The sequence below is a fragment of the Moschus berezovskii genome, chromosome 7 (assembly GCF_049115385.1).
Source record: "Moschus berezovskii isolate FMDL1 chromosome 7, NW_MosBer_1.0, whole genome shotgun sequence".
In the NCBI taxonomy this organism is placed as follows: domain Eukaryota; kingdom Metazoa; phylum Chordata; class Mammalia; order Artiodactyla; family Moschidae; genus Moschus; species Moschus berezovskii.
This window is the reverse complement of record NC_142466.1, coordinates 12,828,383-12,970,449: the sequence shown is the minus strand read 5'-3', so window position 1 is coordinate 12,970,449 and position 142,067 is coordinate 12,828,383. Positions and strand designations below refer to the sequence as shown.

Sequence of the window (142,067 nt, the reverse complement as noted above, 5' to 3'; positions counted from 1 at the left end):
CATCTCCATGATTGTCAGGGGTGTTCTCTTTTCTGCACCAGTTTGTTGCTGGCATGAGGCAGCAACTTCCCCCTTCAAGCCCGTTCTTTCCCACCAGGGCCCTTGAACCTCACGGACCAATTTTTAAGTCCCTCAAATCTACAAGTCTTCTTCCAACAAGCGAGACGTTACCTGTCCTCTCCCCTGGGGTAGTCTAAACATGCATCTGAAGAAAAAGACATTTATTGCCTAGACAATTGAAGATAAGACAAGATTGTCTGTCTGCCCAAACGCCTTGGGTTGGGCCAGAGTTGCGGCATTGTCAGAGTGATTTTAGCACAGACTCTGCTAGACATGAGGCTCTTACAAACTCTAGATAAGGCTCTGGGCTTTATAAGGCTCGGAGAAGTGGAAGAGAGGCCGGGAGTTGCATGAGACTTGCCACTGTAGATAAGGAGGATATATATTTTGTTTAACCAGACCTGTCCTTTGGCTGGAAACCCCAATGAAGTAGCATCCATCAAATCCTTTTCTGATTTACACGAATCCCTGATTCCCCCGATAAGGAAAAGTGTAAGTCAACACAGCTCTGTTGTAATTGGGTGTTACCTGCTCAGATACCAGACTTTTTATCTATAGATTCTTTTGCAGGCTCCCTTTGGCTTTATCTGCTTTGTAGGTGTGACCAAATTATCGTGTGTGTGTGTGTGTGTGTGTGTGTGTGTTACAAGGACCTGTTCACGAATATGTCCCAAAGAAATGCATCAGATAATTAGTTATTGGAATCCAAAGAGGGAAAAAAAAAAGGAAGGTGGCAGGAAGATGATGAATCTATTTAATAATCATACCTAAGCCTTCCCATATTGTCTGCTCCATGAAGATATCTGCAATCCATCAACCATAACACAGGGAAGCCAAACTCAGGGCTGCCCTGATAAGAGGCTGATGCTGGGGTAAATCACCCACACCTCCAGACTCAGTTTCTCCACCTATGAAAGGGAAAACTGTATGTACCACCATGTAGCTATCATCAGGATAAATGAGCTGTGCTTCACCAAGTGATCTTAAAACAGGAAGGCTGGTGGATTAAATAAAGATTTACAAAGAATTATGTCTAAATGATCATTATGTATGATGTGCTTCGGGACGGTGATAGCTAATGCCTAGAGAGATCGGCGGAGAGGACCTACTTCCAGCGGCTCATTTTCCAAATGGAAAAAAAGAAAAACACACATACTCCCCTCCCCACCTTCCCCCTGCTGGTCAGGTCAGTATTCAGGGAAGATAAGTTCGAGCTACAAGTCACTGGTAGCTCAAAGTCCATCCTTCTCTCGTGAAGAGTGATACTTAGAATTTTTAGCAAGGCAGAGAAGCAGCAAGGATACAATGTTAAGCAACCTAGCAGAATACAATGGGGACTGACGTATATACACTGTATGTATAAAATGGATGGCTAGTAGGAATCTACTGTAAAACACAGCGAACTCTGCACAATGCTCTGTGGTGACCTAAATAGGAAGGAAATGCAGAAAAAGAGGGGATACAGCTGATTCACTTTGCAATACAACAGACACTAACACAACATTGTAAAGCAACTATACTCCAATAAAAATTAAAACAAACAAAAGCAGTACACATACTACAATTCAGCTGCACGGTGTGTGTGCCTGGGGAAAGCAGTATTTCAAAATGAATGGAAGTAGTCATGCTTGAGAGTGTGTTTCAGTTTAAATCTTAGTCTCTAATGTTACTGCATTGGTACCGGTCTCTTAAACTGTGACACTCTCTTTGCCAAAGTGTTTTTATACAGAAGTGTAAAAGTGTACCCCAGCGTGACTCCCCAGTCTCTTATCTTGCTCTCCCCGGTGAACTAGCTTTAAGTTAGACATATATTTCCAGAACTTTCCTAGCTACAAACCTGACTCTGAATGTTTGTATTGATATTTTTTTTTCATTGAAAAGGGAGTGAGATGCTCAAGTCTCACTATTCAACAACCAGGAACAACCTGTCCTGGGACACAACAGTGTGTGGGGGGCGGCGGGGAGCGCTGAGGACGGGGGAGGATGTACTCTCCACTCAGACCAGGAAAATGTGACTGTGGACCGAGGTGAGAACAGTTCATTCCCCTTCCTAAGGGAGACTTTACTCCCAGAAAAGCACTGACTCAGCCTGGCTCCTCCTGGCTCGGTTTCTTCCCCTTTAGCCCAAAAGCACCCAAGTGTGTTGGCCTGTGGACTCAGCCACCACTGATGAGTCAGAGGCCAGCTTGACGGAGGGAGGCTCGGAGGCAGCAGTAAGTCAGTGTGCGTGAGTGACCTGAGGAAAACACATCATAAAACAAGAACCCTGAGGACAGCAGGTGGAACGAGCAAGCTCATGTGGTCTGTATGTGGGTTATCTTCCTGGGAAATCCACCAGGACCCAGTTGAAACACCACCTTCATAGCACATCACATTCATTTATGCTGAGCTCTGGGTGCTCATGATGGACTAATCCAAACCTTGCAACAGGTTTCTTACATGAGCAGGTGCCCCAGTAGCCCCCGAGTACAAGGAACCCACCCCCCATTCACACACAGGGCTTCCCAGGCGGCACTAATGGTAAAGAACCCGCCTGAAATGCAGGAGACAGAAGAGATATGGGATCGATCCCTGGGTCTGGAAGATCCCCTGGAGGAGGGCATGGAAACCCACTTCAGTATTCTTGCCTGGAGAATTCCATGCACAGGGGAGCCTGGCGGGCTACAGTCCATGGGGTTGGAAAGAGTCGGACACAGCCGAAGTGACCCAGCACACATGCATGCATAAACACACCATTCTCATCAACACACCCCTCCATCCACTGACCCCAAAATTGTTGCAAGTTTTCTCCACACTGAGGGTTGCCACATTTGCGAATAAAAACTGTGGACACCCAGTTAAATTTGAATTTCAGATAAATAACAAATTCTGTTTTAGTATAATAACAAAAGAATTAACATTCAAGTCACTGGAGCTCCAGAAGAGAAAAGAAATGGGTAAGGCTGAAAATAAATTTTAAAAATTTAAAAAATAAAAATTAAAAATACTTAAAATTTCCAAATTTGACAAAAGATGTAAACTTAGAGATTCATAAAGTTTAGTGAAGCTGAAACAGGATCAATCTAAAGAAATCCAGTTCCTCACAACCTATTTACTATAAAATAGATGATTTGAATAGCCCTAGAACTCTTAAGAAAGCTGGATTTATAATTTTACTCCCCCCAAAGAAATATCCAGGCCCAGAGGATTTTATTGGAGAATTCTACCAAGTGTTATGAAGAAACATCACCAGCTCACACAATCTCCTCCAGAAAATATACATGGGAGAAACATTTCCCAAGGCATTTTATGAGGCTAGTGGTACCAAAAGACTAAGAAATACACAAAAAGAACATGACAGACCAATGTCTCTCATTTATATAGATACAAAAATCTTAACAAAATGTTAGCAAACAGAATACAACAACAGATCAAAAGAATTACATACCATGACTAGGAGATTTATTTCAGAGATGTAAAGTTGGTTCAGTAGTTGAAAACTATTCAGTGTAATTCACCACATTAATAGGCTAAAAAAAGGTAAGTCATGAGATCACATCAACTGGTACAGAAAAAAGCTTTCCACAAAATTTGACATCCATTCATGATCAAAACTCTCTGTAAAACAGAAATAGAGGAAAATTTTCTCATCCTGATAGAAAGCATTTACAAGAGACCTATGGCTAACATCATACTTAATGGTGAAAGACTGAATGGTTTCTTCATAAAATTGAGACTAAGATGAGGATTTCCACTCCCAACTCTTCCGTTCAACATAGTGTTAGCAGAAGTTCCAGCCAAAATAATAAAGCAAGTAAAAGAAACAAAAGGAATACAGGGAGAAATACAAGCATGCCTATTTGCAGATGATATGATCATATAAATAGAACACCCTTAAGAACCTACGAAAGAAAGCACTCTGGAATGCATAAATAAGTTCTATATGGTTGCAGAATACAAGATCAACCGTTAATTACATATGATAAAATGACATAGAACTATACACATGGCACTGTGTCAGTTTCCTGGTTTTGCTATTGTACCTTATGTCAGATATAATCATTGAGGGAGACAGGTAAAGAGTACATATACTCTGCACCGTCTTTGCATCTTCCTATGATTATATATGTATGCAAATCCATGGTGTATCAGCAGTCAAGGGACTTTCCTATGAGAAAAACGTGTAAAGAGAAGAGCTGTGGGGCTGTAATGAGACTCCTCCCAATTAAGCATAGATGCTGGTCTGGGATGAGAACAATGACTGCACCTTCTTCCTTTTAAAACATGGAATGTCAGAGCAAGGCATGATCATTTAGAATTTGGTATAAATTGATTGTCAAACCATAAGAAGAAAGGAAATTTAGTTTATTTGATTCCACAGTCTCCATATTTATATGGAGTCAACAGAATCATGGATTATTCTGTTTGTTCAGCCTAGGACTTTTTCAGTTCCAAGAGTCTAAAATAATTCAGATTAGCTTAATAAAGGCAGAGTTTAATCTAGGGGATTAAAATATGTCATAAAAGTCTTCACAATCCAGCAGGCTCTCTTCCAAATGTGCAGCCTGAAGACATACATTCCACCAACTTTGGAACCCAGCTGGAATAGACAGATGGCTTTCTCTGGTTAGAAAGCCTCAGGAAAATTCTGAGTACATCTTCAAATTGGCCAGCTTGGGATACCTGCTCCAACTAAGCCACAAGGAACAAGTATGCCATAGGAAAGAGGATTCTGCCACTTGAAGAAGGGATGAGAGAAGTCAAGACCCAGGACCAGCCCTCCAAAGGAGTCCTCTCTGCCCTTGAAAGGGAAATTACCAAGTGGTCCCCACCCCTGCAGACTTCACTTTCCAAAAAGAGAAACAAGATGAATCCAAATGCACAATTCACATATAAACACGAGAGGTAGGAGATCAGGTGGCACCAGCAGTAAAGAATCCACCTGTCAATGCAGGAGACATAAGAGACATGGGCTTGATCCCCGAGTTAGGAAGATCCCCTGGAGGAGGGCATGGCAACCCACTCCAGTATTCTTGCCCATGGACAGAGGAGTCTAGCAGGCTACAGTCCATAGGATCGAAAACAGACACGGCTGAAGTGACTTAGCATAGCAGCAGAAAATTACAAATATGAACACATTGAATCTCAGTTTTATGAAGGCCAGTAAAGCATTAATAATGAAATGCTGAGCTGGCCTCTGGAGTGTCTGGAGGGGCAGGACTCAGACGGCTCTCATGGGGGGAAATGCCCAGGAGCAGTTTCAAAGGAGGGAGAGGGCTTTGCCTCTTGAACACACAGGATTAAAGGGAAGGCCCAGTGAGAACAATGTGAACACTTGGTCACTGTTACCTGTGACACAGTTGGCGTGATTTAGCAGAGAGGACAGGAGGACATCCCCAAGCTGAGGAGGGCACAGGGTCAGTCAGCTGGCACAGCGAGGAACATGTCAGGGTTCAAGGGATTTCTGTGAACTTAGATAAAATAAAAGGATGCGTCTGTTCTCCACGCCCGTGTCTCATTTCTGCTCTGAAAATAGGTTCATGAGCACCATTTTTCTGGATTCCATATGTATGTATTAGTTTATACATGGCTGGTTCACTTCGTGATACAGCAGAAAAGGATAACACATTATAAAGCAACTATACTTCAAAAATATTTTCTAAAAAAAATAAATAAAAGGATAAGAAAACATGAGCATAGAGAGCTCAGGGTGGCACCTGGCGAGGGTGAGAACCCAGTGCAGAGCCACCATTCAAAGCCATAGTCCTGGTCCACCAAGTCAACATGAAGAGCAGAAAGGACCGGCTATGATCAGGTAGGAGGCAGATCCAGAAGGTGAAGCTGGAATGGGGTTAGACCAACACAACCCCAAGGGCCACTAGAACTAGAGAGTCTGGGGCTTTCTTTAAGAAATTTTCAATAAACCTGCTAAATCCAATCAAATTATGACCCGAAAACATTCTGAGTTTAGATGGTGGTTTGCACAGCCACCACCATTCACAAGGTTTGCACAGCCTCGTGAATATACTAAAAATCCCTGAACTGTACATTTTAAAAAGATAAATTTTACTGTTTGATTCCACTTATACAAGGTACCTAGAATAGTCCAATTCATAAAGTCAGAAAGTACAAGCATCTCCGGCTAGAAAGTCTCAGGAAAATTCTGAGTACATCTTCAAATTGGCCAGGGGCCGGGCGCAAGGTGTGAGGTGGGTTGGGGAGACGGGAATGGGGAGCTAGTGTTGTTATTAAGAGGGACAGAGTTTCCATTAGGAAGGTGAAAAATTGGGGAGATGGGTGATGGTGAAAGTTGAGAGTTGCACAACAATGGAACTGTATAGTTAAATAAGGTTAAAATAGTACATTTTATATCGTGTGATTTCTACCATAATAAAACAATACTTAAAAAAATTTTTTTAATTAAAAGAATGAATTTTATGATATGCAAAATGTATCTCAATGTTAAAAAAAAAATCAAAGCCTGACAGGCTGGGACAGAGAACAAAGGTCAGAACAGAGTGGATACACAGAACCAAGCCAGAGCCTGGCCCAGAAGCCACTTGTCTTCAAACTGTCCTTACCTCTGCCCACATCACAGGGGCCTCCTGGCCCCAGGGGACGCACTTACCGGTGTTCCTGTCACAACAGTGTGGGGGAGCCACCTGCCAAACAGCACAGCCACGAGCTCCAGGGCCGGGCAGAGGGTTCACGATGGTCAACACTTGCCGAGCAGCTGTCCACAGAGCTCCTGCCTGGACACAGGTCAGCAGAGGCAGCCTGAACAGGGCCACTGGGCTGAATTCAAGCTTCCCCTTCTGTCCACAGTTGGTAACACTTCATTTATTTGTGCATCTATCCGTTCATTCATTTATGTGCCAGGCAACATACTAAGTGATTCCCATCTCAGGAATCTCAGGTCCACAGGAGCCCTATGAGATAAAAATTATTTTCATACCCATTTCACACATTTGAAGGTTGAGGCTGAAAAATATCCATTAATTTGCTCACACAAGAGTAAGAAATGTAATTTCTGGAGGCTATCTCTTAATCACATGTTCAATGTCCAACCACCCAGAAAAAAGAAGTCTTCAGAAGAAAAGTCAGAAGGATCTGATGAAGGGGGAGGTGACAGTGGTGAGAAAGACTGTCACTTTGCACCTTCTGCTGCTGCTGCTAACAGCACTTTTAATTTTAGCAGTGGCTATGCCACACTTCCACAATAAAAACTAATTAAAAAAAAAGTGTGTGTGTGTGTGTGTATGTATGTTTGAAGATCAGGGAGTGCACATATGTAATGAATGTTCCTCAGAAGTTCTCTCTCTGATCTTCTCCCTGGGGTGGGATTTTAGTGGGTTTTAGAGAGTTCTGGCTCTAAAATCATCTTCGTCATCCCTGGGTTTTACCCTCTGCCCTAGTACAGAACTGCGAGCAGGGGAGTGTAGAGGACAGTAAGTCCTTTGTCGAACCAACACACGAAGGAGGAGCTGGCAGGGGGCTTCCTTACCCCTCTCCTAACCTGAGTTCTTGGGCACATCTCACCACCCTACTCCCCACCCATGGGCAGTAAGGGAGCAAGGGCTCCCACCCTCCCAGGAAAGGCTGGCCCTGTCCTGGGCTGTATGGCCAGAGCCCCAGGCTAGGCCTCAGGACAACAGAGTTTCAGGTTCCCCAAAATATACAAAACCTCTGGAAAGTTTGAAACCACAGGGGACAAAAATGGGCTTGCCTCTACCTCACAAAAAAGTTCAGTAACATGGGAAGAAACAAAAATACAGGAGATTCCATTAATGCTCCCATGACTGTTTTTGCTTTTTAAATTTTTGAACATAAAAACGTGCTGTCTACGACTTGTGTTTCTTTCCTTGACCTTGTTGGCTGGACAGCGAAGCTGTGAGGACCCCAACTTGTGGTCACGTGTGGAAGATGGAGGTAGTAGACAGCAGAGCTGATGTTGGGAGCCTCTGAGCAGGCATCGATCTGCCCGGATAGAAGCCTGGTTGGAGTAAGTGGGTGCAGCTGCCTCAGCTCTTCATTTTTTAGGGGGAGGGAGACATCCTCTACCCATTTTAAATCAGAACTCCACAAGAGGTGGGAAAAAACAGCATGATGGGGACTTCCCTGACAGTCTTGTCCTTAAGGCTCTGCTTCCACTGCAAGAGTCACGGGTTCGATCCCTGCTGGGGGAACTAAGTTCCCACATACTGCAGGGCCGAAAACAAAACAACAAAACAAAAACAGTACGGCAGCTCCTCAAAAAATGTAGCTTACACTGGTCCATATGATCCAACAATTCCACTTCTGTGGATATAACACAAAAGAGCTGAAAATGGAATTAGAACAGATGTTTGCACACCCCTGTTCATAGCAGCATTATTCACAATAGCCAGAATGGCCATCCACGGATGATGGTAAACAAAAGCGTTATATATGTGCAATAGAATATTACTCAGCCTTAAAAAGGAAGGAAATTCTTCTCTTTATTTTTTAATTGGTGGAAAATCGCTTTACAGTGTTGCATTGGTTTCTGCCATACAACAATGCAAATCAGTCATAATTACGTTAACATATATATCCCCTTCATTGGCTCAGATGGTGAAGAATCTGCCTGCAATACGGGAGACGCGGGTTTGATTCCTGGGTGGGGAAGATCCCCTGGAGAAGGAAATGGCAGCCCACTCCAGCAGTCTTGCCTGGAGACTCCTGTGGACAGAGGAGCCTGGCGGGCTACAGTCCATAGCGTTGCACAGAGTCAGACACGACTGAAGCGACTTAGCACACAGCACGCCCCTCCATCGGGAGCCTCCCTCCGTCTTCCCACCTTCCTAGGTCACCACAGAGCGCCAGGCTGGGCCCCTTGTGCTATGCAGCAGTTCCCCTGCTCTCTGTTTTGCATATGATAGTGTGTATAAGTCATCGCTGCTTTCTCAGTTGGTCTGACCCGCTCCTTCCTCCACTGTATCTACAAGTCCATTCTCTGCATCTGCGTCTCCATTCCTTCCCTGCAAATAGCTTCATCTGTACCATTTTCTAGGTTCCATATACATATGTTAATATACAATATGTGTTTTTTCTTTCTCATTTACTTTACTCTGTATAATGGGCTCTAGTTTCATCCACCTCGGTACAACTGACTAGAATTCGTTTCTATGGCTGAGTAAGAAAGGAAATTCTGACATAGGCTACAGCAATGGACGAACAGTGAAGACACTGTTCTCAGTGAAATAAGCCAGTCACCAAAGGACAAGTACTGTGTGATTCCACTTTTTATGAGGTACTTAGAGTAGTCAAATTTAAAGAGACAGGGAGGAGAATGATGAGAAACGGGCTGCAGCGAGGAGGAGGAAGGGGAAGCGTTATTTAACGGGGACAGAGCTTTGGTTGGAGAAGATGAAAAAGTTCTGGAGGTGAATGGTGGTGATGGCTGTACAGCAATCTGAGTACAATTAGTGTCACTGAACTGAGCTCTTAAAGGTGGTTAAGATGGTAGATTTTGTTATATGCATATGTGTATGCTCAGTCGCTCAGTCATATCTGACTCTGAGACCCCATGGACTGCAGCCCGCCAGGCTCCTCTGCCCATGGGATCCTCCAGGCAAGAACACTGGGGTGGGTTGCCACTCCTCTTCCAGGGGATCTTCCCGACCCAGGGCTCAAACCCACATCTCTTGCATCTCCTGCATTGGCAGGCGGGTTCTTTACCACTGCGCCTGTGTCTACAGACTGTATATATATAAATATACGTATTTACCATAATAATTGTTTAAACTTCATGAAGAGAAGCTACAGGGGAAAGGGCAGTCCTCTGGTAAAATTAGGAGGCTCCTCCCCTGAAAAAAGAAAGCAAGTATGACCCTGCTTTTGCATCACCGTCTTGTCCTGCTCAGCCCACACATTTGGAATTTTAATGATCTGACATCACCGGGAGTTGTCAAAAATCTTCCTGTGGCATAGTTTCTACAAGTTATTTGGCAGGGAAAGAGTATAGAGACAGATAACAATAATAGACACCTTATTTATCACTTCCAAAAATATTCATAACGAAAAATTTTTGGAAGGAAAAAATATTTATCTTCCCTTATGTTTTCCCTTTTTTCCCAGGCCTTCATCTCTCTAGTCACTTTTCCACCAAACATTTGTTCTTTGATTTCTGGCAGTTCATTTACCTTTTCTGTTCTGGGTTTCTGTACTACATTTGGAAATAAGTAATAACTTGCATTACTTATAACTTGTTCTTTCCTTTCCTTGCAGTGATTGTTGTAAGAATTCTGGAGACTGGGAAGAGGGAAATATGTTAAAAATATAAAGGCATTCTGTTTCTTCTTATTATTATTAAGAATTGCCTTTGGGGGACGTTGACTCCACAGGAGAAACTTACCCTAAACAATGCCAGACATGACAGGAGAGAATTCCACAGCAGACCTGTCAAGAGACCTGGTTTGCCTGGTTCCTCAAATCATGCTGCAGCTGCCTCTTCCTGTCTCTTTCTGTGTGCCTGGCACAGCCCACAATTCTGGGTCACCTGGGGGACAGAGAAGTGTGGTGGCCAGTAGAGTGTACCTCCATGCAATGTAAAGGGATGAGCTCCCCATCACCAAGGGTATTCAATTAGAGTGCAACTAATCACATCACAGGGAATTCCCGCTTTGTGAAAGAGACTGAATTCTGAGGTCTCTTTCAATTTTAAGAACCCATTGATTTCTTTATTACTGGATTCAGTTCAGTCGCTCGATTGTGTCCGACTCTTTGCGACACCATGGACTGCAGCATGCCAGGCTTCCCTGTCCATCAGCAACTCCCGGAGCCTGCTCAAACTCATGTCCATTGAGTGGGTGATGCCATCCAACCATCTCATCCTCTGTTGTCCCCTTCTCCTCCCACCTTCAATTTTTTCCACATCAGGGTCTTTTCCAATGAGTCAGTTCTTCACATCAGGTGGGCAAAGTATTGGAGTTTCAGCTTCAGCATCAGTCCTTCCAATGAATATTCAGGACTGACCTCCTTTAAGATGGATTGGTTGGATCTCCATGCAGTCCAAGTGACTCTGAAGAGTCTTCCCCAACGCCACAGTTCAAAAGCATCAATTCTTTGGCGCTCAGTTTTCTTTACAGTCCAACTTTTACATCCATACATGACTACTGGAAAAACCATAGCTTTGACTAGACAGACCTTTGTTGGGCAAAGTAATGTCTCTGCTTTTTAATATGCTGTCTAGGTTGGTCATAACTTTTCTTCCAAGGAGCAAGGGTCGTTTAATTTCATGGCTGCAGTCACCATCTGCAGTGATTTTAGAGCCCCCCAAAATAGGAGTCAATTGATCTGTTCTTATATGGGCTCCATCCCCTTCCTTACTGTGTGACTGGACCACAGTCATGTTCCTACCCTCTGAGCTCAGTTGTCTCAATTATCTCTTATTATTATGTAATCTGCCTCCCTGATCCTATCCTGAGGAGCCCAGAAAATGCTACAGAGCAAGTGCTTTGAAGATCTTATTTTTCTAATTGCCCTGCTGGAAAGAATTGTACTGCTGTTATTATTACTCCTGCCCTCAGAGGACGACTGCACAAGTCAGCCAAATACCACAGGGCAGCCCCCCCACTCAGAAGGACAAGACTTTAAGTCTGAGAGGGACTTGGGGTAGAGGAGCCAAGTTCTGAATCAGCATTTCTCTCCAAGAACACAGATTCCTTCCGATTCCTTCCGTTTCTTTCCTGTTGATCTCTGGTCCTTCTGAGCAGGCGAACTTTCAAAAGCATCTCTGGAACTGTGTGAACATTGACTATCATTTTTTTAATGTCCAACTAGGGCTTCAGTTCCTAGGAGGGTTTCCTTCCACTTGCACACATACCAAAAAAAAAAAAAAAAGGTCTTGCTGAATTAATGAACCACTTCTCTTATCTATTTTTCCTGTTATCTAATTCCGAGGGGAAAGCTGGGAGCTCCGAGGGAGCTGGGAGACAGCTCACAACGCCTCCCTCCCACCCGCTGAGAACAGCCTGGAGTCCCCGGGACTGAAGGACGCTTCGAGGAGCTGCAGAAACATCGTTTCCACTCCGGGTGAGTCCCCACCTGGACCCCTTGGTGACCCCTTCACCAGGGCAGAGCAGGAGATGCACCAAGGGAGTCGGGAGGGCCAGGAGCAGAGGGGCTGGAGGAGAGAAGGTCGGTGGGGGGAGGAGGTCAGCGAGGGGACCAGCCAGTGTGGACTGAGGGTGTACAGGGGCTCTTGGGCCGTGGGGACAGGAAGGATGAGATTCTTTGCAGGCCAAGTCACAGAGGCAAGGCTTCCTTTCCCACTTTCGCTCTCTGGTTCATTTTCTCGGTTTCTCTTTCTTACAATCGGGTGGCATTTTAGCTTCTCCATTTCCTGATTCGGCTTCCTGCTTGAACAATCAGAAGTTGATGGGACGAGCAGTCTCTCAAGAAAAAAAATAAATAAATGAATATGCACCATGCAAAAATATCAAGTGATCTGACCAGTTGCCCCTGGGCCCCTTGCCTCTGCTTCCTCCAAGACGCCCAGACGGCTTTTCTTTCCCCTGGAGTCCCTGCTGTGGGTGTTGTCTTGAGAACCTGGTTGGAAAGCTTAGGAGAACCCTTCCTGACCCAGATCAGACCTGCCCAGGATGCTTTCGGGGCAGAAAAAATCTCACTGGCATTTTTCGTTGGTTCCATTGGTGAGTTAGTGAACAGGCCTCATGGCCTTCAGGATCTGATCATTTTCTTTACCTATTAACAGGTCAAAAGTCAACGAGGCTTGGTGTCCAGTTTAATTTTTCGTTAATTCTGGAGCCAGACTTGTGATGGGAAGGAGGGGGTGAGGTGGGTCTTGCAGGTGTGCCTCAATGATCATGCTTTTCTTTTCTGAGTTCAGTTTGTACTTGCAAGAGTTTGGTTGCCTATGCTTTTTGCAAACACATCAAAATTACCTCTGCTCCCTATAAACCCATTGCTTGGACAAGTGAGATTTGGATCTTATTCGTAGCTGAGAAAAGGGCTGAGTCACGAAGAAAAGGAGATACAGTGGTAACAACAGAGGGATAGCTTGGAGAGGACACAGGTTGAGAATGGCAAATCAGTGCTTAAAAGTGAAGGCTCTGTGGGGTCTGAAACAAGGCAGGGTGAGTTTTTTCCGCTGGCCCAAAGGTTGGAAATAGATAACGGCAGGTTTTAATTCTGTAGCCTTTCAAGGACTATTCTTCGGGAATTGGGAAGGAGTTAGTGCAAAGTCTTTTGGTGTCTGTACAGTTACTACAAATATTAGCTCTACAAAGCAGAAAATGGAAACTTTCCCTGTGTTTCCCTCTCACAGTCTTCCAGCCAGGTGGTTCAAAAGTTCTGCCTGACTTATCTTTCCCTTCCCCAACTCTGAGTCCCTTCACCTTCCCCACTTCCCCCAAAGGCGGTTATTCTCGGGCTTCTGTGTGTTCTCCAAAGTTAAGGGAATTTGAGAGGTTTCTAGCTCGGCAAAATCAAGGAAGTGCCCCTCTGAATTGAATGAAAATCTTACTGTGAAAGACTACTAGAATCCCATGATTTATCATCACAAAATTGATTTGACTTTTTTATTAGTAGTAGTTACGTGTTGGTTTTTGTTTGCTTGTTTATTTCTGTTGGTCTTATTTGAATAAATAAGCCTAGCATAAAAGGATGTATAAAAGTCCTACTTTATAAACTTTTTAACATAATTCATTAAAGTTCATTTTTAGCAAAATAGACATATCCTGTTTCTTCTAAAGAATTCATCCCTGAAAGTGACTTTGCATTTGTGAATTCAATTGGCAGGGAGGCGAGAATCTCAGTTTCCTGTGGTTGGTACTGAGGAAATATTAATAAGTTGCTCTTGATCCCGTTCTATTTCTCAAGCCAATAAAATATCCATTTCAAATGACTTTCTAATGCTTTGTTATATTTGCCAAGTGATTTATGGGGCGGAAAACTGTAGTTCAGCAAGCGCAGAGATGGTTCAGCGCCGGGGACAGTAGAAAGGAGGGGGTTTAGGGCTGGGGCAGCACAGAGCCTGAAGAAATTCAAGCTATCAATCTCCAACTGTCTAAACACAGCACCAAGTGGAGATTTGAGACAATTATCCGAATAATTGGGGGGTGGGGTGAGGAGGCACTTTCACTCGAACTGTCTGGATAAAGGGGCGGGCGACACAGGAAAAAACTCCTAGCACGGGGAGGGCCCCGCTTCGGCTTTTTCTGGTATCACGCGAATTCGGATGATTTTTTTTTTAATTCTCCGAATTAGAATTAGGGATAGCAAAGAAAGCTTTTCAGAAAAAGCTTAAAAGGGGCTCCCGTCGCGCCACTGGGCAAGGCGGAGGGTGGGCCCCCGCCCGCCGGGCCTGCGCCGCGGGTCTCCCGCGCCGGTCTGATAAAGCCTCGAAGCCGATCTAAGGTCAATAAACCAGGCGGCGTCAGGCTCCGGCGGAGGGTCGGGAAGGACAGGGAAGACAGCAATCTTGAGGCTGTCAGCGAAATGGAAAGGAACGGAGGACCGAGGAGGTCCGGGTCCGGGCGCCGGCTGGGGCGCCGGGGCCGAGACTGGTCCGCGGTGCGGGGCGCGCGGCCCCCAGGAGGGAGTCGGGCGGCCGGCTGGGTGGGTCCCCGCGGCGCGGCCCCCTGACCCGCAGTGACGGCGGCGACCTCGAAAAGTAAACCGCATCCCCAGCGATCAGTCCTAACTTCGCCGAGAGTTTGAAGAAGGAAACGAAAAGTTTGGGAGGAAAATAACATTTTTTTTTAAGAAACAGAGGAGGGGTGAGGTGGAGACTCTCAAATAATGAGAACACTCAATAAAACTTCTGGGATGCTTGAAAGAGCCAGGGAACTGTCCCAAAATGAGAGAAACTAGAAGGATGACAGTGTTCATCATTAGTCATCCATTTTAACCCCTTTTGTATGGCGTTTAAAAGTTTACAAATTCCTTTTACATAGAGTTCTTGTTTCTCCCACTCCTCGCATGGCGAGAAGAAAGACTGGAAGTAGTAATTCTGCCCAAAGTTGCAGGGTTCCCCGCAAAGGGGCTCGAACCGGTTGCTAAGTCACTCCTCGTCATCAGAGAAGGTCTTCCCAGGAGAGAGCCCGGATAAGTACGCAGCCCTGCGGAAAACCGGTGCACGGAAGCCTGGACCAGCGATTGGGGTAGTTAACATCCGCGATCCGGTCCCTCCCGCTGAGCCGTCTAGTGCAAAGCCGGGAGGAGAGCAGATGCGCGACGAGCTGCTGCTGATGCAGCCGCTGCTGGTGGAGGGGGCTCCCCTGGAGGCTCGCAGGATCCCGGCTGACACAGCGCCCTAGAACCGACGGATTTCCGCAAATAAACACCACCCTCCTTGAGTTCTTTCCACTCTCTCGCGCTTGGCCCACGAGGCTGCGGGGCTCCAACTTATTCGCATTCCTGGCGCGGCAGAAGCTGGTTTGGTTTGAACTTATTTCAACTATTGTGGTGCTTTGTAGGCCAGGCCACCGAGTCCGAGGTCTCCAGGGTCGGGTCTCAGGCCCTGGGAACCCCGCGCAACCGAACTTCCTGAAAGCCCAGGCCGCAGGCGCGGGCAGTCGTGTGACCTCGGGCCCGAGTCTGGCGCTGATCAGAACGCAGCCCTAGCTGCCCTCTGCAAGGGAGACGCCTTTAGGGGTCCGGGGATGCAGGATTCAGGACGCACTCATGGCGGGGGCGGGGGTGGGTGGGTTGGGTGGCGGGCAGGAAAAAGCGTGCTAACTTTGCCTGTCTCCTCTACTCTTCCCTCTGTGAGCTGAGCACTAGCGTCCCCAGACGCCGGTGACCCCATGGTCGGAGTAGCAAGGCTCCAGTGCAGCCCAGTACCCCTGGTGTCTTTCCGGTCGCGACCGCCCTGTGAGGTACCTAAACAGGCCAAGAATCACAGTAGGAGTTTAATCGGAAAGGTTATTCTTACACACAGCTCCCCAGTTAGGCTGTTCTACATCTCAGCATCCCGTGCGGAGCATCCACACACCCCTGTCCCCAGGGTGGAGGGTCGCAGCGAACCTCCGCAAACTCCGAAAAGCACTGGATCAGTCATTTCTTGGGCCGGGTTTTGAGGATTATGGGATTGGGGAAGGGAATGAATGGCAAACACCCCGGGCTCGCAGGCTTAGTGGCCACGGACACCGGGTTCAGGGAGTCTCTCTCAGCCCGGCTCAAAGAGCCGTAGTATTTCAGGCAGGTTCCCTGCCCGCGCTGGGTCTGGAGGTAGATTTTGCGCAGCTTCTGGACTTGGAACTTACAGAGGATAAAGGGTTCCCGGGCCTGGGCACGCGAATTTCTGGGGGGCAGTGTTTTAATCACTTCTCAGCCCAGCGAACCTCCTCCTTGCCTCGGATAAAAACTCCTGGCGATCCTTCCCATGCGACCCGTCTCTAAACTCTGGGGCAGCGGCTGCAAAGCCTGCGCAGATGCCTGCACTGGGGGCGGGGGGAGGGAAGGGGCCCGGGGTCCAGGCTCCGGTGCGACGTGGATGGGGGTCGGCGTGGGGCTGGGGTTGGAATGACTGCTGCTTTTTCTTTAGCTACTGAGAGGTGTAATGTCTCCCTTATCCACCCCAATCGTCGTTCTTAGGGATTTTCTTTATTCGCTTAATATTGTCTTCCTAACTTAGACGCTCCGCCTTTAAAATTTCCTCTGCGTCTGGCTTGAACTTTCCCCATCCCAGCCCGAGACCCTTACTCCTTACGATAAATTCGTTTTTATTAATTCGGGTGTCCAGTTCGCACCCAGAAATTACCCGATGATGTCCTGTTGGATGAATCGGGGGCCTTCTTGTTCGCGATTTATTTTAATTCCTGAATGTTGAACTACATGGTAGCGGTTTTTCTAGCCTTTAAGGAATTTCTTAAATTCTCACCTCTAAATAAATAGCACCCTACAAATTATTTTCCACCTTCTAGGTGGATGTCTAACAAGATTGATTCTCTCAAAATCATGATGCAGTGGTGTTGATATTGTTGTTTTTTAATGTTGTGGAAACATTTACTACTGAGCCAGTTGATTTGTCCTACTACACGATTTATTATGGCTTTCCACTAACTCCAAAGATTTAGCAGGAAACTGATATGGTATAAATAGATAACTTTCAGTTGTTCATCAGCTAAGATTTTGTTTGCTTTCTGTTCTATCAGAGTAGTTCTGGTGTAATAATGATAGAACAATTAGTCTCTCCTTGTAGATAAGTCATTATTTTGTGCAATTATTATATGTTTTCTGCCGAATTTGTTGTTAGAGCCTACTTGAAAATGTAGTTTCCTATAACAGTGCTGATTAATAATAGATCTTTTTCATTTTCAGTAAATGACTGGAGATCACGAAAAGATAGCTCATACCAGGGGAAAATGTGTTGAGGTTTATTCCTTCAAGAAATTTTAACAAAGAAACTCTAACAAAGAAACTCTAAAGAAACAAGATTATTGACAGATAAAACTTGACCAGGGAATTCAGAGTGAAGGTCAGAAAACATAGAGGAAGCTGTGCTTCCTCTGCAATGATTCAAAAACAACAAAAATTAGGAAAAGTACTACCCTACTGGTCACCCTGTTACTGCAAAAGTATCTCTCTAGTATTAATTGAAGGGAAGGGGAGTGGAGTGCATGGGAAGGGTGTTCAAAGTGTTCCTAGCTTCTGGAAATTTGACAGGCAGAATCTACAAGTCTTAGAACTTCTCCCGAGAATTCAGCAGATAGTAGCTACCGAGCACATCGGATACCTGCTTCCTAAAATGCTATGGGAGTAGCGGCAGGAGTTAGGGTTCAGGGCAAGTTCTGAGAAGAAGTTCTAGGGGAAAACAGCCTGGAAGCCACAGGATTTGTCAGCTCTCCCAGGCCCTGTCGTTTCCCCAGGCTTGGCGCGGGGCTGCCTGCCTTCGAAAGCTCTCAGCGTGGTGGCTGCTCGGGTTTGCTCCAGCTGCGATAACGAAGGGGCCGGCTATCTAATCTGGACAGCAGCATGAACAATCCATTAGACCTCAGCATTTATCTGGGGCGGGGGAGGAAGGAGGGACAGGGGCTGGCGTGCCCCACCCCACTAGGAGGCACTGAGCTGGTCCATCGGAGCCTGGATGGGGTGTGGGTAGGGGGTGGGGGGAGCTGGTGTGTGTGGACTCACAGTTCACCCTTGCTTGGCGTGTTTTCGATGCAGGTAAACTACAGTTTTACCCATTGGCAGTGTAAGGATGAATTAGGATCCCTTCGGGTTTGGAGTATTACACGTTTTATCTTAAGCAATTCAGTATACACTTGACAGTGTCTCATTCATACTCCATCCCAACTGCAGGGCACTGTAAGATTCCAACTTTCACCACGATTCCCCGGACCTGGGAGACCTAAATCCATCCACCCATTCTTTCATTCAGTCATTCGGCAAACATTTACAAAGGTTCTCTCCACCAGGCATTGTGCCTTGTACTGACAGGTTAAATTATTTGCCCAAGATGAGGGCTATGCTGGCGACAGAGGCGGAACCCTAAATCAACTATTCCAGCCCTGTGACTGCTCACTTCTTTCCCCTAAAACACACAAATCAGAAACACAGGGAGTTGCAAGGGCCTCAGGGGTTATCCGGTCCAGCCTACCATTCAATGCAGGAATCCCCTCCTCAGAAGGCAGGCCTGCGTGGGCTTGAATGTGGCCCCCAGGACTGGAAAGTCTGTTCTGGGAGAAATCAGCCTCTGCCTGCCTTTACCTAAGCTCAGGATGCTAAGCCCCTCCAGCTACTGTGAACCCCCAGGTGTCCTGCTAACCAGCTGAGCTACCTTCCTTTCAGACTTCCCCTGGGAATGGAATCTGCAAGTACAGGATACTAACCCCCAGGTATTGTTTGGGCACTAAGAGTCTTAGTCCAGCTGGCCTGCCTCCCCCCTCCCATAGTGGGTATTTGCAGCTGGGACAGCAGTAGCCCAAGAATCTTCAGAGCTTGGGTTTTTGTCTCAACACAACTACCTAAAGCTGGGTGACCTGGAGCAAGTTATTTCACTTCTGTTTCTGGCATATTCTAGAAATAAGGTGCTTCTCAGTACTGGAGGATACCACCTTCTTCAAAGATAAAATACTCCCTCCTTAATAATGAGATTATTGTCATTTGCTGCTTAAAAACTTCCAAGTTACAAAACGCAACTTCTGGAGCATGACCTCATCACAGAGAACGTTCTGGAAACCTCAGAACTGATGAGAAACTAGGGGCACGCTGGCACCGGGAGAGTGAGAGCACTCAGGCTGTGTCAGAACAGTGTGGCTCGATCCCACCTCCACTACTTACTGGCTCAGCCGTGCCCGACTGTGTGACCCCACGGACTGCAGCCCGCCAGGCTCCTCTGTCCACGGGACTCTCCAGGCAGGAACACTGGAGTGGGCTGCCCTGTCCTCCTCCAGGGGATCTCCCCAACCCAGGGATCGAACCCACTTCTCCTGCATTGGCAGTCAGATTCCTTAGAACTGAGCCACCTGAGTGACAACCCCCACTGGGTATGTTGTCCTGGGCAAATTACTTAACCATTTCTGTGCTTCTGTTTCTTGTATCTGAAATCTTCACAGACCTTAGAGGGCAAAAAGGACCTCTCCCAGTCCCTAAAATAATCTCCATAATGTAGTTCATTAGCATCAATGTCCCTCATAACGTCCCTCATGGGTTTGGTTTTGTTTGTTTTGTTTCTTAACCTGTAACTTCAAAACACTTCAATAGTTAAATCTGTCTACTAAGTGGTAGACATTTACTCCAAAATTGATAACTATGTTTTAAAATTATCTCACCCAAAATTAAGTGCTGCTGGTGGGAATTTTGGGTATAACCTTTCCGGAAGGCAATTTAGGAATATGTATCCAGAACACAACAAACATTCATATTTTTTGACCCATCTTTTCCAGTAGTAGCAATTTACCCCAAGGAAATAATCAGAGGTTTACAAGATGCTTTGCTTGCCAATATTTGTGTGAACTTGACAAGGACCCTTCAAACATATATTTAGTTTAATGAAAAAATAGAAAATAATATAAACTCTGAAAAATAAGTTACATAAACTGTGCAAAATCCATAATGTAGCCATCAAACAATTTTTTTCTTAAAATATTTAACTCATGGGAAATCTCATAATATATTTTTTAAAAATAAAAAGCAGATTATGGAATACTTTATACAGTGTGAAACTGGCTGGGTGGAGTGGAGGGGAGAGAGAATCAGATAGATGGAGAATATTAATGTTCTCTGTTTTTCTTTCTAGGTGATGTGGTTAAGGATAGGTTGTGTTTTCCTGTGTTATACTCATTTGTATTTTCCAAATGAATTACAATGAGCTCCTGTTTCCTTGAAACTAGAAAAAGAAATTCTTTGAGAGGGGTGGGGATAATTGGTCAGCTCCAAGACCAATTCTCTTGCTTCCTAAGATTTCATGACTATCATGCTTACGACAAACATTTATTCATTTTAGAGAATTCAGCTTTAAAGTTTCCAAAACTCAATGGACTCAAATTCCAAAAACAGCCCTGGACTCTAGAGGCGTTTACACTTGGTGGGAGTGATTTTTCCACACAGATTTCCCCTCCTCCTTTAGAAAATCTTTTCAAAGTCATCCAGATTGTCTCAGAATTTCACTTGCAACCTTGAGTGTTTCTGAAATTGAAAACAACAGTCTAAGTTCTTGTAACTTTTTCCTCTTCTCGAAACTCCCTTTGCTGGCAGAAGGATGTGCTGGAATGTGAGGCCAGGTGCCGGTCCAACTGCAAATAAAAGCTGCTTATTCAGACCCAGGAGAAGAGGAGGGAAGGCAGACATTTAGTAGTGGCCCAAAACCAGAGAGGGTTTTCAGAAGGGAAGACCTTTGTCAAAGCAAGGAAGTTAACCACTGAGAACGCAGTGTAGGCAAAATAAGTTACAAGTATTCAGTGAAATAGTTTTAATTTGTAGAGAATTACGTAGCAGTTTATAAAGAAGAAGGCTGCCTTCCTTCCACTTTATATGGGGTTGCTGGGGTAGGTGGTAATACAAAGAAATGGAAACAAAATCCCACCATAAACTCAGGGAGCCTTCAAACGTGTTGCACTGAGGTTTTTAATTTAATGTAACATATTGGGTCAACAGAAGATAAAAGCAGCATGGAGCTGAAGGCTGATTTCATTGATGTTAATTATGGAATAAAAGGCAAATTTTAAAAATTGGAGTCTGAATACAGTAGGGGATAGAGACTTAAAATACCACTCCTATCCTCTCTCTCCAAGCTCTATACTTTTTTTTGTTGTTGTTGTTTAACTTTGAGGTCAGCCTTTGGTTGGTTGGTTTGGTAATAAAGGCATATGAAGAGAATTTTGGTAGAACTGCAGAATTTAAGTTTTTTGTGAACTGGAGTGATTTTCCCTCCACCCTCCTCCATCTATGAGGCAAGCAGGGCCCTAGTAAGGCCCCATATTTATCGTCATGCTACATTTGCAGGCCCCCTTCCCTGCACAGTCATGGTAGTAGGTGATGTCTTGAAGAGTGATTTCACAGGAGCACATTCTGGACATCTTTGCTGACTGAATTCTCTACAACGAAAATCCTTATCAACCACTGATTTTCCTTGTTTCTGAAGGGAACAAACTTAAGCCTTGGACAGACCATATGTACCCTCCACCTGGCCAGGATACATCCCAAAGCAAAAGGTATAAGGACAACCAGAGTTACAAAGGGTGCATATTTCCAGAGCCTTTACAAAATGCTTTATTTTTCTATTAACTAGGAGTTCCTAGATATGTGGGCCGGTAGATACAAGCTGATTTTCTTATGACTGTGCCATTTAGCATTCTCATAAATGTCTCATCAGGCAAGGTTTTCTTGAACACACACTGACCCCAGGGAAGAACTCAACCTTTATATAATTTTAAAATAATTTCCACATGTAATCAAAATAGAATGAGAGAGGTCACTCAAGACTTCCCTTGACCCCACTACAAACTGATTAAACAAACTGCCTCAATCGATTGCCCGATTTGTAAATTGGGGACAAGGAGTAGCATTTATTGGAGTCCTTTCATGTACATGTCACATTTGATCCTCACGCTTGATTGCTCTCTGGGGCAATCAGTGAGGATATTAATAGAGTATTATGCCCGTTTTATAGGTGAGGAAACTGAGACTTGGAGATGTTGCATTGCCAAAGGTCACATCGCTAATAAGTAACAGAATAAAATTCAAAATGCCCTGCTATATCTAGTAAGTGCTGCCTCTTCTGCCCTCCAGGAGTATGCCAAGGACTCCTGAGATGGTCTGTATAAACTGATTTGTAAAAGATCTCATCAGGATCCCTAATTTACTCATCTGAAAATCTGGAAATCAAGGAATGACAGAGGTGCAAGTCTCTTAGAGCTGATTTAAGTACCCCCCTCCCTTTCATTTTACAGGTGAGGCTCAGGGAGGTTAAGTGATTTGCCAAAGGTCACCCCACAAGTTGGTGGGAAATGACCAATGTCATTTTTAAAAATTAGTTAAAACAATTTCCTACCAAGCCCATTTTTATGGCTTATTTTAAGCAGGTTAATAAGTATACCAGGCATAGCTTTAAACCCAACTGAGTAAATGCTGACACTAGTTTATAGATTCAACAGATAAGTAGCAATAAGGAATTATTCATCTCTCATTTATCATCCAGCCTCTCCAAGGTGCAAGTTATAAAGTGAAGCAAATAGCAGTTTAAGAGCCCCCACACATGGGAGATCAAAACAGTGAAAATAAAGTGGTTCAGGAAGCCATACATTTATAGTGTAGCTTGGCCCCCAGGTCTCCCGAAATGTGAAAAAAAGTGAGAGAAACTTGTGCATTTCACAAATAGACACTTTTGCCATACAGACTTCCATATTTGGCTTCTGGATGCATCCCATCGTCTTTTGGAGGGTGTATTGAGCACCTGCTGCATGCAGGGCACTGTGGCAGCTATGGAGAATGACTAAATACTATTCCAGCCATCAAGGACCTTTTACGCTTAATAAAGTGGCAAAATAAAACACACTCACACACTTGAACTTCAGTTAGTGTGTGTAAAGGAGGAAAGGGAGACTGCCTGACTGCTGGGGAGGCCACAAGAAGAAGCACACTGAGTAGGTGTCCTTGCCACAACCTTGTCCCCAACAATACTTCTTTATCACAAGCGCAGTGCTGGCAACCATCACGGGCAGGAAAAAAAAAGGCTGTGAACTGACTGCCTCAGTTAAGAAGGAATCAAAAAACCATGTTTCTTCCACTCACCTCCATGTTAAATACAAACAAACTGGTGAAGAGATGGAGGGGGTCTCCTAGGATGTGAACAGATGTTATAATACTTGTAACATATGTTGATGATGAATAAAATTAACAGTTGATTTGCTTATTTGGAAGGTGAACTCTAATGAATTCTCATGTTGTTCTTCAGAAGGAGTAGCTTATTTTATTATTTTTAAGAAGTCAATCCCAGTACCCCAAGGGTGAGCCTTGAGGCCCAAAGGTCAATGTCAATAACAGGGCAGTCACAGATCCATAGTGAGTTTGCTCTCAGCTGCCCAGACAAAAGACACTGGGAGGCTCCCCTTGGAGTCCCACCCTCATAAAACGGAAGCATTTTCCAAGATATTTACTCAAAATCCTTTAATTTATGGGGCTTTCCTGGCAGTTCAGAGGTAAAGAATTCTCTTGCTGATGCAGGAGACACAGGAGACGTGGGTTCTATGCCTGGATCAGGAAGATTCCCTGGAGGAGGAAGTAGCAACCCAATCCAGTATTCTTGCCTGAAGAATCCCATGGACAGAGGAGCCTGGTGGGCCACAGTCCACAGTCCTGTCGGCCACAGTCCGACAGAATTGGACATGACTGAGCAACTGATCACAACAACAACAAACTTTAATTTGTAGACAGGGAACCAAAGCTCAGAGAGTCCAAGTGGCAAAAGGTGACCATTAAATATATGTGAAATGATGAGTGAATTGTGTATTACAAATAATTACGCAGGACGTGGGAGCATGATATGGGATCATCCCATGAAACAATAAGGGTCATGACAATGAACAAGCCCAGAACCCTGTCTATTATACCTCTCAACCTGCCCACAACTTTGCTGTCTTATTTCATTTTGAAGGCTGGAATGTTTATGAGGACAATTGAAAGCCATTGTCCAGAAACATGTTATGTACCCAGTGCCCCCTTTGGTTTGGTTTATCCTCTTCTAGGAGGTTCAAGGAATGACTGTAGTTTTGAATTTCTCTGACTCCCGAAGACCCTTTGCTGCAGCCTTGTTCCCCCGCCCACCCCCACTGGGACTGAGCCTGTTCACCATTTCCACCTTCCTGCAAGGAGTGGGGGTGGCAGGCCTCACCATGTACTCTGGCTACCCCAGAGCTCAGTGTGTCTTATCGCTAATCCTCTCACCCTGGTGATAGCATCAGGATGAGGAAAGCTTGGCCTTGGGATTCAGATTTATAGAGGTGAGCTATCAGTTCCTACAGCAGCATATTGAAATGGAAGAATAGGGTATGACCAGCTCTAAAGGCACCTATTACTGGCTCTGCCATTAAATAGCTGCACAAGCCTGTAGCCCTTTCTGGGTCCTAATCGCTTCATCTATTGAATGAGTGGATTGGACCAGAATCCCCAAGTCCGCTTGCAACTCCGGCTCTCCGTATCAGTGTCAATGTCAAAAAAAAAAAGAGACCAAAGGTACATGGGTCATGGTCAATCCCACAATAGGGGCACTCAGGCTGAGATGCTTGTGAGGCCTCATTAGGCATCTTTTGCATCTGAGCTTTTCTGTGTTTGCACAAGGGAAGGGACCACAGCATGTGTTTTGCCGTATCCCACCAGTGGCTCAGCAGTGAAGAATCTGCCTACAATGCAGGAGCCACAGGAGACACGGGTTCAATCCCTGGGTCAGGAAGATCCCCTGAAGGAGGGCATGGCAACCCACTTCAGTTTTCTTCCCTGGAGAATCCCCATGGACAGAAGAGCCTGGTGGGCTACAGTCCATGGGGTCGCAAAGAATCAGACGTGACTGATCTGACTTAGCTCGCACATAACATGGTACTATATCTTCAGTCATAAAGGATAGAGGTTTATACTGTGTGAGGACAAATTGAAAACTTTCATTTTCTGAGCTCAATTCAACAAACTTTCAAAAACATCTATTACATATTAGAAGCTATGGAAAATGCAGAGATACCAAATAGGATTTCTGCCCTTGATAAAGCTGAAATTTGGAAGAGAGGGTTATGGAGACAGACAGACATGTGGAGAGATTAAAAGGAACTAATGTGGTAAAATCTGTGGATAAGGAGGGGGGAAGGGATTGATTCTGGGAACTGAAGTCTTTAAAATGGATTTTCATTCACCTGCCAATGCAGGAGACATGGGTTCAATCCCTGGGAAGATCCCCTGGAGTAAGAAATGGCAACCCACTCCAGTATTGTTGCCTGGGAAATTCCATGGACATAAGAATCTGGTCCGTGGGGTCACAAAAGAGTTGGACACGACTTAGCCACTAAAAAGAAAAAAAACAATATGAGAATAAAGCTCTTGCTTTTTCCCTTTTTCATCCCTCACAGTTCCAATGCTTTGCTCATAGTAGCAGCATTTGGGTTCTGGAATCAAACTACTTGCTTGGAAACCTTGGCCCTGTCAGCTAGTAAGCTAGGCAAGTTATTTAATATTGCTGTGCCTCAGTTTCTTCATCTGTAAAATGGGAGAATAAAGTGATTGCCTAGATAAATGAGATAGTCAATCTGTCCCACGTCGTAGGCACCATGCCTGGATATAGTAAGTGCCCAGTGCTAGCTGTTACTCAATAAACATTTGTCTAGGAAATGGACAGAAGTTTTGTCTGCTGTCTGAGCCTTCTATCATGGACATGCAGATGTCTATGATATAGACATTTTGGTTTCCTCGCTCAACACACTCATTATCTGTAGCTAAAATTGAGTTCAGACTTAAAGGTCTGGTATTCCTACCCTTCCTCTGTGTGGGACCAGCAGTGAGCCCCTTGTTATAGAACCTTTAGAGGGACAGAATGGCACCATTTGGAGATGCCCACTTGGGGAGCTTTAGAGTCACAAAGTGTTGGTGTAGGAAAGGATCCAGCCTCTGCCACTTACAGACAGAAAACTAAAGTGCAAAGAAGCGATTTGCCTGTGGTCCTGCAGAGTCAGGATTAGAATCCAAAACTTCCAACTCCAAATCGATGAGTTTCCACAAGACACCTAACCCCTAGATCCGACTCCCTGGCCAAGGCTGCTTTTTGCTGTGAGTCTCTTGGGCCACAGTGCCTCCTCCCACTCTCCCTACTGAGTCCCAAAGAAAAGACAACCTGTTCCCAGTTCTTAGGTCACATCTAAGGTAGAATGAAGGCCCTTACTTGTCAGAGCTAGCCCTCAACTCAGACTGGCTTGAGGGGCGGGGCGAGGTGGGGAGAGACAAAAGGAAAATCTGAGCCCTTTAGCACTTCCTGTTAAGTTGTCTCCAGAGCTGACTTACTCCTTCAGTTCTCACCGAAAGAGCTCTGCAGGTGCTATGGTCATGACCGCTCCCCCACCATGAGTGTCACCAACAGAGAAGGTGACCCTGGGGGCTTTCAGTAGAAAGTCAGAGGAGGAAGGCAACTTGCCCTAGTTACAAAACCTGTCAGGAGGTCAGAGTGCCCGCTTTTCTGGTCTGAAAGACAACGGGAAGAAAAACTGACCAAAAACAAGATGGAGGAGGGTGGAAACGGGAGGGTGAGCTAAGGTGGATCGTATTTTTTCAAGCAAGTAAAGTGTATTCGCTATTATAAAAGCGCAACTGGAACATTAGAAATGTACAAAAATGGAAGGGGGGATTCCAAGCTGGAAACTTACCGTCCTTACATGTAGGTGCGCTGACTTTCATTTATCTACCTGTCCTGGTTTCTATCATTATGTAAAAATTAGATGAACTCAAATGGAATGTGCGCCGGGGTCCTGATTTTGCTGCGCTCGCGCGGGCGTGAGTGATGCCGGCAAACTGATTCCCGTCCTGAGCTGTGTAGCCAGAGGCACAGCGCGGCCCCTCCGCGGGCAGAGGCGCTCCTCTCCCCCGGTGCGCGGCTGCAGAGGGCGGGCGCCGGGCTCGCACCCTGGCACGGACCGCGGCTGCCGGGTAAGAGCCGAGCGCCGGGCGCGGGGCCTCGGCCCAGGAGGCTGCGGCGTCGGCCGGGGGAAGGGCCGGGGCGAGCGGGGGCGGGAAGCCGGGCGGCAGCCGGGAGGAAGCGGGGCCGCGCGCCGGGCGCCGGGCTGGGGAAGTGCTTCAGCGCCCGCCGCCCCCTCCGCGGAGCCGATCCGGGGCGCGCCGCGGGGCGGGGGCGGCCGGCCGGGGGCTGACCCCGAGCGCCGCGGAGTCTGCGCCCGCCTGCCGCCCCGCGCTCGCCGCCCGCCGCCTCGGCTCACGCGGCGGCTGTCGGCGCGCACCTCATCAATAAGGCCTGACAGGCCGCCGGCTCCGCGGCCATCCATCACCCGCCCGCGCGGCCCGAGGCGCAGGGCACCCCGCGCGGGGGGCGGGCGCGGGCCGGGAGCCGACGGCCCCTCGGGAGAGCGGGACAGGGGAGGCCAGCGGCCACCGCTCCACGTGGCCCGAAAACAGCCCCGCGCAGCTCGGAAGCGGCGTTTTCTATCCATCAACAAATGTTTTACTTTATTCCAGTTCGTAATTTCAGAGTCTTTTGAGGACATGCTCATTTGTTTTTGAAGAGCCACAAGAGAGCTCAGAAATGATGTAACACAGCGCGCCCATTTCACAGATGAGGAAACTGAGAGAGGGTGGGGAGCGGGCATGCCTGAGGTCACGCAGCCTGGAGGCGATGAAAATGACAGCCTAGGTCTTCTGACCCCGGATTCCCAGCCCACGCGCCGGCCACTTGGGCACTGGGCGGGACCCACGATCCGTATGCATGATTGTCATCAAGTATGTGCAGTGAACGAAGTCCTGCGTGTTGTAGGTTCTCGGTGTGCCCCTAGTGCATGAACTCAACAAGGTCCACACAATTTCTTGCCCCGAAGTCAGATCGCCGCCTGCGTGTGTGTGGACGTGTGTGTGTATACACGCGTGTGAGTGCACGCGTGCTGAGGTCTAGAAAGAAAAGAGTAAATGAGGCAAATGTATGGGCGGGGGGACACCTACATATAAAAATAACAGAGTTCCTTGAATTATTTACTTCCTCTTCCCAGCTACTCCCCCACTCTCCGCCCCTCCAGGCATTAAGGTGGTTTCTCTTCTAATTTCTCTGTTGCAGCACTTTTCCCGTTGCCTGTTTGCAGGGCTCTTTTTCCTCACTGGTCTGAACCAGTTTGGAGGTGGAGACTTGTGTTCATCCTTAGATCTCCAAAGTTTGCCTGATGCCTGAAATACAGCAAGCATTAAATACATGTTTGCTATGTAAATTGCAATACTTGTAAGGGAATCCAGGTAATACAAGTTCAGTGGACACTGAAGCTGAAAGAACTCTCAGATTATGGTGTTTTGGTGTTTTGTCTCATTTCAGGAGAGACAGAGACTGACTCTTGATTTACTCAAGGTTGCCTGGGGGTAGGATCACATCTCTCTCGGCCCCCAGAGTTTTTTTACCCCAGGATGCTAGGGTCACAGGCTCTCCCAGTTGTGGCTTCCTGCATGCTTTTTACTTCTTCCCTTTCCTTCCCACCTTTTGGATCTTCACTGCCAAATTAGCAAGCTTTCAAAGGGTGGGGAGGGGAATAAGAGAAATCGACAGAGCCAATCTGTTGGCTTTATTTCTAACAGGAAATAGTGTTTTGTGGGGTTTTGCTCTGTCTTTGTAGATGGTGGTGTTTTGTGATACTTGGTGCTATTGGTTTTTTAATTCGCGTGAACAGGATGAGATTAAAGCCAAAGACCTATGGGTGTCTGTTAATGTTAGCATTCGTTTGGAGTTAGAAACAATGATAGCAAAAACTTTTGGAAGGGGTAGAAATAAATGCACACACACTCACACCACTTTTATTGAGCGGGAAAGGCATCAGAGCCATCCGATGGTCCAGGTAGTCAGTGGCTTTGGGCTGGCTTGTGATGTACACTAGACCATGATTTCTGTAGATACAGGTAAAAGGTGTAATTTTATCTGGAATAATGTGCACTTTTTTCTGGGCACTATCTACCTACATGGTAGCCCTTCCACAGGCAGGTCATGAACTGTAGCTGAGTGTAATGAAAATTGATATAAGAATCAGAGTCAGAACAACTTATCCTGCAGAACTGTTGTGAGGGTTGAATATGATTGTTTACAGAAAAGATAATGTTTCACCAAATGGAAAGGGAAATACAGTTCTACTCTTCGGGACAAACTAATGCTGTCTGTTTGGCTTACTCTTACCTCCTGGGACCAGCCGGAGAAAATCCAGTCTCCTCTGACTGACTAGGTTCTGGCCAACCGGGTCTCTCCACCCTTCATTTCCTGCCAGCTGGTTGTCTTGGGGAGCAGCAATGTGACTGAAAGTGACTTAGCAATTTCTGAGCTTCTGCTACCTGGTTCCGGGGACTGTCAGGATGAGAGAACAACCACCCTTCCTGAAACAAGGAGGGCCAGAAGAAGAGATGCAAGGTTGTCTTCTGTATATAAATCACTTTTCTGAAGTATCTTAGGTGGGAGTGAAACATGTACCAGGGATGTGAGGTCTCACTAAAGACTGGAGGGGTGTGTGTGTGTGTGTGTGTGTGTGTGTGTGGAGACAGAGAGAACAGGGTCTGAAGAATTTTATCCTGCCCCAGAAATACTCTTCAACCCCCTGGTTTTTCAAAGATACTTTTTCAAATCCCCTCTTTCTGATTTATTGAGGTAAAACTTACATACAGTAAATTCACCCTTTTTAGTGTAGTTTTGTCAAACACCCAAATGGAGTGACCACCACCACAATCAAGGTATCGGCTAGTTCCGGCACACCCCTGAATTTCCTCGTCCCCTTTGCCGTCACCGCTCCTCCACCCTCCTGCCCCTGCCAGCCTCTCTTTTCTGTCCCCACGGTTTTGCTTTGCGATGGGGTCAGATAAATGGGCTCGTTTAGTCTTTTGAGTTCCACCTCCTTGTGCACTCCTAGTGCGCTTGACATTCTTCCTGTTGTTGGGTGTATTTGTAGGTCATTCTTTTTTTTGTTCCTGAGTAGTATTCCCTTGCATGGATGTCCCTCCGTTTATCTATTTTCCAGTTGAGGGTCATTTCTGTGGCTTCCAGTCTGGGACAATTATGAATAAAACTGTACGTTTAAAGATGCCAGCAATCCTCTTTTATAGATTAAAACACAACTTACATTGAGCTTGTCTTATCCTGAGACAGGTCGTAAATAATTCATCTGCTGAGCAGCTATGTTCAGGATGTCTGGGGAGGGGATGTCACAGTATGTGGAGGTGGGGAGGTTGGGAAGGAAGAGAAGAGAGAGGATGAGAGTTCAGGGCTTTTGGAGAGGAATGAAGACCAATTACTCTCCAGTGATGGAGAATTTGATTGCTCTTGTCAGGTAAAGCTGTGTCTTATTCTGTCTGCTCTGACCCCTCCATCCCATCCTTACCCCACACCAAGAAGTGTGTGGGCGATGGGAACAGGGCATCTCCAGGGACTTCCTGGGGAAGAGGTGCAAAGATTCTTGCCCTCACAGAGGAAAGATTCCAGCCCCTGTGAGAGGGGGTATGAGATGGGGGCAGGGAGACAGGCTCTGTGTGCAGAGGCTCCTGGGGTTGGGCTCTCCACCTCCCACAGCAAAACCCTGCCAACTCTTCCCCATCTAGGCGCTGATTATTCCATGTCGTTTGGACCCTTGCCTCTCTATTTTTCCCCCTTTATTTTCTGGCCCTTTGGCATCTTGCTGTTGATTAGCACCTCTGCTACAAAGGGCTTGGGCTGTGGAAGAAAGCAGACTTTAAAGGTAGAGCACCCTTGTCTTTCAGTCAAACAGGCAGATGCAGGAGAGTGGACAACAGGGAAGTTGAAACTAGCCGAGGGAAATGGAACATCAGGGATCTTCCAGTCTTTCTCTTCACTCAGGTCAAAATACAACAAATACTCTTTTGACCGAAATAGGTAGGTTGAGCTGTGTGGGAAGCTCCATGCCTTCCTCTTCCTTCTTCTGCTGTTGCAAGAAACCAATCATTTACGAATAATTAATAAATAACCAATACTCTGGCCAACTGAGGCCAAGAACTGACTCATAAGAAAAGACCCTGATGCTGGGAAAGACTGAGGGCAGGAGGAAAAGGGGACGACAGAGGTCGAGATGGTTGGATGGCATCATTGACTCGATGGACATGAGTTTGAGCAAGCTCCAGGAGATGATGGAGGACAGGGAAGCCTGGCATGTTGCAGTCCATGGGATCGCAAAGCGTTGGACACAACTGAGTGACTGAACAACAGCAACAAAAAATAATTATCTCCAAGTGCCCTGGGGCGTGTGAGAGAGGGCAGCCCACTCTCTTCAGGCACCTGCTGCCATTGAGGAGTGGTGGCCTCTGATCGAACTTCGGGTCCCTTACAGGGAAGCCCAGGCCTGGGCAGAGAGGCTCCTCCGCACGTGCAGGATCGCAGGGCTTCCAGCCACCAGCCCCCAGGTCCGCTCAGCTCAGCCCTGTGGCCTTGGCTCTGGGAGCCGCCTGCCCAGGGTGGAGAGACTTCCAGGGTATGGGGGGCAGGGAGGAGATGCTGTTTTTGCACTTGAGCTTCTCGCTTCCTTGACATTTTCCTGTCTCTCGCTCCGCCGCCACGTCGCGGCGCCTGCCTGGGCGTCTTCTCCAGCTCTGGGGTCACCTCGGGCTCAGTGGCCCTGGGAAGGGTGCAGGGGGAAGCCTGCGCGGAAACCGGCCCAGGCTGGCTCTGGGAACACCGCGTCTCCGGTGGCCCCACAGGTCCCGATATGTGTGTCGGGGTCTTGGACTGGCAGCTCTCCAGGCGCTGGATCCCCGTCACCACCGCTGCCCTCCTGGGTGCGAGGGGTGGTGGGGGCACGATCCGGATTGAAGTCGCCCTGCGAGGTCCCCTCTCCTCGGTTGGCAGCCCTGGCCTTTCCTTCCCAGTTCTCTCCTTGGCCTCCCCTCTCCCTGGGGGTCTCACTCTCTGTTTCTGTCGCCTGGTCTCTCGACTCCTATCTCTTCTTTCTCTGAGTCCGCGTTTCCCTCTCCTGTCGACACCCCCTCTTTTCTGGGGTCTCTGTTACTCTCTGCTTCCGCTAGTCCTTTCCCTGCTGTTTTTCCCCTAACACTCCACACGGCCTAACACTCTCTATTTGACTTACTTCTCTGTCTTCCTCTTATGGAATGTAAGCTTCCCAGGCAGAGTTTTTCTCTATTTTGTGCTATGTTGAATCCCAGCACCACAGAAAGCTCATGGCACCAACTGGTGCTCAATAAAAGTAGGATGAGTGACTGGACGGATGAGCCGTTTAAGGGTGGGACGGCTCCGGGGCAGCCCCTCTGGGCTCCCAGGCCAGTCTCTTCTCTTTCTGCCTGCCTTCTTTGGTCTCCTCCTTTTCTCGGCTCCCTCTTGTTTCTGTCTCTCTCTATTCCTCCCTCATTTTTATTTTTCTTGTCCTACTAACTGACAGGGTCCCTCCAGCTCTCCAAAAGGTAGGGGTCCGGGCCCTCCACCCCCCCTACTGGGAGACAATACCCCTGGCATCGCTTGTCGGCCTTTGTCCCAAGGAGCCTGGCAGCTTCCGTCTCCAATCGCTGTAGCCTCAACGCCTAACCCGGTTCCTAGCAGAACTCAACCTCTAAAATCCTGGCTGCCCCTGGAAATCCCTTCTTCCTACAAACCCCAGAGTCCTTGGTCTCTGGGTCTCCTTAGAGGCAGCCTAGATTTGGGTGGGAGATTTGTAGGCAGCTGCACAGATAAACACTCCCCAGAGACTCAGAGTGGGCCTTCCTCTCCCCTGTCTGGCCTGGGCCTCAGGGTTCTACTTAGAGAAATGGCAGTGACTCTGAGCACCTACTGTATGCCAGGAGGCTCACTCCCTTTTGAGAGACTGTTCTGTGCTTCAATTCTCAGCAACCCTGAGAGATTCCATTAGCAATTCCTGTTGTAGTTGTAATCATTCAGCAAACATTTACTGGGCAGCTACTATGTGCCAGCCCCTGCTGCCCTCATACACCCTGCATTCTGGCATGTGTGGGGGAGGAAGGGGTGTGGACAAGCACCCACAGATAAACGGATTTCTAACTTTGGGGAACAGAAGGCCTAGGGATTAAGCAAATTCACGTTTTTTTGTATTCCAGAAACATTTATTGTGCTCTTCCTCTGTACTGGGCACAGCCAGTGCTGCAACTTCACTAGTCCCTGATAGAGGAGGAGGGAGGGAGAGTCCACAAGTGAAAGAATGGTGCCCACATCACCAAGAGAGAGCCCAGAGGTGGCGGCTTAGGTCCCAAAGAGTAGGGCCCCTCCAGTCAGCTCAAAGATTCTGCAGGCTCAGGGCAACCAAGGCAGTGGGTGCCAGACGCTTCCGCTAGCGCTAGCGACTGTTCCCCTTCCCTCCGCCCCCAACCCCCACCGAAGTCCTCTGTGAGGAAGGGGAGAGGGAGCCAGGCCGGGAGAAGGAAGAGGAGGCAGGAGAGGGCGTCATCCTGGCCGCAGGGCGCCCGGTGCTCCGCGCTCAGCGCCCCGCTGGCGGCAAAGCCGGGACTTGCGGGCGCCTGGACCGGGTTTCAGTTCTGGCCTCTGCTGCCCCCGGGACCTGAGGATCGCTCTCCCCATTCAAAAAACCTTTGGCATCCTTCCCGAAATTAATGAAAACGTAGAGACTCCTTTTAGCCTTTCTTTCCCTTCCCACGGGCTCTTAGATTATGAGACAGGAGCTGTTTTATTGAACCTTGATTTTAATTTTTAAATGTGAGATATATTCAATGAAACTTAGAAATATTTGAAAAGCAAAACGAGGGTTTTAAAAAGCGTTTCGTTATTGAAACTCGATATTAAGTAGAATGCTGCTGCTGCTAAGTCGCTTCAGTCGTGTCCGACTCTGTGCGACCCCATAGACGCAGCCCACCAGGCTCCTCTGTCCCTGGGATTCTCCTGGCAAGAATACTGGAGTGGACTGCCATTTCCTTCTCCATTAAGTAGAAGAGATAAAAGAATTAACACTCAGAAATCTAGATTCGAGACCTATTTCAGAGAGCACTGGCTTTGCCACCTCCAACAAGGGTCTTAACCGCTCTGGGTCTCTGAGTTCCCGTTTGTTCGAGGACGCGAATATCTCTCCCTCTAGCACGGCGTTGCTGTTGTTTCCTCGAAGGAAAAAAAAAAAAAAGGAATTCGAAAGTGTTCTGTAATCTGGAAATGACTCTAAAATATGGTAGGGTGTGCCAAAAACTCTAGTCCTCAGGGCCGGAAGCAGGAGGAAGCGTTTGCGGTCTGTGAGTGAGAGCATGGCTTCGCCTTGCAACACCGGGTAGTATTTTTACAAGTTTGACAATTAAGAAGCCGAGCTGCCTTCTCCCCGTGTGTCTGCCGGCTTCGAGGTTGGTAATTCCTTTCCGGGGTGCAGAGCACTGTACCCGCAGGAAGGGGGCGGGGGGCTTTATGCCCCCCTCCCACCAAGAATTCCCAGTGCTAAGGCACAGGGCTCAGGAGGGAAAGAATGACTACCAGCTTAATTCGTTCTGCATTTTTCCGTCCACGGAGATGGGCCCTGCTCCGCTCCCTGGTCCTCGGTGCTCTGCTCGCGGAGGGCTGCGCTGCGCTCAGTGCGGGCTCCGCGAGTGAGGACCGACTGTCGGAGAGGGAGAAGGACTCGCCCGCGGCGCGAGGCCCGGCGAGGGGGCCGGAGCCGGCAAGCGCTTCAGCGCGGGTCCCTTGGCCCGTCTGCCCAGAGTCCTTGTGCCCAGACTCGCAGAGTATCGTCCACACCTCGGAGGAATTCGTTACACAGGACGAGGGGTGACTTTTCCGGTCCCCTCCCTGGTTCTCTCTCTTTGCGGGTTTCTTGACTAGAAGATTTGGGGGCCCACTGTTCTTTCAGCCGTCGTTGGTTTTTAGGGCTGGCGTCCGCCGAGGCTGATTTCCGCGGGGTCCCCAACGACTGCACCAGCCAGAACCGAGATTGTGGCACCGCCTTGCGCTCGGCTTAATGCAAGCCCGCTCCGGTCCCACCAGGAAATCCGGAGAACCCCACACGGAGAGACCCTCGCTGGTGTCACTGTGAATCCCATCGTCCGCTGCTTATTAACTTCTTTTTCGGGGAACTAGGGTTCCGACCCCTTTGTCCAACATGTCCCGCCTATAAACCTGTCTCTAAGGTATGGACCGGCTCAAGTCCCAGAGGTCTTAATGGAGCAAGAAAACGCATCTTGTTCTTGCGTCCTGGAGATTTTATTTTTTTTTAAGCGTAAAGCACATTTTAGTAATTATTATTTCTCTAAAAATCTCACCACTTGACTTCATTAGACCCAGACTCCTAGTAAAAGAGGTCAAAGAATTTCATAGTATTACATTTTCCTTGCAGACTATGGGAAAGAAAAGCAGAAAGAGGACGTGAATGGGGTTGGGCCATATCCCAGGCCAATTCAGAGCCTTCTCCTTAAAAATAGCCAGGAGTCCGAACCTCCAAGCACAACCGCCCCCCTCCCCCGGCCCCCCTTCCTAGCGGCCTCCTGAACGTGGGAGAAGCCTGGGAACTTAGCGGCAGCCGATAAACCTCCTCCATCCCGCGGGCCAGCGAGGCCTTGAAATGCTCTCTGCTCCTGGCAACGGCGAGCGGGCCCCAGCGGCTCCCGCCTCGCCCAAGGGAGGGAGGGGGCGAGCGAAGGAAGGAGGGAGGGAGCGAGGGAAAAAGAAACACCCTAAAAGAGCGGGCGGCTCGCCAACCACCCTCTGGACCGTCCTTGAGCTGGGCCCTTTGGGAAGAAACTTGGGGCGCTGGGCCCAAAGTGGGTTACACAGAATACTTCGACACAAAATTCTCTGTCCCAGGAGCCTTCGTAGAAGCAAGGAAACTTTCATGGACTCCTGGGCTTCAGCCCGGGGGTTGGGGGTTGGGGGCGGTGAGGTGTGGGGTGGGTGTGGGGTGGTAAAGGAGCTCTGTGGCAGGCCTTGCCTGGAGCGGCCCCCTAGTGAATCCCGGCTGCCTCGAAAGGAAGCGCTTAGAAAAAGCATGCTCTTCCATCAGGGGTCTCACAACAGCCACATGCAGCAGGGACTGCTAAGTGACCCCTCCATTGCGCGGGAGACTGGGGGTGGGGGGAGTGGGGCGAGGCTCGCCGCTGGTTACCCGGCTAATGCGACCCGCAGCACGCGCTCTGGCGCAGCGGCCGACCCGGCACTGTGGAGGTAGCCTGCGTGGGAGCGGCCGTGTCCTTGGCTTTGGGGAGGACGCCCAGATGGCCGCTCCGCCAGATGCTAAGCTCCAAGGTCCAGTCTCGAGGTTCATCCCTTTTCGCCCTCTGGGGGTCGCGCGCGCGGGAGGCAGCTCTGAGACTTGGGGCATCGCTGGAGCCACAAATTTCCAGGGAGAAGAGAGATGCCGACGCTGCTTCCTGCTCGGCTGAGCTCAGCCTTTCAACTCCTGAGAAAGCCCTCGTAGGCCCCTGACGCAGGCCTTTTTCTTCGTGGCTTTCTCGCTCACTCCAATGGGAAGGAGGACCCGTTTCAAAGAGCGCAGGGACCGTGTACCCTTCTCGGCTGCATCTGAAAGTGCGCTGGTCGGAGTGTCCCCGCGAAAGCGCCTTTCCCCAGGTCCAGCCTCGGGGATCCCCAGGACCCCCCTCCCCGCCCCCGCTTGAGTTCCCAGGCCTGGGATCTGCAGCGCCAAACTCTGCAAGGCGCTGGCGAGGAGTTGGGGGAAGCTGGAGAAGGGACCTACCCCTAGCACGCCACTCTCAGCTTCCGGGGCTCGGAGGGACCCGGCGGGCAGCAGCCCAGGGGGCGGCGTCGGTTCGTCTAGCCTGCGCGCAGCCCTTCCGCCCTTCTGCTGGGCACCTCAGTTTTCTTTTTCGCCTGAGCCCCTCTAGATCTCCGCACCTTCAGCTCAGGGAAGAGACTTCCCCGCGCAGCCGCGCTCAGTCCTTCCTCCGGGATTTTCCTGAGAATCCCCACGAGTTGGCCACGATCCCTTTGGGGGTTTCCTTTCAGCCAGCCCCAAATCCTAGCCTGGTTCTCGGCGCCCGGATCGCCCTTGCTCAGGCCGGGAATCCAAGACCGATAACCAACTGCGGAAGCGGGTCTCTCCTTGTACCCTTACTTCGGAGGCGCACAGGTTGCTTGCAGGGAGGTATCCTGCCCCCCTCCCGACGCCTCCAATCTGGCATGAGAGACCTGCGCTAGGGATAGAAACACGACCTTTGGCGGGTGGCGGGTGTTTAACCGAAAGCTTGAGAGCCACCGGCCGGCTGTTATCTGGAGCTGAAGGCTGCGGTAATCGATGGGTTATTTTTACGCGGTAATAGGGCCCTGTGATTGCTCTATTAACCTTTAGACCTGTCTGAGGGACTCTCCGGCTCGCAGCCCCGCTGCGCTGGGGCCTATAGGCACTGACGCCGACTCCAAACTCAGGCCTGCCACCCTTCTCGCCCGGCTCGGGCGGGGTGCTGAGCCCCTGGAAGAGTCCTCTCGTCGGAGAAGCCCCGCTGGATTGCCGAGCTCCCCGAGCCCCTGATACGTCTCTTAGATTAGTGCGGCGGCGCCGCAGGCTGCAGAGAAAACGGAAAAATCTGAAGGCAGGAGGCCGCAGGGGCTGGGAGCTTCGCCTTGAAAGCGTGGACTTTTTGCATAAACACAAAACTGTAGGCAGGAGCCTCACGGACTCCCCTGGCCACTGCGAGGGTGAAAGGGAGGGCGGGTTAGGTCTCCGCGCGCCGATTGAGGAGGCCCATCCAAGTTGGGTGTCTCTTCCACCTACCCGGGAACTTGGACTACGAGGATCCCCACTACCCACTATCGCCCGGAGCCTTGCAGCCAGCCGGGGCACTCCCCGGTGACCTAGTGCCCCACACCCGAGCCGGGGTCGTTCCCAAGAGGTCACCTTCCCCTTCTCAGCCCCGCCCCTCGCCCACCGCGTCCCTAACCTCCGCTGGAACCCGACCACCAGGAGGCGCGGGGAGGAGGGACTAGGTGGAAGGCAGGAGAGGTCTCATTAATAAAGCTGACCCAGGGCAAAACCGCAAAATCGAATCGACCCCAGGCAGGGCGTGAGGTGGGGTGAAGCCCCGCGCCCGGGCGGAAGCACTTTGGCGTTTTCTGAGGCGATCCCAGCGCCTGGACTTTGCCTGCTGGGGGAGTTTTTTCGAACAGCCCCGCAGCCCGGCGCCGGGTGGAGGTGCAGCCGCCTCGGCGCACCCCCCCGCCCCCTTCCCTTGCACGTGACTCCCGCGGGCCAGTCAACGCCGGCGAGCCGGGCGCAGGGGCCAGGGGCTCCGCGCGGCGAGCCGGGGGACTCCGCGGCGGCCGGCAGGGAGGCTGCGGGAGCTCTGCCGCCGCCTAAGCTGCCGCGGCGCCCGGGGGAGCGCGCGCGGGCCTCCAGGAAGCTCGAGCCCCGGCAGGTACGGCTTTTCCCATCCCTCTCCCGGCTATTTCTCCCTAGTCGCAGAACCCGATCTCCTCCGTGCGGGCTTGCCTGCGAGTGGAGAGAGGTAACTAGCGGGTGGAAAGGAGACGTCGGTCATCCCGGGTCCCTAACCTTGCTCAGAGCCGGATCTCCTTTGGCTTAGCAGTTTCTTTAAAGCTAAGTGAGATTTAGGGGGAAAGTGGAGAGGGATCTTCTACGGGCTTCTGGATTCTTTCTGTGTGAACTTGGACGTTTTTAATCCCCGCCCCTCGTGCGGATTTCCCAGCCCTTGTCTGCACCTCGCAGGACTGGGCCTTGGTGGCGATGATGGCCGTGAGAAATCGCCCTGACCAACTGACCCGGGACCGGCCGCCCAGCGGCTCTAACACGGAGGACTGTCGCCTATGGGCGGCAGGGTGGCGGCGCAGCGGGGCCTCAGGGCCCGGGGAGGCGCTCAGAAGTCGGGAATGGCTGCTGAGCGCCCGCTCTTTTTATGCCTCCCAGTCTTCCCATCCGGGGTCCAGCGAACTAAACGCCCCTCGCGAAGCTAGCAACCCCACCCACCCACAGTGCTTCTGGATGAGATTAGCTTGGGTGGGGTGGGCGGCGGGTAGGGAAGGGTGGGAACCCGCGGAGAGCAGTGATGTCCCTCAACTGGCCAGGGCTAGCTACCCCGTCCACGAAATTCTGTCGCTTGACTTTGGGCTGGGGGGTCATCTAGGGGAGCAGAGGATGCCCAGGTGGTGAGCTGCCACCCGGCTGAGAGAACGCGGGGCCTTGGGGTTGGTCGCAGAGGGTGGGGAGGGACCCAAGGCTCGTGGGAGCCCGGGCCAGCGCTGCCGGGAAGGTTGGGGAAGCGCCTCGGGGAAGTATTTCCTGTGTTTCTCAGAAAAGGAACTGCAGCCTAGAGCAGGTTAGAGGCTTTAAAAGAGAGAAAGTTTTTATTGGTGATCCCCACCCACCCACCCCCACTTCTGGATCTCCACGTCCCCCTCAGCGATCAGGTTCATTATTACCGGCCAGTGTGTGCGTTCGGGTGTGACAGCTTTCTAGGCAGCAGGCCGCGGGTGAAGGCGCCAGCAGAACAGAAGGAGCAGGAGTGACTGTAAATGGAGGGGAACGTTAGGGCGCTCTCCATCCTCCCGGCTGGCAGAGATTTATCAGAAAACGGCTGCGCACTAACTCTGTAAGGAAAAAAAGCATTCCTGTCCGGCCTGTGAATCGGGGGTGAACTGGGATGAGTGATCAGGAGGAGAGGGAAAACTGGGCGCAAGTCTGAATCTCCAGCGGCCAGACCTTTCCTGCCATTCTCAGGAGTTCTCTCTGTATCTTCTCCGGGCGGCCTGCATCGGAGTCTCAATTACAGAAACAAGCAACAGTCTCTTAAAGGGAGTAGTTAATTCCTTGTCTTAACAGAAGGGTCTAGAGTGGTATTTTCTCCACCTTCTATTGTTCAGTAATCCAACTCTTAGGTAATGTATCAGCCATTTTAAAAAGGCAGAGAATGCAGTAAAGACGAATGTTAGACTTATGGCATTTTCAGCGTTTACATTTTAAAGCTTGTTAAGCTAGCATCTGTATGTATATTGGAAGTTGGATTACAAAATTATAAATCTTCCTTTCCTGCAGCTATGTGAGAAAAGAAGTGTATAACTTTTGTTTTAGAACTGAGGGTGGTATTCCAGAAAGTTCAATGAAATAGGTCAACTATTGGATTTTAAAATTAAATACTGAATATTTTATTAAGGTAAACCTGTGTAATTTACTTATTGAAGCCTAGGTATTCCTTTAGGTATTAATTTTTTGTGTTCATTTTTGAAGGGGAAAGTTGATGATCTCAGGTCAGATTTTTTAATATCCATCCTCTAACTAAACTTCTTATTGGAAGGAAATGTTCACCAAACCAATAATTTATTGGAGTTTTGAAAGCAAATAATAAACCATTTAAGAGTTAACATATGACTATATAATATAATGCTATCCCCTTATTATTAGTGATATTGTAAAAGTGATGAAAAGCATTATATATTATATTAGAAATTCCATTTCCAGAACTTTTTACTGGAATAAAGATGACCATTTATTATAGTACATAATACATCGGAAGCACTTTCTTTTGATACATTAGAAATCTGTAATAGTAATAATAGCCAAGTATATAGAATTTATAATCCTCACAGTGACCCTACAAGATAATTAATTACCTTTAATATTTGAATTTTTGCAAATGAAGAAACTGAAGCATGGGGGTTAAGTAGTGTGTCTCCAGTCATTCATTTAGTAAGTGGCAGAGCCTGGATTTAGTACATAATTCAGTTAATAACTCCATAAGTTTGCTATTGCAATAAAAGAAAAAAACATTGTTAAGAGTAGCTGCATTTTCTGAAGGAGAAAAATGGACATGGACTGGACAAACTTAAACTCTGGAGTCTTTCAGATCTTGTCCCCCACCCCTTATAATTGTACTTTGATCTTAGAGGAGTTTTAAAACTTTTGCATGCTTCAGTTCCGCCTTTTGTAAAATGAGGAGAGAAACTTCTACTTAGTGGAATTGTGAAGAAAATGACCTGGAACCAAGCAGGTGCTTCAGAATGTAGCATGCTTAGTTTTTATCGGAAAAATTGCCTGGTGAAATCAAACACAGGATGCAAGGAAATAATCAGGTCCTACAAACTGTTTCTGTCTCCCAAGCAGTCTCATTGGTGTTCTGATTCCATACGTGGCTGGACCTGTGATTCCATGTAAAAATCCAATCAATGAATTGGAGATCCAGTGAGTTCTGTAGTTCTGTAAAGTGATTGTACATTTCTCTCACTTTTCTCATCTTAATATCTAGTCTGCAAAATCTCCAAAATAAAACTATTTGTAAGAAACGTGTATCTTGTCTAATTTGATGTCCACATTGTATAGTTGTATAGATAAGAGTTCACAAACCTTTTCACTGAGATTTACCAGACACTGTGTTCATTTATAAATATTTAGACTCTGACTCTAGTTTAAAAGCAAAAAAAAAAAACAAAAAAAAAACCAAACAAACAAAAGAGATTGCAAACAAAATTTTCTTAGGTTGCTGGGTTTTTTTATTTTATAAAGTTTGTCCTTGTCTTCCATGGGCAATCTAAAGTTCTTTCGCAGTCAGGATCAGTTGGGGATAGGTGGGGGAAGAAAGGAGTTGGGGAGAGATTTCTTAGATTTCTAGGCTCTTCGTGGAAACCCGAAACCCTTGGTCTTTTAAAATACTGTGAGAAGAATATGCTAGAAATAAGGTAAAATTAAAGTCCTTCCTGACAAGCAATACAAAAAAGAAAAACGCTGATCGAGATCACAACCAGTAATTTACACGCCCAATAACTGGAGAGCCCTACGTCTCTAAAGCGCCCCTCCCCGAGGCTTCCTTGCAGCAGGCAGAGCCCACGGGCCTCTGCAGATCAGCTTTCTGAGGAGCTGGGCCTCTGAGAGTGGCGATTTTGTTTGTAGGGCAAGAGAAGCTACCAAGCTTAGGGGAAATGAACCCTGAAAACACTGGATGACCTTGTTTCCCTCTGTCGTTCCCTCTTTAGACGCGGCTATATCTCGGAGGAAAGGAGCCGGCCCGGGCCTCAGCCTTGGAGCCAGCCTACCGCACCCTGTGCCCCAGGCCGGGGTGTTCTGACGACGGGCCGGCCCGCGTCACCCTGCAGGAGCTCCGCGCCCAGGCGCCATCCCGCGCCTTCGGATCCTCTAGGACCTTTAGTGGACTCGCCCCCCACCCCCCAACTCCACCACCAAGGGGAACTACCACAAATTCAATCTGGGATTTTCCTGAGTAAACCAGAACCTCAGAGTCTTTTTGCTCAACGCTGGATTTAATATGTATATATTTTTGAAGGATTTGTGTTTTTTTTCTAACCTTTGATTTTTGATCTTTGGGTTTTTGGACAACCCCTCCCCTGTACGTTATTCGTTTTTTGTTTTTTAATTTTTGTGTTACTGTTTCCTCTCTCCGCATTGCTCCTTGGCCCGAGGACTCGGACGCTGCGAGCGCGCGCGGGGCGATGTACCAGAGCCTGGCCATGGCCGCCAACCACGGCCCCCCTCCCGGGCCCTACGAGGCGGGCGGCCCGGGGGCCTTCATGCACGGCGCGGGCGCCGCGTCCTCGCCTGTCTACGTGCCCACGCCGCGGGTGCCCTCCTCGGTGCTCGGCCTGTCCTACCTCCAGGGCGGAGGCGGGGGCGCGGCCTCCGGGGCCGCCTCGGGCGGCAGCTCGGGAGCCGCGCCGTCGGGCGCGGGGCCCGGGACGCAGCAGGGCAGCCCAGGCTGGAGCCAGGCGGGAGCGGAGGGAGCCGCCTACACCCCGCCGCCCGTGTCGCCGCGCTTCTCCTTCCCGGGCACCACGGGGTCCCTGGCTGCCGCCGCCGCCGCCGCCGCCGCCCGGGAAGCCGCGGCCTACAGCAGCGGCGGCGGGGCTGCGGGCGCGGGCCTGGCGGGCCGCGAGCAGTACGGGAGAGCCGGCTTCGCGGGCTCCTACTCCAGCCCCTACCCCGCCTACATGGCCGACGTGGGCGCGTCCTGGGCCGCGGCCGCCGCCGCCTCCGCCGGACCCTTCGACGGCCCGGTCCTGCACAGCCTCCCCGGCCGAGCCAACCCCGCCGCGCGACACCCCAATCTCGGTGAGTGCTGCATGCCGCGCGAGTACCCGGGGCGGGAGCAGAGGCAGCCCTGAGCCCTGTTTGGGGCGTTCAATTTTTCACAAATAGGTTGGGGTGGGGGCAGAAGATAGAAGCGATGCGTGAGTTTCCGGGGAAAGCAGACTGGGAGACCGAACCGGCGGCCAGGGTGATGGTGGCGGTGAAGCTCACAGCTCCAAGGAGCCCAGATTCTGTTCAGTGAGATTGGGCCTGCCCTCTACATCCTTTTCTGAGCGGGAGAGACGACTGCAGGGTGGCAGGGGCTGGGGGGAGCCCTCCGCGCGGCCTCCGACGTAGGATGTGTCTGGGCCGCCGTGCACCCAGGCAGCGCCCATTTTTGGGTGACTGGGGAGGCCACCGGGCGCCCCTGGTGTACAGCGCCGAGACCACCGGGTTTCTTCTCCCACCTCCTCTCAGTCCTCCGCAGGGAACTCATTCCATGGCTTGGGCCCAACATCTTCTGGCCCCATTTGGCGGCTCAGTTGGAGGATCCCTCTGGGCGGTAGATTTTCCTGTTGGGTATTTCACACCGGGAACAAATGAGGGACCCTCGCAATGGAGAGGGCTTCCCTGGTGGCTCAGACGGTACAGAATCCGCCTGCAATGAGGAAGACCTGGGTTCGATCCCTGGGTGGGGAAGATGCCCCGGAGGAGGGCATGGCAAGCCACTCCAGTATTCTTGCCTGGAGAACCCCCATGAACAGAGGAGCCTGGCGGGCTGCAGTCCGTGGGGTCACAGAGAGTCAGACAGGACTGAGCGACTGAGCACAGCTATGGAGATGGGTTGAACTGGGACCAGTGCCAGGGGTGTGGCTCTGGGTCATATCTCAGGGCCAGAGCATATTGTGACCTTGGGCTGGTCGGCCAGACGGAGGTGCCCAGGGCTGCGTTAGAAGCGGTCCCCAGGTGGGTGTCCTGGCACACAGGTGCTTCTTTATAACGCCCACCTGTGGAGACTGTGCCGCAGGTCCACGTGTTCAGCCTCCTCCTGTCCCTAGCGCTGGGGTTAGAAGTTATAATTGTAGCGGGCACAATGTTATAGTTCCTTTGAATGTCAGACGTGACAAGGACAGCACATGTGTACCCCTTGGCCTGATTTACAGATGAACAGAATGAAGTCCCAGGAAGGGCTTCCGTGCTGAGAGGAAAAGGAAGTGGCACCACTAATTCAGAATTCAAATGTCCTTTGGTCCTGTGGAATTTCAGGAAGGGATAGACTTGGGTTTGGATAGAAGTGGCTTTAGAGGGGGAGGGGAAGCCCAGACTTGAGAAATAAAGTTAACATTTACTGACTGCCTACTAAGTGCTAAATCCTTTCACATTTGTTCTCACTTTGAAGAGGAAAGCTTTGTCCCTCTCAGGTTTCCAGTCTTGGGCTGGCTCCAAGAAGGATCCAGGCTTTGAAGGTTTAAAATTATTCGCTGACCGTGGGTGGCCTAGGAAGGTCCTTAGGGGTGTCGGACCAAATACACATCTTAGGTAAACTGATTAACCCAGTTTCCCCCTCCCCCTAATGGGGGAGCCAGACGGCACCTCCCCCCATCCCCAGGGAGATGGAGCCCCCTCCCCCAGGCTGCTAGCCTCTGGGAGGACCTTGAGAGATTGCTTGGCAGCATCTCCATACAATGGTAGTTGGAGGTGGGCGTACTAGGGGTGGGGCCCTCCAGCCTCCCATTCTTGGAACTCTCCTGAGTTCTCTCTAGAACTCATTCTAGAACTCCCATTTTAAAAATGAATGGTTCACATAGTTTTACTTCTTTAAACTTGGGAGTGGGCTGGAGAGATTGCTTCCTAAATCTTGGACTGAGAATTTGGTGTTAAAAGAAGAAAGAGAAGTCTGAAATCCAAAGATGGGGGACAGTTTGTGGTCATGAGAATTAAAGCTGCAGCAATGTTAAAAAAAAAAAAAAAAGTACTGTTTAAACATTAAAAAATGTTAAAAAAAAAAAAAGTGCACCCTGTGAGCATTTAGATTCAGAAAGGTAACCCCTACCAGGCAGGAGGAAAGTATTGGAGTCAGTCAAGTTTCCCGAATTCCATTGTCAGCAAGCTGACCTTTAAAGATGGCATCCTTGCTGAGTAGTGTGCTTTGTGCTGTGTCCTGCTCGTTCAGCATGTCCCACCTGAAGACAGCCAGTGGGTCTGGCCAAGCAGTTGGATTTTCTCTTCTGTGCACAGCCAAGTGTTTTAAGTGGTCAAGTTACGAAAGGGTCCATGTTATCTGTGTGAGGGGAGGAGGCATGTTGAATTGGTTGGCGTTCACATCTCCAGTATGTTCTCCAGTGGCGCTTCTATCAAAGCCAGTTAACAGCAGCATGTGTACATGTGCTTTTTATATGCTCCTCCCGCCACGTGAGCCTCCCTGTAAATGCCTTGTAGCTTTAATAAGGACCATCACTTGCATGTTAACCGGTGCTGAGTGGTAGAAGGATGAAGACGGATTCCACATTTTTTGAGAGCTTGCTGTGTGGCATGAACCCCAGGTCCTAAGACCCAATGAAGGGCTTCCCTGGTAGCGCAGCAGTAAAGAACCCGTCTGCCAATGAAGGAGACACAGGCTCAGTCCCTGGGTGGAAAAGGTCTGCTGGAGAAGGGAATGGCAACCCACTCCAGTATTCTTGCTTGGGAAATCCCATGGACAGAGGAGCCTGGTGGGCTACACTCCGTGGGTCACAAAGAGCCGGACAATAAAATGACAACAGCCCAATACAGTGTGGGGGTGTGACAAATGCAAATCGAGATTCAGGTCCAGGCGCCCCTGCGATCTTGGGCAAAGTACTCACCTCTCTAAGCCTCCTCTCTTTTTCTGTAAAATGAGATGATTGTAACTCCTTTTAATATTTTATTAAAGTAGAAAAATACTGTAATGTTTGTGAAGTACTTGGCCTCGGCATCTCAGAAATGATGGCTATTTTATTAAACAGTCACTCGCTATCATGCAGAGGGACCAGTTCTGATTTTCTCAAGACTGGGTTTTGTTTTGTTTTTTTTTTTTAGGATTGGGAATGTTTCGTGCTAAACCTAGGAGAGGCCCTAACAAATGGGGATGGTTGATCACCCTAAAGACACACGAAGGCCAGTGAGTGACTCAGGGAGCTATGGCCATGAAGTGATAGCAGAGGAGAGATGACAGAGGTGTGCCTCCCTTCTGTCTAGGAACCTGGAAGCCTTCACCAGGGTGGTACTGTCTGCACTTGGCATTGAAGGGTAAATAGAACTTTACCAGGAAAAGTGCCTGCAATTTGAAAAAAAAGATTAATAAAATATATGCCCTCATTTACAAGTCGCATAGCCTGGTACCATGGAATAATACAACCCAATTTGGTTTTTGTTTGAATAATATATTTATCACTATAGGTAAAACCACACAGACTAACTCACCCTTCACTCAGAAACTGTTTTCAATTTCAGTGAGGAGAAAGAAACAAATACTTTTATTTTCCATGAAGTATTAAGCGTTAATATTAACAATAGTTCACATCGTGCCAGAGTTCTTCTTTTTTGGTTATTGGAATAAGGGAAAACCCAAAGTAATAAAAGCAAACAAGGGCCTTTGTAGAGCTCTGGACTTCAGGTGGAAGGAATTACTCTGCCTTGACTGCAATGTATATAAACTTTAATTCATTCCAAGTTCAATATGTGCGTGACACACCATTGAGTTCATGAATTAGGCCACACTAATGGAATTGTATGACCTTACTGAGGCCAGGCACAGAGTCTCACTTGTGTTTAAGTGCCTGGTAGAGGCTGGGCACTTAGCAAATATTTCAGTGGAGATCCAAGAGGGAGTTGCCACAGTCCTCTGCCCAGGTCAAACCACACACTTTGGCTGCTGAAGAGGCCAACTGGAGGGCCATGGGGAGGAGTAAGTCAGGTGGGAGAGGGTCCTTGAAACCTTGGGAAACCACTGGAACAGTTTCGGGTGGAGAAGTCTCAGGGTGGGTAAGAGAAGTTTAGAGAGAGAAACTGTGTACAGGTATCTAAAACGCAAGAGCCTATGGCCTTTAAGAACTTCTCAGGTGGCCCAGTGGTTCAGACTCTGAACTTCCACTGCAGAGGGCATAGGTTTGATCCCCGGTTGGGGAATAAGATCCCACACGCCACACAACATGGCCAAAAGGTTTAAAACAAAAAAATCTGTGGCCTTTAAATGTGTTGCTCTATGTGAGCAGATACTAGGCTTGAGAAGAACACTTTCACACATGGGACTGTAGGTGTTGAAATGGAATGTGGGCACTGAAAGTTCTTAAGGATACACTGCGTGACCATCTGCCAGTGGAGCTGTGTTCAAGGGCTTAGGTCCATGTATGTGTGCGTGTGAGTTAGCTGTGGCAGGATGATATAGCTGTCTCCTTGGCGAGAACCCACTCACAGCTGTTAAGTAGGGATATCCATTTGTCAGAACTCATGGGCAGGTACTAATAGAATGGGAGCATTGAGAATTCCCTGGTGGTCCAGTGGTTAGGACGCCATACTTTCACTGCCAGAGTGTGGCTTCAGTCCCTGGTTGGGGAACTAAGATCCTACAAGCTGTGAGGCCTTGAATAAAAAATTAAATAAAATGGGAGTATATAAAATAAATTGCCAAAAATAAATAAAATGGGAGTATTTTATTGTGTGCACATTACACCACAATAAAGTTGATTTTTGTACCAGTTAATGCTTGTTAAGACTGAAAAGGAAACTGGAAATTACATGTAAATATATCTTAAAATAACATTGTGATAGATGTTATTGGAAAGCTATGGAAATATATTTTATGATGGAATAATAATTCTTTTGTGTAATAGAAAAGCAAGTGATTATATTTTTAAAGGATCTCAACAATTTAGAATCATTTTAAGGGTTGATTAAAAAAAAAATAACGATACAACAAAATGCATGTATAACACTCAGTGTTAGCCAGAGATTTCTTTGAAAGCTTTGTTTTATTCGCTGTATTCTAAGAGTTTGTTTATGGTGTCGGTTAGTGAGTTCCACAAACCTACACCATAAACAAAAAACTCTTGGAATCTTTTGGTAACTGCTTATCAACAAAGCCAGTTGCTTTCTGAGCCAGTTCATTTATGTAGAGAACTCTGTGAGATAGACTCGTGAGTAGCTTGTTTGGCTAGAGAATGATTCGTCAGTCTTTGAGAAACCAAAGTTGTTTAACTTTCCGGTTACCACCCCGAGCAGGTCAGTCAGAGCTGGGGCTGGACTGTGGTGCTGACTTGAGAACCAATTAAATGGGGAAGGTGTGTGTGGGGGAGCCAGGGGTGTGTCACTGCTTCTAGTAAGATTTGTCACCTGCCCAATTGTGTCCCATCGAAAGGTCAAGCCACATTTGCTAGGTACTTTCTAAGCACTCAGGTAGAATGATGCACGGGAGACGGTTTTAGATAACACTTTCTTTGGTATCCCTCCCTATTTTTTTTTTTTTTAACCTTAAATGAGCTAAGAAAACAAACATACTGTGAGGTGGGGAAACAGGAACTCTGATACCTGTGGATGGAAGTGAAAATTGGTACAACCTTTATGGAGAGCCCTTTGTGATGTCTGACAAATTACAAAACTGATACCCTTGACCTGGAAATTTAACTTCTAGAAATTGATTCTGCAAATATAAGGGCATATGTTAGTTGCAGTGCTGTTTGTCATTGGAAATAATTATTCCAACCAAAATTGGAAGTAATCTAAACGTGCATTATTAGGGGACTGTTTGCCTACATATGGTGCATACAAACAGTAGGATATCTTGTCAGTGTAAAAATTTAGGAAGTTCAAAAAAATTAACACTGTTTAGAAAAAAAAAGAATTGCTATTCTTTGAATATGCAAAAAGCTCTCCAGAAAAAGTTAGAAAGTTCATTATGCAACGAACTTAAAATAATCTTGGAATCCTCTCCAAGACATTTATAAGTGCAGGATGTGTGTGTATTTGTATTTTTTAAAAAAAGCACAAGAAAAGATTATGTACATTTGAAAATGTTTAATTTCTCTGTGGAACTATTCACAAGGAATTTATAACAATGCTTGCCCATTGGGATGGGGGGCGAGGGGAAAAGGACTTTCACCATATTTGCCTTGGAACTTTTTGAGTTTTTAACCATCTTAACTGTTTTTCATTGTCATTTTTGAGCTTTATTAACCCATTAAATAACAAGAAAACACATTTAACATCCAGGGAAGTTAAAGTGAAAGTTTATTTGTTTTGTTTTTTACCATTTTGTTGTTGTTCAGGGGCTAAGTCACGTCTCTTTTCGACACCATGGACTGCAGCATACCAGGCTCCTCTATCCTCCACTATCTCCCAAAATTTGCTCAAATTCATGTGCATTGAGTCAGTGATGCCATCTAACCATCTCATCGTCTGTCGCCCCTTCTCCTTAGCCCCTCAGTCTTTCCCGGCATCAGGGTCTTTTCCAATGAGTTGGTTCTTCAGGTGGTCAAAGTATTGGAGCTTCAGCTTCAGCAACAGTTCTTCCAATGAATATTCAGAGTTGATTTCCTTTACCATCTGAACCATTTTTAAGTGTACTGCTGCTGCTGCTGCTAAGTCACTTCAGTCGTGTCCGACTCTGTGTGACCCCATAGACGGAAGCCCACCAGGCTCCCCCGTCCCTGGGATTCTCCAGGCAAGAACCCTGGAGTGGGTTGCCATTTCCTTCTCCAATGCATGAAAGTGAAAAGTGAAAGTGAAGCGCTCAGTCGTGTCCGACCCTTAGTGACCCCATGGACTGTAGCCTACCAGGCTCCTCCATCCATGGGATTTTCTAGGCAAGAGTACTGGAGTGGCTTGCCATTGCCTTCTCCGTTTTAAGTATACAGTTCAGCAGTATTGTTGTATGTGAATGCTCAGTCATGTCCAACTCTTTGTGACCCCATGGACTTCAACCCACCAGGATCCTCTGTCCATGGAAGTTCCCAGGCAGGAATACTAGAGTGAATTGCCATTTCTTCCTCCAGGGGATCTTCGGAACTCAGGGATTGAACCCGCATCTCCTACATTGACCGATGGATTCTTTACCGCTGAGCCACCTGGAATGCCTAAGTTGTTTTTCAGTTCAGTTCAGTTCAGTTGCTGAGTCGTGTCCGACTCTCCACGATCCCATGAATCACAGCACGCCAGGCCTCCCTGTCCATCACCAACTCCTGGAGTTCACTCAAACTCATGTCCATCGAGTCGGTGATGCCATCCAGCCATCTCATTCTCTGCCGTCCCCTTCTCCTCCTGCCCGCTTAAATTATTGTAAAACAGATTTTCAGAATTTTTTTTTTGTCTTGCAAAACTGAAACTCTATACCCATCAAACAGCAACTCCAAATTTCACCTCCCTACCGGCCCTTGGTAACTGCCTTTCTGTCTCCATGATTTTGACTACTTTAGATCCCTCATGTAAGTGGAAATCAAACAGTATTCATCTTTGTGTGACTGGCTAATTTCACTCATGGTCTTCCCTGGTGGCTCAGTGGTAAAGAATCCACCTGTAATGCAGGAGATGCGGGTTCGATCCCTGGAGAAGGGAATGGCTACCCATTCCAGTATTCTTGCCTGGAAAATTCCATGGCAATTTACAAAATCCATGGGATCACAAAGAGTTGAACCCTGAGTAACTAATAGCAGCAGCAACGGAACGTCCTCCAGTTTCACCCATGTTGTAGCCTGTGATATAATTTCCTTTCCTTTTAATGCTGAACAGCATTCCATTGTGTGTTTTCATCTGTCAGGGACACAAGTTGTCTCCTCCTCTTGACTTGTGAGTAGTGCTGCTGTGGACATGGGCATGCACATGGAACCTTTCTAATTTTGAGTCATGACTGTATCACCAGTTAAAAAACACTAAACCAATTAAAAATTTAAAGACACATAAGTACTCATGAATTAACTTTCTGAAAGTCTCCCTTCTTTAAAAAAAAATAGGGTTCTATATTTAGAGTTTAATGCACAGGAAAAGCACTTTAAAACATAAATTGTTGTTTATTGAATGTGGCTTTTGATTTTTGCTTATCCAACAGGTGATTGCTTTACTGAGGGGTCCAAAAACCCTTATCCAACCCTCAGTAATGTCTTTTGGAAGCAGATCTCAGTCCGCAATTGTCAGATACCACTCCCCGACCCCCGCAACTGACGTGACTTTCTAAGATGCCCTCACTGGTACATACACTGGCCACCATTCTTGGTGTGGGTACTTCTCACTCAGATTATATTGGGGCTAGAACCAGAAAAACTAATAACCCAGGGCAGTGATGGGATTGTGTTAGAAAACCAAATTACCTTCCTCCAGGGCAAGGTGAAAAGTGAAAGTGAAGTTGCTCAGTCGTGTCAGACTCTTTGCAACCCCATGGACTGTAGCCTACCAGGTTCCACCATCCATGGGATTTTCCAGGCAAGAGTACTGGAGTGGGTTGCCACTTCCTTCTCCAGGAGATCTTCCTGACCCAGGGATCGAACCCAGGTCTCCCACATGGTAGGCAGACGCTTTACCATCTGAGCCACCAGGGAAGATCCAGGGCCAGGTAAGTAAGTCTTTTAACCACTTCTTTTCAGCCTGTCCTTTTAAGACATTTAAGGTGTACTGAACTTAGAGCTGAAGCAGGTTGCAAATGTTGTTGCTTCTGTTTGCTTAAGAAAGAGAAAGGACCCCTGGTTTTTCCATTGCTTTGCTCTAGAAGTGGGCAATTCTTCCAGGTCCTGGGATACTGTTGTTTTAAGATCTTGAAGGGGCCTTTTGGACATCCAAAAGTTTCTGTCTGCTGGTGACTTCTTTGACCTGCAGTCCTGCGTAAGTTGCGGGTGATAAGTCTCTCTCGTGGCTTGGAAAGTATCACTCTGTTTATTGCCCTGCCACGGCCCATGAAGTGGTCTCAGGTAACACTCTCCAGGCAGGATTATTTAAATGTTTTATTGGGTAATAATACTATTCTTCTGTTTAGAGCTGTTCTTCTGTTTCTTTCTAAAGAAGGTAAGGGAAGATAATATGAATGGGGTTATAATAAGAGTAACCTCTGAAGTATTTTAATTTATACAAAAGAATTTTACAAGTTTGGGTACATTAATGTTTGGAAACCAGCTAACAACATTTTAGGGATAGGAACCTATATCTTGTAATACACACACACACACACACATACAATGCCTTTATCATGCATATGGGGCTTCCCTTATAGCTCAGTTGGTAAAGAATCCACCTGTAATGCAGGAGATCCCGGTTCGATCCCTGGGTTGGGAAGATCCTCTGGAAACAGACATTGCAACCCACACCAGTGTTCTTGTCTAGAGAATCCCCATGGACAGAGGAGCCTGGCAGGCTACAGTCCATGGGGTTGCAAAGAGTTGGACATGATTGAGTGACTAAGCACAGCACACAGCACATTGTGCATATATGCAAATAAGCTGAATCCATTCCCTGAGGAAGTTGTCAGGTGAGAGGGACTTGTAAGTTCTTCTTGAGAATTAGATACTGTGATCTCCATCTTGCAGAAGAGGAAACTGGTGCTCAGAAAGATTAACCTGTCCCAGTTCTCTCTGGTAGCAAACAGTAGGTCTGGCTTAGAACCCAGGTAAGTCTCAATTTCCAGGAACATGCTTTCTCCCCGTTTGCCACCTTCACTTGCCAAGTTTAAGGGCGCGCATCCTTTCAGATCCAGAAGGTCTGCAGTGGTCAAAGGCCTCAGGTCAACTTCAGGAGTGTGTGTTACTTTGTTCTCCACCTGCCCTGTCTCCCCACCGTGGCTTCTCCCCTGTGTTTCCCTGTTTCCAGCCGCTGTCTCTCCATCTCACTCTGACACTGCAGAACTCGCTATGCCGGGAGTCCCTGCCTCACAGCAGCTTCCTTTCAGCATCCTGATTTGGGTGTGTAGAGAATTAAAAGAGAGAGTGCCCAGAATTGAGACCCTCCAAACTAGAAAATTCTTCTTATTCCTGCGGACCGTTGGCTACAGAAGAAGGGCAAAACCATATGCCTCTCACAGAAATCCCTTTCCTTAAAGAAAATTACAGTTTTATGTATTGCCTTTTCTTTGTATTCTCTGTATTGCCTCTTCCTTGAAGGTCAGAGCTGAGAAAGAAAGAGGGGAATCACAGTAATTATATTGGTTAGTGGACATGTGAATAGAGGCCTGGATCAAGATAGTGGATAACACCCTAGGCTGGAAAAGCCCGTGGACTTGGTCTGAGCTGATCACAGAAGCCATCAGTAGAAGCTTTCTCGTTTCTGGCAGGGGGCCTAGGGTTTTATCTATTACCGCTCTGTAATCAGAACTGAGCCAGGATATTCAAGCCTCTTATCTGAATGAAGGGAATTGGGTTTTCTGGCCTTCAGTACTTTGCGAGAGCCCTCAGATTGCCTTCATGTCTTTAAATAATCTTTTTTTTTTTTTTTTTCTGTCAAAGGAGACAGGTAGCCCATTCCATTTGGTTCACCCTTTGCAAGTGGAATGAACAAAGAAAGCAAGGCTGTCACTCTGTGTTGAATCGTCATAGATTGACTTTATTTTTGGAGGATGAGAAATCAAGGAGTTCCCACCAGAATTTGGTGGGAAGTTTTGAGGATTATTAAGCTACAGGCTTTGAGATTCCTCAGTCACGGATCCAGTTTTACTTCTTAAAATTGAATTCGGTCCTTAATGTATTTTTTTGATCTTCCTTTTTTTCTTACTAGTTTAAATCTCTATTTCTACTTCTAGAAATCCAGTCAGACTTTATCAGCGCGATTCAGTATTGATCGATAGCAACTGGTGAGCAGGTTAATTATAATCGCAGAATAAACGCTGAAGTCTCAAAGTTCACCACTTTTGCAATGTTTCCAAACCCCTCGGGGACCATGCCAAGAGACTCTCATTGACACACTCAGAGCAGGTGTGGGAGTTTGAACCCAGGCAGACAATCCGATCTGATTCAAGACAACCCAATTTGGCTTCTTATCTGCAGCTTTTCCTATCTTATGATGTCTGTCATTTCAGATTTAAAACACAGTTCAGTCAATTGAGCTGGGAAATGGCAAGTTACATTTTCTTCTGATAAAAGTTTTCAAGTTGCTCTTTTATCAGATTGGGTTGAAGTCGTATGTGTTTCTGTCAAGGTCTGCAATGACCTTTTCAGATATTTTATCAGGTATTAGGTGGGGAGACCTTTTTTTTTTCCCTTCTTTCTTCGACCCAGCAGAGAATGACCTGACTTCCAAGATCATAAATCAAACCAGGTAAAGAGAGGCAATAATGCAGGTTACCCATCAAAATTGAGTAGGCGGGGAAAACAAACAACAAATAAAACCTTTCGCTAGCATATAGAGAGAACTTAACTTGACCCTAAATGAAGAATGTGGTTCTCTCTGAGTATACATTTAATAGGGAAATACTGCTTATTTGAGAAAAGAAAATATTTTCCAGGTCAAAGATGGCTTCAGAAAAAGGTGTTTTGTTTTTTTTTTCCCCAAATAGTATCACTAAAACTTAATTATTTTTATTTTATTCAACAGTGTGTATTTACCATGGAGAAATGAAAAACTCTTATAAACCAGTGCACAGAGTTTGTAATCTTACCATCCAAAGATAACCACTGTTAGGCATTAATCCTTGACTTCTTAGTTACCATATACAGGCATGTGTATATCTATATATTTAAACAGTCATAAAAAGTTACTGTTTAGTTATTTAAACATTGAAGAAAGTTTTTATAAGATTAGTGACCCAGACTGGCTCCTAAAGACTGATCCCTTAAATCAGGGGTCCCCAACCTCTGGGACCTAATACCTGATGATCTAAGGTGGAACTGACATAATAATAATAAAAATGATTATTTCCATAAGAATAGACATAAAGTGCACAATAAATGTCATAATGCGATTGAATCATCCTGAAACCTTCCCCCTACATCGTCCGTGGAAAAACTGTCTTCCACGAAAACAGACCCTGGTGCCAAAAAGTTTGGGGACCGCTGCTTTAAATAGAGGAAAACTGGGAAAATGACTGAAAGAATGGGCAGTAATAGCCAATCAAATGGGAGCAAAGTTTTCAAATCTTACAGTATGTTATGCATAGCCCTTTTAAAGGTAGGGCATTTTTCTAAGTTTTAAGTGGCTGCCCTCTTGAAGTGAGGTGACCAGCGACAGGACGTGTTGATTTTCGAGGCTCTGACATGTGGGAAATATGAGTGTGCTGCTTTCAACCCGCTTTTTAGAAGGGGAGGTCATTGAGATGAAAGCACATCAGTCTGGCGCCAAGGGTCCCTGCGATCCTGTCTCATGCTCTCATCTTCCTGCTGTGTGACTTTGGACAACTTACTAAGCCTCTCTTAGTTTGAGCGTCTGCATTGTCAAGGTTAAGAAGTCAGGCCGAGCACAGAAATAGTGAGAAAAGGGTATTTAAAAATCCAGGGTCTGGGGAATTCCGTGTCAGTCCAGTGTTTCGGACTCCAGGCTCCCAATGTGTGGGGCCCAGATTCAATCCCTGGTCAGTGAACTAGATTCTGCATGCTGCAACTAAAAGCCCACGTGCCACAGCTAAGACCCAGCACAGCCAAATTAAAAAGACACGGAAACCCTAGTCAGGGAACTAAGATCCTGCAGGCCGCGTGGTGGAAAGAAATAAATAATCTTAAAAAATCCAGGATCTGATGGCATCATCCTTGACAATAGTTTGCTGGCTTTGCCTTTCCTCACAGCAGTGGTCCATGTAATCTTCTGAGCTTGCTGGGCATCCATTCCATTTCATTCATTCTGGTAGTGTAGGTTTCCATGACTGTGTGTGTGTGTGCTAAGTAGCCTCAGTCATGTCCCACTCTTTGTGACCCCATGGACCATAACCCACCAGGCTTCTCTGTCCATGGGATTCTCCAGGCAAGAATACTGGGGTGGGTTGCCATACCCACCTCCAGGGGGTCTTCCCGACCCGGGGATCGAACGTTCGCTTACATTCTCTTGTGTTCTCCTGCTTTGGCAGCCAGGTTCTTTACCACGAGCGCCACCTGAGAACCCCATTTTAAGCAATGGTATCTGAAATTTCAGGTTTGATGGGTTAATTTTATTTTTTCTTATACAAAATCAAACACTTTAGGAAAAGGTAAAAACATCTGTGGGAAAGCGTGGGTTAAAGGACTCCAGTGTTGGGGTCTCAGTGTGTTGTTCCTTTGGTTTTGTTTTTCTGTTGTTAACGAAACCCATTGCCTGAGGTTCTTGGAGACCTGCAGAGGGTAGAGCTCTGTTACCGACACCAGTACAGACACATCATTTGTCTCATCAGCCAACCAGCCAACAGATTTTTTTTTTTCCCTGCTTCCTGGGAGCTGAGCACTTGTTAGGCTTTGGAGATTGAAAATGAACAAGGTTGTCTCTTCATCCCAACATCTTACCATCTGGCAGGGGAGATTAAAAAAGTGAGGGTCTCAGTGTGTGGAGAGCACACTGAGATTTACTCAGATTTACTCAGCGGGGTAAATCTGGGTTCCTCGAGAGCCCAGGATGCTTAAACTGGTAGAGACCCGCTTCCTGCAGGCCTGGACTCCTACAGGGGGTCTGAAAAGAAGTTTAGGAGTTTGCTGCCTGTGAGGAAAGGACGTGGTAAGCTGAGGCTCTTGAGTTGGCTTTTCTGCAGTGTTGAGGGTGAAGCGTGGGGAGCATGCAGCCAGCAGAGGCATCTGGAGAGTTCAGACTTGGCCGCGGGAAGGCAAGACTTAGACGGTGGAAGGATTCAAGTAGCATTTTGGATCTCTCACTTTGGTTATAGTGTAGACAGGTTAAAATTAGTGGCTCTTGTTTGTTTAGTTTTTGCCTCACTCTTGCAAGGTGGTGACAACCTTCCCTCTGCATTTCTGTCTGAGTCTTTGGGACCTCATGGACTGTAGCCCGTCAGACTCTTCTCTCCATGGGATTTCCTAGGCAAGAATACTGGAGCAGGTTGCCGTGCCCTCCTCCAGGAGATCATCCTGACCCAGGGATCCTGTGTCTCCTGCATTGACAGGCAGATTCTTGACGACTGAGCCACCCACCTGTTCCCAATTAGAGAAAGATCTCATATGGATAGGAAGAGAAACCGTATAGGATGCTGAGGAGCTGTTGTGTGTTTATGCGTGCTTTAGAGTCGGGCACAGTGTGGCTGTGTGGCTTGTGTCCATGCCGAGGTAGAAGAAGGAGCAAAAACCCAGGTTGCTTCTAGTTCCCAAACCCAGATTCCCTGCCCTAGGAAGGATGGGGATATGGCTAATCTGACCTCAGAGGTGGAGTCCCACCCTCTTTTGTAACCCCACTCTCTTCTTAGTGATTCTGTCTCTGAAAGTGAGATGTAGGGACCAGGAGTGTCCTGAATAGGAAAGCAGATAATGACAGGGGAAATTACTGTTTATGCAGGTGTGCAAAGCCAGATGCCATAGCACCTACTTCCCAGAGGTGTTAGAGGTGAAGATGAAGATTTCAAGCTCACTTCTTGCCTTTCATACACATTTTTAAAAATATGTTAATTTCCAAATGTATGCAAAATTGAGAGTAACTACTCATGGCAACCCACTCCAGTACTCTTGCCTGGAAAATGCCATGGACGGAGGAGCCTGGTGGGCTGCAGTCCATGGGGTCGCTAAGAGTCGGGACACGACTGAAGTGACTTAACAGCAAACACTCATCCCGTTAGCTTCAACAAATGTCCACTCAAGACCAGCTGTATTTCATCTGTATCTCCCCCATCCCTCATACTATGTTATTTTTAAGGAAATTCTAGACAAGTTATCATTTTATCTCTAAATACTTTGTAAATATCTCTAAAAGATATGAGGACACTGAAAGAAATGTAGCCTGAGGATCAGCATCACTTTGATACAAATTAACCATCACACCTTAATATTAAATATCCAGTTGGTGTTCAGATTTCCCATTTGTCTAATTTTCTTTAACAGTTTATTGAAATCCGGATCTAAATAAGGTCCATTCACTTCCTCTGTTAATGTCTCTTAAGTCTCTTTTAACCTGTAGTTCCCCCTTTCACTCTTCTTTTTCTTGGAATATATTTGCTAGGCTTCCCTGGTAGCTCAGTGATAAAGAATCTGCCTGCCAATGCAGGAGATGCGGGTTCGATTCCTGGTCTGGGAAGATCCCTGGAGAAGGAAATGGCACCCACTCCAGTGTTCTTACCTGGGAAATCCCATAGACAGAGGAGCGTGGTGAAATGAGTCCATGGGGTCACAGAGAGTTGGACATGACTTAGCAAATGAACAGCAGCAGTATTTGCTAAAGAAACTAGGCTTTTCCATTAGGTTTCCCCACAACCTGGATTTTTTTGATTTCATTCCCTTCATTTAATGAGTTTCTCTGTCCCATGTTTTTTTTTTTAAAACTAATTCTTTATTTGTGTTTGGTTGTGCTGGATCTTCATTGCAGTGAGTAGGCTTTCTCTAGCTGCGGAGAGTAGCGGCTACTCTTTTTTGCAGTGCACAGGCTCTAGAATGCATAGGCTTCTATAGTTGTAGCATGAAGGCTTAGTAGTTGTGGCTCTTGGGCTTAGCTGCTCCGAGGCATGTGGGATCTTCCTGGACCAGGGCTTGAACCCGTGCTCCCTGCATTGGCAGGCGGATTCTTAGCCACTGCACCATGAGAGAGGACCCCCATCCCCGATTTTTTGTGTAAATCTGTGATTGGAAAAATTGTCTAGATTACGTTCAATAGCTGGTGGTCATTGCCTAGATCTGTTATTTCATTGGGGGTTGCAAATGGTGACATTCTAATACTCTCATTCCTTCTTCATTTATTAGCTGAAATACATCTATAACAGCAAAAAGACTTTAATTTATCAAATATTTGGTTACTCTGAGATACAGTTTATATAAGAAAGGTAGGATAAATGCTTGCTTCTTTCACTTTACTTTTCAATGTTCAAAATAATGAATTCATTCACTTGCATCCTTTCCAAGATTACCAGTGAAATAAAAGCTTTCTAGTATAATTAAGAACTCATGGATTTAAACATACTTGATGTGTTTTAGTCTATGTCCTTACCCTAATTGATGCTCACTCTGCCCCGTCTTTGCCAGAGGGAACTTGTTCAAATTGTCTCCTTAGGTCTTTTGACAAAATCTTGGCTTGATCCTTTCCTGATTTGCATACTATAAAATGTTCCAAGTTCTTCTTATGCACTTCCTCCTCCCAGACCTGGGTTTGGCCATGTCTCCAAGAAACACTGGCTCCTTTTAATGAGAAATGGTGTTTGGACACCACTCTTAGAGTTGGCTCTGCTAGTTGAGCTCTTTGCTATTGGATGAGTCATTCAATATAGAGAGATAGGAAATACTTCCCCTGTCCACCTAAAGATAAGATAAAATACATAGTGTGGTGAAGCTAATACTTCCAACTCAAATTTAGGACTGAAAGTCTTTCACTTCCCTGTATGCACCTTTTGTATTAACTGTTGTAAAATATGCACAGCATAAGATTGGCCATTCTGACAGTTGTTAGCTATCATTTCAGTGGCACTAAGTGCACCCACATGTCCACACGTCCATCACCACTTCCATCTCCAGAACTTTTTCATCTCCCCCAAATGAAACTCTGTATACATTTTCCCTCTTCCTCCCAGCCCCTGGCAACCACCATTCTCCTTTCTGTCCCTCGGAACTTGACCATTCTAGTTACCTCATGTAAGTGGAGTCATACAGTGTTTGTCCTTTTGGGTCTGGATTATTTCACACAGCACATGTCCACAGGGCCCATTCATGTTGTAAGCCTCTGCCAGAATTTCCTTCCTTTTTTGGCAGCACCACATGGCACATTGGATCTTAACTTAGTTCCTTGACCAGGGATTGAACCCATGCCTCCACATAGGAAGTACAGAGTCTTAACCGCTGGACAACCAATGAAGTCCCTTTTCTTCCTTTCAAATACTGAATAATATTCCATTGCACGGATAGACCACATTTTATTTATCCATTCACCTGTTGATGGACACTTGGGTCATTCTTCCTTTCGACTGTTGTGAATCGTGCTCTTTGCCCACAGATGTACCAAAATCTGAGTACCTGCTTTCACTTCTTTTGGGAATATACCCAGAAGTGGAATTGCTGGATCGTGTGGTAGTTGTGTGTGGTTTTTGAGGTACTACTATACTGATTTCCATGACAACTGCACCATTTTACATCTCTCATGCATCTTTACATCTTTAAATCCTTTCATCCGCATCAAGAATCTCACTCTCAAAAGCCCCAACAGAATTCCTCGTTTGCTTTATGCCATCCATAGAGTCTGAGAAATGCAGTATCGATGCTAACACTGATGCTTGGTTACTGAAACCTGCTCTGGCTGTTTCAGCCATTCTTTGCTTTGATTTTGGATTTACCTCCAGTATTTCCAGCCCTGGGCTCTGGGCTCTTGTGCAAGTATGTGAGCTGGTTGCTCCCAGCGATGTCCCCTGGCTCTTGCTCCCTGAGGAGTTCTCCACCCTGGAGGACCACTTGGGCATCTTGGATATCCCCCCACACACACATCTTGGACCTTTTCCAGGTGCTCCTATAGCCTGGTTCTCCTTTTGGGGTTGCCCAGATTGATACCATGAGACCAGATGTGGAAGGCCTTGAAAATCAGGCAGAGGAGTTTAGGGCTTTATGAACAGGAAAAGCATGATTGAAACAGTAAACTGAGAATATGTATACACAGAGGTACAACTTCCCAGGTAGGCTCAGTGGGAAAGAATCCATCTTCAACGCAGGAGACACAGTAGATGCAGGTTTGTTTCCTGGCTCGGAAAGACCCCCTGGAGGAGAGCGTGGCAACCCACTCCAGTATTCTTGCCTGGAGAATCCCATGGGCTGAGGAACCTGGCAGGCTGCAATCCATGGCGTCGCAAAAGAGTCGGACACGACTGGGTGACTTGGCACACATGGCCTCATTTTTCCTTCTATCCAAGTCATTTCATTCTGGCTTTTTAATGCAGACAACTTTGTTTCTTCTCACTCACCTTACCATGGAAGAACCAGAAGCAAACAAGGAATAATTAAAGAAATCAGGTTCAAGCTGCCTCTCAGTAGCCCAGAGGGAGCAGAGCTGGATCTTGTCATGAATGCACGAGAGCTGGGGTAGGGACTGGACTGGGATTCTCACTGTGGGCTCATCTCTGCAGGCAGCCTTTGACTCGCCCACAGACAGAATTCCTGAGAACTGTACACATCCAGCGTACTCAACCTGTACACAACCTGTCTATCCTTGGTGCTGTCTTTTAATTTGGATTATGGTTCTACTAGACTGGAAGTGTTTCCAGGGTAAGAATCCCACCTCACTTATTTTGCCATCCATGATACAATTACAGGGAAGATAATAAGTGAGTGTTCATTATCTGAAAAGATAAAATCAGGAACTCATCAGAGTCTGTGGCCCCTAAGGCTCACATTTTCGTACCTGCAGTCTGGCCCCACTGAGACTTTGCCTTAGAGGAGGGGATCATCCTTGTAAAAGAAACCTGAGAGGCAGAGGTCCAGGGAGGAGCATGGTCCCATGCGTGATCAGTTTTACAGGGAGAAGGACCTGGTGGGACTGGGTGTGGGAGGGGAGGAGGTTAAGGAGTTGTAAGAACCATGTTCAGGGGCTTCCCTGTTGGCCCAGTGGCTAAGATTCTGCACTTCTGATGCAGGGAGCCAGGATTCGATCCCTGGTAGGAGAGTCAGAGCCTACATGCTGCAACTGAGACCCAAGGCAACCAAATAAAGAATAAAAAAAAAAGAATCAGGCTCAGGCAGCCCAAACCTAGTAGGCCAGGGGAGAGAGGAGAGCGTAGAAAACTCCAGTGTTGTGCTGTCAGAGGTAACAGCAAGGCAACAGGGGCTCTAGGGGTGGGTCAGCGTACTGGACACGGTGGTCCTGAGGCATGGGGAGGGACGGGTCGTGGCAGGGGGCAGATGAGCCAGTCTGGAGTCTGGGATCATCACGGTTTGAAGCCTTGAGAACAGGAGAGAGCCCCCAGGGTTGTGGGGGGGGGGGTGGCTAGGCAGCACTGGCCTCTAGTGGAGTTGGGAGTGGTAACAGGTTAAGAGATGCCTGGCAAGAGGAACCAAGAAAGGAAGCTGAAAAGAAAAATCAATAGTTATGTGCTGTCCATGTTCACCTTGTAAAATTCACACGGCCTCATTCCTTGATCTTGTGATGCTCTGCTGAGCCCTGGTGGTGCCCTCTTTGACTTCCTAAATGTCCCCCCGACCCCCGCCACAGTCCAAGCCTTCGCATCCTCTCAGGGTTCTGGCCCTGGAGCCAGAACCATACAATCTCCCCCTGCCAGCGTATGGAGACTTGCAGAATTTCCCTCAGCAGATTTGTCCTTTGCAGCTCACTGAGTGTCTGAATATGTGCTTCTCCCTCCTCCTCACTGCGAATAGATTCCTTGAGATCCTTTTTAGAGAGCCTCTTAAGGCACCCAGGAGGGTTTTGTGTATACGGGTAACCGCCTCTCAACCTCATCATAACAAACGGACTCAGGAACTCAAAGATTCCCTGTAGAAACAAACTCTCCCATCAGACTCTGTTTAAAGGGCGTAAGTGCCTGTTGATTTGGGAGGCTGGTCTCTGCCTGCCTGAAGTGCTTCACAGAAGTGACAAGACACTCTCCTTCAGGGAATGTTGATATTAAGTTTCCTGCCCTGTGTAAACACATCTCCAGGAATGGCATTAATAAAGGGGACCCTTTTCCCAAGACAAAGCAGAAGGGGCAGTGGGGGGAGAAGGGCTGGGAGGACGGATCTGCTGGGCCAGGGAGAGCTGGCCGAATGCACCGTCTGACCAGCTGTTCCCAGTGAAGGCAGAGCCCATTAGCCAGTCCTTTTTTTGGCATGTTCGGAGCTCTTGCTTATATTTCGCATTGGGACCTCCATCTTTTTATTATTTGGTAGCTGATAACAGAGCGGCAGAAGAGGCTTGTGGCTGGGGGCACAAGTCTGGAGTCAAGACCCCGGATTTAAAATTCCAGCTCTACTACCCACTGCAGTGGTCTCCAGGGTTCACGTCCATTGCAGTGAATAGAAGCCACTTCATCGGGTTATTGAGAGTAACAGAAGTGATGTTCTTAAAGCTTAGCATCCATAAGTGTTAGTCATCAGTCACCTGTTAATAGATATTCACTGTGATCACTACGCAGATATTATTTCAAATAGGATTCTTTCAGTTCTACTAATGGAAGATTAGGTTGCCAGGTGGAATTAAATGGGAGTTTTGTAAATATTTGTTAGGAGTTACCATCTTTCTCTGTATTAGTGTACATTTAGGGATACAGTTGGACATATCCAGCTTAACATCTGATTTTTTTCTACATATGGGGGTGCATGTATGTAGTGAAGTGAAGTGAAAGTCGCTCAGTCGTGTCTGACTCTTTGCGACCCCATGAACTATACAGTCCATGGAGTTCTCCAGGCTAGAATACTGGAGTGGGTAGCCTTTCCCTTCTCCAGGAGATCTTCCCAACCAGGGATTGAACCCAGGTCTCCCACATTGCGGCAAATTCTTTACCAGCTGAGCCACGAGGGAAGCCCAAGAAAACTGGTGGGTAACCTATCCCTTCTCCAGGGGATCTTCCTGACCTAGGAATCAAACCAGGGTCTTCTGCATTGCAGGTGGATTCTTTACCAACTGAGCTGTTAGGGAAGCTGCGTGTACATATGCAGATGTTAATTGGGGTTGTAGGTACTTGGAGAATGACTTTTGTCAGAGCTTGGAATGTTTTAAAAATCCTTCTAAGGAAGTTGGAGCCAGGTGTTTGCCTCCATTGAGAGCTAAAAAAAAGGGAAAAAGAAAGAAACCCTTTCGGTTGCACTTAGAAAGGGAGAGAGTATATGCCCTGAGGAGGCCCAGACAGGGTCTGTCTCTGGGAATCTGACAGTAAGTGAGACCCCCTTCCTCATTGAGCCTCTTCAGTGGACTCTTCCCTAGAGTTCAAGTCCAGAATCACTTGGTTCACACCATCATGGTGCTAAGTTGTGTTTGCCAGAAAGCTGGGGGCAGGTCGCCTGCATGGTGGATTTCTGCCAGGAAATGTACCTATCCCATGGTGGCTGCTGGATTCTCAGCAGATTTGGTTAAGAATATGAGAAAAAGGAGGAATTGCATATTGGTGTTTTTTTTTTTTTTTTTAAGTAACCCAATATATGCATCTTCCTAGACATTCCTACCTCTGACTGGTTTGGGAGCTGGAATTGGGATCCAGGGTTCTCTGTACCTCTGTCTCTACTGTGGGAGTGATGTGGGCTTGGTGTCCCTCTCAGAAGAGGTGATCAGGCTGTCTGTAAGGTGAAAACTGCATTGTTGATATGGGCTTCCCTCGGCTTCTGATTCCTTTGTAAAAACAAGTGGATTGGAACCATATGCCTCATGTCTAGCTCCGACCCTCTGGGAGTCAGTGAGGGTGAAGTCTTGGGGTATGTGTAGGAGGGAGTGGATTTTAATGACTTTAGCACAAATAGAAATAGAGTGAAAAAAAAATAGAAACCTCTGAAGGATGATTTCTGCAGCTCCTGGCAAAAGCCAGGGGTCTTTGGCCCTTTCCTTAGGGTCTGAGGACAACAGCCCAGCAGAGGTCCAGGCAGCGAGGAGGAATATGAAGCCTGGGTCCCCATCCACATCCATGTCCAACCTGTCCAGTTGGTGAGCCATTTGGAGGAAGTCATGACATTTATTGGTGGCACTGAGGCCCAGCAGACACTCTGAGAGTGAAAAAAGGAAAAAGAAAATAAAACTAATGCAATAAATGGATATAAAATATATTCTGATATCCATGTGCTTGTATCTTGGTTTAGGAACAAATGTCTTCGTCTCTAGTGAAAAGTGGGAAAAAACTCATTCCCCCAACTTTAGAAATATTCTCAAATATGATGGAAATTCAAACCACATTGAGGGAAAGACTTTGAGAACTGATCCATACCTCTCAGATCTCTGGCTGGTGTAAATTTATTTACCTGGTAATAAAATAAATGAGATTGGAAGGGAAGAAGCAATGTTTTCATTATTTGCAGATGAAAAAATGGTCAGCTTTGGTAAACAAATATGTAAGATCACTGTGGAGAAAGCTATAAAACTTAAAGATGTATAAAAAAGGCATGAATAAATGGGAAAAGATATTGTGTTCTTGGATTGGAAAGCTTAGTGTTCTTTCTTCCAGATTCTCCCTCAAAGAAAATCTATAAATTTAATGCAGTCCCAACAAACATCCCAACAGGATTTCTTAAATACAACTTATCAAGATGATTATAAAATGTATATGGATGAGTTATTGTGCAAGAATAGCGAAGATAGTTTTTATGAATAAGATGTAAGAAGAGAGAACTTGTCCTGCCAGAAATCAAAACAAGTTAAAATAAACAGGTACTGGCGCAGAAATTAAGGCAATGATGTTCATTACAGCCCTGCTGTATGTAGCAGTAAAAAATTACTTGCTGAAAGATAGCCAGAGCATTAGGAAAGGGGAACCCAGGGTATAAAAAGACTGGCAGTAAGCAGTGGATCCTTTCAGATATCAAAGTGCAGCTAAACAACTGTGGGAATTATGGATTAGAATGTGAATGTCCTTTTACCATGTAAAACTGTAAATACTCTTCAAAGAGTGAGATAGATCTTCGTTGATGTTGTATGCCTAGTCGGGCAGTTGTGTCTGACTCTTTGCGACCCCATGGACTGCACCTACCAGGCTTCCGCGTCCATGGGAGTTTCCAGGCAAGAGTATTGGAGTGGGTTGCCATTGCCTTCTCCGAGTTATTTCCTCAGGGCAAGAATTCTTAAAGAGAATTTTTTTCAAGCTTTCTCTGGAGTCTAAAGAATATTGTGACCACACTGTCGAAAAGCCCTATTTTTCCGGGGTCATAAATTTAGACCAGATAATGCTCAAATTGGCCCTGATAACAAGGGCAGATTGATACCAGCAGGGATTGTCCCTCTGGGGGAGTGGGGATCTGAGTTTGATCAGCCCCAGGCTGTTGATTATAAGAGAAAGTCCTGGGCATAAGGGAACTTCAGTCCATTTTCCTATCCTATGTCAATAAAGATCTAATATTTTTAGGCCTTTTTTGGGGGGAGGGTGGGGGGTGTCCAAATACATGTGCTTCCATGAAGAAACTAAGCTGTAGAAAGGTCTGTATGGTGGGATCCCATTTGTGTTCAGGGCAGATGGCACTGTTCTTCCAGGTGCCCCTTCCTGGGGGAGGATTACATCTCCTACCCTGATAACATAGGCTTGCCTGTGAGACTTGCTTTGATCAAGGCCATGTGACTACAAGTCACTTGCGCAGTTTCCAGGCACAGGCTTTAAGAGTCATTATGTAGCATTGGCATCACTCTTTTTGCCCCTGCCATGAGACCAGCGTGACCCAGGTAGAGGCTGCACCGTCAGCCTGGGTCTCAGATTGAATCGAAGCACACACATACAGCAGAAATGCAGCCAACTTGCAACTGACTGACGTGTAATGTGAACGGCAGAAAATAATGCTTCAGTATAGTAAACCACTGAGATTCTGGGGTTGTTTATTACAGCATAACCTAGCAAAAGATGCCTGATACATTGTTAAGCAGCACCCAAGCCAAACATAAGAGTTTGTTGAATATATACAGTTTCTCTTTAATGCATCCATATTTGTTACAACTTTTAAAGCAGATGTGATTTGAGTACTACATTTCCATTCACAAAACTTGCTGGGTTACTTTTCAGAGGTTTTACAATGTGCCTTGGTAGGCTTATAATTTTGCTACTCTAAACAATGTTTTTCTTTGGAAACTAAGTCCTGTGGAAAGTTACTCCCATCAAGTTGGTTCAGTTTAACATGCTAATTTCTAGAGGTCTGACACATGCAGTGGATAACTACAGGGGATGGAAGGTTTTGAACAAGCCTAAGCAGAGTAACTTACATGCAGAGTACATCATGAGGAACACTGGGCTGGAAGAAGCACAAGCTGGAATCAAGATTGCCAGGAGAAATATCAATAACCTCAGATATGCAGATGACACCACCCTTATGGCAGAAAGTGAAGAAGAACTAAAAAGCTTCTTGATGAAAGTGAAAGAGGAGAGTGAAAAAGTTGGCTTAAAGCTCAACATTCAGAAAACTAAGATCATGGAATCTGGTCCCATCACTTTACGGGAAATAGATGGGCAAACAGTGGAAACAGTGTCAGACTTTATTTTCTTGGGCTCCAAAATCACTGCGGATGCTAACTGCAGCCATGAAATTAAAAGACGTTTACTCCTTGGAAGGAAAGTTATGACCAACCTAGGTAGCATATTAAAAAGCAGAGATATTACTTTGCCAACAAACGTACGTCTAGTCAAGGCTATGGTTTTTCTAGTGGTCATGTATGGATGTGAGAGTTGGACTGCGAAGAAAGCTGATCGCCGAAGAATTGATGCTTTTGAACTATGGTGTTGGAGAAGACTCTTGAGAGTCCCTTGTACTGCAAGGAGATCCAACCAGTCCATTCTAAAGGAGATCAGTCCTGGGTGTTCATTGGAAAGACTGATGCTAAAGCTGAAACTCCAATACTTTGGCCACCTCATGCAACAAGCTGACTCACTGGAAAAGACTCTGATGCTGGGAGGGATTGGGGGCCGGAGGAGAAGGGGATGACAGAGAATGAGATGTCTGGATGGCATCACCGACTCGATGGACATGAGTTTGAGTGAACTCCGGGAGTTGGTGATGGACAGGGAGGCTTGGCATGCTGTGATTCGTGGGGTCGCAAAGAGTCAGACACGACTGAGCGACTGAACTGAACTGAACTGGAGCGGAGAAGGCGATGGCAACCCACTCCAGTATTCTTGCCTGGAAAATCCCATGGACAGAGGAGCCTGGTGGGCTCCTCATCAGTCCATGGGGTCGCAAAGAGTCGGACACGACTGAGCGACTTCACTTTCACTTTTCACTTTCGTGCATTGGAGAAGGAAATAGCAACCCACTCCAGTGTTCTTGCCTGGAGAATCCCAGGGACGGGGGAGCCTGGTGGGCTGCCGTCTGTGGGGTCACACAGAGTTGGACACAACTGAAGCAACTTAGCAGCAGCAGCAGGACACATATATTTACCAGAGTAAAAGCATTCACATGAATTGTAAACATATTCAAGATCCACTGAGGGAAAGAGGAGACTGGGATGATAGGAATCAACAATCTGCAGTGCTTTATTTCTTTAAAAAATTGGAAGGAAATATGGTAAAATGTTAAGATTTAACAAAGCCAAGTGCTGGCTTCAAAAGTGGTATAATATTCTTTTCTTCTCAATTACTGAAATATTTCACATTTTTAAAAAAAATAAATTTTTGAACATGATGTACAGTATGAGGGTATTCATGTAAAGTAAGATTTCAATTTATACAAAGCCACGCCTATAATGTTCAGAGATACATATCTGTGTGTGTAAGAGGATAAACAGGAATTGGAAGAATATACACTGAATTCAAAATAGTGATTGGATAAGGGATGGTGATAAAAAATAAAAGGAATTGTTATATTATTTTTGGTACTTTTTATAATTTCTAAATATGAAAATTATAATTAATAATATAGAAAATGTCTGGAAATAGAAAAATTGTTAACCTCCATTGCTTCTGGGGAGCAGGATAGTGGTAATGGTGGAGACTTATCTTTCATGTGCCATCTTTCTGTACTGTTTGTATTAAAGCAATAATGATTTATACAATTTAGACATAAATATAGCCATAAATAAAATACATATATACGTGAATGGAAGGAGTTCCAATAGAGTGCCAAGTCAGATGATTCAAAAAGCAGGGAGTTAGAGGGGCTTCCCTGGTGGTCCAGTGGTTAAGAGCTCACCTTCCAGTGCTTGGGGTGCACGTTCAGTGCCTGGTCAGGGAGCAAAGATTCCACATGCTTCGTGGCCACAAAAGCAAAATATAAAACAGAAGCAATATTGTAACAAACTCAGTAAAGACTTTAAAAATGGTCCACATTAAAAAACAAAAAACCTAGGGAGTTAGAAATCATCTTTTCCAAATATTTTATTTCTGAGTTTTGGAGACCAAAGCAGGAGAGGTAAAGCTGCTGTTGGTGAATGTTTTGGCTTGTAATGCTTCTGGAGCTGGATCTCATTGCTCCCAGCCTATAAGTTTGGTAAATGTGGTTTGTGGTATTGAAGCAGTGGATGGATCTCATTCACATCGCTGGTAGACAGTCCTGGGGAACACTGCTGCAGCTACCCTTCTGCGCGCTCTGGTGGTTGGAGGGCCCCCTCTGGGCCACTGCGTGAGTGTCAGTGTATCGAGGGGGGTCTGGGGAAAGTCCGGGTCACCCTTTCACTCAGTCAGCTGCACCTCTCTGTCTTCATTTCACAATCCTAAATGAAATTTCCATTGAAGAACGGGTTCTGCAGCTTAAAAAACCCCAAATGACAGGAAAATCACTGTCAGAGTCGTTTATACATTTGATCTGATATTAATCTGGATAATTTTTGAACTAGGAAGGACTTTGATATGTGGTCTAAGACTCCCCATTTTACGAAGAAGATCCTAAACATAGATGCATAAAGTGTGTGCTATCTGGGTCCATTGCCTGGGAGGAACACAGTCTCCTGGCCCTACTGTAAGTGATCTTCATCCTTCTTTTTGTTTTATGTTAAGTGAACGCAAAGCTAAACAGAGCCCTCTTGACTCTCCTTAGAATCCACGTTTCATGCAAAAAGCTTGCAGGATAACTAGGTGGATTAGCGGGAGAAGAAAATATAAACTGCTGGTGATTGAATTTAACCTGGGTTTGATTAAATAATCCCCAAGAAACCCCCAGAGGAGGAAAGTAGTCCCATGTATACAGCGCTGCACCTTAGCTCCCCTCCCCTTCTAAAAGGCGTAAATCTCCCTGAAATGCCTCCCTAGCATTCAGAGCAATAAAGAGGTCACATTATATCTCCATAAATCTCCCCGGCTGGCTGGCTGGCTGCTGCCATTCCAGGAGGTGAAAGGGAAGTTGTTTTCTTTTGACGGCCACTGGGCTGGAAGGAAAAGGCTTTTCCCTCCAGACCCATTGTCTGGATCCCTGAGGGAGCTGGTCTGGCAATTTGTTCAGTATTTCCTTTCCGTCCTTCCAACCTGTCACAAACTTGAAGAGAGGTTGCAGAGTCAAACGGGCCCAGACTGGCCTGGTGTAAGTCTCCTCCTGCGGCCCTGATAAAGGGCCTGGCCATAGCGCCTTCTCCGTCTTCCTAATTAATAAAAGGAACAGGATCTAAACAGGCAGTGTGCATGGGTATAGCCTAGCATTAGAAACCAAGCAGGATTCGCCAGGGGCTGGGACCTGAGCTGGTCGAGAAGACTGGACTTGGGGGTACCTTGGGATAAGAACTGGGGTGCTCTGAGAGATGACAGTGGGTCAGTTAGACTGAGAACCTGCTTGGGAAATGGTGGGAGATAAGTTGCTCTGATGGGGAATCAGAAAAAGGAATCTTCCCTGCTCTAAATTAAAAACATCACTACATGAAACAGTGGTGATGCTGGTGGGGGCTTATTACTTGCTTTATTGCTTTATTTAGCCTATAAAAGAATTATTTAATCGCAATGAGGAGATAAATTAACATAGTTCAGTATTCAAAAGGCTCACAAGGGAATGCAGTTGAGAAGTACTCCTGAGTCACCAGATTATAGTCTCCCTGGAAGCAGTCAGTATCCTTAGTTTTTTGTCTGTCCTCCTAGAGATACTTGGTGTGCGTACAAGCAAATGTTGTGATAGTTGCAGGTGAACAGGGAAGGGCCTCAGCCTTGCGTATACATGGATCCATTCTCCCCCAAACTCCTCTCCCATCCAGGCTGCCACATAACACTGAGCAGAGTTCCCTGTACTATACGGTAGGTCCTTCCTTGTTGGTTACCCATTTTAAATATAGCAGTGTTAGACGCCTCTTCTTTTTTAAGAGAGTCTTCTATGCTCTGTTCTGTACCTTCTAATATTTCATAGCATATTTTGTCAAGAATTCCTTGCTGCTGCTGCTGCTAAGTCGCGTCAGTCGTGTCCGACTCTGTGAGACCCCATAGATGGCAGCCCATCAGGCTCCTCCGTCCCTGGGATTCTCCAGGCAAGAACCCCAGAATGGGTTGCCATTTCCTTCTCCAATGCATGAAAGTGAAAAGTGAAAGTGAAGTCGCTCAGTCGTGTCTGACTCTTAGCGACCCCATGGACTGAAGCTCACCAGGCTCCTCCGTCCATGGGATTTTCCAGGCAAGAGTACTGGAGTGGAATTTCTTCTCTGAAAGAATTCCTTATCAGTGTATAAAAGATTTTCATTCTTTATGGCTACACAGCACACCCTCATTGAGTTAATAACAGTTCCATATTGATGAAATATAAGTTGTTTTCCCAATCCTCTGCTGTTGCAGGAAAAAAAAAAAAATGCCACATTAACTGTGCTTGTACGTGAACCATTTTATGAAAGTACCAGTGCATCCACGGGATAAATTCCTGGAAGTGGAGTTTCTCGATCAAATGCACTTGTGTTTATACTCTTGCCAAGATATCCTCATGTTGCCCACCTCCCTATCCCTGTGTCCTGCTCTCCATCAGTGTCCGGACTGTGTGTTTACCCACAATCCTCTCCAGGGCACAGTTAGGTGACTGAGGCAGGCTGGCAGGGGGCCTGGACTCTGGGGAGCCAGAACCAGCCCCGGACTTCGTTCACAGCGAGATTGGCAGGCAGCTTTTGACTAGCTTGTCACGTGCGTGCCTGTACTTGTTGGTCCTGCACACTGTGGAAATGACCTTCCTCTCTCCTTCTGTGGAAAGAATAGCCTGTGCCTTAGTGGCTACCTGAGCCCAGAGAGGGATACCTGAACCCTGAGGTCTGTGTGCAGAAGGCATTTGGTCATTGGAATGGGAGGATCCTGAGAAATTGAGGGAATGAAGTCGACATCTCCAATCCCCTGGTGCCTAGGCAGAGATGCTTCTGAAAGTTAAATTAAACATGATATTAGTTATTTTGCAACAGCCTTATTAATATGCATTATGTAAGTAATATGTAATGTACAGGCTGTAAATTTCACTCATTTAAAGTGTACACTACCGTGGATGGTAGTATATTCACAGAGCTGTGTGTCTATCTCACAGTCAGCTTGAGAACATTTTCATCACTCCATGAAGAACCCTGTACCTATCAACAGGCATTCCCATTACTTCTCCCCCAGCCCCTGGCAACCACTAATCTACATTCTGTGGATTCTGACCATTTCATATGAATGGAACCATGTACTCTGGTCTTTGTGACCAGCTTCTTTCACCGTATTAATGTTATTTTTAACCATCCATTTCCCCTGAGCTCAGGGATTTCACACTGCTGTTCCCTCTGCTTCCAATACTGTTCCCCCAAATACACAGATACTTGCTTAATTAGCTGCTGATTTAATGAATTTTGAACTGTTACAGGAAGAGAAAATTCTTAACATAGTCTACTGTCATTAAAAAAAATCAACTCAAGTTTTCTTTTCTTTTTTTTACTGTATCTTAGTTTTCTTACTCATTCCCCTACCAGTGAATATTTGAGTTGTTGCTAGTGTTTTGCCATTAACACCTAAAATATAAATATTTCTCCCTTCCTGTCTGTCTCTCTCTTTCTCTCTGGGAGCATTGAGGAGTCTTTTTGATGTATTTTAATGAATTACTAGAGCAATTTTATCACTAGAGTTGGTTGATTTTTAATGCATTTCATGAAGTACTTTCCCATATCCATCCATCCATACATCCAGATGGATGTATAATATACATATATGTGTATATATATATATATATACACACACACAGATGGATGTATATGTACACTATGTATATATGTGTATTTATATCTAGGAGAACTTGTGGCCCTGTGTAGATAATTCCCTCAGCTGAATTATGATGTGTGTCCAGGAACTTGGATCTCAGTGACCAGGCAATCAGGCAGGCCAGGAGCAGAGTCTTCAGATGAACACTATGCTACTGGTGTGACTGCTGCCTCATTGAATGCTTTGCTGCTGCTGCTGCTAAGTCACTTCAGTCGTGTCCGACTCTGTTACCCCATAGACGGAAGCCCACCAAGCTCCCCCGTCCCTGGGATTCTCCAGGCAAGAACACTGGAGTGGGTTGCCATTTCCTTCTCCAATGTGTGAAAGTGAAGTCGCTCAGTTGTGTCCGACCCTTAGCGACCCCACGGACTGCAGCCTACCAGACTCCTCCATCCATGGGATTTTCTAGGCAAGAGTACTGGAGTGGCTTGCCATTGCCTTCTCCCCATTGAATGCTTTAGGGTGCTGGATTTTGAAATCTGTTCAGTCAAAATGTTCTGAGTTTCTGTTGTGTGCCAAGCACTGCAGATGAAGTGAACCGGCCTGAGAACAGCATGGGGCTGGGGAGGGCAAAGATCAGGTCACAGAATGTTCTGGAAGCTTAGATGACTTACTCACCAACTTCGGACCTTGGTTTCTTCCACCGAATGTCCACATAGTCACCCAGACATCTCTTCTAGTTTTCAAGACTTGTGTGCCCACCCTCCAGGAGCCAGCACAAGAGTTCCAGGATGAGGGGGTGCTCAGAGCTTACCAGGCACAGAGAAGGAATGGGGCTGTGTTTTGGGCTCAGTACCCAGAGTCCAGGGAAGCAGCAAATATTTTCAGTGGCCAATGCCCACCCAGGGCTCCTGTGGCTGTAGCTGAGCCAAAGTCTAAACCCAGCCTGAACCCGGGGAGCTGGGAAATGTCAGTGGCCAACTAGGGAACCCAGCATTCAGAGCAGTTTAGGGCACCTCCTTCCTTGCACTCTGCATGCACCTTGTTTGGGAGGTGGTGACACAGGGGAGAAACCAGTGTCTGGGGGACCCTGGGGGAGTAAGTGTGTCACGGTTGTAGGTCTTATTCCTGAGTTCTGCCAAGAATGGCCATAAATCTCATGTTAAGCCAGTTACCTGATGTGAACAGCCAACTTATTGGAAAAGACGCTGATGCTGGGAAAGATTGAAGACAAAGGAAGAGGGCGGCAGAGAATGAGATGGTTGGATGGCGTCACTGATCCGGTGGACATGAACCTGGGCAAAGTCAGGGAGAGAGTGAGGGACAGGGCGGCCTCGTGTGCTGCAGTCCACAGGGTGGCGAAGCGTTGGACACGACTGAGCAACTGAACAATAACAAAACAGTAACCCAGAATAACTAGTAACAAGCACCTTTCCCTCAGAAGTGTTCTGCTGTGAATAATGAGTTATGTGGTATCCGAGCCAGTCCACTGGGGGCGGGGGGCAAAGAGGAGGAGCCGTTGGTTCCAGGTTTAGAGGCTGGGAGCTGCAGGACAGGGTGTCTGTTGGATGCAGCAGCTGACAGAGACCCAGGCTAGTCCTCACTCGTGTCTGCAGGGTTCTTCCCCAGGCCCCTTGGGGAAGACTCTGGGCAGCTCACCCACTGGGTAAAAATGGACAGGAGATGGGGAGGGAGAGCCCACAGAGGACCGGAAGACCACTGGGCAAAACAGTGTTTGTAAAGACATATATTGTTAGAAGGATAAAATATCAACATTAAGAAGAGTTTTAAAATTGAAATTAAAACACAACACAATCTTTTGAGTGTCTCTTTCTTTGTTTATTTGTCTACTTTGAAGGCAGTTTCCCAAGCCCATGCATCACAAGTGGAAAGGGGCCATTGTGACTCTCTCCCAGGAGTCTACGTGTGTTTCACTTACAGATACAGCAAGCAAAGTAGTATTCTCAGAACCTAACACCACGGATAATCATGAGGCAGTCTGTATCCTTCATGGACTTAAGCTTGCACAATGCAGGCAGCTCAGGACATCATGCTCACCAAGGATCAACTGTGAATTCTAAAGCACCCAGAGGGCTTCCCTGGTGGTTCAGTGGTAAAGAATCCACCTGCCAATGCAGGAGGTACAGGTTTGATTTCTGATTCAGGAAGATCCCACATGCCATGGAGCAACTGAGCCCACGCGCTATAACTGTTGAGCTTGTGCTCTAGAGCACAGGAGACGCAACTACTGAGCCCACGTGCCGCAACTATTGAAGCCGTCGTGCCCTAGAGCCCGTGTTCCGAAACAAGAGAAGCCACCGCAATGAGAAGCCTAAGCACTGCAACTAGAGGGAAGTCCCCGCTCTCTGAAACTAGAGAAAAACCCGCACAGCAACAAAGACACAGCCAAACAAATAAATAAAATTTTAAAGCTCCTAGAAATGTCTTCCATGTTAGTGACTACCCCTTCAGTCATGGGGAAATCTTTACACTGCAATTATATCCCTATACCTGGGGATTCTTGAGGGTCATAAAGAGGCAGGCCAGAAGGCATTTCCCAAGCTGGTGTGTTGAAGGGCATTGAAACGCACGTGCCTTGAGATGCTTCTGTGATGCAAGTAAGCTGGGTAAGCAGGCATACATGGGTGCTGGACTTCTTATGGTCCTCGCTGCTAACATGTCATGTCATGACTGTCTTTCACATAGTGATTTTTAAATTGCTCATGTTCAAAAATCACTGTCTGCTACTGGGAGGAAACTCAGGCCCCTGACAAGATGGTAAAGCCATCCATCTGCCGGCAGGACCTGGTGGAACTCTGGGCCCATGGTTAAGAGACTGGCCAGTCTTTCTGGGTTGCAATCTGAGTTCCTCTATTTACTGAACAGGACTTAACTTCTCTGAACCCCACTAACATACCTCTTTCTGGGCTTTCCTCCCACTCTGCCCCTGCTGTGAACGCAGACCAAGTAGGAACGGAGGCAGGTACTTGGGAGCTTGTAGAGTTTCAAGAAAGGATCAGTTGGTCCACAGAATGGAAAGGCTTGCCTCTTCATACAGCTTCTTCAGTGTCATCATTGGTTGCCCCACGGAGTCTTTCTCTGTGTGATGTGTCATTTTTCTCAACATATTCAGTTCAGTTCAGTCACTCAGTTGTGTCTGACTCTTTGCAACCCCATGGACTGCAGCACGCCAGGCTTCCCTGTCCATCACCAACTCCCAGAGCTTGCTCAAACTGAAGTCCATCAAGTCAGTGATGCCATCCAGCCATCTCATCCTTTGGCATCCCCCTCTCCTCCTGCCTTCAATCTTTCCCAGCATCAGCGTCTTTTCCAATTAGTCAGTTCTTCACATCAGGTGGCCAAAGCATATTAAGCAGTATTAATTCTTGGCAACATGCAAATATTTTCCTCCAGTTTATCATAGCAAGAGGTCGTTCTTTCTTTCCTCCTTTCCTTCCTTTCTCCCTCCCTGTTTTTGGTGCTTTTGTTCCTTCCTTTCAGGATGTCCTTGATTGCTTGTGATTTTTTTCTTAACCTGACTCATTCTTTAACTCTCACCTCAAACCCAAAGCTAGGCTCCTTGGTAAATGCTACTGGAGTGTGTATATGTGTTGGTGGAAATCTATTTCCAGTACAATTACAATATTCACCTGAAGAAAAGTTTAAAGGTCTCTCATATTGCTCAGTGGCTATTAAGAAATGTAGTTCAGGGACTTCCCTGGGGGTTATGATTCTGTGCTTCCACTGCACGCGGCATGGGTTCGATCCCTGGTCCAGGAGCTAAGATCCTGTAAGCCACACGGCGTGGCAAAAAAAAAGTAGGAAGAAAGGAAAGAAAGAAAAACAAATGTAGTGGGTCACATGTTTCTTACAGATTCTTCTCAACTTCCTTGTTTGTAAATTTCTAAAGCTATCCCACCCCTCATGGGTCAGGGTTGGGATGCAGTGAGTACTCTCTGTGCCCCTCCTGTATGCCCTGCTGGGCACTCAGAGGCGGGGCCCCCAGTTCCCGCTCTGCAGGGCAGCTCCAGCCCCACCCAGCGGGAGCTGCTTCTGTTTAGCAGGAGCTTCCAAAATAGGTGCTCTTATCCTGCCAGCCAGCTGGTCGCTGCCTGAGCTGTGTCTGCCCTCCCCGCCCGGCTGCCTGTCACCGGCCGGGCCTGATGAAGCCCAGAAGACCGAAGGCTCAGTCGCTGCCCAAAACCTCGGGATCTGTTTGCCGCTCGTGCCTCAAACTGAGGCGCCAGCCCGGGGACAGAGCCTGACCTGTCAGGAAATCCAGGCACAGTCTCCGCTGAACTTTGGACTGGGGTTCAGCAGGGGACGTCTGGGTAGGGCTGGATGTCCTGAAGCCCCTTTGGCTCTGTGCCGTCTGTGGGTGGCCCCTCCACTCTCTTCACCCGGCCTGGCTTCGCACCACTATGGCCTTGACTTTGCACCACTGAATTGGCACTCTGGGCGTGGGTAATTTCCATTGTGTTTGTGTGTCTTCCCTCCCCAGATAGACTGCAGAGTGACCTGGGACAGCTGAGGATGTGCTGGGGGGTGGGGGTGAGTGGTGGGGCCTAGTGATGCAGCCCAGGCTTCACTGCAATTTGTCACATTTAATAAAATTATTTGCTTTGAGTTGTGCATCCCCAGCTAGAGCAAGACAACTTTGGGCAGAGATTTTTGCCCCAGTTTTGCCTAATATTGGCTTCCCTGGTTGCTCAGACAGTAAAGACTCTGTCTGCAATGCAAGAGACCTGGCTTTGATCCCTAGGTTGAGAAGATCCTCTGGAGAAGGGAATGGGAACCCACTGCAGTATTCTTGCCTGGAGAATTCTTGCCAGGGACAGAGGAGCCTGGTGGGCTACAGTTCTTGGGGTCACAAAGACTTGGACACGACTGAGCAACGAACACTTCCACGTTTTACACTTTGCCTGATACATCTCTATGTCCAGCACTTGCTTCAAAGGCAAGCAGAGCAGACACACACACAGAGTATATATCTGGGCTCGGGTGCCCCCACCAGAAACACAGGCATCTGATAGACTCAGCCTCTGAGGACTGAGGGAGAGGAGCGTCTCTTCCCTCCCAGCTCTGGCTCAAGACCCAGCAAGTGGTAGCCCCCCTGAAGAGGGAAGGCATGAGGGGCACCTTTGCAGCAGAGCAGAGCCAGCTTTGCAGCTCCAGCCCAGCGGCTGGCATGAACGTGGCCAAGTCCATCAGCCTGAGTGCTCTCTCTCTGGCTGTAGGGAGACAAAACAGCTTTCTCGCAGTACTCAGTGGATGTTGCCAACTGTGATCCCGGTCTCTGAGTCCTCTCACTTCTCCCCCACCACCTCCCCTCTCTTCCTCTCCCATCAGCCCCTCTCCCAGCCCTGACTTGCTGGCCAGCCTGTGGGTGGGTTCCCCAAGATTGATGGAGCCGGCCAGGAGAGGTCAGCTCCCAGCCAGTGTTTGCGTCAGCTAGCCATGGGGGAAGTCAGGGTGGGATCCTTCAACCTCCTGGCCCACATTTTTCTTGCAGGCACTTGGGTGGGCGTAGTCTGCCTTAATTCCTAGGAATATCCGTACTATTAATAAATTGGACGCAGAACAAACCAGGTTTGGTTTGCGCCCCTCCTTTAAAACATTTTTTTTAATTGGGCATGGATGGAAGTGAGGAGTTAAATCCCCATTCCTGGGGTGAGGGCTTAATTCATTTTCTGCTTTTGGTTGCTAAAATGATCATGAATTAAGAGTTCCCATAAGGAGCAGCCCAGACCAATCAACCTGCCTGCAACTTCACTCTGCCTATGAGTCTCAAACTGGGTCAAGTCTAAGAGCGATATACCTTACAGTTGAGAAAAGGTCAGATTCCCAAATCTAGCTCTTCTGTGGAGAAGGCAATGCAACCCACTCCAGTACTCTTGCCTGGAAAATCCCATGGGTGGAGGAGCCTGGTAGGCTGTAGTCCATGGGGTCGCTAAGGGTCGGACACGACTGAGCGACTTCACTTTCACTTTTCACTTTCATGCATTGGAGAAGGAAATGGCAGCCCACTCCAGTGTTCTTGCCTGGAGAATCCCAGAGACGGCGGAGCCTGGTGGGCTGCCATCTATGGGGTCGCACAGAGTCGGACACGACTGAAGTGACTTAGCAGCAGCAGCTCTTCTATCTGTTCCCTCTCCCAAAATCCCAGCCCCCAGTTTCTCGCTGGTGGTTCCCACTCTCTCCCAACCCCTCCAGCCCTGACAACAACCCATCATTGTTATCTCACTGGTGTTTGCAGACCTCTTTACAGCCATTGTTGTGAGTTTTTTTTCCTCTTACTTGCAAAGTACTTTACAACTTTTATTACAAGTCTTTCCTCTGAATGTGGGGTAACACTGGTCCACTTCTGAGAGCTGGATTCCCATTGCCTTTCTAAGTGGTTGGTCCAGATCCCAAGATGCCCAGCACTGGGTGGGTGGGGCTTTTGGAAGTCAAGGCCATGGCCATGGCCTTCCTCATTAGAAATCAGGCTGCTGCCCACTTGCCCTCGGGAAGTTCCACCCAGGGCACGTCTATGTAATGAGGTGGTTGTTACCAAGGTTCACACAGATGTTAGTGCTGGTTTGGGGCTCCCAGCCTGTCACCTCCCACCTCCCCCAGAGTAGGAGCTAAGCAGCAGTGTTTGAACGTTCTTTCCCTTCTTCAGTCCATCGGGTTCCTGCTTGTGTCAGATGTAAGACAATAAAAGGTCCCTTCCCCCATGGCATAGTGGGAATCGCTGCAGATGATCAAAAATTTTTGTTTTCTTATTTTTTTTTATCATATTGAAAAGCTAAGCAATTATAACATTTCAGAATGATGCTTTCAAAAGTGAAAAAGCCATACAACTTATTAGCCTAATAGAAGCCCCTTCCTGGTGGTCTCAGCTGCCGTCACAGCGTATAGGATGTTTTGCAGGTTGCATTTTTTATTTAACATGGGAGGGAGGCATTTTTCTCTGTCATTAGGTTGTCTTTGTCATAATCATTTACATTTGTGTAACATCCCATTGAGTAGGTCAGATGACAAGATCTGGTAGAAGACATGGAGACTGTACCCATTTGGAGGTATGGCAGGTTGTAGGCAGATGCGGTACCTTTACGATGCTTTCAGGAAGCTCCTCCTTAACAGCTTTCCTTTGGCTGATGTTGTAATGCCTGACTCTTCAATCTGGGTCAGAATTCTGCGTCTTCTACCCTAGACAAGCAGTTTTTGCCACCATAATACCCAACTTGCTTAAGATATGTGCCCCAGAGCTTCCCTGGTGGCTCCGTGGTAAAGAATCCGACTGCCAACGCAGGAGACATGGGTTCCATCCCTGGTCTGAGAAGATCTCACATGCCGTGGAGCAACTGAGCTCATGTTCAGCAACAAGAGAGGCCACTGCAATGAGAAACCCAAGCCCCCACTCTAGTGCGCTGCAACTAGAGTAGCCCCCACTCGCCACAGCTAGAGAAGGCCCTTGTGCGTCAATGAAGACCCAGCACAGCCAAAAAAAAAAATTTTTTTTTAAAGATGCATGGCCCAAATGAGTTCAGTTATTCTGTTACATTACTGATACTCTGGCCCAGTTTGCCCAACTAAGGCATTAGTGTTCATAGCTCCTATGACCTCTATCAGAGTGCTTAAATAGCAGGTACTCAGTAAATATTTGTCAGTGACAAATACATACTCGCCGACCTCCAGTGCCTTTCCCCAGCCTATAAAATAGTTGCTTGTCTGTGTAACCCATTCTGTGTGGCAGGTGAGAAGGTGTTTCTAAGGCAAACCTTGGTGTTGGGTTCTCAACTCGTCAGGCTAGTAACCAGCAGAGAGGCTGGAGCTGCTCAGGAGGCTCCTGGGATAAGACCCTGTCTGGGATGTGAAACAGTAAGTGTGAAGAGAAAAGGGAATGTCCCCTCCACAAAAAGAGGAATGGATTGAGAGCCCTCAGTTTGTGCAGCCTTCTTTAGATGAACCGGGACATAGGAAACAGGTTGGTTTGCTCATCTTTAAAAGGGAAAGAGTGTGAATCTTTATCTGTGAGGGGCACATTCTGAAATATTTATGAGTGAAATGGCAGAAAGTCTGAGATTTTCTTAAAAAAAAAATCAGGTAGGGAAAGTGGGTGGAGGTATACATGAGACAAGATGGGCCGAAAAATGTTGAAAGCTGGATGGTAATTAAATAAGAGTTCGTTTTCCTGTTCAGGCCACCTTTGGGCCTGAAAAGAAAAAAGAATAATTGAGTTGTGCTGGGTTTGGAATGGGAAGGTGCTGTCGAAAGCCCTCTGTCCAGTTAGACCCGAATGAGGAGTATCAATTTTGAGGCTGTAGTGCCATCTAGTGTTGATTGTAAACACGCTACAAATGGGCACATTGCAAGCGCCTCTCCTTGGTCTGAGGGCCTTTTATGAGCTCCCTTGGCCTTTCCAGCCCTCTCACCAGAAGGCTAGGCCAAGGGAGCAGGGCAGCCAGGCAAGGGTGGGGTGGCAGGGTGCCCTGCAGGTTGTTCACGCCTCCCCCGGGTTTGGGAAAGGAAGCTGAGTACAGGAGTCATGTCCTGTGGGGCTCTGAAGGCAGGTGACCTTGCTGGAGGGTTCTCAGTGTGACCTAGGTGCAAAAATAGCCTCTCTCGTGACTGTGTGTGCTCAGCTCCCGAGACTGAGCACACAGTCCCTCACACCTGCACACTGTTGACTCACAGTTACCTGTTTGCAGGTGCAAATGACTGTTTGTGTACCCAGAGTTGGGGGGAGGGCCCCCACCATCCTTTTCTCTCTTAGCTCATGTTCCCTTAGAGCAGGTAGTGGGGTCACAGAACTGACAGAATGTGAGACCTTAACCCCCAGAGCAACGGGGCTAAGTCCTGATGGCAGAGAAAGGTGTTACCCTCCTCCTCAAGTCTCCCCGTGAACTAGAGAAAAATCCACTCTTGCTTCTCATAGTAGGATGAGAACAATCTGGACACCAGAGTGGCTGTATTTAGGGATAGAAGATTAGAATATAAAATTTTTCAAAATCGGAAGCAATACAGACGGAGTCAGAGAGACTTCTGGGAGTTCTCAGCCAGGTTTTATATTGATAACAGGAAATAAGAAAACTGGCCCAACCTCTCTCAGCAGGATGACACAAGTGAACTGTGTCAACTGTTAAATTCTATAGACGTTAGGACTTCCTTGGTGGTCCAGTGGTTAAGACTTTGAGCTCCCGATGCAGGGAGCTTGAGTTCAATCCTTGGTCAGTGAACTAGATCCCACATGCTACAGCTAAGACCTAGCATGGCCAAATCAATCAATAAGTAAATATTTTTTAAAATTCTATAGACAGTGGAAGACAAAGGTGATGGGAAGGGAGGGGCATGTAAGTGAGTGCAGGGGATTGGCCGGGATAGCCATGTCCCTGTGGATGGGTTCCACTCTAAGGCATCATTGCTCATAATATGCACCTTTATTTCTTTGTTCCAATAAGCAAGAAAAATGTCAAATTATGACATAGCATAATCATACAGATACTGAAATGAGAAAAATGAATTACAACCTTCTCATGCAGGGAAGTTTGAAAATTTCAAGAGCTTTCAAAAAAGAGAGTCCCTTTGGCTCAGTAATTCTATATCTAGGGGAATATCCTGAGAAATAACCAGAAATGCTAAGAGTAGTTTACAGAATGAGCTGGGTCTACAAAAATCAGAAACTGGGTAATGACTTATTAAAAATTCAATGAGAATAAAGGATGGTGCATTTCTGTGATGGGATCACATACACTAAAGTTTCTGAAGAATTTCTAATATGGGAAAATGCTTTGATATAAAGTGAAAAGACAGGCTCAAAATGATACAGCCTGACCTCAAGTAGGCAAAGCTATGTCAATATATAAAGTATTACAAAGGATGTAACAGAACAAACTTAATAACATGGTGATCTTTGAGTTATAGGATTAGGTGTGATTCCTATATTCTTTTTACACATTTCAGCATTTAACTTTCTTGAAGTAAACATTTATTATATTTTTACTGAAAAGGAACTGAAATCTCAATTCTGAAAGGGAACAACGAGAGAAAGAAGGTCTTGAGTGGAACTCGGTGTCGGGTGAGACCCCCAGCTCTGTAGGAGCGGGGGGTCCGGGTGCCGGTGGTCTCCGCCGCCCTCCCTTCCCATTCTCAGAACCAGGGAGAGCCCTGCTGTGTTTGTGATGCCGGCGGCAAAATGTCCACTCCCCAGGACAGGCCTTGGAGCCGGTTCTCCAGGGTGAGGGCGGAGTGAGGAAATAATGGCAGCCCACGGTGGCCCGTCTTCCACTCCTTGCAAGGAAAGGCCCTGATTCCTGTGGTCTCCAGATTCTCCGTTGAGATTTCTGGGCGTAAGCAGAGAGCTAATCCTCTGTGTCGTTTCCCACCCAGTAGATATGTTTGATGACTTCTCGGAAGGCAGAGAGTGTGTCAACTGTGGGGCCATGTCCACCCCTCTGTGGCGGCGGGACGGGACAGGACACTACCTGTGCAACGCCTGCGGCCTCTACCACAAGATGAACGGCATCAACCGGCCCCTCATCAAGCCCCAGCGCCGCCTGGTAAGCCGGGGCCTGGTGCCGCGGGGCCAGGGCAGGGGGCAGGGCACTTGCTTCTCTGCCTCTCTCAGCTCCTGGCTTCCGGCTCCGCCTCGGTGGGAAGCTCCTGGTTTCTAGGGGTTTCAAGTTATCTTTCAAAGAAGGTGCAGGTTGAAGGATTGGGCGGGTGGCAACGAGTCATTTCTTCCACCTTCAGCGTTAGTCTGAACTGTAGGGATGGCCCAGTCCATTTAGTTCAACCCCTTAATTATGCAGAAGTGAAAAGTGAGGCTCAGAAAAGCCATGCCTTGCCTGCATTATGTGGTGTGTCTCCTGCGCTCACGTCAACCCCTTGAGGAAGGCTGACTCTTCCTTTTTATGTTGTGACTTACCCAGTTTTCGGTTGATCCATTGACAAACCCAAAGATTATGTGAGGGTGTGCCCGGCCCTGTAGCTGGGAAGGAGATAGAAGCAAGTTTTTGGCTCCTAGTTTCCTGGTCATTTCTACCACGATTTAATTTTGACCAATAGCTTTCACAGATATTAGGGAAAGAAGAACAGGGGGCATAAACCGTGGTGCTTGCTTCCCTCTCTTGAAGTCACTGTTTGACGTCTCTGGGATACAGTAATTGTCGACTCCAGCCCCTGAGGCCCGGGTTAATTCTACTTTGGGGAGTAGTTTTTCTGCTTACAGTGCCCAGTGGTTGCTGGGCTTTTCCTTGACGTGAGTGACTGATAATGTCGCTGACACAGCAGGAACGACCAGGATTTGCTGTCTCCGGCAGCCCAGCCCTTAGTCCCATGCACCCGTGAGAGGCTGGGGTACCCGATTCCCAGCATCCACGCATCGCAGCATCGGAGCATCCCTCGCGGTGGCGGCGAGTCTGAGACTCACACGGCCCCGCCCCGTGATAGCTCCCGGTGAAGCAGATGCCATGACGCCTGCCTTGGGCCTGAAGGGTCTGTCTCCTGTGTTGCAGTCTGCCTCCCGCCGAGTAGGCCTCTCCTGCGCCAACTGCCAGACCACCACCACCACGCTGTGGCGCCGCAATGCCGAGGGCGAGCCAGTGTGTAATGCCTGCGGCCTCTACATGAAGCTCCACGGAGTAAGGCTACCCCCACACCACTTCCCGTGCTTTCCTCCACTGCTTGGGTCTCATCCCTCTTCTTCCCCACAGATCATAATTCATTGTCTCCTTCTTAAATATAGTTAAATCTGGAAGCGTCCAGAGACAGTCTTACAGCAGTCTATCAAGGGTCCTGTAACAGTCCCGTAGACTGGGCAGCTTGGGTCTCCTGCATTGCAGGTGGACTCTTTATTGACTGAGCCGCCCAGGAGGCCCACAGGGCAGCTTGTGTGTGTGTGTGCGTGCGTGTGTGTTAGTCATTCAGTCATGTCCGACTCTTTGCGATCCCAGGGACTGTAGCCTGCCAGGCTTCTCTGTCCATGGGATTCTCCAAGCAAGAATACTGGAGTGGGTAGCCATTCCCTTCTTCAGGGGCTCTTCTCTACCCAGGGATCTAACCCAGGTCTCCTGCATTCCAAGTGGATTCTTTACTGTCTGAGCCACCAGGGAAGCCCTACTGGGCAGCTTAACCAACAAGAATTAATTTCTGTGGTTCTAGAAGCTAGAGGTCTGAGATTAGAGGCCAGATCAAGGGAGGACCCTCTGTCTGGTGGCAGACTTCTTACTGTGTCCTTACATGGTGGAAGGGACAAGGATGCTGTGGGGTCTCCTGTATAAGGCCACTAATCCCATTCATCAGGGCTCATCCTCATGATCTCATCACCTTCCAAAGGCCCCACCACCTAATACAATCACCTTGGACTATAGGTTTGTGAACATATAAATTTGAGGGGGATACACATTCAGACCGTAGCAGAGACATTGCTAGGGAACGTCACTTCCATCTTTAACACTGCTGCTGCTGCTGCTTCTGCTGCTAAGTCACATCAGTCGTGTCCAACTCTGTGTGACCCCATAGACGGAAGCCCACCAGGCTCCCCTGTCCCTGGGATTCTCCAGTCAAGAACACTGGAGTAGGTTGCCATTTCCTTCTCCAGTGCATGAAAGTGAAAAGTGAAAGTGAAGTCGCTCAGTCGTGTCCGACTCTTAGCGACCCCACAGACTGCAGCCTACCAGGCTCCTCCATCCATGGGATTTTCTAGGCAAGAGTACTGGGGTGGCTTGCCATTGCCTTCTCCAATCTTTAACACTGCTGCTGCTGCTAAGTCACTTCAGTCGTGTCCGACTCTGTGTGACCCCATAGACGGAAGCCCACCAGGCTCCCCCATCCCTGGGATTCTCCAGGCAAGAACACTGGAGTGGGTTGCCATTTCCTTCTCCAATGTGTGAAAGTGAAAAGTGAAAGTGAAGTCGCTCAGTCGTGTCCAACCCATAGCAACCCCACGGACTGCAGCCTATCAGGTTCCTCCATCCATGGGATTTAACACTACATAAGTCTAATTCCCGTTTTACCAATGGAGAGACTCAACAGTAGTCTGTGTATATGGTAGTATGGTATATAACAAATGTAACAATTCAACGCATAAAGAATAGCATTTTAAGAAAGCTTGTGTTGACACAGTCTGGAACACAAAAATGACACTTGGCTTCTGCCTCCTACCAAAACCAAAAATAAACTTGGGTGTATTAAAGATGTGAAATGTAAAACCTCTTTTAAAAGGGACAGTAAAAATACTAGAAGAAAATGTAGAGGGAGAGGTTATATAACCTTGGGGATGGGAGGAGAACTTTTTGTCAGCAAATTTTCAAAACTCTTAAGCCATAAAAGAAATTAAAAAAATATATTTGATTGTATACCAATTCATATTAGTATATGGAAAAAGATACCCCAAGAAAGTAAAACCAGGGGATAAGGGGAGGGGGAAATGAGGAGTTCCTGTTTAATGAGCAGAGAGTTCAGGAGATGAATGGTGGAGACGGTTGCATAACAGTGTGAATATGTGTGACGCTGTTGAACTATACATGGAATAATGGTTAAGATGGTAAGTTTCATGTGATCTGCATTTTATGACAATGTTTTTAAAGTACTGATGTGGGTGGGGGTGCACACGAGGGCAGGATTGTTCTGAAGTCAGGATGGTGTTCAAGAAGGTTCGAGGAGGGCGGAGGGGAGGAGGGCTGGGAGGGAAGGACACTTTCCTCCAGAGGTGGAGGTGCTGTCTCATCTGACTGCGTTGACTGGAAGGCAGTTCAGGTTCACGTATGCTGCTGCCCCCTTTTATCTTTTAGCCACTCTGCTGGCTTAGTTCTCTGACTGCAGAATGAACCCAGGCCCTTGTAGTGAGAGCGCAGAGTTTTAACCACTGGACTGTCAGGGAATTCCCCACACTTCTCTCTTTAACAATTCCATGTTCATATCTCAAAAGTGGTTGTGGCTTTTCCTTTGGTATTTGCAGGTGTGGCCTGTATTAGTCCCATAGGAGAGACTAGCATAGACCAGGGACTAAAAGATTTGGTTGGCCAGGCCTGAAAGAAGCCAGATGTAGGCAAGGCACACTATTCTAAAATACTAGAAAGAGGACCCTGCCAGTCTGCCACTTTCCCTCCCCCAACCCAAGACAGAGTTTAGTGTTTTCATTTTTCTGTTTTCCCACGTCACCTATAAATCTGGTTATTTTCTATTTGTCTGTGTTTCCCAACACACTGTGAACTCTACAGGGAAGGAACTGTGTCTTTGAGTCTGTTTCCCCAGGGTCTAGCACAGTATCCCAAAATATAAGTGTTCAACTCATCTTTTTAATAGAATTGATTTCTTGCTCAAAGGCAGTTCCAGGCCTGATTCACTTAGACTCAGTCCCAAAGTTTATAGAGGAATTGCACAGATCTGGCCTTCCCAGTATTTGTGTGTGTGTGTGTGTGTGTGTTGTGTAAATACTGTCACAGATCATGTCCAACTGGAAAACTATGTATGTTGACTTTTGACTGGCAACTTCCTAGGTCCCCAGGCCTCTTGCAATGCGAAAAGAGGGGATTCAAACCAGAAAACGGAAGCCCAAGAACCTTAACAAATCAAAGACACCAGCAGGTGAGAAAAAGATCTCCATGTAATTCTGTGAATAAGTCAGTAGCCCTCAGAGTGAATGAGCATCGTGTATGCTCAGGTGGGCCAGCCCAGGCTGCAGAGATGTAATGAAAGCATCATCCGTTCCCTGCCCTTCAGGACAGAATGAATAACAGTGCAAAAGTAGCATTGCCATGGAACATTTTGGGAGCTTTTAAAGCAGGCTCAACTCTTGTCATGGCCTGATTTTTGCCAGTTGCAAAGATTGCAGAGGTCCAGCTAGATCGGTCTTGGAGGAAAAAGGAACGTTACTCAGTCCCTCCAACTTTAGTGCTGCAGCTACTCAAGAACTCAAGTCCTTTTAGTTCACTTTGGGCAAAATGAGGTCAAGAAACACAGGGCCTCTGAATTGTGTTCAGTTAGATTTGGACATTGCTTTGTAAGCTAGTGTATAATTAACATTGTGTGTACTTTGTACTTTACAGACCTCCTTCACAAATACTGTCTTGTTAATCCTTAAAGACCCTCACTAGACCCCATTTATGATCCCCATTTTACTGATGAGCAAGCTGAGGCTCAGAGAGGGCAGTGACTCAACAAGAGTCACATAGCTGTTATGGGTAGAGCTGGGATTGAAACCCCTGTGTTTTCACTTAGGAAACATGGATCTTCTGTTCAGTGTACCTTCTGCCTCTCCATTTCTAGATTTCAAGATGAGGACTACTTGGGTCCCCTACCAAGAGCATTCCCTGTTTGACATGTACCCACAGCTATGTTTAGAATGGATAACCAGCAAGCACCCACTGCATAGCACAGGGTACTCTGCTCAATATCATGTGGCAGTCTGGATGTGAGGGGAGTTTGGGGGAGAATGGACACATATATACGTATGATTGAGTCCCTTTGCTGTCCATCTGAAACTATCACAACATTGTTAATCAGCTATACTCTAATACAAAATTAAAAGTCTAAAAAAAGAGCACTTCCCTCTCAGTCAGTACCACTGTCAAAGATTTTACTGGAAAATGTGGCAGGGGCAGAGATCTGATGGAAATTTTATCTTCTAATGTAAGGCCTGACAAGTTCAGATGACTCTCCCTGTTCCACTACTGAGAACATGACCGAAGTGCTCCTTTTCCAGGTTCCACGGTGGCTGGTCCCTTCTGGCAGTCACGTATTATTAGAACGTGTAGGGTCTCATACCTGGTCCTCGGCCTTTACCCCTCCTTGCACATTGTATGTATGTCCAGCACCTTCCCCTGCGAACTTCATCTCTTTACGTGGTGGAGTCCTGGGGCATCAGGTGTCAGTTCAGGTGTATGACCCCCCATCCGAAGTTCCAAACCCAGGGAGCTAGATCTGGTAGCAAGACGTAATCTGAACTGACACAGGCTATTTATAATCTTTACTTATCCCATGTGTGAATATTTACATTTTTATGGAGAACTATTAATATATTTAATTACTGGGTGTTGTCCCAGACCCTGCCACAGATATTCTATAATATATAGGTCTTGCCCCATTTAAAATCCAAAAGTTTTGAATCATGAGACATATGTGGCCCCAAGGATCTGGGATAAGGGGGGATGAGCCAGTCATCTGAAAAAGTTCCCTTGAAATTCTGCTGCTTCTGCTTCATCATGAGAACTGCCACCCTGCCCTGATGAAGGGTCCTGCTTCTTCTCTTCCCAGCAAGTGTAGACAGAGACATTAGCACTGATCTGCCCTGGTTGGCTCCAAGGGCCACCGTCCATGTGTCCTGGCCCCTGGGCTGGGTGTCCTGACTCTGCCTTGTTCCAGGTCCCTCAGGCAGTGAGAGCCTCCCTCCCACCACCAGTGCTTCCAGCAGCTCCAGCAGTGTGGCCGCCAGCAGCAGTGAGGAGATGCGCCCCATCAAAACAGAGCCCGGGCTGTCATCCCACTACGGGCCCAGCAGCTCCCTGTCGCAGGTACTGCAGGTGATCAGGCCCCCAACCGAGGCAAGGGACTGTCCACACAGGGGTACATTTCAGCATATCTGATCAAGCTACAGCGATTTGGATACACACCGTGATATACTCTGGGCCAGGCTTCCCTGGTAGCTTAATGGTAAAGAACACGCCTGCCAATGCTGAAGACGCAGGTTCGATCCCTGGGTTGGGAAGAACCCCTGGAGAAGGAGATGGCAACCCACTCCAATACTCTTGCCTGGGAAATCCTGTGGACAGAGAAGCCTGTCAGTCTACAGTCCAGGGAGTTGCAAAGAGTCACACATGACTTAGCGACTAAACAGCAACAACTGTGCCAGGGCCAGTGAAGATGGGCTGGCACACAGCATGACTGCAACCTGAATCAGACTGTGGGCTCACTGGGGGAACTGGTGAACCCATCACAGGCTGTGGGAGGCAGAACGGGGCTTTCTAAGCAAGTCTGTCTCCTCAGTGAGGGTCGCTTGATCTTGGCGGTAGGTAGATTTTAACAGGAGGATGAGGTCCCTCCTGGCCTGTGGAAGCTGCAGCGGGCAGGGTGGGAGGCTTGGGGTTGATGAGGAGTCACAGGCAGGGTGCTGTTGTAATGAGAGCTGGCTGCAGGTCCAGCTTCACACATGTGTCCAGAAGATGGGTCAGCAGGACCCTCATGTCCCTCTGTCAGATATGATGGCAACCCTGCTCCTCCAGCCTCTTCCCTCTGTGGTTCCCCCATTTGGGGCCAGAATGCCTCCAAACTTGGTCATGGTCTCCCATTAACGGATCTCTTCTCCTCCTGTGCTTGAGGTGAGCATGTCCTAATGAGCTTCCTGCTGTCAGAGTGAAGAGAAACTGGTCCTCTGGGACCAGGAGAGCCAGGAGCCCCTTCTGGGCAGGGGGAATGACTTCTCTTTGGAAACTAGAGATTGATGGCGCTAAGATTGTAGAAAATGTCTGTCTGATGCAATCATCGAAGGCGTCTGAGAAACCAGAGTAGTCACAGAGTTACTGGGAGAATGCTGAGAAGCAGCTGGTCAGTCAGGAGACCCCTTGCCTCTCATGCCTCAGGGGTCAGGGGGGCCAGCAGTGTGGCATGGCACCACTCCTGCCCTTATCTTTTGACCCTGCCCTCTGGTCCCCTTCCTGGGGTGGGATCCAGCCTGGGCACAGCTACAGAGCAGGGCTCCCCTCTCTGGTAGGAAGGATCCCACTGATGGTGTCTTATGCCTTTCACTTTCAGACGTTCTCTGTCAGTGCGATGTCTGGCCACGGGTCCTCCATCCACCCGGTCCTCTCCGCTCTGAAGCTCTCCCCACAAGGCTACGCGTCTTCCGTCAGCCAGTCACCACAGGCCAGCTCCAAGCAGGACCCTTGGAACAACCTGGCCTTAGCTGACAGTCATGGGGACATAATCACTGCATAATGTCACCCTTCCCTCCTCGGATTCCTGCCCGGACTTGGGGACACGGGGGACCGCAGAGATGAGGCTCTGGGCTCCGGGGTGCTGGCCTGCTCTGTCTGGGAATGACTCCAGACAACAACTGGGAAGAAACTTGAAGTCAGTGATTTGCTTAGGGGATTTTAGCGCATACCTTTTTAAGGTGGGGGACTGGAGAGCTCAGACTCTGATCAGGAGGAGCCCACCCCCTTCACCAGGAGCGCACCTCAGCCCCTCCCACGGAGCTGCAGACTTTTCTCATTTTTCTGCCCCATCACCCCTGACAAGAGACGAGAAATTCTTCTCCCCTGTTTCCACCACTGCACCCAAGATGGTGGCCTTTCCACGGTGCTGCGGGCACCGGGGATCCCAGGGCAGGTAGGGCGGGCATCTGTTGTTGGACGTGTGTTGGGATGCCTCGGCCCCGCGGCCGGTCCTGCCCTCGGCCAACACTCCCCTTCGGGCTCAGTGCACCCGCATCCCTCATATTGAATCTTGACTCCAGAAACGCTGCGTGTAGGGTCAGTGTTACCAGATGCTGCGTGGGGAGAGTGGCTTCCGCAAACTCGCTAGCTGGCAACCCCGCCTCCCTGCAAGTTCCTTCTGAGGCTCAAATCGCTCCTTCTTGTCACCCCCGCCCTCCTCGAGGCCTCTGAAAAGAAACGCCCCTCTGCTGTTCTCGGTGATTCTGCTCTGCCTGCAGTTTGAATTAGTCCCCGAATCCTTCTTCTGCCCCATCACGCTCAGGGGGGTTCCTGAGAACAAAAAAGGTTCTGCTGCTGAAGCGAATTTGACTAGCAGTCATCTAAGACTTGAGATCCATCTGGACAGGATGCCTGGCGTACGGGCTCCCCCAGCGCGGCTGGAGCTGCGCTGTGTGCGGCGGGTTGCGGATGCGCCGTGGTTCCCTGGAAACGCACCTGTTGCCTGGGCCGCGGGCCGAGTCCATCTGAGCAGCGCGCGCTACCTGCACCCGCGGCCTTTCTCCAGCAGAAGGCGTCTGTCCAGGAGGCAAAGTGCTAGGGATTTTCCAATATATATTTAAATAAACACAACACGACTCATGGAAGAAAGACGATGAGTGATGAGAGAAGATACAAGGGCGGGAGGGGGCGCCTGCAGCTCCCTCGGTTTGGCAATTGGCCTCCTCTCCGCGTTGCTATCTCTACCCGAGACCCGAGACCCGAGACCCGGGGCTCGCGAAGATGCTGCCTTCCGTGCCCTGGCTGCCAACAGAGTGTAGCTGACTGGCCTTCCTCTGTGCTACTCCACGAACACCCAGCCCCCGCCCCGCAATCCTCCCAGCGGTAGCAGAGTTACTTTTAAACCCAGGTTCTGTTTTAATCATCATTTACATCGGCTTTCTTCTACGAAAGCCGCTCCCCACCCCTTGTATTCCCCTCCCTAACCCACAAAACTGCTAACGTTGTCTTAAGGTGAAATGGCTGTAAAATCAGTATTTAACTAATAAATTTATCTGTATTCCTCTTTCCCTTCTCCTCCTCCCTCCGCGGTGTTTTCTAAGAGGTTCACTGCTGCCTGTTGCAAGGCAGTCCTGAGCTGCCGAGGCCCCTTTCCAGAATCACTTCTCCGTCCATTCATTTTGGCAGTTGGCCGAGACGTCCTCTGTAGGTGCTGGGGGTTAGTGACAAGGACACGCATCCAAGTGCTGCTACTGACTAGTCTGTGACCTTGACAGGTAACCTCTAGGTTTGGTTTCCGAGGGCGGGTTGAACCAGCCCTTAACTGAAGTTCCTGTGGCCTTTTAGAAGTTGCGGCCCCACGAAGGGGGCCATTTTTAGAGCTGCTGGGGACACTGGTAGCTGGAGTGTGAAGGAGAGCTGCGAGGTGGCAGTCCCCCTTATTTTACACGTGTGCTGCAGGGTCACGCTGAGTTGCTTGCCATCTTCTCCATTATGGTTTGAGGAGGGGGTAAAACCTCTCCTTTGTCCATTTTGTCTTCACTTTTTTAGGCTTACAGACTTGCTTACTTGCTTCATCTTAAAAGTGGAGTGGGGTTGAGGGGGGTGACCCTAAGGTTTGTGGAACAGAACCCAGACAGGCAAATCCGTTCCCACTCAGCACTGTTGGTAGCAGCCTCCTGCCTCTCAGATGGCTTATACCCAGTGGGTCACTGAAGGTCTTTGACCTTTCACAGCACCCGCGTTATTTTTTGAGCAAGTGAGGATAAAAAACTATAACAAACATTCGATGTAAAATTGGAAAAGCCTTTAAACTGGCTATGAAATAGCCAAACCGATTCAATGAATCTACCATCCAGAAAGATGAGTAATGGATAATTCTAGCAAAGAGAAGCAAGAGATTCAGAAGCAAAAATAAAACCTACCAGGATTTCTATTAGCCTTGGGGAGGATGTGTTTTCTGATGATGAAGTCTTAGCTGAAAACATTTTTGCCACTTCCCTTTAGGAATGGCTTTCAGAGGATGGATATATATATATATATATATACCTACACACACAGTACTAGAAGATTGACCTCACTCCTTATATGGTCATAACTTGTGCTTCACCCCAGATGGTAAAATCCAACTTTATTCAGCCTCCCTGCTCACCAGACTGGGTTGATTTTTCAAGTCAAATGTATACTTAGAAGAGGTCAATAATAATGTTAGTCGCTCAGTCGTGTCTGACTCTTTGCGACCCCAATGTCTGTAGCCCTCCAGGCTCCTCTGTCCATAGAATTTTCCAGGCAAGAATACTGGAGTGGGTTGCCATTCTCTTCTCCAGGGGATCTTCCCGAGCTGGGTCCCCTGCATTGTAGGCAGTTTCTTTTACCATCTGAGCCACCAGGGAGGCCCAGAGGAGGTCAAGTTGCTACCAATCAGGACATTTGAAAGGATGTAATTCCCAGATGATTGGGAAGTGGCTTAGAGGAAGAATGGGGAGGTGGGGGTTTGAGGTGGACTCACAATGATGGCGTCCTTGGAATAAGTGTCTGCCCTAATATGGTGAATGCAGCCCCTGCAGGGTGTTTGTTCAGGCTGAGACATCCCTCATGGTCCCTTTCAGGCTCACCCCTCATTGTGACAAGACATTTGAAGTGCAGATCAAATCATTTTAACACTCAGGGGCATCAGTCCTTAATATGTGACTCTTCGATACCTTTAGAGGGTAAGTAGTAGCGGATTTAGCCATGATTATGTGCTTCACCCCAGATGTTCGGCTTGGGGTGACAGTAGTGAACGTAAGTTTATACTCACTGAACATGCACCAACTAGACCTGGGCTGGGGATTACTTGATGCCCCCTCTTCCAAGCCCCCAGAACTTGCTTATGTGGACATGAGAAATTCGGTCATTTGGCAAGCCGCTGTTGGAGTGGATGTGATTGGTTGTCAGTTTCTAAAATCATTTTCTGACATTGGAGACTACTCTTCAGATTACATCCTTGCCTTGCTTGAAGCTGGAACACAAACAGGCCTCCATCCTTAACAACACAAACAGGTATCTTCCCAGAACCAAGGACAAGGCTCAGAGTTTCCAAGTGTAGCCTGGGAAGTGGAATCTGGGTTCCTGGGGACTCCAGGCCCTGGACACTGTTCCTTTCTGTTCAGTGACTGAGCCTCTGTTCTGTAGCCTCCTGGGAGCACAGCTGCTCTGTGCTACCCTGGCTCCTGTGCAATTATTATCTCCCCTCCCGTAGCTGCAGCAGTCCAGTTTGCAAAAAGACATCAGTGAGAAGAGCTAAATAATCCAAGCAAAGGTGGCACTAAAGCAGACCTAGGTTCTCCAAGTCCAGTTTTCTTTGGGGCTGTGCATGGCTAGAACACTGGCTGAAGCCTGGGAAATTGTGGGCTCAGTTGTGCAGAGAGAGGGGCAGTCACACACAGCTGTGCTCTGGGCTCACAGGAACAGCGGGAACAGAGAGATCCTGTAAGGCGCCCGCTGGTGCTCTTAGGCCCTGACTTAGAGGTGGTGTCAGGAGGCCTTCAGAAGGACCCAAAGAGGGGGCATCTCCAGTGAAGGCTGACACATGAGAGCCCCCCACAACACACACTCACACTGTATCCCCACCCTGCTGTGTGGTGACAGCCTTCTGTCCTACAGCTGTGGTGGCCCTGCTTCACCTGAGAAATAATCATGACCGCATAGGTTTTTGAACCAGATGAACCTGAAGTTCAAATCACTGGGTGGTTTCAGTTTCCAAATCACTGAATCTTTGACAGCAAGGAGTTCATCCAGATGAAGTTCAATACTAGTAAATGCTACCAGTGAACAATACAAATACACCCCTCTTACAACAAAGATATTGTAGTCTCTTGTGCTGCTTCTCTTTGAAGATAGGTTTAGTTCCCCCCGCAAAAAAAAGATTTAGTCCAACGAAATGGGTTGTAATTAGAGATGTGAAACATTTAGATTTTTCGTTCCTCTGTCCTTTTCCTTTACAACTCATGAAAAAAAAATTTTTTTAATGAAAATTTCATTACTTCTAGGTTTCTTGATTATCTAAGACTTTGGCGCTGGGATGCAGGACAAAAACAGTAAGACTAAAATAACAGAATCCTAAATAGGATTGTTGTTCTCTGACGAACAAAGCAATGAATGATGCCAGCTAATGTGCTTTAGAATGTAAAGTTGTCACTTCGTTATTCAAAGAGTCCCCAGACTTCGCTGTAGGGATGTGACCTGGAAACACTTTCAGGAAATCTGGTCCAGTGCCCCACAACGACATCCTTGGAGAATTCCTTAATGTGGCTTCCAGCCTGACCACAGCTAGTTTCCCCATTCCACCCTACCCCTGCAATAGTGCCCATGTTTTGAAATTATTTTGCCTGCATAGTTATTGGGTTTCTCCTCACTTTAGATCAAAAACATAACCACATATAAATTACACTTCACTTTTTAAAGAACAAAAAGCATAACTGCTCACCTCTGCTGACAAGTACTATCAGATCACACAAGGAGAGGTGTGAGGAATTCCTGGTAGCCCCTTCCTTACAGGAGGATTTGAGCCTGGGGTCTGTGGGAGTACAGGGGAGTTACAAGACACAAGTTGCTAAAGGTTAGGGGTAGTATAGCCAAGGTTTCTTTCCAGTAGCTGGTTCAGTTCAGTCGCTCAGTCGTGTCCGACTCTTTGCGACCCCATGAATCACAGCCCGCCAGGCCTCCCTGTCCATTACCAACTCCCGGCGTTCACTCAAACTCATGTCCACAGAGTCAGTAATGCCATCCAGCCATCTCATTCTCTTGTCGTTCCCTTCTCCTGCCCCCAATCCCTCCCAGCATCAGTCTTTTCCAGTGAGTCAACTCGTCGCATGAGGTGGCCAAAGTATTGCAGTTTCAGCTTTAGCATCAGTCCTTTCAATGAACACCCAGGACCGATCTCCATTAGAATGGACTGGTTGGGTCTCCTTGCAGTACAAGGGACTCTCAAAAGTCTTCTCCAACACCACAGTTCAAAAGCATCAATTCTTCGGCAATAAGCTTTCTTCACAGTCCAACTCTCACATCCATACATGACCACGGGAAAAACCATAGGCTTGACTAGACGGACTTTTGTTGGCAAAGTAATGTCTCTGCTTTTTAATATGCTATCAAGGTTGGTAATAACTTTCCTTCCAAGGAGTAAGCATCTTTTAATTTCATGGCTGCAATCAGCATCCGCAGTGCATCAGTTGCTGCTACTGCTACTGCTAAGTCATTTCAGTTGTGTCCGACTCTGTGTGACCCCATAGATGGAAGCCCACCAGGCTCCCCTGTCCCTGGGATTCTCCAGGCAAGAACACTGGAGTGGGTTGCCATTTCCTTCTCCAATGTGTGAAAGTGAAAAGTGAAAGTGAAGTCGCTCAGTCGTGTCCGACCCTTAGCGACCCCACGGACTGCAGCCTACCAGGCTCCTCCATCCATGGGATTTTCTAGGCAAGAGTACTGGAGTGGCTTGCCATTGCCTTCTCCGTAAGTCAAATGGAAGGGAAACAACCCAGCTAAAAACAAGAATACCTGGATTGGGAGACCAAGCCTGATGCACTTACAGATCATGAGGGGAACTCAGAGATCATTTGGTGCAAACCTTTTTATCCCACCATCATCAAAAACAACAACAACAACAACAAACTCACCCAAGGTCACAGAGCCAGCATGAAGAGGGTTGCTTCCTGAGCACCTACTCACTAGGCATAAAGGTTGTCAGATACCGCCCTTGCAGTTAACACACTCACCATGTGGGGGCGCCAGCATTCTCTCTCTTGTGGCCTCCAAAATGCAACAGCCTGATTTTCGAACATTCCATCTGAGACCAGCCCAGAAATTTGACTTAAAAAACTACCTGCCACTTATTGTGGAGAAGGAAATGGCAACCCACTCCACTGTTCTTTCCTCGAGAATCCCAGGGACGGGGGAGCCTGGTGGGCTTCCGCCTGTGAGGTCGCACAGAGTCGGACACGACTGAAGCGACTTAGCAGCAGCAGCAGCAGCAGCAGCCACTTATTGAGAACTCCTGTCACACACGCTAGCAGTTGTATATACTTATTCATGTTTTCCGAAATCTTTATAAGCACGTTTTACACATGAAAAAGATAGACATGGACTTTCTTAGATTTTTTTTTTAATATGGACCATTTTAAAACTCTTTATTGAATTCGTTACAATATATTGTTTCTGTTTTATGCTATGGCTTTTTGCCTGCGAGGCATGTGGGATCTTAGCTCCCTGAGGAGGGATCAAACCTGCACCCAATAAGTTGGGAGATAAAGTCCTAACCACTGGACGGCCAGCCTTGGAATTCCTCAGCCCAAGGATTTTAAGTAACTTGCTTTGTACAGAACTAGTACAGGCAGAACCAGGATTCAAATCTGACTCCAAAATCTGAACATTTATTACAGCCCACCCCCGCCACTCCCAAAGAGTGGAAACCTAAAAGCAGGAAACCCCGCACAACCCCGTACCACTCCAAGATGAAGTCTTGCAACTTCTCTTCAGAAGCTGGGGAGAATCCTTGGTTCCAAATTCTGCAACTGAGACACGATGAGAGAAGGTCCTAGAGCCACTGGGGAATACGGCTCACTATCGACAGTCACAAGTCCCAAGAAGGCCACAACTGGAAGAGACCCCTGCCCGGAGCCTCACTCTCCGCCCTCCAAGTTCCCCAGGTGCCCCTGGAGACACATGAAACCTCCTCGATGTGGTTCAGGACCCCCAGCTCTTTCACCGCACCTGTTTGGGGAGCCCGGAACCCCTGCCGCCAGGGGCAGGAGCCCCACCGCCTACGCTCAGCAGGGGGCGTGGCCCCGAGCGACCCCACCCCCGGGGGAGGAGCCTCGCCCTGCGCGTCCTGGGCCCCACCTCGCATCTGCCTCTCCCCGAGGCTGCGTGCGGGCCTTTGGGGTACCGGGGTCTACGGGCCCAGAGCCGGTGAGTCCAGCCGCGAGCCGCACTAGCGGCGTCGCACGACCTGCGCGGGTGAGGACTGGAAGTCGCGTCCTCGGCGGTAGCGGCCTCCCCACCCCCAGTTGGAAATGCAGGGCTTTCCCAGCTTTACCCTCATCACCTGTTAGCCGCATTAAAACTCAGTTACCGAATATTTTAGAAGCATCCCTCATGAAAACCCGTACCCTGGGTCGACTTTTTCTTTCTTTTTGGCTGTTTACCACTTTTTAACCTTCCGCCCCCTACCCCCCCAGGCTCCTGCGGTGACCGTCAGCCAGGTCTTTGCACCCGCCTCTCGCGCACACCACCCGGCGGAGGCGTTGGGAAAGCAGCCAGTTTAGACTTCTGGGGGGTGGGGGAGGGGTGGGCATGGGGGGGTCGATCTGCAGAGGAAAGGGGACGCCGGCGACGCCCCCTCCTCGCCTCCTTTCTTTGTGGTCCGCAAGCCAGCCCCTTAACCAGAGTCGCGCGGGTCACCGTTCGGGGGAGGGGCTCGAGGGTGGGCGGGGTGTCCCCTTGGAAACGGTGTCCCTTTGGCTTCTCAGTCTCTTAATGCTGTAACTGAGCCCAGCTTGCCATCTCCATAGTGAAAATGAAAGTCGCTCAGTCGTGTCCGACTCTTTGCGACCCCATAGACTATATAGTCCAGGGAATTCTCCAGGCCAGAATACTGGAGTGGGTAGCCTTTCCCTTCTCCAGGAGATCTTCCCAATCCAGGGATCGAACCCAGGTCTCCCGCATTGCAGGCAGATACTTTACCAGCTGAGCCACAAGGGACCTAAAAAATACATGCCCTTGTGTCGAAAGATCTGAAGGATCAGATGCATTTCAGACGGGAGCTTTTCCAGAAGCTTCCTCTGTTGGAGAGGACCAGGGCGCAGCGCTGGCAGAAGTTCAGGTCGACTTAACTGTGGCCGGTGTCCCTGCAGTCGCGCAGTTTTGTAAGGAAACTCTGTCGAGTGTCTTGAAGGTCTGATTAGGGTCAACCACACTACATTTTAGGGAGTCTGAAGCACCATCAAAGTAAAAATACATGTTAATGTTATGGAATGTGGCGCTAATTAAACAGTGAGAAAACATGGGTTGTAAGAGGCACGCCCATTTCTGAGATTTTTAAATTCTTTTTAGAGTTACTGAAATGCAGTAGCTACCACCATGCTGATTGCAGCCATGAAATTAAAAGACTCTTACTCTTTGGAAGGAAAGTTATGACCAACCTTGATAGTATATTAAAAAGCAGAGACATTACTTTGCCAACCAAGGTCGGTCTAGTCAAGGCTATGGTTTTTCCCGTGGTCATGTATGGATGTGAGAGTTGGACTGTGAAGAAAGCTTATCGCTGAAGAATTGATGCTTTTGAACTGTCGTGTTGGAGAAGACTCTTGAGAGTCCCTTGTACTGCAAGGACATCCAACCAGTCCATTCTAAAGGAGATCAATCCTGGGTGTTCATTGGAAGGACTGATGCTAAAGCTGAAACTGCAATACTTTGGCCACCTCATGCGACGAGTTGACTCACTGGAAAAGACTCTGATGCTGGGAAAGGTTGGGGGCGGGAGGAGAAGGGGACGACGGAGAATGAGATGGCTGGATGGCATCACCGACTCTGTGGACATGAGTTTGAGTGAACTCCGGAAGTTGGTAATGGACAGGGAGGCCTGGCGTGCTGTGATTCATGGGGTCGTGGAGAGTCGGACACGACTGAGCGACTGAACTGAACTGAACCTCCATGCCAGGAAGCTGCTTAGTTCCTTGGGTTTTCATCATCATTTGCAGGATTGTGCAGTTGAGGAAGCCCATGGATAAGTAGTATAAGAGTCGGGGGGAATGCCTTCAGTGTCTTAGAAGCTGGGGTGCTGAGCACTTAGACTCAAACATGTGCATGCCCCCCACACAAGACCCCAGTGGATTGTGATGATTTGGGGCAGGAAGAGATGGGGGTCCCAGGTGACTTACATCAGGGTTAAAATGAAACCCCAGCTGTTTCTCAGTTACCAAGGGTAGTTTTCTCTGATTAAGCTGGATGTGGCCTCTCCCTGATCTGACCTGACATGACCCCGTGACTTGTCCTGGTCCTGAGCTCTGCGTGGCTGTCACATACACAGTGCCCCTGCTGGCAGGATGGTCCGGGCAGGCTAAATCAGCATCTATGTCTGTGTCCCTTACAGCTTTCTCTGTCCCAACCAGCTCTCCACTGAAAGAGGGGAGACAGAGTGCCAGCAGTGGGCTGGGATGATGTGGGAAGGCAGACGGAGGAGGACAGAGAACGCATGGAGATGAGTTAGGGCCGCAGTCCAGGAAAGAAGTTAACAAGGGCTGGCTCCTGTTCAGGCTGCAGGGCCACAGCAGAGGGCGCTTGTGGTGTGGTGCCTGGCATGTTGTTGGTGCTGCCTGGAGAAAGATGAGGGTCTGGATGAGGCAACCATCCTTGGGAAATTGGCTTACACCCTGCTGCAGCTGGACTTTCTTTTTAAAAAAATTTTAGGGACATTTTATTTATTTTTATTATTTTTTGGCTGTGCTGGGTCCTTGCTCGGCATGGACTTTCTCTATTTGCAGTGAGCCGGGGCTTCTCGTATTACAGAGCTCTAGGCACTTGTACATTAGTAGTTGCAACACTTGGGCTCAGTAGTTGGCATTCATGGGATTCACGTATGCTCTGTGGCGTATGGGATCCTCTCAGACCAGGGAGCGAACCCTTGTCCCCTGCATTGGCGGGGGATTCTTACCCACTGCACCACCAGGGAATTCCTGGGGTTTCTCTTTGATCTGACCATCTCCCTCCCCAACCACATTCCCTTTTTGGCTGTATATGCTCTTAAAGTTGATGGCAAAAACAGTGGCTTCTTGAAAGCTTGGAACCCACCAGAAATGCTGGAGAAACCAGCTAAGTCAGCAGCCTCTTTCCCCGTTTCTGCCTGCAGGGATGCCAGAGGGGCCGTCTGTGAGGAAGTTTCACCATCTGGTCTCTCCCTTTGTGGGGCAGCAGGTGGTCAAGACAGGAGGCAGCAGCAAGAAGCTAACCCCCACAAGCTTCCAGTCCCTCTGGCTGCAGGACACCCGGGTGAGTTCTCCGTCTTCCAGCAGGTTTGTTCCACACCTCGCCCCCGTGGGCCAGCTCCAGCAACGCAGCCTGTCCCTCCCCTCAGTTTCTCTTAAGACTTTCCATGCTGTTATTTCCTTTTTCCTGAGGGTAGCTGCGCTGGGACTCCATGCAACTCCTCCTCTGACGTTTCTCAGCCTCAGGTCAGCAGCACAGTGGCCCATGGAACTGTGCATGAGCTGGTTATTCACGTTCAGGGTCTGAAGTGATTCTGGTGACTCCAGCTGAGTCCATTGTGCACCTTTGGTTGGGAACAGTATTTAATTCTCTGGGGCCAACAAGGAAGTGAGGAAAGAGCATAGCCTTAAAAAATTTTTTTTTAATTTACTTTTTAATTGGTGGGAAATTGAGCATAGCCTTTTGTCTGAGTTTCAGCCTGGCTCATCTTTGCCCTCAACATCAGTCAGTATTCCGTAAAGGACTCACGTGGCCACTTGCCAGTCTGATTCCTGCCTCCCCCTCTGGCCTGCAGCTCACCCTGCCCTAGAGATCTCCCCAGTCATGTTGAACTATTTGGAGCTCCTCTCACAGCCCTTCTTGCTCATGGTTTGACATGCTGATCTTTCTTTTTCTCCCTACTCCACTCCCATTCCTGTACCTTCATGTTACCGCGGTAATTCTTAGTCTCCTTTGGATTCAGCCTTGCCATCACATCCTTTGAAAAGCCTGTCCTGCCTGCGCTGGGTTGGGGGAGAGACCCTGCTGTACTTCCAGGGCACCTTATATGGCCTCCTGTTGGCCCCCGCATTCCTGAATTTGTCCTGCCTTTTGATTGGAGGAGACAAATAAACAGGACAGGGACTGTAACCTCAGCATCATTGTATTCCTAGCACTTAACTGAGTGTCTGGTACTTAGGAGACTTATAGTAATTGGTGGTAGAGAAACTAATGAGCTCTGCTGCTGCTTAGCTGTGTGCTCCTAAGCAAGTTACTCAATGTCTCAGCTCTAGTGTCTGCTTGAGTTGTAAAATGGGGTAAACCACCTACCAGTTAAAATTGAATTAAGCAGACTTTCTGCCCCTCAGTAAATACTAGTTCTCTCCCACCTTGCCCTCTGTCTCTCTTTCCTCTCTCTCTCTGTCTCACACATACATCCCAGGCTATAAAACCTCAGTTAGAACTGAAAGATGTCTGTGAGAGGTCTGCTCGGCCTTCACATGTGTTTTCTGCACTTGAAGGAGGGGCTCAGGGAAGGGAGAGTGGTTAGCCCAAGCCGACATAGGCTGGCAAGGGGTGGAGACTGGGCCCCAAGCACTCTAACCTCCCGGTCTGCACGAGCACACCTATACTCTTTGTTCACACTGTCCTGCAAAGTTTGCAGGACAGGATTAATGTCCCTTTGTCTCTGGGTCCCGGAGGCCTGCATCTTGGCACCTGCTGTCACAGAGCTGGCTTGTAGAAAATAATTTTTCATAACAGATTCAGAAGACTGGCTAATCCATGAAAAAATTGGAAGCGTTTCCTCTTGGTTATTCTAGAGTGGCCCTGCATCCAGCGTGCATCTCTTTCATTGCTGATATGATTGTTCCACTTGCTTCTAATCATTTTGAAAACTGTATACTAAGTGCTCGTACGACTGGAGCAAAAGGCAAGTCCCAAATACTCAAGTTGGGAAAGCTTCATAGAAGAGGCAGGAGGGGAGACATTTATATTAGGATAAGTGGCTGGATGCACCTCTTCCAGTCTTCCCCTTTCTGGGTCTAAAAGGCTCAGTCTTTGTGGACTGCAGTAACAGAACACGTCACACCAGGTGGCTTATAGCAACAAAAATTTATTTCTCACAGTCTGGAGCATGGGAAGTCCAAGGTCAAGGTGCCAGCAGATTCAGTGTCTGGTGAGGATTAACTTCCTGGTTTGTAGACAGCTGTCTTCGTGCTGTGTTCTCATGTGGAGAAAGGTGTGAGGGAGCCCTCTGCAGTCTCTTTTATAAGGGCACTAATCCCATGATTGAGGGCTCCATCCCCACGACCTGATCACCTCCTGGGGGCCCCACCTCCAGACACCATCATATTGAGGGTAGATTTCAACATATGAATTTTGGGAAGACACAGATAATCCTATACCAAGCCTTAGATCATGTTCATCTTTTTCTAGGTCCATGGAAAGAAATTATTCCTTAGATTTGATCCAGATGAAGAAATTGTGTCCCTGGGCAATTCCCCACTGTCAGAGCCTCTACGAAAAGGAGAGCAGAAGGACAAGGCCAGGCACCACCAGGAAGTCTCTGACCCGTTCTCCCGGTCTCCGGGAGGAGACAGTGCTGTCCCCAGTGGAGACGATGGTCTGCAGTGTTTGGGGAGAGACACCCCTGCAGGAGTCGCTGAGAGGTGGCTGCAGGTCAGCTTTGGTTTGTTTGGCAGCATTCGGATGAATGAGTTCTCCAGAGCGAAGAAGGCAAACAAGAGGGGTGACTGGAGGGACCCTATTCCCAGGTGAGGCATGGTCGAGTAGGCCATGGACTGTGACTGTCTGCGGCTGTGCAGGGTCTCCGGGCTTCACCTCGGCCAGGCTCTGCAGGCACGCTCGGTGGTCTCCACCTGCCCTCTGGCAGCCCACTTCTGGGAGAGAGAACCCACTTCCCTGGCCACCGTGATGGCAGGGAGACTGTGGTCTACACCAGGGGAGGGACGGGAACCATCTGGCAGCTTGGAGAGAAGGAATAATTTCCCCAACAAACGTGACCCGAGTTATATCTACTTTCTTTGAGCATTTGGGGTCATTGTTTTTAAATTTTTTATTGGATTATGATCAGGACAACAGTCTGTACATTTTCTACTTTTGGCATCAAAGTTTGCAGCCAAACACATAATTGATCTTTGCTTACATTTTATATACATAAATGAAGATAAAATATTCATTAAAAGTAAAACATTCTGATAAAAACCAAACAAACAAAAAAAGTAAAACACTCTGTAAATATTAAGAACAGGTGGTTATTTTGATTGCTCAGATTTTCTCCATTCTTGCTTATTTTTTGTTTATTTAATATGCCAAACTTGGGAAGAGGAGCATTGAAACCACTTCCCCCGCAGTAGTGTTTTTATAGCTTCTCTGTCTCTCTAAGCACTTCAGTGGCTTTGTTATGCTGCCCTGGGTCGTGGGCATCAGGGTCCCTGACTCTCACAGTTTCTTTGCAGCTTCATTATTAAATAATCCTGTGCCCTCTGTATGCCTTTAGCCCTAATTCTGTTTCTCTTGATATTAACAGTGCTGTTCCATGTTTGGTTGGCTCACTCCCTGTACTTTTTTCCCACTTGGTTATAGGTTCCTTTTTTTTCACTTATTTTAGGTATTTTTGTTATCAACAGTGAATAGCAGCCTTTTGTATCTCTTCAAACTCAAACGCCTTGTTTTGAAATTAGGTAACTAGGCTAGTAACTAGGCTATTTGGATTTTCTTTCGTTTGCAGTCTTACTGTCCCTTGTTTTCTTCAGTTGGATTTATCAGGATTTATCACGTTTCTTTTCTTCCCCCTTTTTTTTTTAAACCCCTGTTGATTTGGAAGTACTGCTATTCATCTTCATCCTATTGGAGGTAATCTTATCTTTAAATGATATCTGTTTTTTTCCCCTCCTGGGTTAATAGCTATCAATTTTTTGATAGCTTTAAATTAATAATCTTCTCCCTTATTATTAACACTGGTGTTTCACTCACTCTCCTGCCACCCCTCCCTCCAAGTTGAGACTTTTAAAATATTAGTATTTCTACTTCTATACTTTTCTGTCATTTCTACCCTGTCTTGTGTGTCTGCTGAGCTAGTTTAAAATTTTAGTTCCAGATGGCTAGTTAACTGAACTGTTCATTATGTATAATTGAATTGCTGCTGCTGCTAAGTCACTTCAGTCGTGTCCGACTCTGTGACCCCATAGCCTGAAGCCCACCAGGCTCCCCCGTCCCTGGGATTCTCCAGGCAAAAACACTGGAGTGGGTTGCCATTTCCTTCTCCAATGTGTGAAAGTGAAAAGTGAAAGTGAAGTTGCTCAGTCGTGTCCAACCCATAGCGACCCCACAGACTGCAGCCTACCAGGCTCCTCCATCCATGGGATTTTCTAGGCAAAAGTACTGGAGTGGCTTGCCATTGCCTTCTCCGATAATTGAATTGAATTGAAGTGAAGTGAAGTCGCTCAGTCATGTCCGACTCTCTGCGCCCCCATGGACTGTAGCCTACCAGGCTCCTTCGTCCATGGGATTTTCCAGGCAAGATTACTGGAGTGGGTTGCCGTTTCCTTCTTCTTAATTGAATTCAGTGGCATTAAAAACATGTGACAGGCGGCCTTCGCTAGGAGCCTCATCCCTCACGCTCGGCTTACATTCTCAGGTGCACTGCCATACCTGTAGGCCTCTGATCGCACAGTAGATGTTACAGGGTCCTGTGCTGATCTCTTCATCCATCCTTTCCATCTCCCTCCTCCTTGAATCCAGCTGATTGCATTTCCATTTGGGATGTATTCGTCCTTGAGTAATCACCTCAGATGCCACGCAGAGGTGTTTTTCTGAGTCCTGTTCCTCCCGAATTGTCCCTTAACTTTGACATGAGATGTATGAGTCTTGGAGTCCAGCTGCAGCCTGAGTCTGTCTCCTCACAGAGTGGCCCATTGTCGCTTATCGGGGTTCATGGAGGTTTCTCCTCTGTGTCTGCAATTCAGGAAGCCCACGGGAGTGTAATCTTGCCCAGGATGGGCACCTTAGTGCCGGCTCTCTGCCCTCCTTCCTAACAACCCTGCTTTAGCTGCACCTCCTGAACTTGAGATTCTTCTGTATGTCCCACGTTGTCTTCTATGTATTGTTTTGATCAGGAAAAAGGAGACTGTATATGTTTTCTTTTAATTACTCCATTTGGCTGTGAGAGTTTGACAGTTCTGGCAGAGCCATCCCTTTTGTCCTCTGGAACCTGAGCTTCTCCAGGCTTGTCCTGCATGGAGTGGGAGCCGTGTGTGCACGTAGGGCCAGATGCCACTGGCATAACCCTGTGCACTGTGGCCTCTCCTCTCTTCCCAGGCTGGTCCTCCATTTCAGCGGGAGCGGCTTCCTGGCCTTCTATAACTGTCGGATGACATGGCGCTTCTCTTCCCCTGTGGGCAGTCCCGCCTCTGACATCTTGTCAGAAAAGTTTCACCGAGGACAGGCCCTGGAGGCTCTGGGCCGGGAGCAGCCCGTCTGCTATACGCTGTTGGACCAGCGATTCTTCTCAGGCTTAGGTACGGCTGATGGCAGAGGGCAGTCCCCCTGACGGACCCAGTGAGAAAGTCCCTTGTCCGGGAGGGGACACTGGGACCCACCGCAGCTGTCAGGGCTCCTTGGCTCTACTTCCCTCTTCTTTTCTTTTTGCCTTGTGGCATGTGGGGTCTTTTTCTCTGACCAGGGATTGAACCCATGCCCCCTGCATTGGAAGTGCAGTGTCTTAACCACTGGACCACCACAGAAAGTCCCTTCCCATGTTTGTAAAATGAGGGAGTTGATCAGGCAATTCTGACCTCTCTCCTACCCGATTATACTGTTAGTCATAGTTGGCTCTCCTACCCGATTATACTGTTAGTCATAGTTGGCCTCACAGACTTCTGGAGCAGGGGTCACATCCCTCCATCCTTTATTTTTTATTTTTTAATTGTAGTGTATAGTAGGATCGTGACAGATCCTGCACCCAGAGGAGCACAGGCTTCTAGGAGCAGCATTTAGGGTAAATTAGCAAGAGAAATGCTCTGCAACTAGCTGCTATTATGGACAGTAATCATAACAGCTGACGTTTTTCAGGTGACTGACTCCACCTTCCAAGCACAGGGTTCCATCCTTACTGCTTTTCTGCAGGATGGCCACTTACCAGTTTTTCCTTCATTCAGATGAAAAAATTGAGCAAAAGACGCTTTGCTCTAAGGGCACAGCTGAGATATGAATCAGGTAGTGCTTGGAAAGAGCAGTCTTTTCACCCATCCATTGCTCCACACATGCTAAACGTCTGCCTGCCGCCAAGCCCACCTTCTGTCCTGGAGGAGAGTGTTAATAACCCAGCAGCCTTGGACTCAACTTTCTGGAACTTAAGACAGACTGTGATAAATGCCTAGTGGAGGTTAAAGAAAATGCACTGTTGGGACATTTTGAAGAAACTTACTGATTCTGAAAGGAGAGGTCAAGGTTGACTTCACAGCAAATGAGACAGGAGTAGAAAAATAATAAAATAACACCTTCAATCAAACCAATATTGTAAAGCAATCATCAATTAAAAATAAGCAAATATTTTTAAAAAATGCAAAAAATAACGCCTCTGAACACTTTCTATATTTCAAGCATTAAGCTTGACATTTTAAATAATAATAGCAACTAGTATTTATTATTAGTCTCCACATACCAGCATGGTGCTCAGCATTTGTATGTATATGTGAGAATTCTCATTTACTGCCCATGAAAACCAGGTAACCCATCCCCATTTTAGAGAGCAGGAGACAGAGGCTGAAGGAGGGCAGGAAACTCTCTAGGGTCAAGTAGCTGGGTCTGATTGGGCCAGGATTCACAGCCAGGCACTCAGATCCAAGCCCCTTTTGTTAATCTCTTTGCTATAACATGGGCCATGTGTGAGTTTTATGTCATTTCATCTTTACAACCACCTCTGGGGTGTGTGCATGCTAAGTTGCCTCAGTTGTGTCCAACTCTGTGGGCTGTAACCCACCAGATGGGTAAGTGTTAGTAAATCCTTCGCAGATGGGGTGACCGACTCAGTGCAGTGACTCCCTTGAGAGCCCCAAGGACGCATGGTTCCTCCTGAGGTGCTCCCTACGCTAGCTTTGCTCTGTTTTGTTAGTTTTGTGGCCAGCTTTTCTTATGGACGTGTCCTTTTGCTTTCCCTCGTCCCCTCCCCACCTTCTTCCAGGGAATATCATTAAGAACGAGGCCCTGTTCAGAGCCGGGATCCACCCGCTTTCTCCAGGCTCCCTCCTGGGTCTTCCACGCCTCGAGGCCTTGGTGGACCATGTGGTGGCCTTCAGCGCAGACTGGCTGCAGGGCAAATTCCAGGGCACACAGCAGCACACGCAGATCTACCAGAAGGAGCAGTGCCCTGCCGGGCACCAGGTGGTGAAAGAGTCCCTGGGGCCCCCGGGGGGCTTCCAGAGGCTCACATGGTGGTGCCCCCAGTGCCAACCCAGGTTGTCAGCAGATGACCCCAAGCAGGTGCAGCCCTCCTAGAGCGTCCAGCCTCCTTCTACATGGAGCTTTGCCCTGAAGGGACTGTGATGCCTGAGCATTGCAGACAGAGGTGTGGGCAGAGGTAGGGACTGGGCACAGGAATTGGGTGATTGGCCTGCGAGTACTGTTGATGTCCATCTCACCGGAGTTCAGTCTAAGGCAGTTTTCACAGAGTTCAATTTTGTTCTCTGCTAGTTTTGGTTAATTCTTCCTATCTGATCCCCATTGTGAAAGGTGAGACAAGTCACAATGGCACTTTCGGGAAGACCTCCTGAAATGACAGTGTGGCAGATGACAGCACTGCTTTGCAAATGTTTTATTTGGTTTGGTTTTGAAACACTGGCTGGAGTTAAGATCCTCCATTTGAGAAACAGGAAAAGGGAATTATTATCCTTCTTTTTTCCCCAAGAGGGATCCAGGGCTGCGGAGGAAGTAACAGAAGAGTAGTGCTCGTATTTAGCCTCCCGATTGACCCCTTCCCGTGGGGCAGAGACACCAGGAGAAGGAGGAGAGACAGGATAGGGGAGCTGGCCACATTCCTGGTGTGTCCAGTGGGTTATAGAAAAAAAAACAAAACAAAACAAACCTGCTTGTTTCCTCCTCAAGGTGTTGTATGTGTGACTGTTGACATGCTCACCAGTACAGGGATCAAAGTTGTTAGCAAAACCTGAAGGAACCAGGACACGAAAATAAAGCCGTTCATTACTTTGTGCTGTCATCTTTATTTGGCAGGAAAGATTCTTTCACAGTACATAACTGAGCTCTTTGTGAAGGCACCGTGTGAGATGTGTTGAGTTGGCCAGATGGGTCTACTTACAAGGAGCGAGGCTGGGAGGAAGGCAACCATGCACTCTTTACTCTTGTCTGTCTGAAGTCATTGAGTCACCCACAGTGGGGTGGGGAAAGCCACCTGATGGCAGGCACTGGCTGGGGGCCAAGGTGGTACCCACGCAGGCCATTTCCTATAAGTCAGTGTCTGTGAGGGGCTGGAGTACAAGGAGGGCTGGACTGGGCAGACATCACAGCCTGCATGTGAGTGGACACTCACTGAGATTAACAGAAAAGGGAAAACGCTGTTGGCAGTTGTTGAGAAAAGAAGCCACAGAACTAGAAAGAGCAGTGGAAGTGGAGAGGAGGAGAGATGGGAGGGTCACCATGGCGATGGATGCCAGCTAGCTGGATGTGGAAATAGGGCTGGGGAGGGGCTGAGGATGGCTCAGGCCTGATAGCTGAGAGCTAGAGGAAGCCACCCCCACCTTGCCTTTGAGACAGAAAGTCGGGGGAACTAACAGGTTCCATGAGGAGACAGACCTTGTGCGCTGAGCTTGGGGTACCTGTACCTAAGCAGGGGGACAACAGCCAGGAAGCTCCCTGCCAGTGCAGGCTTGCAGACATGGATTTGGGAGCTTTCCTTAGAGCTGAGGGTCAGTTCAAGAAGGTTAACAAGGGTACTCGTGCTGCCTGAGTAGGATGGAGGTCACAGAGCCTTAAGATCTTTTGTATAAGAAACAAGAGATGACAGAAGCCAACTGGAGATCAGATGGAACAGGAGGCGAGAACTGTGGGGGCAGCCAGTGGCACACACGAAAGAGAAGAGGCCTCTGAATTTGACAGCAGGGCAAATTTGAGGTCATGACCTTCGAGAGCCAATTGTGTAGAATGTCAGCCAGTCTGCAGGGGCTGCAGACTGGGTGGGAGCCCAGTGAGCTGTGAGGGAGCCCCTCTCTTCAAGAAGGTGGTCCTTGAAATGAGAAAGGGGGTCACAGACGGAAGTGGTGTGAGGATGTGTGTATGATCGGGTGAGGGGGAAACCAGGAGGAAGAGAAATACCAGAGCCAGCATGTGGAGAAGCCTGGGCTTGAGTCGGAAAAGAAAAATAGACATGGAGAACATCAGCTGGAGGTGAGGTCTTTTGAGGCACAGAGTAGAAGTTAGGGAGCTTTTTTAACAGCTGTGAGGGGAAGTTAGAGCTCAAGGGAAGGTTGTAGAACCATACTGGAGGCCAGAGTAGTTGCTCCATTTCCCGACCTTGTCTAGCAGTCTCTAGTAGCTTAGGGTCAAAAAGAAGAGCTATGCTGGATGAACCCACAGTGGAAGGTTGTCAGGGTATGAATGGTAGAAAGCCAAGAGGGCAAAGGAGATTCCTTATTTCATCATTTAAGTTGTTAAAATTCAAGCCATATAAAGTTTATAGAGCGAAACATGGGAGAACTCTGTCCTCTCAGGAACTGACTTACCATTTCTTTGACTTCAGTCTGTAATGAGGAAAATAGTAGCACCTAGTAGCTGAGTTGGGAAGGTTGATGACCACATTGTCAGTTCTTCAGCAGAACTGCATGGACTGGGTTCTGTGTGGAGATGACAGGGAAGCAGAAAGATGAAAGAAACACAGAAAACATGGCTGCCGTGCCCTCTCTGAGATATTATTCATCCTGGCAGGAGCCTCTTGGCAGAAAGTCTCAGGTTAGTTCTGCGAAGAGGAAAGGAAGAGCCAGTAGAGGCAGATTGAAGGAGGATGAGAGACAAAGATGGTGCTACAGAACCTGCAGGGCTAGGGTGGGGTGAACAGTGGGAATGACTCCTGTGGCCCATGTGCCTGTTGGACGTGAGGAAAGGCTTTGCTTGACAGGCTGCAGGTGAGGGGTGGGGAGTCCAGGTTTCACTTAGAAGTAAGAGGTGAGATATTTGGACTCCACAGGAGTTAGGGAAAAGATTTACTGAAGAGCTGGGGTTTCATGATTGACATTATAAAAAGCTTGGAATTTAATGTGAGGTGTCAGTGGCCTTTAGTTCAGTTTAGTCGCTCAGTTGTGTCTGACTCTTTGTGACCCTATTGATTGCAGCACACCAGGCTTCCCTGTCCATCACCAAACTCATGGAGCTTGCTCAAACTCATGTTCATCGAGTCCGTGATGCCATTCAGCCATCTCATCCTTTGTTGTTCCCTTCTCCTCCTGCCTTCAGTCTTTCCCAGCGTCAGGGTCTGTTCCAGTGAGTCAGTTCTTCACATCAGGTGGCCAAAGTATTGGAGTTTCAGCTTCAGCATCAGTCCTTCCAATGAATATTTAGGACTGATTTGCTTTAGGATTGATGGGCTGGATCTCCTTGTAGTCCAAGGGACTCTCAAGAGTCTCTTCTCAGTGTCCTTAGCCATTCAGTAATTGTTTCTTTTTTTTTTTTTTTTTGAATTTTTTGGCAAGTGAATAGGATTTATTAAAGAGAAGGAAAGTACAAAGCTCTCAGCATGGACACTGAGGAGGGTAAAGAGTCCCCCAAAAGGTGGGGATTAGAGCAGTTTTACATCTTTACTAGTATTAAGTACATTTTGGTTCCTTCCCTGGATCTGATTGCTGATAATTTATCAGGCCAAAGACCCATTGAAAATGACAACCCTAGAAAGCATATTAAAATGCAGAGAAATTACTTTGCCTACAAAGGTCCATATAGTCAAAGCTATGGTCTTTCCAGTAGTTATGTACAGATGTGAGAGCTGGATAATAAAAAAGGCCAAGTTCTGAAGAATTGATGTCTTTGAACTGTGGTGCTAGGGAAGACTCTTGAGAGTCTCTTGGACAGCAAAGAGATCAAACCAGTCAATCCTAAAGGAAATCAACTCTGAATATTTATTGGAAGGACTGATGCTGAAGCTGAAGGTCCAGTACTTTGGCCACCTGATGCAAAGAACCGACTCACTAAAAAAGACCTTGAAGGCAGGAGGAGAAGGGAATGACAGAGGACAAGACGGTTGGATGGCATCACCAACTCAACGGACATGAGTTTGAGCAAACTATGGGAGATGGTGAAGGACAGGGAAGCCTGGAGTGCTGCAGTCCATGGGGTCACAAAGAGTCAGACACTCCTGAGCGACTGAACAACAACAAAAGGGCTCATTCCAAGAATTCAGGACAGAGGGTATAGCTTTAGGCTAATGGAGTGAGATATTTATTGAAAACAAGACCGAGGTCTCAGAGTCCTACACTGACTGCCTAGCAGTTTCTACCTCAATCCCTGCTTCTAGAGATGAGACTCTAAATGCCATTATGGGGAAAGGAGCAGTGACCAATCTGGTTTCTCCAAGCTGTGTAGGGGCATGATGAAGGGATGGCAATTAGATCTTCACCACTGGGATGATGTAGTGAACCTCGGTATGTCATCTTAGGCTCTATTTCCATAACCATTTGAAGCTTCATAGCTTCAATGTGAGACATTACAAAGTGAGAGAGAGAATTTAGAATACAGCGGCCAAAAAACAATATGAGCAAAATAAGACTTCCATTCAGGACCAGGGGTTTCCACCAGGTGGAAGCTGATACCCAGTTCCATAAGGTGGTCCCAAAAGGAGGAGTAGAATCAGCCATTGACTGGACTTGACTTTTCAGATCTTACATAGGTGTTGAAGGATCCCGGATGAGCCCCCAAAAGATGAAATGAGAATCCGAGTTCTTGTTTGCAGAACCGAAGAATGAACTTCATGAACACACAGACATTCATGGTAGCAAGTGAATAGGATTTATTAAAGAGAAGGAAAGTACAAATCTCTCAGGATAGACACTGAGAAGGGATAAAGAGTCCCCAGTTATTATTTCGTAAATACCTCCTAAATGCTAAGTCTGGAAATGCAATGATAAACAAGACAAGAAAACTTCTATACTAGTAGGAGGAGGCCAGTTTGTTACAACAGAGTGTTGGAAACACTATAGTAGGTTACCAAAAAGTGCTTTATGTGTCAGGGTGGGGGCCAAGTGACTGCCTATCCCTGGTCTAAAAGTTACAATACAGTCTTTTATTTCAAGCCTTGGTATTCAGTAAAAAGTGGTGGAGACTTGTTACATGGCAAGTACTGTGCCAGGTGCCTTGTTTAGACACAGTTCCTGACCTTGAGGGGTTCAAGGTGAGGTGAAGAGTCAAACAAAGGTTAATTAGCATAAAGTTCAGGATGAGAGTAACCAGTAAACATGATTGAAGTAATGAGGTTTGTGGAAATAGAAAAGTCCACCGGAATAAGAACAAGCAAATGAGGCTTTTTATTTAGAGCTTGCTATAGCAAGGGCCTCAGCCCCCATCACTGGCATGTGGCTGAAACTCAGAGGCAGGCAGGGAGTGGGAAGACTTTATAGTCCAAAAAAAAAAATGAAATCATCATTTGCTCTGATGGGAGGAGGTTGGCAAGGGGATGCTGGAAGCAAGCTAACTAGAAGTGGGGGTGTCTTATGTGACTGGTTTGGGGAGTATATTTGACTTTCTGTGGTTGGTCCTGAGTTGGAAGCAGGGACAAAAAATAGAGAAGTAGTTGATCAAGTCCAGACCATTCCAGGCCAACTGGTGCAGAGGTTATGGGTAAGAACTTTTTTTTATCTCATTTGGTCTGGCCACTGACCATTTGTCCATACTCAGTTTCTGGTTGGGCACCTGGATCAGACTGGGGGAACTGGATGAGGCTCCAGGTGTGTCTCCAGTGAACAGCAACATCACATCAGACACATCTGTCTCTTACCCTGGACTGGACTTCTGCCTCTCCCTCTTTGGGGTAGAACCTCATCCACCTTGTCTTCATTATTCCCAGTGTCTGCCATGTTGCTGGTGTTCAATGGATGCTTGTTAAACCTGAAGAACTGACAAAGGAGAGGCCAGGGAGCTTCAAAAAAGCTTCAGAAAGGGTTTCAAAGTAGTCAAGTGACTGAATAGGAGGCTGAAATCCAAAGGGAATTTAGGTGCCAAATGATGAGGGAATTTTTATTCTATGCCAGAATCCTCAATTTTATCTTGAAAGCATTTCCTTTGTGGAATTTAAAATTGAAAGAAGGGAATGTTTTCTACAGGATCCTTGTAACAGGGAAGCAAGGGAGTGCTAAAACTCTTAGCTTTCTGTTTTCTGGCCAAAAGCAGTATGTAAGCAGAGATATAAAGTTACAAGTTGACAAGAGTTTTTGTTACTCTTGTTCAGTTGCTCTTGTGTCAGACTCTGCAACCCCATGGGCTGCAGCACACTAGGCTTCCCAGTCCTTCACCATCTCCCGGAGTTTGCTCAAACTCATGTCCATTGAGTTGGTCATGCCATCCAACCATCTAATCCTCTGTCATCCTCTGCTTCTCCTGCCTTCAATCTTTCCCAGCATCAGGGTCTTTTCTAATGAGTTGGTGCTTTGCATCAGGTGGCCAAAATATTGGAACTTCAGCTTCAACATCAGCCCTGCCAATGAATATTCAGGGTTGATTTCCTTTAGGACAAGAGTTTTAAGCAGGACCAAACATCAGGTTTGGCATCACCGACTTAATGGACATGAGTTTGGGTAGGCTCCAGGAGTTGGTGTTGGACAGGGAGGCCTGGCATGCTGCGGTTCATGGGGTCGCAAAGAGTCGGACACGACTGAGCAACTGAACCGAGCTGACTGAAACATCAGGTAAGACGAAACTAAATCGTGGATACGTTCTCCGTGAAACTCCCTTCAGTCTGTTTTTCTGTGTTGCTAGACTCATGGGACCAGAGTCTAAAAGCCCACAGGGCCTCACCTTAAGCTGATTAAAATCATAATACCTTATAAAATGAAATGGAAAGATGGTAGGCAAGAGAGTAATATCATCAAATATATGTTTTAGATACATTACTCAAACTGTCACATGGGATTGAATGGAGAGAGAGAGATGGGAAACTGTCCTCAAAATGGTTGGAGAGAGAAGATGGGGCTTGAACCTCGATGGAGCAGAGATTAAGATGAGAGATATGTGTTTCTTGGACTCCAGAGACTTGATGAATGACTGGGTGTAGGGAGAGCAAGGAGGACTTAGGGATGACATGTGGATTTTGTAATTAGGCGACCGAGAGGCTGTTAGTGGAGAAGGAAAAGGAGTTTCAATGGGCAAGAGATTCCAGTTAGGGGCACTGTTAAGTTTGCAGTGTTCAGGGGACATCAAAGAGTTGCACTGTAAAACTTGAGGCTATGTTAGTGAACGAAACAAAGGTCTGTCATCATTGAACTTACAGTTTAACAAGGAGAAGCAGACACTAAACATCATGCTGCTGCTGCTGCTAAGTCACTTCAGTCATGTCTGACTCTGTGTGACCCCATAGACGGCAGCCCACCCGGCTCCCCTGTCCCTGGGATTCTCCAGGCAAGAACACTGGAGTGGGTTGCCATTTCCTTCTCCAATGTGTGAAAGTGAAAAGTGAAAGTTAAGTCGCTCAGTCGCGTCCGACTCTTCGTGACCCCATGGACTGCAGCCTACCAGGTTCCTCCGTCCATGGGATTTTCTAGGCAAGAGTACTGGAGTGGCTTGCCATTGCCTTCTCCGAAACATCATAAGTAAACGATATATATCAGAATGCAATCAGTACTGAGATAGGCTGGGACCTGGACCCTTAACTGTAGTGCTTAGACCTGGACAGATGTCTCCCCGAGCAGCAGAATGCAGAGACTAGGAGGGACTAAACATACTGCATGTTTGTGCAGTTTGGGCAAATTATGAACTGTTGTGGGCTGTGCCCGGGTTGGAAAAGAATTTCCAGATATGAGGAGTCAGAATGAGAGGAGAATAAAGTTTATTAGAGTGGGAGACGCTATTAGAACAGTGGGCTGGCTCAAGGGAGAACCGAACCCTTTTGCAGGTTAGCAGCCAACTTTTATAGCCTCAAGACAGAGAAAATTCCTACTGGAATGGTGGCATTAGGTGATCGGTTACGATGCTATAGGGTGGCTAATCGGGTGCGCATTTTACGTAATATGGGGTCAGAGAACTGGCTGGTTTAGATCTGGAGGCTGATGGCAACAGTTGTTATGGGGTTTGGTCAGTTCCAAAGATTTTTATCCTGTGACCTTGGTACAGGGTTCCACATGAACAATAAGATACAATAAGACCAAAACCCAACTGGCATTTCTGAGATGCCAGGAACAAAAACAGGTACTACATGATCCTTGCACACAGCACCATCAGAGGGGTGAGCCAACCACCTAAGCCACCCCCTCCCGTTCCACCCACCACCCACTGATCTGCCCCTACCCTCACCCCATTTAAGGGAAAAGCTCGGCCCCCTTCAGAGAGTGAGCAAGGAAACCTACTACTTGTTTTCTCTCCCTTGTGTCCCAGTAAAGCCTTGCCTGAATTCCTGGTCTGGCCTCTTATCAATTTCTATTGACTAAAGAGTCCAGTTCAGTTCAGTTCAGTCGTTCAGTCGTGTCCGACTCTATGCGACCCCATGAATCACAGCACGCCAGGCCTCCCTGTCCATCACCAATTCCCGGAGTTCACTCAAACTCAAGTCCATCGAGTCGGTGATGCCATCCAGCCATCTCATCCTCTGTTGTCCCCTTCTCCTCCTGCCCCCAATCCCTCCCAGCGTCAGAGTCTTTTCCAGGACCCCAGAAACAATACTGCTGGAAAAACCAGAGCAGAACGGGGGGCATCAGCAGTGGTGGGGTTGGAATCCGGGCAAGCTGCCCTGTAAAACAGGGTAACCAGCGTGGGCCTACATGAGATACCAGCAGACTTGAAGGAGTTAGCCAACTGCATGTCTGGGCGTGGGAGGAAATACTGCAGGAAAAATGAGCTGTAGACAACAGGCCCTGGGGTTAAGGAGGGAGGGATAGAAAATAAAGGTGAGAAAGGTAATGAGGATGGGCCGCTACTCATATATATAGCTTTTAGACTGTCATAGGAACTTTGGCTTTTATGAGTGTAATGGAGAGACACTGCAGGTTTTTAGGCAGTGATCTGATCTGCCTTAAAATTTTAAAAGGATCACCGATTGCTGTTAAAATAGATATGGGGTTTGCGGGCTGGGTAGCAAGTACTTTCTAGGGCTTGTGAGAGCACTTTCCGTATCATCTTTGGATAGGGCGTAGAAATTCTTCAAATCCTTTTCTGGGACTAAATTTAAGTGTGCTCAGCAGCCTCAGGCTGATCCCACCCAGCGAGGTGCGGCTGCGCCGAGTGCGTCCGGGAAGAGCTAATCTGGCCGGCAGGACGAACATGTGGAGGGCTTGTTAACAAAGTCATATTGAACCTTCCCCCGCTGGGCTTTCAGAGGCAGCCAGGCCGCGGTCTCCAACGCCATGAGCTCCGCCTCGGGGTTTCGCAAAGCGAGGGCTCACCGCCCCAGATCAGCGCAAAGCCAGCAGAGGAAAACCAAGGCCCACCTCCATTGAGAGCACCAATCCCGCTCTCCCGCCCAGTCCTCACCCTCCAGTTAGCCTCTAGGATGTGGCCCTCACGCCAGACTCATGCCGCCGCCGATTGGCCAGCGTCTCACTGGTGCGAGCGGCGCTAGCCAATCGGCACGCGTCAGTCCACCCCGCGAGCTCGCCGCCGCGCGAGAGCCGGAGGCCCGTTGCAGTCGGTGGGAAAGCGGGCGTGGCGCCGCCGCCTCGGGCCCGCCCCCGCCCCGCCCCGCCCTCTCGCCGCGCCCCCGCCGCCTCATCCTTCCTTGAGTGTGGGAGAGGGCCAGGTATCGACGAGGCGAGCCCGGGCGTCCGGCAGTCCGCCGCCGCCAGCATGGAGTTCGTGAAGTGCTTGGGGCACCCTGAGGAGTTCTACAACCTTCTGCGCTTCCAGATGGGGGGCCGGCGGAAGGTGATACCCAAAATGGACCAGGTGGGCTGAGCATCCCTGCATCCCTGCGGAGTGGGCAGGCTGCGCGCGGCCGCCGACTTCTGGGTCTGAGCGGCAGGGCCCAGAATCGAGCGCAGAGGTGGCGGCCAGCGAGTGCCGGACCCCTCGAGCCCCCTCCTTCCCTCCGGGGAGCAGACCCCTATCACGTCAGGCGGCCCCACCTGCCAAGTTCGGTTCACCTTCCGTTACCCCAATATTTGCCCCGGCTGCCCTTGGTCTCCTAGGCATTCCCCCCACCCCCAAGTTGTCTTGCAGCTTAAAATGTTTCTGTTCGTTCAAGACTTTGGTTTTCAAGTAGTTTGGCTTCACATTTCGTTCTGTCCCTGAGATTGATTTTTTTATGTGTTGTAATACGTGGGTTATACAACCGAGACTGCATGGGTAGGTTAAATGGGAGAGGACGTGTGAAAGAGTTTTGTGAACATGATGAACTGTGCAAATATCGTCAGGAATACCTTTTCTGGAATGAAACCTCACTCATTCTTAGAGTTTTCAGTTACAGCACCTCCATACGCTTCTCCCCCGCCTCTTTGCTGCAGTCTGAGCAGCCCCTTCCTCTGTGCTCCCTGAGTTTTTTGGAACACTTATCTACTCTTGCAAGTTCTAAGTATTTGTCTGTCTGTCGATTACCTACCCAGTTGGCTCTTTGAAGGCCGGACTTGGCTTTGTTTGTATTTCATCTGCCTCACTCCTGTACCCTTTGTTCAGTGAATTTGCAATGAATAAATACGGTATTTATTCCAACAAGAAACTCATTAAGTGATTTTTAAATGAATAGACTCATTCAACTGAATTAGTGGGGTTATATCAAATGTTATCAAATTCTTTTCCCCAATGGAAACATCACAAATACTGTCCTTTGTTTAAATATACTCTTAGTTATTGTCCTTTATTAAAACACTATAATTTTCCATCAGAAATTTTTTCCCTTTGTGATGTAACTCAGAATCCTTCTCCTTCACAGTCTAGTTTCTGTGACTGCTACTTCTGTTGACCGTTTAGCAGACATTTATTAAACATCTGTTCTGTTTTAGGCTTTATGCTGGGTGCAGACGGGCAGGATAACATATGTAGACAAATCAGACACCCAAAGAGCTCATTGTCTTGTCCGGTCGATAAAATGTTATAAAATTGTTCAGAGAAAACTTAGGCAGGCACCATAATGAGATGCCTTTTCATGTTACCTCTGACCCTCCCTCAACCATTTTCTCTAGCACTGTTTAATCTTGTATCAGCCCCATAGGCTTGTACCCTGGTTTTTTGTGGATGGGTTTTATGTTCCCTAAGTCCCTTTCAGAGCCTGTTTGATTCCAGATTTTAAGCTGTTTGAAAACAAGAGCCTTGTTTGATGTACCTTGATGCAGTGCCCTTAAGAGACCTCTAGCTTTGTAAACAAAAGAAACTTAGCTATGGCAGAATATATATAGTACATGCAGTAAGGAAATTTACAGAAGGGAGAAGTCATCTCTGCCTGGGATAGGGGGTTAATATTTTAAGGGATGCCTGAAACTCCAATACTTGGGCCACCTCATGCGACGAGTTGACTCACTGGAAAAGAGTCTGATGCTAGGAAGGATTGGGGGTGGGAGGAGACGGGGACGACAGAACATGAGATGGCTGGATGGCATCACCAACTCGATGGACATGAGTTTGAGTGAACTCCGGGAGTTGGTGATGGACAGGGAGGCCTGGCATGCTGTGATTCATGGGGTCGCAAAGAGTCGGACACGACTGAGTGACTGAACTGAAAGGAAATACAGCCTTAAATTGCTCCTGTGCCTTGGTTGATACCTGTTTAATTAGGAGATTCTGGCTAAGAGCTCTTAGTTGGTCCTCTCCTGAAATTATTAGGAAATATTTATTTTATTGTATATTTGTGTGTTTTGAGGGGGTAGAAAAATTCTGTTCCCTATTATCAGATGCTGCCCAGGGATCTGTGACCCAAAACAGAAAAATAGCCACTGCTTTACAATCCAAGATGTACAGTTTCCTGGACACTTCCTGGGACAGGTAATTCATTACCTCTGGAGACTGGCCCCCTCCAGACAGTTCTGGGTTTTACGAAGTGTTTCTTAATGGTGAGTTGAAGTTTTACTCTTTGTTTACCCTCTGGAGTCAAGAGAGTCTAATCCTTGTTTTGTCATATGCCACTTGAAGTATTTTAAGACAAGTCTCATTCTTTCCAAGAATACTGATATACAAGCCAAATGTTCTGTGTTCTGCCTGTAGTTATTCATTATATGTTACTTTTTTCAGGTCATTAACCAACCTGGTCTCTCTCACTTTAAAGTCTAGTATTCAAAACTGAACAATATTCCTTAGGTGTGATCTGGTTATTTCAGAACTTTAAATTCCTTTCTTATGGATACTGTATTTCTCATTAACATAACTCATAATTGCTTTAATTTTAAAAAATGTACTTTATTTATAAAATGTTTTATTTTTTTAGGCCGTCCTCTGCAGCCTGTGGGATCTTCGTTCCCTAACCAGGGAGCAGACCCATGCCCCCTGCATTAGGAGCCTGAAGTCTTAACCACTGAACTGCCAGGGAAGTACCTAAAATATTTTAAGTGAAGAGAAAAATACTGAAAATACTATAACAAATCATTTTTGATTCCATCATGCTGACAGTCATTAACGTGATGAGCAACAGAGTCACATTAAGCAGAGAGTGGTCCAGGTTCAGCCGAAAGCTGAGCACATTTTGTGTGAAGGACACAGGCAGGAAACTGTGTACCCTCAGTTCATCCCTGAGGGAGAACAGGTGTACAAAGGTTAACCTAGGGAACTTCCGTGGTGGTCCAGTGGTTAAGACTGTGCACTTCCAGTGCAGAGGGCGAGAGTTTGAACCCTGGTCAGGGAACTGGGATCCCAGGCACCCGTGCAGTTTGGCCAAAAAAAAAAAAGTTAACCTAGGAAATGCCAAGTCATCTTAAGTTCATTGAGATTTCAGGAAATTTTAGCGAAGTAGAACCATTTTACAGCAAAAAGTTTTCAGAAAACACAGAAAAAGTGCTTTGTAATGTGTAGGGCCTTGAAGCAGTATTAGATTTAGATTAGTGGTGAGGATCATCCATGTGTAAAGCCAGTATGAGCCAAGTCATTTGGTAGGACTGTGCACAGTGTGTGGGGCTGGGGGTTCCAGTTAGAAGTACGTTGTAAAGGGACTTACCTGGTGGTCCGGTGGCTAAGACTCCGTGCTCCCAATGCAGGGGTCCCAGGTTCCAACCCTGGACAAGGAACTAGATCCCACATGCTGCAATTAAGGTCAAAGATCCCATGTACTGCAGCTAAGACCAGGCAATGCTAAGTAAATAAATAAATGCTTTAAAAAATAAATAGATAAAGGAATTTAGAAAAAAAAAATTTTTTTTTAAAAAGTACGTTGTAAAGCAACTGTACTTCAATAACTTTAAAAGAAAGAAGTACAAAGTGCAGTGGGTGCATGTGGGAATCCTGGAGCTGAGCTGTATTCACAGAGCAGGCAGTGGTCAAATGCATTCATGACATGATGAAAGCAGTATTTGGGGACAGTAATTTGGCAGGTGAACGGGATTAGGGGATTATACTGTGACTTAAACTAATCAAATTAGTAATAGCATTTGAGTTCTTCTACTTGCTAGACTTGAAGTCTATTATCAGTTAGCTTTCACTGGGTAGCCACTCCAAAACAAGGTGGCTTAATTCTGGAGTCTGGTTGCACAGTAGTATGACTATACTTAACACTGCTGAAGTGCCTGCTTACAAATAGTCAAGATGGGCGATTTCATGTTATGTATATTTCACCGTGGCTTGCCTGATGGCTTAGCGGTAAAGAATCCACCTGCTGGTGTGGGAGACACAGGTTAGATCCCTAGGTCTAGACCATCCCCTGGAGAAGGATATGGTAACCCACTCCAGTGTTCTTGCCTGACAGATCCCATGGACAGAGGAGCCTGGTGGATGACAGTCCATGGAGTCGCAAAGAGTTGGACACGACTTACTGACTAAACAACAATATATGTCACCATAATTAAAAAAAAACAAACTCAGTGACTTAAAATGACAGCTGTTATTTCGCAGTTCTCTAGGAGAGCTGGGGGGTTCTGGTCTGGGCCAACTTGGGGTTGATTTCTACTGAGTTTATTCAGTTGGCATGTGGCTGGACCATGTGTGATTTACAGGCTATAGGCTGGGGGCTCTGTGTTTCACATCCAGCCTGTTAGCCTGGGAACCCTCCGCTCTTGACTGGAATTGTGCAAACCCTAGTGTGCACACACTCTTGAGCTTTATGCTTGACTCACAGTTCCTACTGTCTTATTGGCCAAAAAAATCGGAGCCCACATGCAAAGAGGTGAAGAAAGACTCCATCTTCTGATGGAAAGAGCCACAAACTTTATGGCCATTTTGTAATTTACCACACTTAGCTGATCTTGACAACCACCCTAAAGACATAAGAGCAATTGGTACTACCATTTTACAGGTTATAAAACTGTGACATAAAGTGGTTGAATTTTGAAGCTCTCATAAGGTGGTTCCAGGATGCTGACCCGGGCCTGTTTGAAGACCTTCCTGCTTCCACTCTGAAGGTCACCCCGGGATAAAGAGCACAGGCTTGGACTGGCCCCAGACAGTGGATCCCATCACATTCCAAAACTGTTGTGTGTGCTCCGGACACATCACAGGCACACAACAATTTCTGGTTTCTTCCCTTTCCAATCCTTTCCAATTCTGTATAGTCCCTCCCTCCCTTACGCCCTTCCTTCTTTCCTTCCTTCCTATATATTCATCTAACAGACAAGGGACCACTGGTTGCATGCTTGATAAGGTCCTAGGAGCTTGAGATTAAACAGTGAACAAAATAGGTGAAGACCTTGCTTTTACAAACCTTACATTTACAAACCTGAGGGTTCCCAGACTCAGTAGAAGAGACAGAACAAAAAGAAAAAAAAGCAAATATACAGTATTTCATGTGGAGAGAAGTACTACAAAGAAAAAATGATAGCAGGACAGGGAGCTGAATGTTTGAAGTCAGGAGACATCGTTTACAAGGTTGTGATTTGGATCCAGACACTTATCTTTGCATCTTTTAAATTTTTTGAAAAGTGAGACCTGGACTATTCCCTCTTCTAGCTCTAAGGTTTGATGAGCACAGAGTACAATATTTTACTGTGCTCAGTGATAGTCAAGTCCGACTCTGCAAACTGGAGTGGGTTGCCATTTGCTTCTCCAGGGATTATTTTGTTAGTTGTAGGTTTTCTGAGCCAGTTTTAATCTGTATGAAGCATTTTTTTAAATGGCTGAGTATACCTCTAATTAGAGAAAACATAGGAACACCTATGGGACAGCAAAAAACCAAACTGAGGTGGGCAGTCTCCAGAGGTAGTGAATTACCTGTCTTGGGAGGTGTTCCAGAAACTATATCTTGGATTGTAAAGCAGTGGCTGTTTTTCTGTTTTGGGTCACAGATCCCTGGCAGCCTCTGATAATAGGGAATGGAATTTTTCTCCCCCGCTCAAAACACAAATATATAATAACTTGTGTGTGTGCTTAGTCACTCAGTTGTGTCCGACTCTTTGCCAGGCTCCTCTGTCCCTAGGGATTCTCCAGGCAAGAAGACTGGAGTGGGTTGCCATGCTCCAACCCAGGGATCTACCCCAGGTCTCCCAATCAGGCAGATTCCTTACCGTCTGAGTTACCACGGAGGCCCATTAATACTGGAGTGGGTAGCCTGTCTCTTCTCCAGGGGATCTTCCTGACCTAGGAATCGAACCAGGGTCTCCTGCATTCCAGGCAGATTCTTTACCAGCTAAGCTATCAGGAAAGTCCATAAAATTAATAACAAAATATTTACAAATAATTTCAGAAAAGGGCCACGAAAGACTTCTTCACTAAGCATTATCTTAGTTTCTCTCTTAAGTAACAAAGATGCTGGAGAGAAAGATTTATACTTAGCAGACATGGAGGGCTGAGGTTATTTCAATCATAGAAAGATTTGGCTGTAGGAGTGCAGGATTCCCTAAACTTGATTTATCCTGAAGTTTTAGAAGCATATCAATAAATCTGGAGGCATACTGCCAGCTGCAAGCTGTGTGACATCACTTAGCACAAAATGGAAAAAGTGTTTTCTAATCATGAAGTTCTGGCTTCCATCAAGTCTAAATCCTATTATTTATACTAACATCTTCTCTATTAAATCAAATCCTGACTCTATTCTTAACTTTCAGCAACAGTTTCTTTATCCATAAAATAGAGATAGTGGCTCACAATCTCTCAGTCACAATTTCCCAACTCCAAAATGGTCTAAAAACAGGTTTTTAATAAGTCTGGCTCAAAGTCATTTGGCGGTATAATGTGCTTTGATTTAAAGTCATCCCACTTAGGATAATTATTCACTGTTGAAAAAATGCTGATAATCCCAGTTACAGGGAGCCACTCCACAAAGACAGGATATGTATGCTTTTTATTGCCTGTCTTCTAAAACACTACAGATTCTGAGTTCTGCTACACATCTGGCCTTGAAGTCCTTGGGTAGATTGCAGGTCTGTATGATATCTTCTAAAGGATGTGTAAGGATCAAGGCTATTGTTTGTATTGTGCTCGGCATATAGTTGCCCAATAAGTGGTAGTTATTACACGTGTTGTTTCGTAACTTCAGTTCTCAAGTTTGTGGGGTTTTCCCTCCCTTCTGAGGAAACCCGTGTTGCATGAAGTCTGAAGGGAAGGCTGTGGGGAAGGTTGGTTACCGTCCACTTGTGGAACTGCTTTTCAGCTAGAGCCCCAGTCCTGGGAGGACAGTCCTGTTCTTCTCACCGCTGCATACTCTTCCCCTCAATGCCCTTCATCTATCCTCTCTCTCACTGGAGAGTTCTTGGGAGCATGCTCATCTCAGCAAAGGAAAACAACAGGAGGCTCAAGGGACAGGCTGCAGTAGCTTTAGCTTCCTGCTCCCTCCCCCAATATCCCTTAGCTCCTGGGAAGCAAGCAGTGGAAATGTTTGTAACAGTGATGTTTTCCATAGTGTGTTTTTTAGTTATATCTTCCCTGTATCTTCTTGGTAATTTGAGGAAATTGTTACACATGTATTGAAACAAATAGGTGCCAAGAAAAAGACTGATGGCAGAAGGAGATGAGAAGTGATTTAGTGACCTGGGTCACTTTTAAGATTGGAGAGGGCATTTTTGGAAAGGAGGGGCATGTTCTTAAAGATTGTTACGCTTCAGGAGTACAATCTAGCTTTGACATCAACCCCCAAACCCTTAGGTGTAGCTGAGGATGAAAACATTTGGCAGAGCAGGGAAAGGAATCAAGTTGTATGTGAAGAGCCAGTTCAGAGCTCAGAAAAGAGCTGTTCCTTTTATTTATTGTGAAGTCTTTCCTCTCCACATTTTGAGAGAGGAGTTGATGAATTGCTCTTAAAATACTCTCTGAACTAATTATTCATCAGTCCTTCACTGAGTATTTTTATATGCCAGACTGTATGTCCAAAATGATTTTACTAACATACGGTGCTTCAGTTCAGTTCAGTCGCTCAGTCGTGTCCGACTCTTATGCGATCCAATGAATCACAGCACGCCAGACCTCCCTGTCCATCACCAACTCCCGGAGTTCACTCAAACTCATGTCCATCGAGTTGGTGATGCCATCCAGCCATCTCATTCTCTGTCGTCCCCTTCTCCTCCCGCCCCCAATCCTTCCCAGCATCAGACTCTTTTCCAGTGAGTCAACTCGTCGCATGAGGTGGCCAAAGGATTGGAGTTTCAGCTTTAGCATCAGTCCTTCCAATGAACACCCAGGATTGATCTCCTTTAGAATGGACTGGTTGGATCTCCTTGCAGTCCAAGGGACTCTGCTTTAGTAAATACTAATCTTTACTACTGATTTTAAATTGAATTTCACAATAAAATGAAATTATTATGATTAAAAAAAAAGCTTTACTCTCTTGACAAAAGAATATGTATCCATGTTTGTAAATTTAGGAAATATACACAAATGAAAAGAACATAGTTCACCTGGACTCCAGCAAGGTCTGAAGTTTCACTGTTAACATTCCAAAGTGACCATGGGATTTACTTTTATATATATATATATACACACACACACACATATTCTTTTTAAACTATCCCCTTGTTGTTAGATATTGCAAATTATTTCCTGTTTCTCTCTTAAAAAGAGAGTGTGGGGAGACTGGTGGGGGGTGGTATATAGGAACTCAATTCTCTCTGAACCTAAAACTGTTCTAAAATATAAAGTCTCCATAAAAATAAATACAAAACAGCAATTCTTTCTGATATGGTTGCATATTAAAATATGGATTTTTTTTTAAGAAACAGTTTTTGTTTTCCTTAGGGAAAAGTAAATATAAAGTTCATAAAGATCATTACAGTTCATTGATTTGAAAGGGAAAGATGATTAGAAATCTTTATAAAAGGAATAACTAGCTTCCCAGAGGATAAGAGGTTTGTGTTTGTGTGTGTGTGTGTGTGCTCGTGCTCAGTCGTGTCCAACTCTTTGCGACCCCTTGCCAGCCTCCTCTGTCCATAGAGTTTTCCAGTATACTGGAATATAATATATATTATATATAATATAATATATAAATAATATATAATATACTGTATTATATATAAATAATATATAATATACTGGAATATAACAGTATAATACTGGAGTGGGTTGTTGTTTCCTCCTCCAGGGGATCTTCCTAACCCAGGAATGCATTAGCAGGCAAGAGTTTTTACCACTAAGCCACGTGGGAAGCCCCTAATAGAGGTTTAACAGGTGTTAAAACCAGAAGAGGACAGTAGTTAAAGAGGTCAGAAAAGATTTTATTCAGAAAAGCGTTTGCAGTAAACGAAGAGACTTCAGTATAGAACTGGGCTCAGTTCCGAACAGCAGGGGCGGGTGGATGGAAAATTACTAAGAGGAAACCTATGGGGTAAAGAGCATTCTGCCTGAACTACCTATCGATTTTTACTGGAGGCAGGCCGGGGCGCTAGGATAAGTGGGGGAAGAGGAACCCGGCCAGATAGTGAGGGTGATCATATATGGGTTATGGGGGATTCTGGCTAAACCAATTTAACCGCGTTCTTGATAGAGCTGAGCGATGCAAAGATGAGCACAGAAGTATAAAGGTTGAGGATTCAGAGGAGCCTGGCTAAAACTTGGCCAAGGGGAGATTCCGTTGCAGGAGAAAGAGCAGACTTCTCAAAAGAGGACTGAGTTCCCTTAAGCAGCCTATGGGGAGAAGGGGAACTCATAGAGGAAGGCACAAGGTGGCAGAGTTTTGAGCCAGGGGCCGGGGGGCGGGGCGGGGCTAGCATCTGGGCGGGGCTTACATCTGGGCAGGCGGTGGGCCGGGTTGTGGGGTGAGAGGGGCTGGCCGCGGGGTGGGCGGGGCCCGCAGGGGGCGGGCGCCTGCTCAGGAGCCCCAAGCCTGTTGCGGGGGAGGGAGAGCCCGTCCGGCCCCGCGGTGGGCGCCTCTCCACTCGGCTCGGGTCTATGGAGGAAAAACTGCGCTGGCCCTGCGATTCCCATGGCCGCAGTCGCCTGCAGCACCAAGGCCATGTCCCTCTTCAAGAGGACCTTGGTACTGAGTCCCGGCGCGGCACCCAGGGGCGCGGGCACCCCCTCGCGTGGCAGCCCCTTGCCTCCCGCCGCCTGGCCGTCCAAGGACCGGCCGCGGGGAGAGGGCGTGTGCGGCCGGCTGCGGAGCCCCGCGGCAGCCGGCCGCTCGCCCCAGCCCCACTCCAGCGCCTCCGCGTCTCCCACCGCAGTGTGTCTCCTCTGTCCGCAGGACTCGCTCAGCAGCAGCTTGAAAACATGCTACAAGTACCTGAATCAGACCAGTCGCAGTTTCGCAGCTGTTATCCAAGCGCTGGATGGGGAAATGCGGTGAGTGGCAGAGGCTGCAGTTTTTGAGTTGGGGAGGAAAACTTTGCCAGAGGCCTGCAGAGTCATTCGAAGCTACTTTTTGATACAGCTCCTCGCGTTGCAGTCTCTGTGCTTGTGGCTTTGCCAGAACGTGCCCAAGTGGGTGAAGGAAATGTTGGCGGTTGAAACGCGCCTGTGTTTACTTTGGGCTTCCAGGCACCTGGCCATCTCATCCTGTCCCTGCCCAGTTCTTTGGGGAGCCGGGGTGGGTGACTTTTTTTTAGTCCTGGCCGCTGGACCTATCTCTGAGCGCTTCATGTATTTTCCTTGGCTTCACTTAGGCTACTTTACGTTTCTAGTATATTGGGTTAATTCTTCTGAAGTTGCCTCTGTGCAGATTATATACATGACTTAGACCAATTACCTTTTAAGTACGATAGTATTTGGGCTTCCCAGGTGGCGCTAGTGGTAAAGAATCCACCTGCCAAGAGACTCAGGTTCAGTCCCTGGGTGGGGAAGATCCCCTGGAGAAGGAAATGGCAACCCACTCCAGTATTCTTGCCTGGAAAATTCCATGGGCAGAGGCGCCTGGAGTCCATGAGGCTGCCGAGAGTCAGATACCTTTGGGCCAGCCATCCATCCATGATAGTGTTTAGACTGAGACGTTTTTGTGTTTTTTGACTTTATTTTATCTGCAAAATAATAGTTCTGTCTACACATTTGGTCTTTCTACAGTTGTTCATTAGTCAAATGTAACTCATCCTGGGAGTAGTAGTGACATCCAGCTGGTACATTTTCCATTGCTCCCATCTAAGAAAGGAAAGCTAAGAAGTTGCGTTAAGCAGGAAAAGCTTTGGATATCCTTTCATGGTCTGTAGAGTTAAGAGTGTAGGAGGGTTTTCACAATGGCCTGGCAAAAATGAAATGTGATTTTGAAACAGTATCTTTGAATGTTTGTTCCAGTGTACTAGTAGTTATTCCTTTCTTACAGCAATGCAGTCTGCATATTTTATCTGGTTCTCCGAGCTTTGGACACGCTGGAAGATGACATGACTATCAGTATAGAAAGAAAAGTGCCACTGCTACACAACTTCCACTCATACCTTTATGAGCCTGACTGGCGGTTCACGGAAAGCAAAGAAAAGGACCGACAAGTCCTGGAGGACTTTCCAACGGTAGCAAGACTAGTGGGGTGTAGTCGTATGCATGATTGGTGGGGTGGCTGTCAGCCAGCCTGTGTGCCTGGATGTCATAGTTTAGTTGCTAATGTGCTTTTGCGACTCTGTGGACTGTAGCCCACCAGGCTCCTCTGTCCATAGGATTCTCCAGGCAAGAATACTGGGGTGGATTGCCATTTCCTCCAGGGAATCTTCCCAAACCAGGGATCAAACTTGTGTCACCTGCATTGGCAGGTGTATTCTTTACTACTGAGCTGTGAGCCTGCCGGCAGTCTCAGGACAGCATAGCATAATGTGGCGATGGTGCATCAAGCCAGACTTTCTGGGTTGGTGGCCCCACACTCTTGCTCATTAACTGGTGCTGCCTGTGATCACATAGTCTGCCTGTGATTCCATTTCTTCATCTATAAAATAGATTAAAAGCCCCTGCCTCCTAGTGTGATTTCGAGGATAGAAAGAGTTACCGTAGGTGGAGCTCTTAGACATATGTTATTTGCTGCTGTGATTACCAGGACGTTGTTGGTAAGTCCAGCTTTTCTTCCTGTGGAAAGAGCTCTCAAATGCCACTGTCTTGAAAGGTGCTTTGTCCAGTCTTTGTACCAAGAATGCAGCCTAGGTATGTCACACCGCTGGCCTCTGGAGCACCCTGAGTCTGGTGGCAAACCGTGCAGCTCACAGTGGGTGGCAGTTGTGGAGTAGGGAGTGGGCTTTGAGCACCTGGACTGAGTGAGGACTGAAGCAGGATGGCCTCTGTCACCCACAGCTGTGTGAGCTCGGATGCACTCGTTAACTTCCTCGTGCCTGAGTTTCCACCTTTGTAAAGTGCGAGCTGTGAGGCCTGAATGCGTTTATACACGTAAAGTACTTAGAATAGTGTCTGGTACATACTGAGTGTTCTGTAAATATTAGGTATGTAGTCCATTCTGTTGGAGTAAAGTGGGTTCTAACTAAAATCTTGAGCTTTATAAAATTCCACAGATTTCTTTTATGTATGTGCCTAGATCCTACTTTTCTAGATTTTATTTTAGAAAAGTCATATCTTTATCATACCTTATCACATAAATAAGCGATTCTTCCATACCTTAAAAATAAAGGTTTGATTTGGCAACATCTCAATGTTCCCTAGGGGCTTCCCAGGTGGCTCAGTGGTGGAGAATCCACCTACCAATGCAATAGATGCAGGGTTTGATCCCTGGGTCCAGAAGATCCCCTGGAGAAAGAAATGGCAACCTACTTCAGTATTCTTGTTTGGGAAATCTTCGGGACAGAAGAGTCTGGTAGGTTACAGTCCATGGGGTCGCAAAGACTCAGACACGACTGAGTGACTGAGCATGAGCCCCAGAGGCTTTCTGGCACAATCACTGTATGTGATGGGTTAAATTAGAGGACATCTGTTTCACCTCATCCTAGTGGAGACCTGTAGTCTTAGAGGTTTACTTCCAGTCATAGCTTGAGGAATAGCAAAGGGTTACTGTAAAATAATAGTAGCAATTGTAGCATTCATTTATTGAGCTATGAGTTATGAAATGCACTTCATTATCGAGTCATCATCTTCTTTATTTTGTATTAATGGAGTTTAACATGTAATGTCTATGATATACTGTTCCCCATGTTTTGTATAGATGAAGAAACTGAGGCACAATTTTAGTTTTAAGCCCTTTGCCTGAAATTAACCTGTGAAGTTAAGTGGCAGGACCAGGATTCAAATCCAGAAGGCCTGCCTCCAGAACCCTCGTACTCAATTCCTGGTACACTTTACTGTCCCTTTAAAAGGTGGTTAAAAGGAAACTTTTGTGATTTGAGATAGTAGCACTGAAATGTATACGTTACCATATATAAAACAGATGGCCAGTGGGAATTTGCTGTATGATGCAGGGAACCCAAAGCCAGTGCTCTGTGACAACCAAGAAGGGTAGGTTGGTGAGGGAGGGGACATATGTCTACCTATGGCTGATTCCTGTTGATGTATGGCAGAAACCATTACAATATTGTGAAGTGATTATCCTCCAATTAAAAATAAAATAAGGTTTTAAAGAAAGTAAAACTTTACATATAGGTGAAGTGTTTTGATCATAACATCCCAAGGTTTATTATTAGGGAGGTTTCTGTTTGCATGCTTCTGGTACCCCTGCTGGGAATCTGGCCTTTCTCCACGATACCAGTGGACTCTCTTCGGTGTCTTGTCTTCTCATACTTAACATCACTAGAGAGTGCCCCAGGGACCAAAAAGTGTACCATAGGTGGGAGACAGAATTACTTGGAGGGACAAGAGAAAGCACTTCCTGGCTGACCTCGCTGGGCAGAGGTCCCTCCCTCAGATTTCTGGGAAAATGGAGAGCTCTTCATTGTCACTCTTTCCTAGACATTTGTTTTCACGTTCTGTACAACGAGGTAGTAAGTACCAAAGAGCTGAAATTGGTTCGCATTCAGCAGTGAAGTGTTTATCTTGGAGGGTTTGTTTTCAAGCCTAAGCTGCCCCTCCCCCAGCTGGCTGGCGTTGCCCCTTTTATAAATAGAACTGACCCAGCCCCGTTAGCTGTTGAAAGACCAGGTCCTCTCGAGATTCAGGGATTCAGATGACCTTTGGTAGAGTCGCTTATTTGCTTCAGTCCACGTGGGAATTGCCTTTGGGCTTTGTCTTGGAACAGCTGTTCTGGAAAGAGCAGTTCTGGAGAGATGGGATTGATTTTACGGATTTTAGGGGTTTAACAGTCAATGTTTATCAGAATAATCCTTAGTATCTTAGGCTTCTGAGCTCTTTCAGTGCCCTGCAAGCAGCTGAGTTTCCCTCAGATCCTTATATTTAGGTGTTTCCTGAGGGAATTTTTCTAACCTTTCTGTAAATGTAGACCAAGTATTTCTCACCCTTCAGATCCTTAGCAAAGTCTGTTCACTACTTTTCCTATTTTGTGGATAGTATATTATTTGAGAAGTTTCATGGTAATTTATATTTTATTTTGACAACCTACAAGCACCTCTTTGAACTTAAGCAAGATACTTATGCAGTAGCAATGAATTTTAAAAGCATCAATAATACTTTTTGACATTAAAGCTTGGGCTATGGAAAAAAAAAAAAAACATTGGATAGCCTGCCTCAGATTGAACTAAACTGAGTTGTTTAAGAAATTAGAAAGTGTAGCCTTTATAATGGGGAAGACACTATAGCTTCATGGCATGAATTCAGAAACTGATGATGGAAAATGGTTGTCTGGTGTCCGCAGTAGAATATAAGCTTTTAGGGCAGGTCACCTGCTGGCTGTACATCCCAGTACCCACAGCAGTGCTTGTTGCATAGGGAGCACCCAAGACTGAACAAATGAATCTTCATTATAATGAGGCTTGTCTGAAAATGAGGTTTTCTTCCTAAAATTCTTACACTATGTCCAGTTTTATGTTGAAGCATCTCATTTCTCATTAATTGGGAAGGTGAGCATGTAATAAGACTATGCATCTTCTTTTGAGTCTAGAAACTAACATTTTAATACCCTTCTATTTTAACATTTGTGAAATTTGCTGAGCTTATTATTCAGTATGTAGAAACATAGTATAACATAGATTTAGGCCTATTGCTGGATCATTTGGGAGTCTTCACTAACAAGTTCTGTTACAGCTTTGCTTTACGATCCGTAGGTACCATGTTGTTTCCCAGTTTTAATACGTATTTCACATTTTCTGTTTTTTTACGACCTCCATTTCAGATCTCCCTGGAGTTTCGAAATCTGGCTGAGAAATATCAAACAGTGATTGTCGATGTTTGTCAGAAGATGGGCTTTGGGATGGCAGAGTTTCTGGATAAGCGTGTGACATCTGAACAGGAGTGGGACAAGGTTAGTGTCCCTGTGCCCACCGTGATGTTTAGGATGAAGAGGAAGTGGTGGTTTTACAACCCAGTGGTAGCGTCTCCTCATAAAGACTTAACAGTCTTATGTTACCACTGGGTTGTTTCTGAGGACTTAATACACAGAGCTTAAAACACATCCTCCTTATGTTAAAAAAAAAAAAAACATACCAAAAAAACTACCATGACATTCTTTTACATAATGAAGATTTTGAGACACTGTAAGATCTTAAAATGTCTTCAAGATTAAACACTACTTGGTATTCTAGTTTTTGTTAGAATATTCCTACCTCAGGGCCTTCACTCCCAATTTCAGATATCAGAAAGTTTACTGTATTTGGTTATTTCCAATAACCTTTTATTCTAGAAGCAGTGCATGTGCATTGTGTGTATATATATATATAAACATATAGAAAATATAGTAAAAAAAAAGAGAAGAACTGTCACATGAGCTAAAGATCACAGATCTCTGATGAGCCAGAGATCATTTTTGTTAAGTCTTTTGTGTTCATCCTTGGAATGTTTTTTACTCCTTACATGTACATGGTATATAATATATGTGTGTGTTTTTAAAGCGAAATGAGATCTTTTACACTCTTTGGAACCTGGTTTTTCGCAGCTAATGATTTCCAGTGTTTCCATTTTAGTAAAAGTTTCATTATTACTCTAAAAATTTTCTTACAGTACTGTCACTACGTTGCTGGGCTAGTGGGAATTGGCCTCTCCCGTCTCTTCTCGGCCTCAGAGTTAGAAGACCCCTTAATTGGTGAAGACACAGAGCGAGCCAACTCTATGGGCCTTTTCCTGCAGAAAACAAACATCATCCGTGATTATCTGGAAGATCAGCGAGAAGGAAGAGAGTTTTGGCCTCAAGAGGTAACAGCCTCAGGGGATTTGGAGAGAAAGAATTTTGAATGCTCTGACAACAAACCATTAAATCCTGTTGGTTGCAAGTGATAGAAACACAAATCAAGGCCCCTTAGACAACACAGGAGAATGTGTAGACTAGGTTAGGATTTAGTTTGCTTCAGGGAGACTGGCTGCATCCATCTAGGGGTTCAGGCTGTGTCCCCTTTTTCTTGGACAAGCTTTCTCTACTGGTGGGTAAAATGTCCTGTGACTCACTTAGAGGCTTGGTTCCTGTGTCATAGTTTTTGGATTTTCCCAGATTCTCACCAAAGGAAAAAAAAAAAAAAGATGAAAAACTCAAGCTATACCCAAAACCTAGCTCATGGATAACATGTCCAAAAGCACAAGTGACAGAACATCCCCAGGAACTCCAAAACACAAATGGGTGCAGACAAAAGACCAACTCCACAAACGAAACCGGCAGAATCTGTGCAGGACAAATACAGAGCAGCTCAGATCAAACAGGTGTTCCTTGTCAGACTGTGTGTGAGTCCACGAGGGCGGTGGTAAAGCCTAGAGGAGCTGGAGTGGACTGGCCCCCTTGAACTGGACATGGACACTGACCAGCCAGGATTCTCTTCCCGGATTGGGCCACATTGAGGAGTGAAATAAAAACTGAGCAGCTGGACTAAGAGAGACCTAAGTGATATCAATCAGATATAGCGCATGGACCTTGTTTGTTTAAGATCCTTATTGGAAGAAACTAAGTGGGAAAAAATCAGATAGCGGGACAGTGTGGCTGCTAACTGGATAATCTGTATTAAACATTTATCTTTAGTTAACTTTTAGTTGTGATAAGATATATGTGCAAGAAAGGTTCCTGGTCTTTTCGAAATTCATAATAAAGTATTAAATGATAACATATCAGGATAAAATGATAAATAGAATGATTATTGGGATTTTAAAATAATTTGGGGGCTGGGTGGTGGAAGCCAAGTGTCAGTAACTGTTGAAGCGGGCGAATGGTTGCATAGGCGCTCATTAACCTTTTTCTCCAGGTTCTGCAGGACAGCTGAGTACCATCAATCTGAGTGAGTTTAGGTGCAAGTTAAGAATGGAAAACAAATTTGACTTTCCATTAAATCTGTTAGCCCTTTTAGGCCCAGTCATTTCTTTAGGGGAGTATATAAAGTTATAATAACTGTTAATTCTTTAGGAAGCTTAAGAATACCTAAGAATAAAGTAAATTATTTGCTAGCTTCAGAGAACCCTCTAAATAATATCATTAAAGATCATCAAACCAATCCTGTTGTTCAAGTTGGGGCTGTTATTTCACTTTCAAGTTACTAAGATCAAGGAGGGTAACATTCTTACAGTAGACACTCAGCTCGTTTCCCTGAGATTCACTTGTTCTTATTAGAATTGGGAACATAATGTTAATCATTAATTATTTTGAGGCATGGCCACCTTGCAAATGTTTAACGTTTATCTTACAATGCCATTGTAGCTGATTTTGTTATAGCTGGTTATTTTTTCTGAAGTAGACAGTTGCCTTGTGAAAATCAGGAGGCCTTTTTGGCCTGAGGTCATTGAAGTATTGCTCCATCTGTGCTGCACTAATTGCCCCAAAGGGGCACTTTCCCAAACACCTAACTTACTCTTGGTTGTTTTTAGACTTTTGAGTGTAGTTATGATAGCCATTGAGTGGTGGTTAAAACAGATTTGGTCCTGATGAAAGGTGAGGCAGCGGCGAGACAGACTTTGTATGTCATAGTTCTTATTTGCAAAGGTCCTTTCATGTGGCTCGCACATTGCTCCCTTATGCATATGCTGACTTGTCTTTAATCTGCTTATCTGTCCAGACTTGGAGCAAGTACGTGAAGAAGCTGGGTGACTTCGCTAAGCCAGAGAACATCGACTTGGCCGTGCAGTGTCTGAACGAACTCATCACCAACACACTGCACCACATCCCCGATGTCATCACCTACCTGTCACGACTTAGAAACCAGAGTATATTTAACTTCTGTGCTATTCCGCAGGTACGGAGCGAGGAGCCTGATGAGGAGAGGGCGGGATGCTGGGGGTGGGGATGATGGAAGGTATTTACTATTTTGGTCTGTGTATTGAGGAATGGAGAGTTCCTTAAAAGATGACTCTAGTGTATTTTCTTTCTTTGCCCCACAACCACCACACGCAGCTCAACCTTGAGGTTAATTAAGTCTGTGCTTTTCCAGAACCTTCTAGAACCTATTTTCCCATCAGCTACTCTAAACTAGTTACTTTGATTCTTATCCTCACGATTTAAATCGAGGGCTTCAACTCCAGATTTTATGAGGAGTGCTGGGTGAAACACAGGTGAAGCTGTTAAAAGTCATAATTAGCACTTAACTTTTGCTGTCCTTTTCCTAGATCTTGGGATAACAGAACATGAAACCTGAACCTGTGAAAACTAGGAACTTAATTTTTAAATCCCTTTATCAATTGTTTCAGTTTTTAACTCAAAGTGAAGAAAGTTACAGGATTTAACTGATTTGGAAACTTAGTTTGGTCTTATTCTAATCACCAGTCTTGCCCAGCTGATGGAACTAAAATCTCTATGCTGGAGTTATATATGTGTGTGTGCTTGGTTGTGTCCAGCTCTTTGTGACCCTATGGACTGTAGCCCCCTGGGCTTCTCTGTCCATTGGATTTCCCAGGCAAGAATAACAGGATGGGTTGTCATTTCCTTCTCCAGGGTATCTTCCCAACCCAGGGATTGAACCCGGTTTCCTGCATTGCAGGTTGATTCTTTACCACTGTGCCACCTGGGAAACCACATGCTGGAATTAGGTTCCCATCCATCCTAGAAATAATTCACCTTTAAGCATGGGAGACCATACTCCCTTGCACCCTACTTTTGTCCCCCACAACCCCCTGTACTTTTTTTTTTTTTTAATGTATAATGATAATGTTCATTGTAGGAAAAATAGGGAGAAAAAACAAAATAGTGAAAAATTTTCAGATACTATTTTGGAATATATGTTTTCCAGATCTAATAACTCATTGCCTTAGCATGGAAAATGTTACATTGGATTGTGTGTCTTTTTCAAATAAAAAGCAACTTTCGAGACTAAATTACGGAATTATTCAGGACCGCAAAGGGCGCTTGATCCTGTGTTACTGAGACAGGGCAGTGTGGGCGCTGGGGCCGTCTTGGCGTGCTCTCTTTGTGGGTGTTTGCTCTCGGCTAGCTGCATCTCAGCCCTTTGATGCTCTGCCCGTGTTCTCTCCCCGTCTCATGGTGACCGGTTACAGTGTAGTTTCTCACGTTTTCATGAAATGAGATGAACGTGTTTTCTGTCTCATTATCCATAGGTCATGGCCATTGCTACTTTGGCTGCCTGTTACAATAATCAGCAGGTGTTCAAGGGGGTGGTGAAGATTCGAAAAGGGCAAGCGGTCACCCTGATGATGGATGCCACCAACATGCCAGCTGTGAAAGCCATAATACACCAGTACATGGAAGAGGTGGGCTTTATTTAGTAGTGTTACTATTTAAACATTTCTTTATATTGGGATATTAGATGATCTCAACAACTCTCTGTGTTATGGTGTAAAGACGTGGGTTGATGTCCTTTATTCCAGAAGAATATGCACAGGGAGCCGACTGTTGGGAGCTTCCTGGTGCCCTGGTCAGAGGGGATAAAGGAAGCCAGGTTTTACGATGGCGCTCCTAGGATAATCATATTTTTTGAGCTGGAAGATAAAGTTAGAGGCCAACCAGGCTTCTCCTTTTACAGCTAAGGCATATGAAGCCAGGCCTGTGGCTGATGACATAGCATCTGAGGGGATCCAGGATTGCAGGCCATACTTCCTGACACCCCATCCGGTACTTCATATTACGGCAAGGACCTCAGTGGAGAAGCTATCATGGGGAATTTTGACAAAGGAAAACCATCAGGCTGCAACTATTTCTAAATTTTGTAATGTCGATCTCATTTCATATGCCAAAATGCATCCCATAAAACAGAGCATGCCTGTTCTAGAACTTTTTCTTAGAGGTTGGGGCTCTCTACTTGCAGGCCCTGAGCATTACTTCTCAAGTGAGGTGATTTAGCTTCCTCCTCTTCCAAGGACATTTAGTAGCATCTGGAGACATTTTTGCTTGTCACAGGGAGTGTGGGCGGCTACCGCCTTCTTCTTCGTAGAGACCCGAGAGGCTTAGGTTTGTTCTTACTCAAGACTGAACTACTGCAGAAGTAGATGAAAACGTAAGACCTCCCTCCCCACAGGTCACCACTGCCCCTGGTTTTCTGATCCTTCCAGTCCCTGGGTTATGTTTTGACAGGGATAAGATTTATAAGAGCAGTTTTATCTAAAAATTCTATAATACAATGATTTCCTCTGATTTCCATTGCATATTGCACATTTTTCTTGACTTTCTTTCCTGTCTTCCATCTGCCAAGTTTTAGACCTCTGCAGTTCTGCTTGAGGCACTTATAGAAGGTATAAGAGATCAGGGTTTTTAAAAAACCCCAAATTCTTTTACTGACTAGATGAACATGTCCAGCCGTTGACCAAAAAATAGCTACTGATGAGACTTGGGACATTGGGGTTCACTGTTTAGCCAGTACTTACTTGGGACTTACTCTGTACCTGGCATAGCAGCCAAATAGGTGGGTACTATTAATATCAAGGAAATTTGAGGCCCTAGCACCATGGCTCAGGCCATAATCTGGACCCAGGTCTGGCTGACTTCAGAGCCACTGTTGACCACAATTCTAAAGGCTTGAATTACCCTTTCTAAATAGTAGCATTTTAGGTACTGTTCCCATTTTATATAAATTAGAAACATGCTATGTAGTTTATAGTTCAGAGAATAGTCTTATAATTTTATTCTGATCAATGATTTTGGAAAACCATGTTTTTAAAATGTAGGCAGTTCCATTGTTGTATTGGAATTCATATTTTATTAGGTATTTTCCATCACTACTGGAATTAAAGCCTAGTTGGGATTCACAGTTTGACTTAGGGTAGAGCAGGGCAGGCCGCACACAGCTGGCTGACCACCTGATTTCATAAATGACTTTATATTAGGACACAGCCCCATCCATTTGTTTTCTGTTATTGTCCTTGGCTCCCCAGGGCTCTTGAGCAGCAGGGCTGAGCAGCTATAACAGACAGGGCCCACAACGCTGAAAATACTTTTTTAGGCCATTTAAGAAAAGTTTGCAGGGACGGCTCTGGTGGTCCAGAGGCTAAGACTCTGTGCTCCCCATGCAGGGGGCCCAGATTTGTTCCCTGGTCAGGGAACTAGATCCCAACTAAGACCTGTTGCAGTCAAATAAATAAATATAAAAAAGATAAAAGGTTTGCAGACCTTTGATCCAGAGCATTGATTTTTTTATTTAAAATTACTCTAGTGAAACTTAAGGTATTTTAGAGGAAATATTAATAGCCGTAAGTTTATTTGACTTAAAAAACCTGAAAATTTCTGAGTCTCAAGGAATGGAATGTGAAATGGTTTTAATGTCAGCCTTAAGGACATTTTATCAATGAAGTTTGGAGTGAAGACTTTTAGGGTGGAGTCCACGAGTTGTTGGGCATTTTGCTGGTGGCCAGATGTTGGTGCGCATCCTGTCACCCCTCGCCGAGCACGTGAGACGGGACGACATTTGCCCCTGAGGTCCCTGGTTGCAGCCGCAGTGCACGTGCAGGAATTTCAGGGCTCTCACAAGCCCGAAGTGCAAAGGACGAGGTGGAGTGAAACCCAGCTGCCCCGAGCAGGGCAGCCGCTCCTCAGGGCCTTGTCCTCTGGAGCCGCCTCCACTGGAAGGCAGTCTGGGTACCTGGCAGCTGGTGAGAAGCTCCACCAGCTATTTTGGGACAAAAACAAATACTCAGGCAAACAGCCAGAAACTTTTACTTCCTTCTCTGCTAAAGATGATTCCTTGGCAAGGACCAGCTTTTTCTAGCAGGTGGAGCTTCCTGTTTGGCTGTGGTCCGTGCTCTTCAAACCCCATGGAGCCTCCCGCTCAGAGCGTAGTCCTGGGCCCCTGGCTGTGTCTTCCGCAGGCGGGTTAACATTCTCGTCCTTGAGTCAGCATCTCAGGGTGCCCAGGCAGCGCCTGTGAGCACAGTTTGACGAGCCGGCAGGGGACTGGACGTGCGAACTCTCGTGTCCCAACCCCGATGCCAGTGCTCTTGCCTCCTGTCCTCCTCCCTGGCTGCTCCAGCCCAGCAAGGGTGATGGGTGAGAAGGCGCCTGAGGAGGCCCTTGGCCAGACCTGGGCACTTGGGGTGGGTGTTCTAGAAAAACTTAAGCTGATACTTGGGCAGGAGATGGGACTCAGACTGTGGACAGAACATGGGAGCAGCATTCCCGGGCAGAGGGAATGGTGTGAACGAGAAGGGGAACAGGAGCAGCATCGCAGTGTCATTTCCCTCCACCACGTCACTCTGCTTCAGCCTCCACAGAGTGTGGATGCCACTGGCTCTTGGAGGTGCTGGGGTAGAGCCCACTGGGACAGCCGGGCTGCTCCGGGATGGGCTGGGGGATCACACAGACAAGGCTGATATCCTGCCTTATTGGTGGAGTGGTTTGGGGTTGTTACCTTTGTATTCTATGAGCCTCAGTTTTCTCATTGGTCAAATGGGCATAAAATGCCTAGCTGTTGCAGATTGTTGCAAGAAGTGAGCACAGGTATTTATAAGGTTTCTAGAATTTACTATGCTTTCCTCTTTCTTCAACAGATTTATCACAGAATTCCCAACTCTGACCCCTGTTCCACTAAAACACGGCAGATCATCTCCACCATCAGGACACAGAATCTCCCCAACTGTCAGCTGGTCTCACGGAGCCACTACTCGCCCATCTACCTGTCATTCGTCATGCTCCTGGCGGCCCTGAGCTGGCAGTACCTGAGCGCCCTATCCCAGGTCACCGAGGACTACGTTCAGACCGGGGAGCACTGAACTGGCTCAGTCTGGAGACTGAGTGCCCCTCCTCCCCAGGCCCCATCTGGGAAACAGACTGACCTTCTCTTCAGGGATGGATGTGGGCTCCTTCTCTTTTTCCCCCTCCTGTTTTAATCCCTCAAAGAGTTCTGTGGGCCTGGACCTTTAGAAACTGTGACCTGTGGTGGAGAAAAAGATAGGATTAAAGGGAAAGGACACCTCAGCCACCTGAACTCACCTGTGCAGGGTGACCAATGCCGAATGTTCACGGCTGCCATCGGGGAAGTGGCTGCATCCGGGCCTGCAGAGGAGATCGTAGTGTGAATACAGGCTAGAGTTACAATTAAATGTATTTAATGCGAAACAACTTTTGAATACCTGTCGCAGTAGAAAGTGAAGTGAGTTTTCTTTCCGTTCGGGTCTTGTTTGTTTTCATCATTTTGTTTCCTCCAGTGGACTTGAATGCAGCAGGTGTGAATATTTTAGAGTTCTAGGAAATATTCCTAAGAATGCAGACTGTCTGCTGCACTTGAAGCCTAGGAGGCAACTTCTCGTGAAGTTGGCATCATTTCCTTGTTTAAAGGGAGTTTAGGTTTCAGGATTGCCATTGGTCCCTTCGTAGCAGGTGGATTTCCAGTCAAAGCTAACGTTTTTGAGATTTTTTATAATAAAGAATTGAATTATTCAGTGTTTGTCAAGGGTAGTTCACTTGAAGCCTGGACAGGCGTGGCAGGTGTGGAACTCCAGGTATGGAGTTGGTGGCTGAGGGACGATGGCAGGCTGCTGCCCCCAGAAAGCTGGAACCACCCGGCTGCCCAGCCCGACACTGTTCCTGCCAGGAAGGAAGCAAGAGCATCCCTTCCACTGGCCTGCTGTGCTTCTGGCCAGTTCTATTAGCTGTGTTCAGACATTTTATTGAATTCAGAGGTAATTTTCAGCTTTCAGTTTTTTTTGTTTCTCAAGAAAGGCAGATGTTTTTCTGATGACTGGCTTGAAAGCCGAGTGGCACTTAGCCCCATTCCCCCAGCACAATGGTTTGTTTCCCTTTTCCCCCAGGCATTCTGAAGTTTGGGCCGTGCCCACCCAGTGACTCCCTGAGTCTCAGCACAGAGCCCGAGAATCCCTGTTGGAGGGCATGATAGAACTTTCCAGAAGCCAGGCTCTTGGTATATACAGTGCACAGTCCTATTTTGCTCCGGCTCTTTATGTAGTGAGTCACCGAAAGAGGTTTGTTCCAGCAATAACTGGGTTCACACTGCTCCACAAATACCCACACTGATTCGGGTCGTGTGGCCGCTGCTGGCTGCCTGATAATAGACTGATGGTTAGTTTGATAATAGACTTGGGGTTCGTGGAGGCTTCAGTTCCTCAGTTAAT

General features: G+C 47.1%; 3 protein-coding genes across 8 annotated transcripts; all 3 read left to right on the top strand.

The window, feature by feature from the left end:
* Window positions 1-42,547: 42,547 nt before the first annotated feature.
* On the top strand, window positions 42,548-90,884 carry GATA4 (GATA binding protein 4). 3 transcript variants are annotated; one of them, XM_088837648.1, is made up of 6 exons: window positions 42,548-43,163; window positions 83,218-83,384; window positions 84,342-84,467; window positions 87,327-87,414; window positions 89,191-89,339; window positions 90,577-90,884. In XM_088837648.1, the coding sequence occupies exons 1-6, from the start codon at window positions 42,548-42,550 to the stop codon at window positions 90,757-90,759; spliced, it is 1,329 nt and encodes a 442-aa protein (XP_088693774.1). In that variant the 3' UTR covers window positions 90,760-90,884. The 3 variants fall into 3 exon arrangements, with proteins under 3 accessions (XP_088693774.1, XP_055283904.1, XP_088693775.1); XM_055427929.2 differs by having other exon boundaries at window positions 83,215-83,384; XM_088837649.1 differs by lacking the exons at window positions 42,548-43,163; window positions 84,342-84,467 and having other exon boundaries at window positions 83,220-83,384.
* A 7,160-nt stretch (window positions 90,885-98,044) lies between these two features.
* NEIL2 (nei like DNA glycosylase 2) lies at window positions 98,045-109,128 on the top strand. Of its 2 annotated transcripts, none has more exons than XM_055427835.2 (5): window positions 98,045-98,144; window positions 101,083-101,222; window positions 103,356-103,693; window positions 106,260-106,459; window positions 108,124-109,128. In XM_055427835.2, exons 2-5 carry the CDS (start codon window positions 101,085-101,087, stop codon window positions 108,435-108,437), a joined length of 990 nt encoding a protein of 329 aa, XP_055283810.2. In that variant the 5' UTR covers window positions 98,045-98,144; window positions 101,083-101,084; the 3' UTR covers window positions 108,438-109,128. The 2 variants fall into 2 exon arrangements, with proteins under 2 accessions (XP_055283810.2, XP_055283809.2); XM_055427834.2 differs by having other exon boundaries at window positions 98,065-98,192.
* An 8,716-nt stretch (window positions 109,129-117,844) lies between these two features.
* On the top strand, window positions 117,845-141,377 carry FDFT1 (farnesyl-diphosphate farnesyltransferase 1). Of its 3 annotated transcripts, none has more exons than XM_055428035.2 (8): window positions 117,845-118,022; window positions 127,813-127,910; window positions 128,881-129,064; window positions 132,766-132,894; window positions 133,590-133,781; window positions 135,617-135,793; window positions 137,109-137,261; window positions 140,487-141,377. In XM_055428035.2, exons 1-8 carry the CDS (start codon window positions 117,924-117,926, stop codon window positions 140,706-140,708), a joined length of 1,254 nt encoding a protein of 417 aa, XP_055284010.2. In that variant the 5' UTR covers window positions 117,845-117,923; the 3' UTR covers window positions 140,709-141,377. The 3 variants fall into 3 exon arrangements, with proteins under 3 accessions (XP_055284010.2, XP_055284009.2, XP_055284011.2); XM_055428036.2 differs by lacking the exon at window positions 117,845-118,022 and adding an exon at window positions 127,449-127,605; XM_055428034.2 differs by lacking the exon at window positions 117,845-118,022 and having other exon boundaries at window positions 127,442-127,910.
* Window positions 141,378-142,067: the final 690 nt, after the last annotated feature.

Bases quoted from the DNA above. Each gene is read 5' to 3' on its own strand.
- NEIL2 (XM_055427835.2), top strand. From the start codon at position 101,085: ATGCCAGAGGGGCCGTCTGTGAGGAAGTTTCACCATCTGGTCTCTCCC. The intron at 103,694-106,259 runs GTGAGGCATGGT...CTCTCTTCCCAG, and splicing joins TGGAGGGACCCTATTCCCAG to GCTGGTCCTCCATTTCAGCG. The intron at 106,460-108,123 runs GTACGGCTGATG...ACCTTCTTCCAG, and splicing joins GCGATTCTTCTCAGGCTTAG to GGAATATCATTAAGAACGAG.
- GATA4 (XM_055427929.2), top strand. From the start codon at position 42,548: ATGTACCAGAGCCTGGCCATGGCCGCCAACCACGGCCCCCCTCCCGGG. The intron at 84,468-87,326 runs GTAAGGCTACCC...GCAACTTCCTAG, and splicing joins TCTACATGAAGCTCCACGGA to GTCCCCAGGCCTCTTGCAAT. The intron at 89,340-90,576 runs GTACTGCAGGTG...TTTCACTTTCAG, and splicing joins CCAGCAGCTCCCTGTCGCAG to ACGTTCTCTGTCAGTGCGAT.
- FDFT1 (XM_055428034.2), top strand. From the start codon at position 127,552: ATGGCCGCAGTCGCCTGCAGCACCAAGGCCATGTCCCTCTTCAAGAGG. The intron at 129,065-132,765 runs GTAGCAAGACTA...CCTCCATTTCAG, and splicing joins TCCTGGAGGACTTTCCAACG to ATCTCCCTGGAGTTTCGAAA. The intron at 137,262-140,486 runs GTGGGCTTTATT...TTTCTTCAACAG, and splicing joins TACACCAGTACATGGAAGAG to ATTTATCACAGAATTCCCAA.